Raw genomic sequence first — 139,597 nt, 5'->3', positions numbered from 1 at the left:
CTTCAAAGGTGGTGAAAAACTGGTGCTTTGTGGATCAAACATGGAAGAAGACACGCTTGACCTTTTCCTCTGCTCCCCTCATGCCGAGCTCCCCCTCCCTCTCGGATTTGAATCCCACGGGAACCACTTCTCTGCTGCCTCTTCCATGGGCTGTTGTTCCCATGCACACGTTGTGTGCCAAAAGAAAATTCAAACCCAGCCTTTTCTTTTCCAATCCTCTTGTTTTTTCCCCCAACATCATCGGAGGACTGTTTTCCCGTTTGCTAAGCAGAGGGACCCTTCTTATCATCTCCGGTGGTCAGCTTCGTGTTCGGATCCTCCTCAACATTCTTCTTTTCGGTCACATTCCCTGCATGCTCCACTTCGGGTTCATCACCAACCTCATGGTTCTCTTCGTCATCCTCCTCATTCTCCTCATGTGCCTCATCTTCTTCCTGCCTATAATTCCCTTCCTCCCGTCGTACCCCACGCCGTTTCTCAGTTTCGCCACGAATCTAGTAGCCATAGCGGAGTGGTGAGCCATCATCGGGTAGGACACAGTCAGCCAACACATGATCTATCATTCCACATCGGAAACAGAAGTTCACTATTTTTTCTTACTTGAAGGAGACCCTTACCGGAGCTCCGCCTTGCCCCGCCACCATCTGCCCCCTTCTCAATGGAGCAGTGATATCCAGCCAAACTCTGATTCGAAGGCTAACACCATACCGATGTGCCTCGTATTTGTCCCATTCCAGAAAACCTCCAAAATGGAGTTTAGTTGACACAACTTCTGTTACATGGTGAGCTTAGAGCCCAAACTAGCTAACAAAGCCTCTACGGAACACGGTTCCACACGAATCATAAAATAGATGACTAATGCATCCTTGTGGAGGGTGGTGCAAAGTGTGACATACATCTTAAATCTTTAAAAATAGCATGTTCTTTAGTGCACTCGACCAAAAAAAAAGAGGGTGGTGCAGCAGCTTGGCTTCATGATCGCTAGTCCTTCTTCATCAACGTTAGAATCGAATTCACAATAGCAGCACGAGGATGTTGAGGGTGACACGGCTGAATGATCCTGGATTCTAGCTGTTGATGTATAATCTAATTTTAAACTTTTAAGCATTTTCTTTTAAAAGTTTAAACATTATATGCACATTATCATTGACTTAAACTAACTGATATTAGTATAAAACGAAACTTAAGTATTTAACGTTCTATTATGTAAAGATAAGAGCAAGACACTGCAGAACCGACATAGGGTACTTCAGCTGGATCACTTCTCATATAGTACTATTTACTTAATGAAAATAATTTAAATATAATTTATATATTATCATTAATTTAATAAAGTAACTCATATTCTTCATCGGTAAATTAACAGTAACAACACCCCTACACTGTCAGGCTTGTAGTCCACTCTCGCCGTAACAACTCTTTTGCTGCAATCACGTAGCATGCTCTTGGCAGTCTATCTCGCAAGCTACAGTCTTGTAACCTTTCTCTCAAGCCAGCTCCAAGCCTTGCTTCAGAGCCAACGCCTAAGCAAGAAGAGGAGTGCCACCAACCTGGTGCAAATGGAAACCAATCACCCATCAGCTTTGAGCATCACGAATCAATCCCCTTGAGCCCATATATTGTAGACCTTCAAGGAAGCTCCCGTCGGTATTGAGGGGCATGCCTGAGATGGGTTTGTCCCCTGATGATGTTAGTTATACCACTGTTATATCCGGGTTTTGCCGAAACCGGGAGCTGTGGAAGGCGTATGACTTGAAGGTGGAGATGGATGAAAAGAAAGATATCTGTGGGATGGATCAAGTCGAGTATGAATCACTTATGCAAAGCCTGTCCGATGATGATGCTTATGCTATTTTGATGAAGGGTTATTTTGCTGAAGGTAACTTGGAAAAGGCTTCTAAATTGGAAGATGAAATTAGAATCTTTAGAAAAGAGATGCGTTGGAGAAGTAACCATGGATTGTGTTCATATGCTTCAGCAAGTACCTAATATCTTTGGTTTTTCTTGTTGAATTCAGTTACCATAAACCTTGAGCTGACTCTTCCAGTTTGCATCTAGCATGCTTTGACTTGGAGACTTGCAATATGGAAAGTTCTCCCTTGCTAGGAAATAAATTTATCATCTTTTACCTGGAACTCTACAGCTATCAAAGACCTCCTTCTAGACCGGGTCAATCATTTCCCTTATCTATCTCCTCTGCTTTAGAAATTCCTAACATCAAATTTACTAAGAGGTATTGATGATTCTATTTCATTCAAATGTCATTATGATGAACCAAGTGTGTGATGGGTTTTAAGATAAGTCAGGTTCCTTCTTTTTGTCGGGCTATCGTGTTCCTAACTTGCACTGTCATTTTATTTTTCTAAACTATCTGGCATGTTATATACTAATACAACGGGTTGAAACAAGAACTCTTAGTGTAGTTCAAACATGAAATCACATTAAACCAGATGAAACACTTCATCTCCTGTCAAGTCATTTTCATCCTGCCAATGATTCAATAATGTTATCTTCACACCTCTCTTTGAGGTGGAGAGAGGTGGAATGAAGAGAGAGATAGGAAGAAAAGAAAAAGTAAGAGAGAGAAAGTATCAGATGTGATAGATGATAAGAGGAGAGAAATAGAAATAAAAAGAGGTGGAAATGAAATGTTTCAAAGATGAGGTGTGTATGTATCATTACTCGCCAATGATTTACAAGACCTTCGTGTGTTATCCAGTTGAAATCCTGTTCAAAGAGATAAAATCTTCACTTTGATCTTATCACTTCCATAGGATTTAATACTTTAGACTAATTAGCATCTTTGTAAATTCATTCACAATTGATTCAAAGGTCAGAATCAATTATGAAGAAATATTTTGTGTATGTGTATAAGTCTAAAGCATGATGTTAGCTTTTGTGCTTGTCGACTGTGAGTTTGGTTTCAATATGGTTTCCATTGTGTATATGAGTAGTCTCTTTGTGTTAAAATCAATATTAAGTAAAATTAAGTTTGATCCAAACTTCCAAACTTTTGCTATAAGAAAAACAAATTGTCTTCATAATTTATTATTCATTCACATGATTGTAATCTAAATATGGTTCATTTTTTTAGTTAGTTATTTTAACTCAAATCTTAATTTGACAAGAAAAGTGGGGTTAACTTTTGCTTCAATAATTAAACAAACAGAGCCTGAGACTAATCATCCATAACCTTTTTATGGGTTGCAGTCTTAAATGGAACTTCAGAAGGACTCATGGGGTGGTAGTTGGTGTTCGTTTAATGCTTGGGAAGAATTTAAGCTCGCCACCATTCATCCCATGTAACTACTAGTTATGATGAGACAAGTCCTCTTTTCTAGAAACATTACAATAAGAAAACTGCAAGTATATGTTATAATTGAGACCTGAGATACCCAAAAACATATAACTCCTTATGGCACATTCACTTATTGCGGTGGAACTTGTTTTACTTTTATCTTCGTGTACCCTCAATCCTCATACATCACAACCTACCTTATCTTTGTGCATGTTTGATATATTTATTTGGATTAGCTTCTGTATTTTCAGAATCAGTGACGTTATGATGACACTTTAAAGATAGTCATGGACATGATTTTAAATTACGGCCCAGTTGTGGATGATGCATCACGAAATTACAAATAAATGTGGGATGATGCGGACCCAATTGCAGTTTTGCAGTTGTGTTGTTGATGCGGGGACTCCAACCTCCGTTATGTTGTGGTTGCAATTGCAATTGTGGATCTCAATTTGATATCCCGCTCAGAGTGGCTTATACTCAGAATTGATTTTAACTTTATATTCAATTGTAGAATGATTTTCAAACGTTCATCTATTCTAAAACAGTAAAACCAAAATCAATTTCTTGGAAGAAACCTATGAGTAAAGAAAACTTAATGAAACATCCTATTTGTGCATGATATATGTTCAATATTTTTTTGGCTAATTCTACGAGCATGCATACATTTCCTTCTTATCTTTGGACTTTTAAAGTGGGTCAGGTTAGCAGTGAGCAAAATCTACTGGATCAAAACTTGAAACAGACGCAATGTTAACTTTAACCATTCTCACTCACTAGTTATCTCTACATCATTTTTTTTTTTGCTACAAACTTGGTTCGTATTATTGACACAACAATAATCCTCATCAAGATTTCAATGGCTGTTTCTAGAATTTTGATGTATTAGGGAGATTTTCTTTCTCAAACTTGATTGGTTTCCATTAAGACAGAGAAGTTAAGGTTGTTAATGTGACTTGTACTGCGTTATCCCACTATGCATATTTAACAAGTTCAAGAAAATGATGGGAAGCAGTGACTGCTAACAAAAAAGAGATTATTTTAATTACTTGCATATGGAGCCAACAATTATGTCTTACTTTATGAACAAATAAATTAATAAACCTATTGAGGCAAGAAAAAAAAGATAGAGCATTCTAAAATCTCTTGGACAAGTTCTTCATGGCAGAATAAGGACTACATGTAAAACAACTGTCTATGGATCCCTCTTATAGTCCCACGGCCGTCTCATATGAGAGGTACCATTCTGCAAATTTAATTCATGCCAGTTTGTTTGGACCTTGATTGGGAACTTGTTATTGGCATCATTCTCCACCACCATAACAAATAATTCAATATGGTGTCCCATATTAGAGCATACCAATAAGTGTTTTATTTAAAAATATTTTGACTTTAAAGACTGAATCAACTATAGAAAATAAATTATGTGAGTAACTTATGGATTTCAGAATTATTTCAACATAAAATAGAATAATCCAAATATGCTATAAGTGTCGGAGCATCTTTGATTCCTTATTTACAAGGATTAGAGTTGATTTTTTTCACCATAAAAAATTGTTTTTTTAGGTGTTTCAGTGTTTCCTTTCACAAATGATAGTAGATCTAAAATTGATTCTTGTATGAAGCTACAAATCAGTCAACACTGGCCAGTTGTGCGATTTTAAAACTGTATTTCACAATATTATCCCATAAAATAATATTTTCTTATAGATGTATTCAAATATAGACTTTTTTTGTTTTTCAACTAATTTTTATTATAGTGCAAGTTTGGATACTGAGTGAAAAATTACGGTATAGCGAAAATCACAATGGTTATAAACAAGTTTTCTTAACTTTTACAACTGTGTTGTCCACCGTAATTTTAACCTACTTTGATTTCTACCCTCTTATCATACAAGTGCATAATCAATTTTTTCAAAATCAATTATATCAATATCATTTGAGACAACCCATAACCTCTAAGCTGCTGCAGTCTTGATGAGGTTTAAATTTCTTGCCAAGCATCTTCACATGAAGTGACTAATGGGGTCCCTTGTTTCTTTCACATTGGCTTAATTATACTGGTCTTTATGATAGGCTAGAGGCTCAAATCAGGTAGTTATACATCATCAATTAATTTGCTTGTCCTTGTGTGGTACTAATAAGAAATTGCCACGTCATTGGAGTGGTCTTATTCAAATGGAGGTGGGGATGGCCATGTAGGGTGCCCTCCATTGAATCAAACCAAGTGCATGGTTTTTGCTTAGGCAACACCCTTAACCACCAAGACACCGCAGTGGCATCTTTATCCAATTGTGGGCTAAAGCTTTATGGTGAATAGAACATAGCATGGAAGGGTGAAATGATGTGAGGAAAAAAAAAAGTATAATAATGACAATAACAAGTGTGCCAAACAAGCAAGGCTAAGACAATGACCATGAATGGTAAGGGAAACAATGTGGTTTTGATCCGCCGGACTAACTTGCTTAAATTGTAAAACGAATTGAGGTGAGTCAGATAATTCAGCTCGTAAACTCACATAACATGCCCACCAACTCGACAAGCTAACTTATTTTTTTTAAAATATATTTTTAAATGTTTTGAGCAGGTTATGGTGGGTTAACTCATCAACTGACGAGTGAACCTGTCAAAAAAATTCTATATTTTTACATCATATTATTATATTTTTTTAATTATATATTTTAGTCGCAAGTCAACCCGTCAAACCACTACTAAATGGGATGAGTTACAAAATTCGCATTTCTAACTTAAATTTTCTAGCGGACCAACTCGACTCAATCTGCTTTATTGAGTTGAAAGCGGGGTGAGGCGAGTTGGCCTATAATGTCATCCATAATGTGTGATTGACTCAATTGCTATATATTTCTTTCCTCTTAAATAAATTTTAAATTTAAGTTTTGTAAATAAAATATTACTGACTGAAAGAGTTAGTTAAATGAAATATAAATGTTTCTTACTCGAACAAGACTACTCGTATCAAAATACAATACAAGTGCAACACCAGAGACTCAGAGAGGTTCACTCTGTATCAAAGTGGCTGACTTGTGTGGGGCCAAGTCTCCACTTCAAGGACACCAACCCCTCAAAGAAAGGCCACCTCAGTATTCTATTGATTTACGCAACAAACAAATTTTCAAAGAAAGAGCAAAAAATAAAATTGAATGAGGGGTGTGTCATGTGTGTATGGAGCCGGCCCAGACAGGAAGGGCCCACATGATTGGACCTCACATGGGGCCCAATATACGTTTGAGGGGAGCCACAAAGGGATAGGCCACAGTCAGTGGTGGCGTTATATTCCTTTCCTATGAGAAAAAGCAAAAAAGGAGATGGGAACCCTCCACCCATTTGGAAGAAGAATGAGAAAATCAATTAAATCATAAACAAAACAGAAAAGATAGAACAATCAGAGAGAAGAGGAGGGGGACAAAGTGGAAGGATGTTAATCTCATCATTGTAAAGTTTAGAAAAGAAAAAATATTCCCATTTGACTTTGTTATATCTCATCATACGCCATTGATTGTACCATATTTACATTTAAGGGAAAATTTACATGCTCACTCTTTTGTCATCCCCTACTACTTGTGCTTGATGTTCTTCTTTGAGTTGACAAAATCAACTTGTTTTCAACCATACTAATCTTTTGTATTTCAGTACATCTATTTTGTGAACACATTATACTTTGAGTTTCTTTTATTCATATTATGTTTCTAAAAAGGGAAATATTAAAAAAATCTATTTAATTACTTATTTATCAACAAAAGTTGCTTTTAAATTCTTGTAATTATGAAACTTCATTTAAGTTAAAGTGTTTCATGTCCATGACTATTTTTCGCACAACCCATGTTGGATTTGTTCAAATACCATGTTGAGCTCGAATAAGTTTTTATTAACATGACGAAAGTAAGTTTTTCTTAACGACTAATTATAAGTGAATGTCGAAAGATTTGACATCCAACCAACCCTCAATTTTGTGATAGTATTTTATCATCACAAAATGAATTTTAAAAAAAATACATAAAACACAATTATGATGGTTTTAAAGCGCCATAAATTTCATGTATATTTTTGTATGAAAATTTATGGTCATTTCAAACCGCAAGATTTGTGTTTTTTTTTAACTTACCACAAAATGAATTTTAAAAAAAATACATAAAACACAATTATGATGGTTTTAAAGCGCCATAAATTTCATGTATATTTTTGTATGAAAATTTATGGTCATTTCAAACCGCAAGATTTGTGTTTTTTTTTAACTTACCACTTTGTTGTCATAAAGATCGTCACAAAAACTGTGTCACCCATGTATTTACATTGTACACCGTTCATATATAAATATTTTTTCCAAACACTCTTTAAAAAAAACCATAATTTTTATTTAATTGAAGACATGAAATCAAATCATCACTCAAACTTTTTGTATTCTACATATATTCTAGTAATATGGTGTAGTCATGAGTCTAATGTTTGAATTATTGAGTCTAATAATGTCATAAAATTATGAACATGAATAAAAGTCATAGTTTTGCATCACAAGCATGTTTCTTTTTTTTTGGTAGTTTTTTTTTTGGTAGTTATCACAAGCATGTTTCAAAACTATTGAAAAAGACATTCTCTGTCGATATGCTTGTGAATAAATCCGTATCATGGATAGAGAGAGAGAAGAAAAGGAGAAGAATTTGAGGACTAATTAAATTAAGGGCAGTTCAGTGGTGCCTGCTAGATCCCAAGAAATGCACATGATGAGAGCACAAAGTGTGTTGTCCATATATTAACACTTTTCTTTTGATCACTTTGACAGAGGGAAAGAAAAGAAGAGAGAATGGGAGTGAGGTATTGTTGTCTGATATAAACTGATTGCACCCGAATAATGCTGACAGCACCATTGAAGCATGAAAGACATTTTCCCATGTTGGAAGTCAATTCTCTCTTTTTTTTTTTTAAATGTTATCGACATTCTAACACTCTTTTTCCAATGATTTGTCATTTATCAGTTAAAATTTATGTGAGATTTAATAAAAATATGTATATTTTAATTCTAATTTTATTGAACCTACACGAATCTCAATCAATATAGTTAATAAATATTTGCCATTAGTACCTATTAAAATAAATGTTGATACTTGATAGTGCTCTTCTTTCTTTTTATTTTTCTTCCAATTGTCCACATGGTATTTGCCATTGGCATGCTTGGAATGGAATTAACGCAAAGTCGTGTGGAGCAGATCATTGGAAAATCTTTTCTTTTCTGAAACTTCAATCTTGACTCTTTGTTCTCCTCCCTTATCATATCCAAACAAAGATCTTGACTATTTCATTTTTATATTGTTGTGTTTTCAACTATGTAGAGATGTCAATTTCCCCTGTTTCTGTCATTTTGTGCATTTTCAATGTCCTTTTGGCATTCATATTTGTTGTTTTGTGATCAAATTTAAATTTTTTTTGTATATTGTCAATTCATTCACCAGCACCAACTTGTCATGTGCGTGTATATGTGCAAATGGTTGTAGAATGATTTTCTCTTTATCACCCATGTTAGGACAGTTTTTTATTAAATATTAAAGGTTTTGGCTTTTCCTTGAAATTTGGACTTGAAGGCATGGAATGTTTCATTTATGCTGCTATAACATAATATCATTAATTTGTTTATCAGTAGTATAACACGATGAATTCTATACATGAATTTTAACAAAATTAAATATTCAACAATCAATCAAATAACACTAAACAAATCCACTCAACATGGAGGTTGAAAAACAAGAATGTAGTAATTCGTAGATATTTGCATAATGCATATAGCCAACTTACGCTTAAAGTAAGAAAGAAATAGAAGAAAGAGAGAAATAATGGATGTAGTAAAAAAGGGAGATAAAAAAAAAGAAAAGTAATGTGTTTGTTACGTGTTTTCACTGTTTATAGCACAAATATCGTTACTGAAATAAAAAATTATGCCACGTAGAGATGGAAGGGGTGTCAAAAGTACCGAGCAAGACCCTCGACCCACTCTATCCAAGTCCATTTCAACTCTTTGGGTCGAGTTGGGTCAACCTTCGGGTAAAAAATAAACGAAAAATAGTGTATTGGCACAAGAGGAAGAATAAAACTGGACTCTTAACACTCGCACTGTCATTTCTGTGCCGCACAACACAAAGTCCCAAAACCTAGTCCCCAGCTTCCTCTTCTTCCCATCTGCATCAGACCCACCGAGCCCCAAATTTATCATGCTTAAAAGTATTAAAATTGAAGAAAACAATTATATAAAAATTTATACACTAAATTTAAAATTACAAATGACTTGTTGACCAAATTAGGAAAAATACAATAACTAAGTTTAAATATTATTAAATAAATTTCAATATCTAGCAATATATGAATTTTTCAAAATAAAAAGTGTAATATGTAAGTGTGAGTTAGAATATAGGATTTTCTACCAGTTAATTTTGAATTACCAATTTCCGAAATTTCTTGTGTATTAAAATAGTATTTAATTTACTATTTAGGCCATTTGCTATTTTCTATAATAAAGGGTAAATTTTTCAAATAAATATTAAGGCGAGGACCCAATAAGGAAGGGAGTATAAATGTATGTTGACATAACCCCATAAGTAAAGGTATAACCTTTCGCTTAATACTATACACCTAAAGTTGAAGCATATGAGGTTGCATTAATCGGGGATACCCGATAGAAGACCCCATGAAAGAAAGATTAAGGATTCATATAAATCACTAAATGATCCATTCCCAAAATCATGTCTGAGTGGTTTTTAATAACCCTCGTTCCCATCTCATGCATGGGGAATACTTCTCCAATATTGGGTCTCAAATGGGGTAGTCCTTACAGGGACTCCATCGTTTGGTGAAAATTGTCATTCTTATTATTGCATGCAATTTATTTTTAGTTATGTTACGTCTCTATCCTTTGGAGAAGATAACTTGATCCAATGTACTACATATAGAATTTGGATAGTTTAAAAATGAAATGTTTTAATCATTTAAAACACAATTTATTTTCATGTCATGAACCAAATTTCTATGAGTCCATATCAATTTTTCATAATAAGAACTAGTAGATGTGGAAGTGTACCCGATGAATCCATTGATTATTGATGATTGCAAGATGAAACATATTGAATTCAGGATGGATGGTTGATCTTCTAGATTGTCAATGTAAGAAGTTCTTAAGTATTCTCTAGAATGGAGGAAGAGAAACATTTTCATGACATTGAAATCCAGGGATCATGACCCTTATTTATAGAATAGTTGTACTTTCAATTTGACCCTCAACGAATTAAAATGTCATTTATGCATCTACATAGTTAATTCTTTGACAACTGAACAAAGATTGATGTTCACCCGAAGGGTGTAGAGTGTAGGCCACTAGAGAGAGATAAGAAGAGATGAGAGATAAATGATAAGTGTGATATATTATGTGATGTGATCGAAAGAAAGAGATAGAGAGAAAAAAAAAACTATGTCTTAAGATGTCTGCACATGATGATTTATGAATCATTGCTGATGAATACTCTTTAATCCTAAATACCTTACTTCCAAATTATATTACTTTATATATACTTCTATAATAATTTTTAGCTCCACATTTAAATAACTACATGTGTGATTTTATTCCAACACTACATACCTCAAATGGTTAAACCATACGTTTGTGCTAGGTTGGTCCACTTTCAAGTTTGTCCGCGACACCAACTTAAGAAATACAGGCGAATCCTCAAATCACTTCCTAGATATTTCAAACATTACAAATAGAGGAGAAAACAACCAAACATTACTTAAAAATAAAAGGTTGTTGATCACAATTGAGGTTTGTATACTTTGTTTGTTTTTTGTAAATATATTTTTTGTGAATACATATACTTTTGGTCTTAATCAAGGTATCCCCACAACCGACAGTTGTGAGACTAATCCCTCGCGCCACGGTCAGCGCACTAAGCGGTAGAGAGCTGATCAATGAGTTTTTTCTATTCGCAAGAGTATACATACAATATTCTTATTTTACTCAATCATAAAGTGACATGATTGTCAAAGTTCATTTGGTGCATTATGCATTTTTTTTTTCTTTATTTCTTATGAGTAATAGGAAACTGACTCGTTAAGAAAATCTTAATAACTTTTGTAGTGGATCATTTCACATTTATACAAGTTATGATTATTCAAATTTCATTGATTTTTCCATAAGCAACTTCTTATTAAAATCATTCTCTTCTTTATAAAAAAATCAAACAATCAAAAGCTTAAAAAAATAATAATAAAAAGAGTCTGGTCAGATGTGTCTGAACAACCAAATATACTTTGATTATTCACTCAAATGAAAGCAGATCTTTGATTTAGATCAGGATCCTCTGTACTGGATCATATTCACAGCACCAAATGAGGCTGCCCTATATATAAAATCAACTTTATCAAAAAGATTATTTTCGACTTCAAGTGCTAAACAGCAAAATTTTAATGTTATCTCTGTCGTTGCTTGTGATGCAATAATACAAAAAGTTAGACAAATTATTGAGTATAATGAGGAAAATACTTATATAAGTAATTTAAAAATTTATACATCTACTATGCTGTATGTCTGTCTGTGTGGGATTTATGAGACCACGTGACACTACTTTTCCCGCATGCCATAAAAGCAGCTAAATATGGAAATGACACGTCATAGTTTATTATTTTTTTTATTAGAGTGTTCACAACTGATAACTATAATTAATTTATCGTCAAACAGATACTAACACTAAATAGTAAATAGTTGATCATGAAATATACTTTATATCCTTCAACTTCATGATTAAATGACAAAGTGAGCTAACAACTACGTCACAATAATTATCATAAATAAATTATTTTGCATAGGAGGAGGACTAATTTTGAGCAGTACAAATGGTTGAATTCAAATTTATTTAAAGAAAAAATGTGTGATCATCTAAAAAATTCACATCATTTGCATTTTATTATATACTTTACTTTATTGGTGGTAATCCCTTTTTATTTGAAAAAAAAAAAAAAATCTCACCGACCACAGCTAATATGCGCCGACTGATTCGTCTGCGCCGGAAGTTATTTATGACCAACTTCATTTTTTTTATGTGAAAAATAGGCCAAAGTTAAAATATTAAATGGAGAATAAGCAATCTATATATTCAGAATTGAAGTTGACTAAAGTCTTCAATGCTCTGCATAATGTTGTTTTATTTAAGGTTTAATTTTCAATCAGATTTTTACTTTTCTTACCCAAATTCTTTCTTATAAAAAATTTGACTGCTTTATTGGATGTATTATTTTATTATCTATTACTGTTATTGGAAGTGGAAGTATGGTCCCTCATATTTTGTATTTTGGATTTGTCCTTACCTTACCAGAAGAATCTCGACACTGCCATTTCCATTATTATCACTGTAACTTTCTATTTATTCCTCTTTCTTTTCAATTAACAGCTACAAATAGCATTGATTTATCACTTTGTTGATTGGATTGGATTGCATAACATTCCAAATTTGAAAATGATTTGTTATAGATAATATAGATTAGCTACAATAACTAGTCCTTTATCCTTCTAAAGTAATAATTAAGAAGTATAAGATCACATTTGACAGCAAATATTGATTGGTCAAGTACACCAATATACTTTAATCTTCTCTGCTGGTCCAATATTATAATCAATCTAGGTATTTGAAGATTAACATATCCAAATATAAATAACTTCAGAAGTGTTTCAGCCTCTCCCTAGCTTTTAATGTGGATGAATAATGTTTAAATAAAGGTGTTTGCTATGGTACCTTAACGTAAATTAAGGTATGGTACCCAAAATGAGATAATTTAATAATAAAGAAGCATGCACAAGTTATAATTTTGATGTAATTTTATTGTAGTGATGCAACGTTTCATTCTTAGAGACATGAGATTTGTAAATTGTGTTTTTTAGGCCTTGTTCATCCGTCAATCATGGTCATTTTGCGCGCATCTCAACCATCATCGTTCATCTCTACAACTAAACCATTTTTCATTAAAAAACAAATTTCATGAGATAAAATTAATTGAATAGTAAAATGAAATGCGAAAAATGTAAAATTTACCTAAAAAAATATAATAATTATCTATTAAATTACTCAATACGGGTACCATACCTAAAATATTTTATGGGTACCACATAATTTACCTTAAATAAATGGGTTGATAATTGTATCCAAAATTAAAATATAACATTGTTGGTCCGCTAGCTTATGGGGTTATTTAGTTTCATCAAATAAATTAGAGAAGCCATAATTATACACACAAGTATCATAGGATAAAACTTCTTTGGCAATTAGCATTCTCATACATCAAAAGAGTTGAATGATGATAGAGAATAAAGTGAAATGATCAGTGATGTGATATATATGCAAAAATGCAAATGAAATGAGATGAAGTATGATATGAATGATCATAACTAATGTAGTTATGTTCTTCTATAAAGCACTATACCTCAATGTGATGGTGCACAATGGTGATTGCAATTGGAAGTGTGGTGGAACAAGATAATTTTACAGCGAAGAGACACCTGCAACGGGCACACCACTCAAGTCGATAAAAGAATCAGAGAGAAATCTTTAAATCTCTACAAGAGCAAAGTGAGAGCAATTATGACAATGCATAACTATTAGTGTTGATCATGTTAAAAATTCAAGTGTGAGTTAGAGTCTCACATTGGTTAAGTGTCGGTGCTGTGAGAATTTTATAAGAAATGTGACTTGTAAATTCAATGTCTTAATGTTCATAAATATGTGGTAAAAACATCTCATGGCGGTCTTCAGTTTTGGCTCATGGGTGCATGATTTCATGCTTTGGGCTCACATGTCTTCCCAACAAGTAGTATTAGAGTCGATGAATGATGTAGTCATTATAAAATGAATCGAAGAATGGTGCAAGCAGAATGGAGCATGGTAATGTGGTGGTAACTTTCATTTGAGGGATATAATGTTGAGAATTTAAGTGTGAGTTAGAGACCACATTGGTTAAGAATGAGTGAGGTGAAGACTTTGTAACACATGTGACTCATAAACTCAATATCGTAAGGTTTTGGATAAAGATGTAGTGTCAAATCTCTTGGTGGTCTTCCGTGTTGGCCCATAAGTGCGTGGTCTCATACTTTGGACTCCCCTATCTCCCCAGCGAAAAAACCTCTATTTATAGAGATTAGTGTGATTAAACAACAAAATTACAGTGAACAACAGTAAGAGTGTTAAATATTTGTCATGTTATTATATAGCTGGCTTTTGATGTGTTAGCTTTGCTTGAATGATCTTAATTATAACTTTAACAACTCAACCTTTTTTCAACTAGTTGGTTACATTAGTAAAAGTTTTCCATTGGTCATCTTAGCCAATCAACTTGGCGTTCACTTAGTTGTAAGTCTTCTGGTCTAACAAGGTTCTTTATCCATAAATTGTAAGAAAGGTGTTTCATTTTCTCAATTTTAGATTACATCTTCTTTTAAAAGAAAAGAATTGGGTAGATAAAATGCTCAAGGAATAAGTATACATTTTAACTCGGGCTTGAGGAGAAAGTGAAGAAACAAGTAGAAGTAACGTTGAGAGATGACTTAACTGATGAGTATTCTTTGATCGTCCTTGATTTTTCTTTTTTTTAGCTCCTAGTTTATAGTTTTTTCAGTGTTTCAGATGTGGGAACAATACAAATTTATTTTACTTAAACATATTTATAGTCCTTCTAAATATAACATGTTAGCTTTTTTCTTTTGTATATCAGAAAAATAAATTATACCCTTTAAGGATTGATTCCTGGACCTTCCTTCCTCCTCAATCTGTATCTCTTTAGCTCTCCCCACTTGAATTATCATTTAAGACTAACATATGATGGTTTATTCCATAATACAAGTATTTCTTAATTTTTAATACATTGAAATGTTTATTGTTATCTGTTTCAGTTATGATCGTTAAGTTTTGCTCATATGGCTCATAAATGATGACTCGCCATTTATGCTTGGAGTTATTTTTTTTCTATCTAATTTGGCACTGCCAGACCCACCCATATAAACAAGGTAAATTTGGATGTTGTTGATATTTTGAGATGAGTAATATGAAACAATGACGACGAGGACTATAGCGAAGTGGAAGCCATGGGGTATGGACGGGTGGATCTCGCTGTGCCAAATTAGAAGAAAAAACTCCAAATAAGCAAGGTGAGCCATCATTATGTGAGTCACATTAATAAAGCTTAATGAGAAAGACTAAAACATTTAGTAATGTATATTTTCATAGAATAAAAACTAACATTTTTCTTTTCAGGAACTACAACTAAAGAATTGCTATATTTTTAGGAGATTAATGGATATGTGTTGATGGTGTAAAAAAGTTGCACACTAACATCTACTCACATAATGTCTCATATGACAAAGTGGTTGCTTTTTATTTAATTTTAATTAAAATAAAAAGTAAAATTTGATTGATATAAATTAATTAAATGTATGTATATAATAATAAGTGAGAATTGAGATTGTGGGAGAGGGAAGGGTTGGTGAATGAAGGCGTGAAAAGTGGGTCCCAAGAAGTCAATTCGAAGGAACAAAGGGACAATGACGTAAATGCGCCGAAAATTATAAACAAAGAAAAAAACAACCTCATTGCCATGTTCCTCGTTCTGCGTGCATCAGCTTCAGCTTCAGCTTCTGTTTCCTCTCTTCATTCATTCTCAGTTCTCACTTTATTCCTCTCTGCTCCATCTTCATCTTCATCTTCATCTTCATCTTCTTCCTCCTTCATCCACCATGCTTTGTATGTAGTGTTTCTCCTTCCTCACTCTCATGCTTCAACTTCAAACCAACAACAACAACATCACCATTCACCATTAACAAGGATAAGGACAACAAAGGACAATAACAATTTCACTTTCCCCCCACAAAGCTAAAACCCCTCCTACTACCTATTCCTTCCTTCTTCCTCAAGCTCCCTTCTCTCTTTCCTTTCCATTTCCACTAGAATCTGGTTCAAAGCTAGTTCATATTTTTCATTTTTCACTCTCTTTTTTTCCATGGATTATTATTCCACTTACCTTTCTGTAGAACTAGAACCCCCTAATATTTTGAGACTCTCTGCTTAATATGCATGTTGGTTTTCATTTTTATTGAAGTGAAAACAAAAAACAAAAGGAACAGTGAAGGGTGGAGGTGGGGTTTGTTTGTTTCCTTTGTGAAGAAGGAGATTTTCTTAACTTTTTTCACAATTTGGAACCATTGGGTGCAAGAAAGACAGTTTCTTTTTCATCTCTGAGCTGGTTTCCTTCCTTCAATTTGAGTACCCAATAGCGGTGGTTGCACAAAACTACACTCTTTTTTTCTGTCTCTATTCAATCAAATTATTCTCTTTTCACACCCCATTTTCCCCTTAAACACTGCCTCCATCCAATAAGGCCAAAGCTTTTTCTACAATTTCACATGCCAAGGCACTACCTTAACTAGTTTAGGTGCAAGAATCTTCTTGTTGTTCTTGTAGCTTTCTTTGTTTGTCCTTCAATTGTGATTTATTGTTGTGGGAGTGAAGAAACATGGCTATGGCTGTGGCTCAACATAGAGGTGAAAGCAGCAGCAGTGGTAGCATTGATAAGCACCTTGATGGTGGGAAATATGTGAGGTACACTGCTGAACAAGTTGAGGCTCTTGAAAGGGTTTATGCTGAGTGCCCCAAGCCTAGTTCCCTCAGGAGACAGCAACTTATCAGAGAGTGTCCTATTCTTTCCAACATTGAGCCTAAGCAAATCAAGGTTTGGTTTCAGAATCGCAGGTAAAGCTTCACATCTTGTAGATTTTCAGAAGTTTTTTTTTGTGATTATGGGGGTTCGTGAAATCAGGACTTAGATGTTTTGGTCTTGCAGGTGTAGAGAGAAGCAGAGAAAAGAGGCTTCAAGGCTTCAGACGGTGAACCGAAAACTCTCAGCAATGAACAAGTTGTTGATGGAGGAAAATGATCGGTTGCAGAAACAGGTATCACAGCTTGTATGCGAGAATGGGTTCATGCGGCAACAATTGCACACTGTAAGTTGATATTAATGGCTTTTGTATATTTTATGTCATGATGTGATGAAATTAAGTGCAGTTGATTTGGTTGTTTGATCTCTGCAGACACCAGGAGCAAACACTGATGCTAGTTGTGATTCGGTGGTTACTACTCCTCAACATACCATGAGAGATGCTAATAACCCTGCTGGGTAATTTTGAGGCTCATGAAGTGAACTTTATGCTTTTTTTATCATGAAGTTTTCCATAATTAGTTTTTTCTATCATGATCTTTGCAGACTCCTATCAATTGCAGAGGAGACTTTGACAGAGTTCCTTTCAAAGGCTACAGGAACTGCTGTAGATTGGGTCCAGTTGCCTGGGATGAAGGTTTTTTTCTTTTTTAATTCCTAATTGTAATGATCGTGGCTTCAAGGAGATAATTATTATCTATTTCATGATGATACTTTGCTGATTTGAATACAAATTAAAAAGTTTCTTCTACTGAAGTCACTAATTATCTATATTCAATTTTTTTTGTCAGCCTGGTCCGGATTCGGTTGGGATCTTTGCGATTTCACAAAGTTGCAGTGGAGTGGCAGCCCGAGCCTGTGGTCTTGTTAGTTTAGAACCTACAAAGGTGAACTTACCCTTTTAAATAAGTGAAATTATGGTTTTACAAAATTTTTTGTCCTTTCTTGGTATGCAAGTTGAGCTCTGTAAGATGTTTGAATTTCTGAATCCCTTAATTTTCAATAGATTGCAGAGATCCTTAAAGATCGTCCATCTTGGTTTCGGGAGTGTCGAAGCCTAGAAGTTTTCACAATGTTTCCTGCAGGAAATGGAGGAACCATAGAGCTTGTCTACACTCAGGTGAGCTTCAAATGTTAAATTTGACAATTCTGTTGTTTTATTCACCCCTGTGAGTAAACTTTAAAATTGCTACAGACGTATGCTCCCACAACACTGGCTCCTGCCCGGGATTTTTGGACTCTTAGATACACTTCAAGTTTGGACAATGGCAGTCTTGTGGTGAGTATTATTATGCATAGATTTTTTGAAGTCTACCTTTGAAGGGAGATAGGTTAGTCTGCTTTGCTCATGTGTGAAATCTAATTCCACTTTTAAAGGTTTGTGAGAGGTCTCTGTCTGGTTCTGGCTCGCGCCCAAATCCTGCTGCTGCGGCTCAGTTTGTAAGGGCTGAAATGCTCCCTAGTGGCTACTTGATTCGACCGTGTGATGGTGGAGGGTCAATTATCCACATTGTTGACCACCTAAATCTTGAGGTTCGACTTCTTAACTATGAACTAATGTATATTTGTATTCCTTTCTATGTGCATTAATTTCTTTATTGTTTTCTTCTAGGCATGGAGTGTGCCAGAAGTGTTGCGACCACTTTATGAATCATCGAAGGTCGTAGCTCAGAAAATGACAATTGCGGTACGTTCACTGTTGTTCATTCATAAAATAGGGCTGCAAAAATTGGTTGACCAATCTTATTATTCTGAACATTGTGCAAGGTGAACCAGTCTCTTAGAAGTTGAATCTAAGTTTCTGGCATTAAAATCTTTGGATTACATGTTTGCATATCTTTTTTCTTTCTTCTTTTTAAGTTTTGTCATTCTTTATTTCAAATTTAATGAGCACTTCACTTGTTTTCTGGACATATCTTCACTCAATGTGATTCCCACCTTCTATGCCTTCCTCTAAGAAGATAGGTATTAATCTGATAGATTTTGTGACAGGCGCTCCGATATATCAGGCAAATAGCTCAAGAAACAAGCGGTGAAGTGGTATATGGATTGGGTAGGCAGCCTGCTGTTCTGCGAACCTTCAGCCAAAGATTAAGCAGGTAGCTACATGAAACAGTTTGTTTCCTTGTATTCTATTTTTGCCTGCTTCTAGAGTAATAATTTTTACGCTCTCATCTCTGATTCACTTTGAACTTTTTTGGTTGTAAATTGATGCATTACACTTACAGAGGGTTCAATGATGCTGTAAATGGATTCAATGACGATGGTTGGACTGTACTGAACTGTGAGGGTGCTGAGGATGTAATCATTGCCGTTAATTCGACAAAAAATTTGAGCAGCACTTCTAATCCAGCAAATTCCCTCACATTCCTCGGAGGAATTCTCTGTGCCAAAGCTTCTATGTTGATCCAAGTGAGTCTTGAGAACTCAATGTCATGATACTTTTCTATATTATTGTTTTTGGAATGCTAGTTTTTAATGATTCTAAGATAAGGACATGTTATGTAGAACACCTTTGTAGCGGCTACTTCCCCTTTTTGTAAATGGATCTCATATAGTGTCCTTTGCAATTGCATCATATGGTGTTTGTTAACAAGTAAAACTATTCCATGGTAGGTTGTTTGCCAATAAAATTCTTCGGCAAAAGATATTTCACTCATATGCTCATGGACACAGAAGTTGATCCTGCCTTGTATATAGCTAGCATTCACCTCTTTGAAATGTTGTGTAACAAGTCATAATACTGCTTTACTTGCAGAATGTCCCACCTGCCGTTTTGGTTCGCTTTTTGAGGGAGCACCGGTCGGAATGGGCTGATTTCAATGTTGATGCTTATTCAGCTGCATCACTGAAAGCTGGCACCTATGCCTATCCTGGGATGAGGCCTACAAGGTTCACTGGAAGTCAAATAATCATGCCTCTCGGCCATACAATTGAACATGAAGAGGTATATTTGCATTCCCTTGCCCATACAAATGCCAGATTGAAATGTCTTCACTTTTTCAAGGAATCCATTAGAGATTTTGGGTAGCATGGCGAGTTATTTGTCAATCCTAAGATAGTGACTGCATATTTACTTTGTGCCGGGATGTTTTTAACATGTATGTGAACTGCATGTTATGCTATCCAGTCATTTAAAACACCTGTACTTTCAAACAACATTCTTGATGAAGTTGTGTCTGCATTCCAGATGCTAGAAGTCATTAGACTTGAAGGCCACTCTATAGCTCAAGAAGACGCATTTGTTTCAAGAGACATTCATCTCTTACAGGTGATGCCTTGGATTCTTTTTAAAATGTTGTACATCATCTGTATTCACCTCTTTTTTACTTAAGCTGAGTCGTGTGAAGTGTGAATATATGATTTCTAGTACAAATTGCTATTTGTTACAAAGGATGTAACGATATTTAGCATATCTTGGAAAAGTTTAGGTTTACAAATTACAAGAATGTGGTCAATATAGAGTTATGTACTAACTACCAAGGTACTTTCTTTTTGGGTGCAGATATGTAGTGGAATTGATGAGAATGCAGTGGGGGCTTACTCCGAGCTCATATTTGCTCCAATCGATGAAATGTTCCCAGATGATGCTCCATTAGTTCCCTCTGGTTTCCGCATCATCCCATTGGATTCAAAACCAGTTGAGTTTTGCTCTTCTGTATTTTCTGTAACGAGCTATTTTTTCATCTTATTCCCTGTAGTACGCTAAAATGGATTTCAGAGTTCAGATTACTTAATTTCATGTTCTTACCTAGAAAGTCAGGAATCTCTCTGGTGTTAGAGTGTGGAATTTGTATTCAAACAATGACTATAATTTGAATGTTTGCTAGTTAGAATTGATGAACTGTTACTTATGTCCATGTATGGTTCCCTGTTGTGATGTTATTATGTTCATGTTTTAGGGTGATAAAAAGGACGCAATGAATTCAAATCGGACGCTGGATTTGACATCTGGTTTTGAAGTGGCTCCAGCAACAACTCATGGTGCAGATGCATCATCTAGTCACAACAGATCAGTTTTGACGATTGCCTTCCAGTTCCCGTTTGACAGCAGTTTGCAAGATAATGTTGCAGTCATGGCACGCCAATATGTTCGCAGCGTGATTTCCTCCGTGCAGAGGGTTGCCATGGCTATATCTCCATCTGGTATAAACCCAACTGCTGGATCAAAACTTTCTCCTGGTTCTCCAGAAGCAGTTACACTAGCTCAATGGATCTGTCAGAGCTATAGGCAAGTCTACTTATCTCTTTCTATCTAGAAATTGATACAAGCATGCTACAATAAGTTGATTAAATGGGTGTTTGAAATTCCTTTAATTATTGATTATGAAGTCAGAATCAATTCTGGGAATAAGCTTGTGTCATGTGTGAGTAGCTTTTCTATTTCAAAATTGATTTTGATGAGAGAAACTGATCCGAACATGCGAGAAGAGGGTTGAGCATTATGTAGTGTAACAATTTGATTTTCTTCTGTCATGGTGTTCGCCTTGTATCAAATGATTCACATTGGTATGTCTAATATTTCTGCCTTTCTCTGTTCTCCAATTTCAGTTACTATTTGGGGACAGACTTGCTGAGATCAGATTCTCTTGTTGGAGATATGATGCTGAAACATCTGTGGCATCATCAGGATGCTGTTCTATGCTGTTCACTGAAGGTACGTTTGTGATTTCATTTCATCTCTCACAATGGAGGTAATGTGATCTTTTTGTTCATTAAGGTAGTTAAGAATTGTATGTGTGCTTGATATCCCTCTAATGCTTGTCACGCGAGATTAATGTGATTTTCCATTTGGTATTGTTCAGTCACTGCCTGTGTTCATCTTTGCAAACCAAGCTGGCCTTGACATGTTGGAAACAACGCTAGTGGCCTTACAAGACATCACATTGGATAAAATATTTGATGAGTCTGGACGCAAGGCATTGTTTGCAGACTTTGCTAAGTTAATGCAGCAGGTGATTTCAAGAACAAAAACGCATTTAAATACTAACATATTTATGCTAAAAAAAGAGACTATAAACCTAGGCTTTCATTTAGAAAATGGCTGAAAATTTTCATTTTTCATCATTGTTCCATCAGGGGTTTGCTTATCTGCCAGCTGGGATCTGCATGTCCACGATGGGGCGGCATGTTTCATATGAGCAAGCCATTGCATGGAAAGTGCTTACTGCAGAAGATAACAACACTGTTCACTGCTTAGCTTTCACTTTCATAAATTGGTCATTTGTATGAAACCACATTTCAAGTGCCCTTCCTTTTCCCCACTTGAATATGAAAAAAAATTAAGGGGTGAAGAGGAAACGATCAATTTGGAAGAGAAAAGAAGTCCGAAAATTTTGTTCATATACTATTGTTAACTCAGGATCAATCAGGTTTGAATTTAATTAGATTTAATTTATTTCTTACTAGTTGCACTGACCAAGTTCAATTAATCTTGTAAATTACTGCTAGTGAGTGCTTGAGTGGGGACTCAAATTGTCAGGTATGGAGTTACTTGTCTTTGTTTGTAGTAGTGTCTTCAAACTCAAACTAGAATACAGCATGCGTGTCTGAATTTCACAGTACCCCTTTGATTTTTGTGGGTAGAGCTACCTACCCTTTTCTTGTATTGATGATTAGACAAAGTTCAGCTTCAGTAATAGTTATGGCAGCAGACTAAAATATAAATGCTTCAGTAATGGCAGAATAAGGATTTGTAGGGCAGAATAAATGCTTCAGTGCACTTTAAGAATGTGCAGGGCAAATCGTAGTGAAGTGCAATCACATTAATTACTAGTGAGAGTGATGATAGTAACATATGAATATCTCATGTATGTGGTTGAGACAGACATGCAAGACTGCAAGAGTTAAATTGGCAAAGTTGTAAAATCTTTTCATTGTTAGCTGGTCTATAAATTTATCCTAGACCTAAAGTAGACCACGGTTACAATAAAGATATGATATGATATTAGGAGGGGTGAAAAGTGAATCACTTGTTAGGCACGGTTCGAGCATTACAAGGAGAGGGTTGTAACTTGTAATGAGCATGTCTCCCTGTGGCCTGTGTTCAGTTGTTTATTTGTGGCTTTGTTTAGACTTTTGATTCCTTGGTTGGGGGAATTTGAAGAATTTTTTTGTTTAACATTTAAATTGAAGTTAAAAAAAAAGTGTTCTAGCCTCAATTTCCAAACACAACGGTACTTTTCTATACAATTTCTTATTATAAGTCCCATTATGTGATTTTTTCCCTATATATAAGTCACTTTCTAATATTTATGAAGCATGATTTCAATAATAATAATATTTAGGAAATATTAAATATTTTTTCCAAATTTACCCTGAAAGCTAGTTTAATTCAACCTTGTAATACAATCCAAACCAACCTTTGAAAAATCGTTAGTAAGAAAAAACCTTTGAAAAATCTCATTTTCTTACTTTGTTTTCACTTTTCATTGATTGATTATTATTGAATTTACCATAGCTGCGCTTTTTCATAGGTACGGTATTTCAACTAGACTATCGGTTACTTGTTGGTATTAAATTAGAAGTAACCTCCATGTGAATGAATGAAGTTCACTTGCAATGGCCGACAAAAGATTAAATTAATGAAGGATCATTACCCAAATTAAGCACAACCTTTCAATCCACGCAATCCGTTGCAAAAGATAATAATACTACTTTTCAAAGTTAATGGGACCGACCACTTCAATCAATGGAGCTAGTATCAATCAATCTACAGTTTGGTTTTCTAATAAACCTGCCAGATCAATGAGGTTCACGAGTTTTATGCATCTGATGCATCCAATGTGCTAATTATATATTTCATCATGTTCTCTTCAAAATTCAGGGTTAGACTCAATTACAAACACACAATCTAGCTCCTAGCCTCCTAGTATTGGGAATGTTTGGTAGAAGAAATCTTTTAACATTTTTTAGGAAGTGAAGTTGAGAAGGTTACATTCCTAAGTTTTGTGCAATCTTTGAAAAATGTATTATCGTTGAATATCTAGAAAATTTGAACACGCATATTTTGTCATGTTTTTATTCCTAACATTGTTTGGTTGGAGGGAGAGAAAAGGAAAATGAAGAAAAACGCGCAAATTGAGGTGTGAATTTGATTTTTACCTTAGTCTAAATTCATTCCACATTTTCGTCTTAGAAAAACATATGTTTGGTAGGAAGGAGGGGAAAGGAAAAGGAAAGAAAACACACAAATCTTTTATTCCCATGATAATGGAAGTTATTTTTTAAGACAATTTCTCATTTCTACCATATTTTATCACATGTTTTTCTATTTTTTATTAATTTTATTTTTTAATTAGATAAATTTGAAAATATTTATGAGAGTGTAACACATCTACCAAACAAAATTATACAATTTACTCAGGAATAAATTATGCATGAAAATATAACATTCCCGAAAATCTATTTTCAAACTCTACCAAATGTCATCTTAGTGTTAGAGTGAAGATATCTTAACCATGTTTACATTGATCCTCTTATAGGATTAAGGATATCTATTGGGATTTTGTCCATTGGGTGTAATCTTTGGGTGATTTATGTCTTTAAAATGGCATAATGATTGGTTAATGATTGTGTGGTTATAAACTAGGGATGGCAGAGAAGCCCGAACCCATGGGCACCCGACCCGACCCGATTTCTTGGGTGAAAACCCGAGTTAAATGGGTTCGGGTTCGGGTTTTACCCGATCACTTTTGGGTTCGGGTTTGGGTTTGGCCAAACCCGCACCCGAACCCTACCCGAACCCGGATCTGTATAAGTGAAACCTAAGTATTCTGCTTGTGCAGTACAATATATGCAGCATCTTGCATATTAATTTAACAGTAACATGGCAATTACAATGTTACATTACATAATATAGCTCTCTTCACAGTCTTTTTCAGGTCGGGTTTCCGAGTTCAACTGTTTGTTTGAGGTTGTGTGCGGGTGTGGGTACGGGTCGGGTGAACCCGAAACCCAATGGGTTCGGGTGTGGGTTTAAGTTCACCACCCATTTCGGGTTCGGGTGCGGGTGCGGGTGTGGGTTTTTGATTTCGGGTTTGGGTTTGGGTTTGGCAAAACCCGCATCCTACCCGACCCATTGCCATCCCTATTATAAACTGACTATTAATTTAAGAATTACATAATTATTAGATTCACGTATGTCACACGTGTTTATTGGGCCTCAGATGTCTCCTGGTGCTTAGGCCAGACTACCTAGGCGTTAGCTCAATAGGCACACAAACGCTAACTTGGTGTTTAGGCCAAACTATTGTAGGTGGTAGCTCGGTAGGCATGCACGATAGCTCAGCTCACATCTCATGACACACTTCATCACAAGTTTAATCACGACGAGGAATCTTTATATCACAGTTCTTGATCTTTTCTCTATTTTATTTTCACTTAAAAAGATGTAAAAATGAATAATAAGTTGTTCTATTCCATTCTATTCTTATGGCAAAATTTCCTTATACATATATCCACATTCATGTCCACCATAATAGTAAGTTATTAACAATACATATATACATCTTTTATTTCTCGCTATCTCTTTCTTTATGTCACATCACATCAAATATATTATTTTTCTATCTTCTCTTCATATATTTAGGTGTGTACACTAAAGAAGTGGTAAGCAAATCTTTATTGATATATCCATGTTAAACCTAACAGCCAAATGAAAAGAAATTGTCCCTTTTTCGTTTCTTATTTTCTCTCTTTTTAACTTTTGAAGTGAACCATTGTATCTATCTTTCTCTTTATAAATACTCGAAAAAGTAAGAATTAAAAATCCGTTCTGTTGTTAAAGAGAAGTAAACTGTCAACATCCCTCAACATAGCCCCAAGAGATCAATCAACATACTACCAACATTACGCAATTTCCTTACCAAAAATATTGCCATTCAATCAACTAGTTAGTTGATATTGAATCTTTTGTTTCACACCATGCATTTGAGTTGTGAGTTGTGACTACATTTCGTGCACGGATCAAGTCCTATTCACTCACTACACTACCAAAAATGACTTGCGTGTAAGCAGCATCACACTCCAAAATCCCAAATCACATTCTTTGGTTTGATGAAGGAGAAGTACATGCAAATGCAACCATTTGGTTAATTCAAACACATGATGTTCAAAAAACTTTCAAAGGTGAAAAACCAAAACAGTCAAAACACCATAAACAAACACTAAAAACTTTACAAGCTGTCTAATTTCGTGTGTCACAGTTTTTAATTAGCGGGATGCCAAAGACCAAAAGTTCAGGAGAAACGATGGCAATGTGGTGAACCAACAAATGAAAGCCATGCCTGTAGCCGTTTCAAACTGCACGCAGTGGTTCTTCGCGCAGCTTCCGAGATCGTTATCAATAAGGACTGTGATGCCTGCTGATGCACAGGCTGCTGCAAATACAAGGGTCGAAGTTACCTGCATGGTAGATGCAGGTCTTCTGAAATTAACACCTCAGCATTTTCAGATGTGAAAAAAATAACTACATGTCTACATTGTGAAGTTTAAGAGTTATAAAGTAGTTGATAATGAAAAGAAAATAGTGGAGTGAGATTTCTCTCCGGTTATTGTACATGTAGTTGTTTAATGATAGCATGTTTGAATCAAAATTATCACAGTTGATTTTGGGTAAAATTGATTTCGGTAAAATTGATTATAGTAAAAGAGAATTCAAAGTGAAGTGACCTATGTTTGGATACATTTGTGAGAAAAGTGTTTTTTGTATGGTAATGTAGTGAAATCTAGTTGTAAAATCACACAATTGATTATGTTCAATGTAGAAGCTACTCTCTCTAGCTTGCATAATCAATTTTCGGAATGAAATCAATTCTAAAAAATCACTCACGAACATCTATATTGTCATCCAAAATTGGTTTTACTCTATCAAAGTTGATTATACGGTTCTCCAACAGAAAACCAAACACACACGGAGTTTCAAAAAACATGTTCAAGTGATTGTTCAGTGAAATTGTATGCATAATGTGTATCAGGTTATTTATGTTCAAAGTTAACAAAAATCAAGTGGCATGAGTCCATGGCAATTTTAGAAACTTTGTTACACATGAAGCCAGTTAAAGTGAATGGAATCCAAAAAATTACCAAAGAGATAGTGACAGTTATTGTATGATTGCAAAATAGTAACAAAGTTACTGGAGATCGTACCCCATCACCGATTGTGAACAAACCGAGAACTCGATAGTTCTGCAGAGATCTTCTTACTAAAATGGCATATACATCAACAATGGCCAGTATAAAGCTCCACAATGCCTGCAAACCGGCAGCCGCAACAAGGTAACTGAAAAAAGATGAGACAAGGATTTATGTAATGTTGTAGTATCTCATAAACAAAAGGGGGAATTGGAAAAAGAATAGAGGCAAAATATATTACAGTAATGACGTGTTACTCGACAGTGTAGGTCTTAGGACTAAGCCATGATATACAGAGCCACCAGCCATGGTAGGATAAAAACCAGGTCTAATATCAGAACTACCCAACAACAAAACAAATGCTCATCTAAATATACATCCAAATAAAGTAATAGCATCCTGGCCATACAACCACACCCATATACCTTTGAGCATGGCATTGATCATTATCAAAATCTTTTCATTCCATTCTAAGACTTCACAATTACTCTTCCAAACATACCCAAACAATCCCAAACATATGGATGTTTCTATCCAGCTACGATAGCTATATTGTGTGTCCTCTCAGTAACTTAGGTAGATGTTAATAAAAATAAGACTTCTTAGGATATTGAGCATGATGCATTAGATAAACTAAACAAATCTGACAATCTTTACATGCTACAAAAGTTATATTTTGGCACCAAATAGTAATATGAATGGCATCATTTTGTTCTGAAATAATCCTCCAAATCATCCATTATTATAGTAACAAAACTGATGCACCAGAAGAATATAAACATGCAGCTCTATCAAACTCACATTAGATATGAAGAATGACTCAACAATTTAGTAAGTTCCAAGCATCAACACAATCAGACCGCTCAAGGCCAAATTTAAATTAAGAATCTTATACCAGCAGCACATGCAAATCTCAGGGATGCTGCCTATTATTCATCCAAATCCACATGCTAAACCCATGTGGCAGATGCTTTGATGTAAAATCATAGAAGTACCCTATAAACATAAAATCATTAAATAGGAGTCTCTTGATCCAAAATTACATAATCTGACAAAATCCTTCCTTACCCTTTGCACAGTTTTCTTAAAAACACAATCAAATTCACAGCTCACAAGGAAAACAATACTCAGATTAAAAAAATAGGGAAATTTACATTCATAATAGTAAGACTGAGACGCGAAAAAAAGATTGAATACCAGAAGGCAGTGACAGAAGGGAAATCATTAGTGGAGGCCATGATAGAAAGTGCAGCAGCAGCAAAAACAAACTGTGAGACACGCAAAGCTAGGCCACCAACTGTGCCTGGCATGCCTTGAATATCCTTCATCCTCACCCTCGGAACATTGGCGTTTTGGTCAGCACCACCAGCTTCCGTCGTTGGAACTGCATCAACAGGGTGAACCGAAGCATGGCTCACATTCATTGCTCCTCCCACACACACACTTCAATTCATAATCACCCCACAATCATTCAACTTTCTTCCTCACCAAATCTGATCACATCCACCATCAAACCTCATCAATCAACAGCCCGATTCATTGCATAAAACTTCACAGTGGAATAAATTGAAAGAAAACTCATGAAAATGCTATTTTTAGTGGGAGATAAGTGATAAGAATTGAATTTGTTGAACTCAAACAGGGACTACCCATTAATTTATTTCCTTAAAAGATAATAACTTTGACATCAAAACAAGAAAAATCGAACAGAATCAATTTCCTTGGTTCCTTGACGAATATAAAGTTGAATAAAGAAAGTGGTCATACCCAGAAGAAGAATTGCTGTGCCGTGAATGGAGAAGGAGTAGGATCTGTGGAAGGAAGGAGGAAGGAGAATGGAATAAGATCGAATGAAGAAAGGGAACGATTGACAAACGCTGTTGGGAAACTGCAGTTGTTGGATGCTGGAGTGGTCTTTGTTCAAGTTTGGTGAACCTGCTAGCCACTAAAATATCATTTTGGAAAAAGAATTTGGGTTTCGATTTTGTTTTTACATCCGAAATATAAATTGCACCGCCTTGAGTTATCCTAAGGAGACAATTGGGTTTTGATTTATTCATATGTCTTCTTTTCTTTTATCTCTTTCTTTTACATTTTATTTTCACTTATTTTTATATAGATACTAAAATAAAAAATATTAATTTTTCATCATCCCTATGGTATTCATTTGTCGTCATCTTCTTCAGCCTCCACCATCTTCTTCCATATGCAACCCTTATACTTAAAACCTGATAATTTTGTTTTCTTCTTCATCATGAGCGACCCTTAATCCATGGTTGTCTTTTTCCTCCTTCATCCTCAAATTATCAATCTAGTCTAATAAAAGACCTTAACACCAAATTTAGAAACCTTAAATTTGCCACCAAATTGTTAACCTAAGTTCTATTATCACCATTATCGTCCAATTCAAAACAATCATTAGATATACCCTTCCACCTCCTTTCTCCTTTTTCCTTTCATCGCAAAGATCACTCCCTCTTTCCCAACCTTCATCTCACACCATCACGAACTAGTTATTGTCGGTTTTGAGCTTATGAAGGAGAATAGAGAATGGGAACTCAAGCTTGGGGGACGTTACTTCTTTACCCGCATCATGCCTTGCTTGTTGGCTTTTGCGGCCATCAAAGAAAAGTACGTCGTGTTGGGGAATGGATTTCATGCGATATCGGTGTACACCGACAACCCCTACCTAAACTTGAAGCCTAAAATGACGTCGTCCAGGTCTTCTTATTTTATGCTCAACGTTCAAACCTATGGTGCTAACTTGTGGCATGCGTGATTTGATGGGGATAAGTTTGAATGTGCAGGCCTTAGTTGACTTCATGGTGAAATTGATGTCTCCATTGAACTTGAAAACCGAAAACAAATGGATCTTACTAGTGGACGAATCGTCAAACTTAAGGAAGCGACGCGAGCATTATTTCGAAGATGTCAAATGACATGATGATCGAGCGAGTTGGGCAGGACATCAAGCTATGAGACCCTCCCTATGGATGATGTCGACAACTGAATTCCAAAGTCGAAATTATGAATTCTCAAACAAATTAAGACACATTTTTCTCTCATGCTGCAAGCGCGTCTCTTGTGAGTTGGGCAGGGCCTTCGAACAATAGGCCTTTCACAACTCTATAAAGGGAGATCCAACCCCCCCCCCCCCCCCTTAAGGGGCCTACATAACTCCTACAAGGCAAGCTTAGTCGTGATAGGGCGAGTCAGGTCTCAATCAGGGGTCTTAGCCACAACAGTAGAGACTAAACTTAGTTTATCCATATATAAGGGCTTTTAGGCAGATGATTTATAAGGCCCAAGAGTCCAATTAGGCTTAGTATTACAGTCTTGAGCCTCCCCACTATAAAAGAAGGTCCCACACTTGTAAAAGCAGTTCAAAATGAATACATTATGGCAAGGTTATTTCGAGATCTCTACCTCCGCTAGAGTTTCTAACCTAATGAGGTATATTGTTCTCTCAATCAAGAATATCGATCAATCTCTAAAATTTAAAATGAAATCCATAAACAAACAAGGGGAACACGAGACCCTCATAGCAAGCTTAGTGTTGGTTTGATCTCTCATTCTCTTTCATTTAATTTAAGACACCTATTTGCATAAAAAAATTAAGACACCTTTTAAAAAAAAAGGTAATTGCAAGTTTAAGACACTTGATACGTATGATGAGTTGTTTTATTTTTTAAGACGCTTGATATATAGAATTAGCTGTTTTTGTTCATTTCATATTTTTTAAAAAGAGAGCAACCGTAAACTTATTCAAACTTTAATGAATAATAAAGTGTTAAAAAAAATTACCTCGTGTTTCTTAGCTGTTATCCCTGCATTATTCCTCTTGTTCCCGTTGAAAATATTTTTTTACATAGCTTATATATATCGAATAGTTCTAATTATATCTTTTTTAATATAAAATCCATTTCTATTTAATATTCAGAAAAATGATTCGTGAACACTATTATTATTTGAACCATTAAAGTATAGAAAAGAGAAGAGTGTGCTATTTTTACTATTTTCAAAACTAAAAAATAATAACTCTGATGGGTGTTACCTCCTCATGTTTTATCTTTTTTTTGTTGACTTTTTTCTCTATATTATTCTTAGAGCATGAACAACGATAGAATATAAATTTTTGGATTGTTCTGTGATAAGCAACTTTGGTGGCAACTCACACACCATTGAAGAGCAACTTTTAATTATCAGATATAAATATAAGTATATAACAAGAGTTTGCTTATTGCAGCAACTTCCAAAGAGTTGCGGGACTCAATTTTGTTTTATGTGATGAATAAAATGTTTAAATGAAGATCAATAATAAAATATAAAACATAGGTAGATTGTGGGATCTATTTGATAGATGTTTTAGATCTATTGGGTTGAAGTTAAAAGTTTGTAGAGTTGTTTAAAGTGGTTTAAACGATATGTTATTACTTGTAATCGTAAAAAATAATATAAAATTTAAATTAGCAACTCTCTTGAGTTATATTGATGCTCGTGCTTTAAGTAGGTGATGTCATATTTTATTTTTTTTGAATTTTTAGTAATTTTGAAATTCAATTTCTACCTCATAATTAATTATGACACTCATACTAATAATGAAATTTGAAATTATTTTCCTTAATCATGATACAAATTGTTAAAACCAATAATAATTGATTTAAATCTTTACTATTATAGAGAATTATCACAATTTCACCCAAAATTTGCGCATTTTAAATTTAAATCATTAACTTTAATATCAATTAAATGAAAAAAAAAATTAAAAGTCAAAGTTATATCATAATCAATTTCACACATATGAAGTCTAATTTTAATTTTAATGGATTTCTTTTTATCAAAAGCCAACAAAACAATAATGCTTTATTAGCTTTGAATTACTTTCAACAAAAAAAACTTTGAATTAAATGTCAAAAATATTAAAAAAGGTTATTTAGGAGGTCCTGCTTCATGACAAATTTTTTTTACATTAGATCATCGACAAATATTTTAATCAATGTCACACGTATGAAGTCTAATTTGAATTTTAATGGTAAGGAATTAAAACAATAATGCCTTAATGACTTTGATATTAAATATAAAAAAAATATATTTAAGAGATGTTGCTTCACTGACAATTTTTCTTATAGTAGACTACCGACAAACATTTTAGCCAATGTTACACATAAGGAGTCTAATTTGAATTTCAATGGTTATTTTTTAGATCAAAACACATCAAAACAATAATGCCTTAATGGCTTTGAAGTTAAATATAAAAAATTAAAATAAGTCAAATGTTAACTTTCTATCAACGTTTAACGTGCGAAGTGTGATTTGGTTCAGTTTATTATTTTAAAAAATGTATTGGAGAAGATATATTAAGTTGGTAATTTTCCATTAAAATTTAAGTCTTTATTTAGACACACATAAGAAGTCAAACTTTGAAATTACAAATATCCATTTAACTAGGGTAATCATCCAACAAGTTTTCTTTTACGTGTTTATTTTCTCTATGGTTCTTTGAAACTTGATTCTCCACAAAAAACACTAATGACTTCTTTGTGTGAAATTATTAAAAGCATCACTCATGGGAAGGATGTGAAACCAATAGTTAGAATCATTCGACTTTGGTCTATTCCAGGTTTTAAGGATCATTTAAAATTTCAAAGAAAAACAATTCTCATTATTATCATGGTTTTCAATGACGAGAAATAAGAGTTCAGGGCAATCTCTTTCTCATGTTAGCATATACCTTCAAAGACCAATAATTACTCAAGACTAATTTGTATGTGGCGCTTTCAAAAGTTACAAGCAAACAATGGTCGAAAATTCTGCAATTGATGCTGAAAGAAATACATGTTTAACAACAACGAATGTAGTCTACAAATATACTTTTACTATGATTTGATTTAATTAGATTTTGATGTTTTTATAGTGTACATGTGTTCAATTCATCTTTATATTATAAATTTGTGTCTTTCATATTACAGTCATGCATAGCATGAGTTCAATACTAGTAAATATAATTTATGATAAAAGAAAAAAATAAAGAGAAAACACTACACCACAAAAAGGAATAAGTAGTGGGCTAAAGGTAGCAGTTTTGAAGTAACTGCTACGTTAACACATTTTTTTTTAAATTAGCAAAAAAGGGGCTAAGGTAGTGGTTAAAAGACAACCGCAACCTTTAAGCAGGCAATAGGTAGCGGGCTAAGTAATAAATTAAGGAAAGTGGGCTTTGGCATCGGGTAAAAAAAACCTGCTACCATAAAAGATGCAACCTTAAAGTAATTTTGAAAAAAAAAATACTGGTTTATCCACATCGTGCGCGCCCCTAGTTTTCCACACATAGATCGTGCGCAGTTTTCACTCTCGTTCTTCTTCTGCGTTGCTGCGTCTTCTTCCCACACTTCATCTCCGCCCTACGCCATCTCACTGCTGTCAATCGTCACCTTGTTGCTGCCGTTGTTGCAAGCGTATTTTTGTCTCTGCCGTGCTCCGCTTTGTGTCGTCGTTTGTATATTGCTGTTGCCGGCGTCGCTGTACGGTCTGTTACTGCTGCTATCTTCTACGCACTCTACCTCTCTCTCTCTCTCTCTCTCTCTCTCTCTCTCTCTCTCTCCTAGGAAGAAAACACCACCGGTGAAGGTGGTTGCACTCGTTAACGGCGGCAAAGACAGTTGCTATGCCATGATGAAATCAATCCACTATGGCCACCAGGTTTGTTTGTTCTTTCCCTTTTCTCATTTCTCTGTATCAAATTTGATTATCGTTTTCAACTTCAAATTTTTGCTAATTGGTGTTGTGATTGATAGATTGTTGCATTGGCCAATTTGATGCCGCTTGATGATTTTGTGGATGAGCTCGATAGCTACATGTACCAAACTCTATACCCCCATTTTCCTTTTCCTCTTTCTTCATCTGCCCTAGTTCTTTCCAATTTCCATTTTGTTCTTGCTGGGTCAAATTTGAAAAAAAATGCATTTTTAACATGAATCAGGTAAAAAAGTATTTTTTAGATAAATGATAACATTAGAATGGTGGCAGGCCTAGTAATACAACAGGGTTTATGAATAAGGTCAGAAAGTTTAATCATTTGATGGTAACATCATCTTGACATTATTTATGTCTATAAGAGCTAGTGCAATTATACTCATTGACGGTTTTAGGCTTTTATTAGCTTTTTCAGAGAATGGTAGAGACACTGTTATCTCTACTTAAAATTTGTGTGGCTTCCACTTTTTTGTTGCTGAAGTTTGATTATAAGATATTTTTTGTGGTAATTCTCCTAATTCTTACTTTTTCCACTGTTTGATTTAATACATAGTTGCTTCTACCTTCTCAGTGCCGTTATGTAATTTGTGGGCATGTTAGATAATCAAATAGATAGAAAATTGAAGGGTGCAATTTGTTTTCTCTGGTTTAGTTTATGAATATGTGATGGGGTCTGTTTTGTGCAAGCTGGGATACAAATTGGCTTATCTAATTGAAATGTTGTTGTTACTAGATAGATCCCTGAAGAAAATGTAAAATAAAAATTCAATACTCTGAATAGATTGTAATTCAGATCAGATGTAATTTCCAACTGTGATAAGGCATAGAAGATCACCACTGGTAACTATTGTTGTGTAAGAATGAGCAGTGATAGATTTAAGGTATGTGAATATTCACATGTTAGATGCATGTAGTAACGCTTGAAAGGTTTATTAACTCACTAAAAACATAAATCCATGCTAGGGATTTCTAAATTTGTGAATAAACATAAATGAGTGCCACTTTGAATCAAGTAGAAGCAAAACTTGATCATTTCATCAGCTTCACTGAAATACACAGGCTATGCACAATAAAATATCAAGGAAAACTTACTAGTACTTTATGGCAATGTGGTGGCTATCTTTTTCTGCTGCTGATTACGTTATCTAGGCCCTGTTAGTGTAGTTTTGATTGAATGAATTCCCTAGTGGGCTAAGGCCAGTGTATAGCTTGGTAGTTTAGTGTTGGTTTTGATGTTTGATAGTATTTCCTGAGATGGGTAAGTTAGTACCATCCTTGCTTTCTTTCTTTTTTTTCTACTCTTAGTTATTTGGTTTGAAGTACACCTAGTACTTCCTTATTATATATATTTTTGCTTATCAAAACAACTTTTTGCTTGGGAAATGAACAATTGCATATAACAGATGCATATCCAATTCAAGTTCAAGAAACAAGTCCTTCACATCATCTTCTAGTGCATAAGTGGAGTACCAAAAAGCTTGAGCTTTATCGGTTAACCACTTCCATGATCTAACTTTCACCAGCTCAATCACCTCTTCTAGATCAAAAATAGCTTTCTCAACTTCAAATTTTCTGTTTTCAAAAGAAAAAAGATTCAAAAGGCTCTTAACTTTTGGTTTCATGCTTGTTTGTGCTGGATAGTATTTTACTTGGTCATTATATAGAGAAATGAGAGGGGAACACAGAGAAACAGTATAACAGAGAATTGAGAGAGAAAGGAATCTAATTGGTTAATCTGATTCTGAATATTAGACTAATTACCCTCAGTTATATTTCAGTTTATAAAGATGTTGGTTTAGCTTTTGTAATTTTGTTCGAAGGAGTTAATGTTGTTAGTTAGTATGGCAGTTGTTAGCACAGACAGTTAGCTCTAGTTCCTGTATTTATAAGAAGTGTTCCGTTCACTTTTTTCTCAATGTGAGTGCTAAAGTGCGTTAACACTTGCGTACGAGTATCCAAACATACATAAGACTACACTTGAGTTATGAATTTTCTCAAGTGGGTTTTTGTTGCTTCCCACCTTATGTCATATAGTCTTGGTTAATAATCTTAGTTTCTTTGAATCAGTTATTCAGTGTTTTAGCTCATATGAAAGAAGTGATCATGATCATCAGTTCATTCCAAGGTTGTTTCTTAACTGTAGTGGGGTCTTATTTCCAATTAATAGCTTTATTTAAAAACATACCTCATAAAGTAAAAACTTATTATTTAGGTTTCATGGTATAAGATTTTAAAACTGCAGATACAATGCATAACCCATAAAAGAAAACTTGGTTAAACAAAAGATCCATAGTTTTCAAATTTCCCCTTTGTAACCTGCAGATCCAAAATAATCCTTTCTATTGCTGAATGTTGGGCCTTAATTGTTTTCAAGTATGTAAACACTACATTCTCTCAGGAAAATTTTCTGCTGCTACTGTGTGTGTGGGGGGTGCTGTGTAGGATGTTTTTTTTTTTCCTTTTCTGTTGGTTGTGTTACTGCCTCTGCTAGTGTTTTTTCCTGCTGCTGTTTTGGCTACTGTAATGTCTTTCCCTTTGTTGGTGTTTCTCTCCCTCTAGGATGTTGGAATTGTTGTTGTCCTGTCCTATTTGTTGTTGGTTTTGTTTGCCTTTCCTGCTGCCCAACTTTGTTTTTGTTTCCTCTGTTGTTATTTCATTGTGAGGACCTGAATTTAATTGTATCGGTTGATTTTAGAGGTTCATGGCTTAGCGGTGTTTATGTCATAACTCTCTTTGCTCATGCTTTGATAATGTTGGAATTGTACTATCAAATGTTGACTTGTTTGGATTCTTGTTTTATTGATGCAGGTTTATGGAGATATTGAAGTCTTTTGGATTTTGATGAGTAAGCTATTGGAGAATTTAGTTGTCATCTTTTTGTATCGTACTTACTCTTTCATTATTATTTGTGTAGGAGTACGCTTAATATGTATGTTTATTTTAGCCTATTTTGTTTGACAACCTTAAAAGATGAACTTTGTCATGTTTTAATTGTTTTTCCTTCTATCAAATAGTATTATGTGATAATCAAGATACTTGTGAACTATGTAATTTTTCGTTTGACAAATATTTAGCATGTTTATTTAGCAAGCAATGTCAGAAGCCTACATTTCCTATTGGTCATTTAAAAAAAAAATTAAAGCAGCGGTTTGGAACTGCTGCCTTTGTTGTTAAATATTTAAGCAAAGGCAGCGGTTACAACCGCTACTATTTCTATCCAAAGGCAGCGGTTACAACTGCTACGGAGTCATTTGTGCAGTATTGGTAGCGGTTCCTCAAAAATCAACCGCTGCATTTAGTGTTTAAAGGTAGCGGTTAAGAACCACTACTGTTGCACTTGCTCAAAGGCTACCCCTTGCTTTTCTGCGGTTAGAACCACTACCTTTGCTATATTTTAACCGCTACCTTATCTATTTTTTGTACTAGTGAAAGTATTATGAGGGTATTAATATGTATCCGATATTAGGTTGGTTCGAATGGGCATTCGTGAACTTGATACTCAAACTAGACTTAGGGCCGGCTCAATTTCTACCTCCATAAAAAATAAATTTTACTAAGTAAAAAAAGGACTCATATTTTTGTAAATAAGGCCTCAAAGAAAAAGAAAAAGTCCCCATATTTTTGTAAGTAAGACATGTTAAATAAAAAAAATAGATTAAAAGTCATCATTATAAAATTCGCTTTAGGCCTCATCTAGTGTTGGGCCGGCCTTGACTGGACTTGGTAGGATTACGTACTAATCCATTTGATTAGACCCATTTAGCAACCAATGCACACTTTTACTACGTTGGTGAAATACATATTTTAGATAAAAATGACGTGAAAATTTTAACAAACCTTGAGGGCTCGTTTGGTATGTTGTATTAGGCATGATTGTATAAGCTTATACAATACATTATGTGTTTATTCATTGTTTGGTGCTAACATCAACCCACCCTTGTACATCAAAATGACGTATAATTTAATCCACCATGTAGGTGATAGATAAGGCCTGATAAGATTTGACGTATAAGCCGCCATCACCACCACCCTCCACTGCTTCCACCATTCACCCTCCACCACCACTACCGGGACCGCCACCATCCTCTATGTCGCTGCCACCACCCTACGACCACCACATCCACTGCTTTCCACCACCACCATAACCACCCTCCACCACCACTACCATCGCTGAAGCCACCATCGACACCGGCACCACCACAACCACCGTCCTCCTCCACCGCCGACACCACCATCGCCATCACCGCCGATACCACCACTATCCATCCTCAACCACCACCGCCACCACCACCACCACCAACACCTTATTGCCACCACAACCACCGTCCTCCTCCACTACCATCACCACAACCACCTTACCGCTGCCGTCACCACCACCACCGACACCCTATAGCCACCACAACCACCATTTTCCTCCACCACCACCACCACCCTACTGACACCAACACCTTACTGCCACCACAACCACTGTCCTCCTCCATTACCATCACCACCGCCATCCTACCGTTGTCGCCACCACCACACCGTCAACACCACCACCACTACCCCCACATTCAGTATTATCTATATCACCACCATATAACCACATTTATTATATATCATTATTGAATACTTCACCAAATATAAGATTGCATTAATTTAAACGATATGATAGTTATACAGTATATGACCAAACACTGTATAGTATAAGATACTTATCAAGTCTTATACTATCAGACCTCATACTATCAGGTCTTATACTATCAGGTCTTATACTATCAAGCCTAATACTATCAGACCTTATACTATTAGGTCTTATACTATACGTCACATCAAACGGACCCCTAAGAAATTCATGAAATTTATCAAAACATAATCATAATATAATATAATATACTATAATATAATATAATATAGTATTTGAGTGAATATTATACTATTTTATCTCTTTTTTATTATTTTTTAAAAGGTTTTCTTAAATGACATCAAGGTGGAATCTTAGAAACTTTCTGGAAGTCAAGATCTTAAATAGTTTGAAATGTATTGAATCACATATGTTTTTTAAGATTATTTATTTATTTATATAATTTTTATCTATAACTTTTTTTTTGAACTTAATTTTTATCTATAACTTTAAGTACTTCATATTTAATTCTCATAAAAAAAACTTTCAAATATTTTAGTTATATGGATGAAAAAAATATCCGCGCAAAGAACTAACCCCATCCGATCGAGTGCTTTTGATTCGTACAGAATTGCCTCCCGCAGATAGTGAAAAAAAGAGAAAAAAAACCTAGCACTGTGAATAATAATCTGTTTGTTGTGCGGCAATTCTGAAGATACATTTTGGACTAATAGAGACAGAGTAGAGCGTCCCTCTCCCATTCGTACATAGCTACCACCACCATCACCTACGCAAACGAAACCATTATTTCCCTTCTCTCTCTAACTCTCTCTCTCTCTTTCTCTCTATACCGATCTTCACTCCCTCGCTTCTTTGCCGATCTCCAAATTAGGGTTTTCACCCTCTCCTCTCCGCTTCACAGATCCGGCCACCGCTTCTCCTCCTCCGCCATGTTCTGGAAGCTTCCCTCCATCTCCGCCTCATCTCCGGTGAGTTTACTCGATTACTCTAATTCAATTCCCTCTTCTGTTCAATTCTGCTTAGTTTTCGTGCTTCAATTCGCTACTGAATTCCAATGAAAATCGCTTCAGCTTTTTACTTGAATCAGTTCAATTGATGCATGAAAACGTAATTCAATTCAATTGTTGAAGAAACTTCGTGATTAACTTGCTTGATTATCATGTTTCTGTGATGATTGAATTATAGAGTGAAATTTTGCTACTGAAGAGCTTGCTTAGGTTATTTACTTGCTCAATTTCTCTTTTTCTGTTGTTGCTGATGCTCTGCAGGTGGATGCGATATTGGACAAGGATAATTTCACATTGGAAGAGCTTCTGGATGATGAGGAAATCATTCAAGAGTGCAAGGCCTTAAACAGTCGCCTCATCAACTTGTATGTTTCTGATCAGTTAGACATAATGGAATAACTGTTTTATCACATTCTTGTGCTTATTTCGTTTGTGATGAAGTCAAATTGAGTTGATTGGTCCATTTAGCTGTCCCTGCCTAGTGGGAACTAAGGCTTCGTTGTTGTAGTGTTTCGTATTTTCTGTGTGTGCCCATTTTTACCTTAAGTGTTTAGTAGAAGTCACTTTTACTATAGCACAGTGATTATCCAGCGTTAGTAATTAATGATTGTTCACTATTGTATTGTTTTTTTTCTTTCAGTCTAAGAGATAGAGCTCAAGTTGAGCAATTGCTGCGCTACATTATTGAAGAACCACCGGAAGATGCTGAAAACAAACGAGTTTTCAAGTAAGCAGCTCTAACAAATTTTTTGTAAAAAATTTATATATTTTGATATTACAATTCAACTTGTTTTTTTACCCCATTTTAGCATCTGACCATCAATCTATGATTTAGGTTTCCATTCATTTCCTGTGAGGTCTTCACATGTGAAATTGATGTCATTTTGAAGACCTTGGTGGATGAAGAAGAGGTTTATACTTTGTTTTTGTGCTAAATCTGATTTTTATTTGGAAGTCTTATGGTAACACTTTGTTTGTATTTATTTCCAATTACCATTCTTGTTACTGCAGCTCATGAACTTATTATTCTCCTTCTTGGAACCTGATCGCTCTCATAGCACCTTGCTGGCTGGGTACTTTGGCAAGGTATATGCTTGATAATGTTGGAACTTTTATTTTGTGCGACATTAGCTATATGTATATATTGAAACCGCATGCTTTATGCTAATGTCTATTCCTTTTTGTAGGTTGTTGTTTGCCTAATGATTCGAAAGACAGTACCACTGATCAATTATGTTAAAGTAAGTAAAGCAATGTTCATTTGCATTTTGTTGAAACCGCATGCTTTATGCTAATATATATATATATATATATATATATATATATATATATATAATGTGATATTTTACAATTTTAAGGGGACAACTTACTACTTAGTAGACAACTTCTTCCTTTTGTTGTTGGGATCATGAAATGAAGCATTTTGTAGTCTATTTTACATTTTATGATTAAGCTGTATAGTTTGTGGTATCCTTGTGAAATCATCTTTCATTCATGTCTCAGTATATTTCTGCAGGCCCATCCACATGTTTTTCGCCAACTGGTTGATTTGATTGGCATTACATCTATTATGGAGGTAAACTTCTATCTTGTAGTTATAATATTATTGATATCTTGCTAATGTATTAGAACGGGTTCTGAGATAAGTTCTTTGCACAGGTTTTGGTTCGATTAGTAGGTGCTGATGACCATGCCTATCCCAATTTTATAGATGTGGTGCAATGGTTGGCTGAGAGCAACCTGCTAGAGATGATTGTTGATAAATTAAGTCCATCTGTGAGTAAAACAACTTTACTGTGCTTATTTATATTCCTCTAAATGGCTGATTAGATGTTTGTTGCATGTGCACCTAGCTACATAATAAACATCATGATGTTCACCAAGTTTTGTAGGAGGTTACTTTATTTGTTCATTGGTAGATGATCTGTGGGATATTCTTTAACCCGACCTCACCTAGACATTGTTATTTGGCACTTGCTCTGTATTAAAGGATTTTACTATTCTAGTCTTGATCGTTGAGCTTACATGCAGCCAAACTTTTGAATTTAGTCTAGACTTGTTCTACAAGCATGAGTGCATAATGTTGGCCAGATGAAGTAATTTGTATAGTTGAGTGCACCATTTTTTTAGGGTTTCTGTTACAACTAATGCTGGCTTGTGGTGTTCTGGGCTTGTCTTGTCGTTATAAATTTGCATAAAATAAATCTTGAAGCTATAAATGGAATATAAACCCAATTTGGTTATACTTGAGTGCCTTAATTAATTAGGCTCTTTGTTGCCTTGTTGTCTTTTGTGAGAGATAATCTGACAACCGTTTCTTTTCTGTTTGAACCAGAGTCCTCCTGAAGTTCATGCTAACGTAGCTGAAACATTATGTACAATAACTAGAATTCCTTCATCTACTCTTGCAATTAAGCTTTCAAGTCCAAGGTTAGTATTGCAAGGCTCTATTTTCTGTTTCTTTTAATGTATACAAGTAAATTATTAAATTTGTTTTACTTTGCAGTTTTGTTGCAAAAATTTTGGAGTATGCATTGGAAGATTCAGAATCAAATTCAAGCCTTGTCAACTCACTTTCGGTGTGTATTTCTTTGCTGGATCCCAAAAAATCAGCTGTTTCATCTCAACTTTTTCATTCGTTCCGAAGTCAAAACATGTATGAGCCACCAATTCCTGTAAACCCAGATACTATTGGTGCAATGCTCCCTAAACTTGGTAAGTAGAGTTTGTGTTATCCCATGTGCGGAAGTTTTATATGCTCAATATTAGAATTTTGCATTTATTATATTCAAATGTTTAGAATTATATTGAGATCACAATATAACCTGACCTGAGGAAATTATAGTTATCTATACAAGGTTTTAGGTTTTTTCGATTATGTTATGAGAGATCCTCATCTAGTGGGAAAAGGCTTGGTTGTTAGTAGATATTTTCCATGATTTGTATCTTATGTATATTCCAAAATTAGAGGCTCGAAGAGGCACCTTTTCCCCTCGGCTTGGTACAAAATCTGACACATTTTTGTTCAAGCAGCCTTATGCATCATCACTAAGATTGCATATCTTGTCTGCAGGTGAATTGCTTGTGCTTTTGAATGTGTCATCTGATAGCAAGATATTGCCTACAACGTATGGTGAATTGAGACCTCCACTTGGCAAACGTCGATTGAAGGTTAGTTTTTATTATATTTTTAAATCACAAATTTGATGTATGTGTGCCCCCCCCCCCTGCAGAACTAGGTCATGGTCTGTTGAGATAGAAATATTTTCCAAAGATAACATTCATTGTGGAACTCTAACACTCATATTCCTAATTCAGGATGGATCTAACGCCATCTCTGAATATTGTTTTTCTCTGACCAATTTGCAATTTATTTTAGGTCGTGGAGTTTATTGCAGTACTTCTAAAAACTGGAAATGAAGTGGCAGAAAAAGAATTGGTCAACTCAGGAACCATCAGACGAGTTGTCGACCTTTTCTTTGAGTAAGCAACTTTTTATTTTTTATTTTGCAGATTTGTAATAGATTTCTGAAAAATTCTTGATATATTCTGCGTATATACTTCTCATCTCTTATCTCTTAATACAGATATCCTTACCATAACGCATTACACCATCACGTGGAAAGTATCGTATTATCATGTTTGGAGAGCAAAACTGATGCAATTATTGATCATCTTCTTCGAGATTGTGATTTAATTGGAAGGTTTCTCCAAGCAGATAAACATTGTATTCTTTCTGCTGAAAACAATCAGGTAAATAGAGGCTTCAAACTTATAGTTGAGAGATTCTGACTTTTTCACATGTGTATATTGTTTAGTAACTACTAACTAATATGCATCACTTAAACTATGATGCAAAGAAACAAATGCTCTTGAAAAACTTTATAGAGTATGTGAGAATTCAGTTATGTTGGTTTTCTTAATGTTTTATTAAATTACAAGCAAAAAGAAAAGATACATCATACATGAGCTCAAGTGATATCTCCTATTATGAACTGTTATTCTTTAACAACACCTTTTAACTGATCTTGTTGATCTTGCAGGCAACAGTACCTGCTGCTGGGAAACGGGCAACGCGGGTAGGAAACATTGGACATATTACTCGAATTGTTAATAAACTTTTTCAGTTGGCTCATAACCAAAGTCACATCCTGACATATCTTCAGGTTAGTTCTATATAACTTCCAGGGACAAGGTTCATGGTTTCATAGTAATTGGTATATTAAACTTTCGCAACTTCTATAAATATCTGAAAAAATCTGTCACGTGTGTCTTGAATTAAATCCTTGACAAAGAGTCGTTGCAGAAGCTTAGGTTTGTCTTAATTTACAGTCTTTCAGAAAAGCTCATTTTGCTTGTGTGGAAATTATGTGTTCTTTATGTGCCTAGTTAATTTTCAACAAGTATTTCAACAACAATGGCATCAACAGTGTTTAGGCTTTATATCCCAGAGCAAGGTCTTTTGGGTTAAAGCACTGCCACTATTTTGTACATGTCCCTCTTGGAATTCCTTGTCCTCTCTGATGAATAGTTTTCCTGTTCCTTAGTAAACCATGATTTCTTAAACATTTTCAGGAGAACAGCGAATGGAATGAGTGGCAAGCTACCGTTCTTCAGGAACGTAATGCAGTTGAGAATGTCAACCGTTGGGCTTGTGGGTAAGCTCTTATCTCTATTAGCTAGCTTAAATTATTAAAAGTGGCACTTGGAGGATCAAGGTGCTATATTCAGCATCATGCCCTTTGGTGGTGTAAATTTTGGTAATATAAACAAAAGGGGGGCAAGGCCATGCCTTATATGGGTGGTTTGATGACAGCGATGGATGTTACCTTGAGCAAAAAGGTTTTGGCGGACTTATTTTTTGTGTGACATTAAAAGTATAGGGAGATGTTCTGAATCCTTTAACTTTTTTATTGATCTCTTATTCTTCCTTGTTATGTGCAGGCGTCCTACTGCATTACAAGATAGAATGAGGGATAGCGATGACGATGATCTTCATGACAGAGACTATGATGTAGATTTAGGAAATAATTTGAACCAGGCTTTTAGATACAAAATTTATGGAACTGAGGATAATGAAGAGGTTTGTAGTTGTTGGTTGCATGTTACCCTCTCTATGCATGATGTCTATTTGTATGAGTGTTGTTTTTGAATCATCATCCCCTCCCTTTTTCCTTTTGGATTGGACACTACAACATAAATGGACTAATGCAATGATGATCTTCATTACAGGAACGTGGCAGTCTTGATCGAGATGACGAGGTAATAGTTTTTTTCATTCATGGTAACTAAAGTATTTTATTTCATTGATTTCAGGGATTTTGAGAACCACTTTGGCTCTGTAAATTGTCTGTCTCACTTGGATATTGGGTGACTATCTCATTCCCATTATGGTCCTGTCATTCATACAGATATGAAGCACAATTTGATTGTTCTGTGGCCTGAATTTATAGTTTTACAATTTTGAGCATAGTTGCTCTACTTTTGTAGCTTGTCTCCAGTTTAGTTGTAATCAACCAAAACATAAATTGATAGGAAACTAGTTTTTTTTTTTTTTTTTTTTTTTTTTTACAGAAAATAGGGATAAATCCTATTTGTTAAGACCATAGTCACAGGTTCTTCACTCTGACATTGGCTAAAACAGATAACAAATGACAAACCACTGCAGAACTTTGAGGTTCTGCTAATCTCCCTACCCAAAGGCCACAAATGCTCACTCCATAACTGTCTTCTCCATTATCTTTCCTATCCTGTTATCTTTCTTTAACACTTTCCCCTTGCCTTCTCGTCCTCCTTGCCATGTAGGAAAAGTTGTTGTTATCCAAATCTCTCTTCTGCCTCTTACTCCTGATTTTCATGTGGTCTAGCATAGCGGTGCTTATCATATAGTAATACTAATTACTCTCTGTTAAACCAATTTGATTCTGTTTTATCAAACGCAGGATGTCTACTTTGACGATGGTTCTGCTGAAGTAGTCATATCATCCCTAAGACTTGGTGATGACCAAGGGAGGTGAGTACTTTTGTCGCGTAGCTAGGAAGTATTTTAGGAAGAATATGATCTTGTGGGTTTATCAAGCAATATGATCTTGTCTCTTGTGGGTTTACAGCTCAATTGTTATATATCTAAATGTATGTGTATTGTCCTACTACTGTTCTGCATCCAATTTCCAAGCATATATCTTCATACACTTTATCTTTCATCCATGTGGTATCCATTTTCCTTATACGCGTAGGATATTGTGCAGTCACGGACTAGAGAGTGAAATATCCATTGATTGCTACTAAGCAATAATTAATTGGCGATTTCACCGATCAGTCGGTGTAATGATCTTAGGTGTGGTTGAGAATGGACAGGGGTGATAAACTTGGAGGATCGTGCGATCTTACTAGAGATATCATGATTTTGACAACACTACTGCCTGTCTATTCCATTTTCTAGTCATATACAGGAATGAGTACCATGGTGGAGGCTAAGTGGTAGAAGTGGATAGAGTAAGAAAGCTAAGTAGCATATAGGAATTTACACCTCTATCAGGAAAACCACTTAGCATAGCTGATTTGAATTTTATGCTTATATATACTTTTTGAATTTGATAGATGTACACGATTTATTATTGTTGATTGTTAATAAAGATAGGCTAAAAGAAACACAAATGATGCTTGAGCAGAAATTATCATTATTTGGATGTTACAGTTTTACATATTAATCTCTACCAGGTCATGTTTCTATTTTGTTTTTCTGTCATGTTGTACATATAGTTATTTGAAAGTTTTCGTTCATAAACCCATTTATGTTGGCTGCCTGCTTCTGGATTTACATGGTTGTGTCGAACTCTTTTTAGGTTTTTATTATTTAGACATTGTCTTTTTAGTTTTGTTAGTTTATTCCCCCTCGTTTTGGTGGATGGTGACTTAAATTGGCTGCCAGGTTTTGGATGTCCATAGTGTTTTTCTATTTTATTCATCATTAAATGTTGATTTACATTAGCATCATTTGTTTTATGCAGCAATCTGTTCACAAACTCCAACTGGTTTGCGTTCCAAGATGACAGAATTGGTGATGCACCAGGTGATTCATCATCCCCTGAGATGATGGATGAAGTAAACTTGAATGGAGCTGTAAATGGTGGTGGCAGCAGTAGTGATGATGAGGTAGTAGTTGGAGAGGATGAAGACTTGACCGACAGCAAAAATACTGTGAATGGTACATCCAGCTCAAACACAAACTTCTTTAGTGGATTAAGCGGTAATGATTCCATGGATGAAGGTGCTGTAGATTTAGAAAATGAGAGGGCAAGCGCTTCGCATGATATGGGATTCTTCAGGTTTGAAGTACCCGACAATGAGGACTTGTTTGGGGATAGGCCTTTACCAGATTGGGTGGGATGGGGTGAACAATCAGAGATGCAAGTTGCTGGTTCAAGTATGAATCCCTTTTTGGATAATGACGAGTCTGGTAGCAATTCGCGTACTAAGCCTCACCTAGGCAGCACTGATCTGAGTTCTTCAAATGGGGAATCTGTATCTTCAAATGGTTTGCCAGCCACTGAGGATTCATTGGACGGTGGTGGTGATTCAAGCCAAAGATCCGTAGTAGTACCCTCCCTATTTGAAGAGGATGTGGAATTTGTAGGTGTAGAATTAGATGGTGCCGAGAAGGCAATGGACCAGGCTCTCAAAGAAGGAATAGTTGGGGAAGCAGGACCATTAAAAAGAAACCTAGTCCCAGAATTGCCAGAAAAGGAAAATTCCGATGAGGGCAGTCCGGGTGTGAAGGAGTTCAATGACGCAAATTACTGGAGGATTGACCAAGAGGTTGCTGTTCTAGAATGATGGGCATGGTGGTAAATCTGAATTTTTATTGTTTGTATGAAAAGTTCGACCAACACTAGTGGACCTTATTCACAGTTTGCAAGGTTATGCAAATTAGTGTACAGCATATATTCTGTTTCATATGGTCTGTTTCGGTTTCAGCTTATAGATCTTACTTGTTAATCAATTTGAAGTTTTGCCTCTTCCTAGGAGTGATTTAAGGGAGTTCCCGTGTTTATTGAATATTTATCCTGATTTTCCTTCTTATTCTTTTCTGTGTTAGTTTTAATTTGCATTTCTTAAGAATGCTGCTGTCAATATAGCTTAGCTAGAGGGTTAGTTTTCTACATCCATGAGGATTCTTAAATTTGTTTCATGTTGCTGAATCTGTGTAGGATCAACATCTATTATTTATGACTTGTAATTTGTCTTCCAATAATCCACAAGAGAAGTTGTCATTTACATTTGTATCATTGAGATGTTAATAGGCTGAAGTTGACGAGAGCTGATTAAATTCGAAAAGGCTTTATTTGTGTTCTTGGTCACTGGTCAGTAGTACTAATTGGCACTTGCCAATTTGAACCGAAACAAGATCTCCTGTATGCTGCGAACGTTTGCAGACTGGGGAATGTTAAAAACCTCCTTGGAACTTGTTTTCATTTTTATTCTTTCCTTTTCTTCTTTTTGTCTTTGCAATTTGTGAATTGGCACGCCCATTAATCTTCTCCATGACACAAACTTCCAATGCTTCCCTGACCATTTGACCTGTATATATGATGCGTAGCAGCCTATAAACAAAACAAAAAATCAGACAATTAATATTCTTATTTTATTCTTTCAAAAAAAAATTTATTTTATTGAAATTATTTTTAAGCTTTGGAATTTGATACTTTGACCTCATTTTCAATTTTTTATATTTTTTTAAAGTAGTGGAGTAGTTCACTGTACCCATTCTTTTGTTTTCTTTTCTAAAAGGCACTATACCCGTTCTATTCCTGAACTAATGATATTTTAAATGTCGAAAATCTTCTCAATTTTTTTTATATCTACTAATTTAAATAATATAGAAATTATTCTGGAATTCTCTCAGAATATTATATGATATTTTATTTCCTCATTCATTATCCAAGATTTTCTGCAATGGCAGTTCTGTTAGGTTTTCAATTGGAAGAGCTTAACATGATCTATTAACTATAGACTATATAGAGTTCAAAAAAAAAAACTATAGACCATGTATTTTTTTCAGCTTGTAAAATAGGCATGGATGGCACTGTCATTTCTGGTAAAAGAATCACCTGAAGTCTGTGAGTGAGGGTGTAATGGGGAGGCAAATCCCGAAGAGGCCCTGCCATCAAAACGGCGACAAAGGTGGGGAGGTGCACACGTGAAATTAAATTACATTAATTAAATCAAAACAGTCAAATGTAGATATTAGAATCGATGGATAATCCTTTGAAATATTGGTCTGGTCCCACTCACACGTGTGGTTGGTTATCAACAAAAACACTGATATTTAGGTAGTTTTGGTTAAGGATAGGACGAAACCTGTTAATGTCCTTAGTTCTACGACGTCACATTTATGCAATTCAAGAGAGAACCAACCCCTTGGAAATGCAATATATACATTTGTGGAGACAAAACCCTGTTTGTCCGTCAAAGTGTCGGTTGGAATAATCACTTCTCTTGAGAATCATAAACCAGCTCATACTCCTACGTATACTACCTACCATGTTTTCTGGATTTTCAGATCCCAATCTTTTACCTGGAATCAAGCACCCTCAGACTCAGGTGCATGCGTACGCACGGATACCTTCTTGTCACTCCTTTAATTTATTACTCCTATAACAATTCTTTCTCGTTACATCTCGTACATAGTATCACATGGAGTAGTTGCTTAGTGTATAGAGTTTAAAGTTTACTATTTTATGAGAGAATGAATATTGAATAATTAATTTCTTTAATTCTTTTTATTTTTAATGGCATAAATTCTATTTTACGATGTTTGTGAGGCGGTGGTGATCTTTAGGAATGTAGTCTCACAGTAATTAACTAGGTGCTCATATGGATGAGTGGTGGTTCAAAGGCGGTGGACGGTGACATATGTACTTATAAAACACTAAAAGACACTCTAACTCTTAAGTCATGTCAGAGAATTTGAGCTTAGAAGGAGCAATATGAGTAGTCTATTCATGCTTATATTGAGAACAAACCTTATGTGTATGGTGGTCCATGTCACTTTAGGTGCCAAGCGTTAACCGCTTGACTACGTACATGACATAATTGAATGGTCACCTGACAGTTTAACCATGTTTCTATGAACTTGATAATGGTTCTAATAGTTTTACTATTGTGATTACTGACTGTTTAACCATGTTTCTATGAGATTGACAATGTTCTAATAGTTTTACTTGTGATTAAGACAATTGGTTAAAAGAACGGAAGTTCGGCCTATTCACAGATTGCAGCTTAATCACGAAGTTGAGTCTTGGTCGTCTTGGGCTAGCATGATGGCTTTGGACCAAATGGTCGGTTCGGCCTAGAAAAAGTAAAATATAAAACAAGAGGTTGGTCGAGTGGAATACACCACTATCTTGTATGTGACACGTTGCATGTTCAAACATCCATTTATCTCATTGAGATGAAATAAATGAAAGTCTCCTATTATTATTCTTTGAGCCCTATAAATTTTCGGGAATTGTTATTCAGACCCCCCCCACAGCTATTTAGACCCCTCAAAAAGTGCAAAAATACTAAACTACCCTTAATGAAAAAAATAAAAATATCCTCACCCCACTCTTCACATTCTCTCTCATCTCTCCTTACCTCTTTCCTATTTCTTCCACCCACCACCACCACCACCCACCATCTCCGCCCCCACCACCACCACCACCGCCACCACAATCTCCATCTTATGTCATTTTTTAAAATTTCAAACATTATGGAGTTGATTCTGACGTTTTAAATTTTTTCTGCAATTAAATGCACTTTAAAAGTGCGTAGTTAACGCATTTTAGAAGTGCGTGACAAACCCCCCCCCCTAAAAAGTGTAAAGAGCACACACTCTGAAAGTGCGTTTGTCACGCGACACTTCTAAAGTGTGTGAGTTATGGACTTCTAGAGTATGTTTAATTGCAGAAAAAATTTAAAACGACAGAATCAATCAACTCCCTAAAGTTTGAAATTTTAAAAAATGACATAAGATGGAGGTTGTGGCGGAGGCGGTGACGGCGGCGGCGGAGATGGAGGTGGTGGTGGTGGGGGCGGAGGTGGTGGGTGGTGGTGGTGGTGGGTGGAAGAAATAGGAAAGAGGTACGGAGAGAGGAGAGAGAATGTGAAGAGTGGGGTGAAGATTTTTTATTTTTTTCACTAAGGGTAGTTTAGTATTTTTACACTTTTTGAGGGATCTAAATAGTTGTGGGAGGGGGGTTATGAATAACAATTCCCTAAATTTTCTTGTTTTGGACTACAATACTTTCTCCTACCTTAAATTTTTCAAACCAAAAAAAATGACATAACCATTCTTTTTATTTATTTACTTAAATCACATGTAATTTTTCTGAGATGGTCATCTTTAAGCCGGGTATGACCATTATTAGCAGCAAAGCCCTTGCATTCATTCAACAAGACTCAAAACATTCTTATTTAAGTAGTATTCCATCTGTTCCTGATCTTTTGTTATTTTTAACTTTTGGTCTAAATTCTAAAACTTTTGTTGTTTTACAAACTGAATGCATTTTTTTCTCAATTTATTTCATTTATACTCTCATTTAATACTATATCTCTCACCTACCACCTATTATTTTCACAAATCAAAATCATAACAAGTTTTTTAACTAATAACTAACATTCTCTTTCTTCACTTTTACTCAACATTAAATATGAGAGTTTATGTCAACAAATATATCAATGATTGCACTCTTAAACAATGTGCATAACCTTAAACAACAAAAGATCAGGAACGGAGGGAAGGGAGTAGTTGCGATGGAAACAAATGGAGGAAAAAGGTTGCAAAACCTGTCATGACAAACAGTTTAGTTGAAGTGTTGAACAGTAATTAAAGTAACATTCCCAAGCCCTAAATATGGCAGACATTAATTATCACAAATTATATCGTTGACACACATACATTATGTTTTTTGTCACTTTTTAGAAAACTAGTGACGTGGAGACACGCAGACAGCTAGTAAGAGCACAATGGACAAAAGCCAATCAACAACAAATGGGGTCCATATCTTGGTTAATGTTACAATTGTAGTTGACCATGACACAAGCATCATTATTTGGACAATTGAATAACACAACAACGCCAACATTGATAAATATTTGGGTACACAATAAACTTTAAAAAGATTCAGTTCATCTTCAGTTTTTCAAGATGTAAATGGAGATGAAACTTGCCAACTTCTGAAATCTCAACAATATCTCTCGGATGATACACCATGCTAAGCAAATATGCTTAGAGGACCTGTTTGATTTGATGCATCCAATCCATGTTCACCATTCCGAGTTCCTGTAATCCAGGCCCTGAAAAACGGATTCTGAAGAAAGGTTACACAAAATAGTTTTGGGAGAGAATTCCAAGACACAAAATGTGGTATCCTATGCACAAGTGGGACTGGTTTTACTTTGATAGATATTTCATTGTATTTCCATGAACTTCTCAATTAAGGATTTCACTAAAAAAATCCTTACTTCCCTGTACAACTTGGTCATTAGTTCTAAAGTATGATCCTTATCCCATAAGTCTTGTTTGAAAATCCTTCCAGAATTGATTCTCAGGCCTAAATCAATTCTAGGAAGAAGTCTCTGGGAGTAGCTTCTGGTATCAAAATTGGTTATGAGGAAATTGAAGTTGATCCTAACATGCTATTAAATATCTAGTCATTTAGATAGATAAAGGTAAATGAGTTACAAGAATTGAGCTCAATTTCTGTCTCACCTAATACTTTTGCTGCCTGAGTCAGTCAAAATTGTCAATCTTTTTGCTGTCTTCATGAAATCACTGCAATAACATCACAGAGAAATAAATGCAGAACTATACAGAAATATGCATATGAAAGGTGTTAGTGTGTTACCTAGAAATCAAGCCAATGCTGCCAAATTTAGGGCCTAATGTGAAAATATAATGATTCAAGGTAAAAACTAAAAACAAAAGCAATAGATACCTGAAAGGTTCTTCTCCAGTTTGCTTAACAGCACCAGTTGCATCGCGGTAGAGGACATGGTTCAACATCTCAGATCTTTCTAAGCCAAACAAATTGGCAAGTCGCATGTACAGCTCTTCATAAGAACCAAGACATGATAAGTCTAGGCTTCTTCCTACATCTTCTGAATCCAAGAAAACCTTGCAATGACCAGTATCCAAGCCAAGTTGCCAAGAAAACTCAGCACTAGAAGCTTTTCCTGGTGAATCAAAAAAGCACTTCTCTTTGTCCTCATTCACAGCTAGTGAATTTTTTCCTGAATTATTATGAGACAACACTTCTCTAGAGCAGCTATTAGAGATTTGTTGCTCAGTGAGTATCGGTTGACCGAAAAGCAAAAATTGGTGTTTCTTAACATCAACAGATTTCTCCAAACTTTTAATAGATTTTCCCATGGTCAGCAAGCATGATAAGCTTTCCTTGCTCTCATCATGGTTGGTCATGTTGCCATTTGAAATCCCACTATGAAGCTGGATGTTAGTTGGAAACAACCCCAACTGTAGTTTATTGCTAAGGTGGATATCTGATAGAGATATTCCAATTTGAGCATGCCTGGCTCCCTGTATGCTTGCAGGAGCATTATCAGATAAACAGATCAAGGGCACGTTTGGCCCGAGCTGGTTGCCTGAAAACGTTGGTGTCGGAAAACGAACATCAAGGGGGAAGTCGGGGTGCTGCGGAAACCGCAGCTTCTTTCTCGGTGGAGAGAAGGGTGTGAAATGGATGGCTGGCATGTTCGATACCAATTCAACCAACCACGGGCTAACACGCTTCACATTTTGTAGTAAATCTGGCTCATCCCAATTAACCTGTAGCGATATCAGCCAGATCAATCAAGATTACATGACAAACTATCTACCAAACTGATCTGTTTTGAACTAGGATGTGAATGCAATCAAGTATTCAAAACCAAATAAACATCTCCACGATCAACACTAGTATTAATTTCAGCCTCATAAGCATAAGATTCAGGGGTACCAACTACGTGGGAATAATGGAAATAAAAGAAACACAGATTTGTTATTACACTAACTCAGTTTAAGAAATTTATATATATTCCCAGAACCAATTCTTCAGAAATCACCATGAAACAGAATGTCAAATTGTGGCAAACCGAGTGTCAAATTGGAGCACATTAATATAACAACCCCAAACATCCCATAAGAAAAAATGTTATGAGGCTGCTGGGAGGAAAACTAACATTTTTTCTTATGGAGTGTTTGAGGTTGTCATAATGTATTTCGGTATTTCCAGAACCAATTCTACCTTATATAAGGAATTATTTATCCTTATCTATAGTCATAGTCAATGTGGTAGTTCTCAACAATATCCTAAGAAGCATGAATTTTAGTCCCTTATCAACGACAAGCATATTTGAAGCAAGATGTCTAAAGGCGACAGAAAGTACCTGAAGAAGCCGCCATGGGGAATTAGGCCAGCGAACAGGATCAACAACCTGAACAGAAGCAATGGTTCCCATGAACCAGCTAATCCTGGAAGAGTCCTCAGTTTCAAAGGGCATCTTGAACCTCATCCCAGAGCACCATTGAACCCTCATCGCCGCCTTCACAGCCGAAGCCTTAATACAAAACTCAGGAGTGCTAGCTCTTGGATAATAAACAACCTCAAATGGTTGGTTGCTAGCAGCTAGAGTCACAGCTTCAATAACAGCTTCAGGTCTCACTCTTGCCCTCCCACTCAAATCACCACCACCACCAACACAACCATTCCTCAATGTCTTGTTCTCTTCTCTCAAGAAAAAAGAGAATGCCCCATAAGGTCCAATCCCACAATTCCCTGATCCTGAAGCTGAGCTCCACCCAGATGAAACCTCAGAACCACCACCACCACCACCACCAATTCCCTTCTTTGCTCTACGAATCCCAACATACAATTCCCCATTCTCAGCCCTCAAAAACACCACAGAATCCCCTGCAACCAGTTTCTTCTGGTTCACAAAAGTACTCCACCCTGTGGTCAGCAAGTGCCTACGCGGCGTGCCTCTATATATATGCCTAAACTTCCAAAGCTCGCCGTGAACATCCTTCGCCACCACCGTCTGAACCGGCGGTTCCGCCGCATAATCCAGCCTGGGAAAAATTGTCTCCGCACAGTACCTCGGAACAGAAAACCCCCCACCATTGTTAGCATCCGATTGGGTCAAAGTCTTAGCAAACGACGCAGGCTTCTCTGAATTTTCCAACACTTCACCTCCTTCTTCTCCCAAACCAAGCTCTGAATTCCTCAGAGGAACGAGCCTCATCTTGGCGAAAACCTCATCGGTTTCTGGGTCAGCCATGAATTTCACTGCTGCAACGTTGCAGAGGATGAACGGTGGCAATGAACCTCTCAGATCAACGTTGGTGTGAGCATGTTCCGCATGCCCTTGTGGAAAGTAGAAAACTCTGGAGTTCACCTGAGGCATTTGAACCATTCCACCTGCACACGCGTGCCATAGTTGCGGATCCAAGCTCTTCTCACCTTCCTTCATAGCAACAACACACAGAAAAATGTGCTAACACAAACTTTGACACACCCTGTTTCCAGAAACTAGGAAGATTCACGTTCCTACCTTGCACATGCACCGTTGACAAGATGAGAAGAAGAAGAAGAAGAAATTAGGACAGTGATGAAGTGAACAGTGTTTGTTGGTGAATCATCACATCATGGTAACAAGCTTGATCACGTAAACAAACACTTTGATTCACCTTTGTGAGCTGGTTTTTGTTTTGTTATATGTTTTGGTTTCTCTCTGAGATCTCAAAGGAAAGATAAAGGAAGGAACAATCATGTATGTATCTATCTCTGTTTCTTTCTCTTTCTGTGTCCAACACAAGACAGACACTCTCCGGAACCTATGAGGAAAACAAATGACCAAATCAAGTCTTCATCAGCCAGCAAAGATTTTATATAATTTTAAAATGAAAGTGTGAGTTTAGTTTTGGGTTATAATTGTGATCATGTGATGTGATAAAGATAGTAGTAATTAACGTTCTGTCATGCAATTATGTCAGGAAGTATGTGAGTTTTGACTTGGTTTAACTGTGAAAAAGGTGAAGGATGCTGAGGAAAAGTGAGGTAGAGTTTGAATAATAATGTGTACTAGTTGAGAGGAATATGATGAGATGAGTGATTATTTGAGAAGTTTTGTTAGGGAAATCATTATTAAGAATAAAACGCGTTGAAAAGACTCGTATGACTACACTGAGGATGTTCATCAAATCAAGATGTTACAAGATGACAGTTTTTAGTATGGATGGTTCGAGACGAATCAAACTATGAGTGGTTGGCATGTGCCATGGGCAGACGAAATGTTATGATTAGCCTCTAAAAAGCTTATGACTAATGCATAACTATTTTCTTTCCTTGGTTGACCAAAAAAATTATGTGTTTCTCTTTAAATTAGTCCAATATGTTTCGCCTTAATCTTTCATAATGTTTTCACTTTATTTAGAGTTTTATTACATGCACACTCCATTTTTTATTATATTATAATTTCACTTACTTTCTCTTTTTATCTTTTATATTAATTTTCTATTACATCACTCTTTTTTAAAGATATTACATCATTTATTATACTAATTATTTCTTTTTTTTTCTTCCTAAATTGAATTTCAAATGTGAAGATAATTATTTTTCATTTTTTTAGTACGGGCCTCATGTTCTAACTTTTCCCATACAAAAATAGGCACCACAAAAATACACTACTAAAAAGTAAAAACATGAACATGTGAGATTTTCACTTAATACTCTGCCACTTTCAGAAAAAAAAAACGCCAATAATGGTCGTAGACTCGTAGGGGTCCCTCAGCATAGTGGGGGTCCGATATTTTTGGATCGGTTGTGTATGATCCTGTCCTTCGAAGGAAGCTAGTAAAACAAATATATAAACATATACTTTCATCAAAAAATTAAGGATTGTTTTGTATTGAGTTTAACTAAGTATTATTTTCTAAATTTTAAAATTTGTTTATCTTATCTCTTTTAAATGGATATCTTTTTTTGAACGTAAATGGATATCTTAATAGAACTAGTTTGTCTTATAGTATTGATTGTATGCTTGGTTTTTTTTTTACAAGAGGAGAATATTATATATGCTTGTTCAATTGTATTCATACTATATGGAACATCTCAATATTTCAAATGCAAACTCAATGTGGATCAAAAGAAATAAGATGTTACTACTTTAAATTTAATGTAAATCAACGTTGAGTATAATAGAAATAAAGCATACAAGTATATATAATTTGTAAACAATATATATAGGGTTATATATGTGAAACAACACATGTACATATACTTATGGAATAATATGTGAGAAATTATTAGACATACAATTCTAAGTAGGTTAGGCTAGAAGATGTGAAAGGAAATAACTTGTTTTTCTCTGCTTATTTCATAAAATAATTATTTATTTTTTAAAAAATAATCACTTATGTATTGTTTGTGGATGCTTTTGATAAAAAAAAAACAGAAACAGAACTAAAAAAACAGAAATATTCCTTTAAACTATTTTTAGTAGCTTTTGAAATAATGGATTATATATTTCTAGTGAATTTTTAAAGTGAAAGGTAATTTTTATATTTAATTTGTAAACAAGCATAAGTCAATTTCTGGTTTTAAAACAAATTAATTAAAATAACATTAATATTGTATTCAACTTTAAAATCACATATTATTTTTTGTAACAAAAAAAAATCACATTTTTAACGACTAAAACATCAACTATGAAGTAAAAATATGTTGAGAACTTTCATATATAATACACAACCAAAGTTTTTTTTTTTGAAAATGAAAGAAAAATACAAAATGTGTGCCGCCTGCTTCTGGCTTCTCACTTACCTTTTTATGACGAAAGTAAAACGAACTATAACACTATGAGACATCAAAATGAGCTCTAAACTTTCTATACTAAAAGACAGAGTTATGTCATAATCATAAATTTATATTGTGTATATAAAATTAATCCAACACTCACAAAATTGACAACAAAACAAGATATACAGTTAACCGTAGCTTATAGAATTATATAACTAGAGGAAGCAAAGTTTCAAAGAGTTTTAGGTTTTGTTTCACTTGCCTCAACTGGAAAAATATTGAGATAACATATTACTTGATGTTACTGAGATGTGGTTTTGTTGTGACTTTCTTTGTTTTTTTTTTTTTAATTTGTATGACCAATTGGTGAACAACACGACACTTATATATTACAAAGGACATAGATATATAGCAAACAAGCCAAGATGCCTGAAATTAATTAGCTTTCTCTAGTTGGTGAGTGTGCTAATACAAATATACTTCAATTAATTATAGTTATTAATTGATAACAAATGAGTGAGATTATTACTACCATATATGAAAGGTGAATTTTGTGGTACCCGTAATTTTTTTTGGGTGTGATACCCACATTAGGTGATTTAGTAGACTAATGACATGTTGTAATTAAATTTATAATTCTCAATGTTATAATTCTAGTCTCAATAGTACTCTCAATATTCATTGGGCAACTCAACTGTCATTTGACGACCTTTGTTGACGTCCACCACGACCTTGCAGAGGTTGTAGTGAATCTCGACCTTAACGTTGATTCTGAGCGACATGATATCAACAAGAGAGAAACTTAACATCTATCTAATCGACGTCATTAATCTTAAGGTACATTATTGAGAAAATAAAATTGATAACTCATGTGATACATGAGCCTTTATTACTATGCTAACTCATTTAGGGTACCATACATTCACCTAAAGTAAGGTACCACAGCAAGCACCTATATGAAATGATTAATTAATAATCAACATAAAGACAATTAAGAGACGTAGATGAAATATTAATGATGAAGAGATGGTGGAAAGAAATAATATAGAAAAGTTTTTAGCTAGAAAACACAACAAAAGAATGTTGGGATATATAACAAAAGAGTTGGATTGTCTTAGCTTGAACCAATCTTAATCTTGCACTTATATTTAACTCAAAGGCCATGTAATTTAGCACTTGTCATGTTTTGCCGTCCCAAATTGTAGTTTACTGTACTGAAAAATCATAATCGAGCATATTAAAATAATGTCTTACTTTTCTCTATCTGTTTGGTAATTGCTGGCGGCAGGCTTGTCTTTAATCTTCCTCTTTTCTCCTCAAGCTGATGCAGAATTAGTCCCTTCCTCTTAAAATAATTTAGAGATAAGTCAAACACAAAAAAATAGAAACACCATCCTTTATTTAGGGATGTATACACAAATCAGCTAATTAGCTACTGATTAATTATGCAAATGTTTCTATCTATAATTTACTAGCTAATCCACAGTTAATTCCTGGCTAATCAATGATGTACCATATTTTATGGTGTGTATTAGAATGGACATAACCCTTGTAAGATCAAGTTTTGATCTAGTAGTACAACTCTATGTTTTGATGATTACAAGTTAATTATTGAATATGAACAATTATGGTACTCTAACGTTGTTTTCTGAGTGTTCAAATGACAGGCCAAGACTCTGGACCTATCTCACATGATTCAGAAGCACAATGCTCAGAGAGTAACCTCTGCAACGCTTTCGCACGTACTATGTTCAATCTGAACAGTAGATCAAGCTTCAGAAGATCTGAAGATTACAAAGCTCTGATATGGATTCAGCTCACTAGAAGCTCTGAAGGATCAGACGCTCTGAAGGATCAGACGCTCTGAAGGATCAGAAGCTGAGCAGTGAAGACTCTGAAGTCCAAGAGTAAGTTGGCTCTGAAAATCAAGTACTTCTCCTCTGAGTCCAGAAGCAGAAGGTACAAAGGTCAGAGGATCCAAGCTTCCCTCTGACTCTGATCATCAAGCTTCACAAGTTCCAAGATGAAGCATCACTCTGATAAGAAGTCAACAGGGTTGAAGGTCATGTCGCTACCCAAAGTACAAAAGCAATTGTACTATTCCTAACGACCTTACCTAACTGATTCAGCCACAGCAGAACCTGGAAATTCTAGATCTGCCCTCCAACAGTAGCATCTCCATGCAACATTCAAACCCTAATCCTTGGAGTATATAAAGAGGCTGAAGATTGAAAGATGCCGCCTAAGAAACTTACTCACGCGCAAGAAATATTTCAAAATCTTCTTAGCAATCTTTCTTCAAATAGAACTAAGTGTGTTTACTATTAGCTTTTGAAGAAGCACTTATTTGTAAACCCAAAACATTCAAAAAGTTGTTTGATTTACCTTTAGGAGATCAAGGTTGATCGGATCCTAGAGAAGACTAAGAGAATGAATCTTAGTGATAGCTAAGTCAGTGTATTTTTAGTCACTTTGCAGGTAGCAAGTGCAGTTGTAACAAAACTCTGATTAGTGGATTGCCTTCATTCTAAGAAGGAAGAAATCAGCTTAACGGGTGGACTGGATTAGCTTGAGGGATTTATCAAGTGAACCAGGATAAAATCATCTGTGAGCTTTCCTTATCTCTTATCTCTGCACTTTTATCATTGGTGATTGAAGAGATTTATTTAAATCTCAAGTGAGTCAAGTTTTTAGATACAAAACGCTATTGAAATCTCCCTTTCTATCGTTTTTCATACCTTCAACCCTTAGTAAAATTAGGGTAAAATATGTTCTAGGTCCCCATGTATAAGGTCACATCCAAATTAAACAGGTCTGAAGAAATTTTTTATGGCTTTTGATCACTGACAAATAATTTTTAATTCAAATGTGGATAAATAATGTCATGATGCTTATATGATCCATTCACATGGATTTTTCACATCACTTTTATCCTTCTAAATTATTTTGATCACTTTCGGTCATTCTCCTCCTATTTCCCCTTCTTCCTCCTTCTCTTTCCTACCCAACTCCCACAACCACCACCTAACTCCCACTCAATCACCACTCAGCCCCCACCTTCCTTTCCCCTAGCTACCTCTGCAACCCCTTCGCCCACTTTAGACTGAAAATATGTTGACGATTGTCTGTCGGACTCCTAAGCCCTAGACCCTTAGAATGATTCAGAGCCCGAATCTCCCTATAAAAGTAATTAATTTAGTTTGATAAAGATGAATATATTTTTTATAGATGTTATGTAGATATTTGTGTTTATTTTTAAACATTAAAAATAGTGTAGTTTTACAATATTTTATAAATAAATTATTTTTTATCTAACATAAATAAAAAATATCCACAATAAGCTATATTATATTATATAAAAAGTTTACACGAAAAAACATTTGTCAAATCTCAATTAAGCAGCTAGCATAGGGTGTACATATAGTCATATATGACAGCTAGAGACAACCCCACCCTACATGAAGGCCAAGGGGATATGTAGGTGACGAGAGAGATGATGGGTGTTCTTCGTGGGCATTAATGAAGTTATTGAAGGGACCCTCATTCACATTGCATGTTGATGGATTGGACAATATTGATGGGGTCATGAATCAACATGCATATACATTCACATTCACTCACTCCCTCTCTCTGTTTTTTGCTCTGGTTTTGGAGTAAGGAATCTCTGTCTCTCTGTTCTTTTCTCTCTGTCACGGGTGATCGTGAGACTGAGACATCCCTCCCATATTGTTTTTGTTCACAGCCTAGCCTAGTCTTCCTATACCTTAGCAGAAAAGGTTAAAATCAACATCAGTTTTGAAAAGTCATCTCATTTATTTAGTTTTTTAAAAATAATATGAAAAATTATTTACCAAAATAAAATAATTTTAAAAAATCCATTGCTCAATTATGCTCTTTAAAGGTTTACGTTAATTCTATTTATAGACTCTAGTAGTCTTCTCCATTTTTGACGAAGAATTGTTTCCCACTTGCAACCAATTGACTCCACTAGATTATTTGCTCCACTAGTTATTAAACAACCATTAGCATTGAAATCTTAAGTAAAAAGCCACTAAACCTTAATTACTCAAATTCGTCCAAATGCATTTTCAATGGTTCTTCACCCTATTGGGTTCATATCACATATACTTATCAAATAAATTTACTAACTAGATTAATAAATATAACATTATCGAGTGTGCATCTAGCACAATGAAGCTCCTGAAAGATCTGTCCATAATTTACAATCAAGAAATGAAACAGGAAAAAGGTGGAGAAGAAGCGCAATGCCTCTGCCAGATAAGCGAGATTTCAGTTTTTGAAATAAAAATAAAAAACTAAATTACAACTCCTATTAAAATTCTAGCAGGTGTAAGTTAATACCCTTAATTTAATAGTGGATAATTCTATTTTTTTACTTTAATATATAAGTTACAAACCGAATCCCAGGAAATATATCTACTAGGAGAGACATGCAACCGTTTCTCAAAGGGGCGGTGACATTGGTAAAAAAAGTTGTAAATCACAAGAAATAGTAAGGACCAACACTAGTTTCATGTTTATGTTGAAAGTATATTAGATATGTATAGAGAATGTGAAGTAATCAATCTTAAGCTCTAACACAATTTTTTGTGATCCTATTGCTTCAATTGGCACACCACTAAAAGGAGGTTTCTACTTCCTTTAGCTAAACTTCGCTTAATGAACAACACCAAAAAAAGAAACAGACTTACCGCATTTGGTAGTTGCACGATCAACCCCATAACCAGCTCAGTCGCCCAATGAAAGGAAGAAATTTCAACAAAACGGAAAATAAAATGAAAACACCCAAACAGAAACAGAACTACAATAACTATGATACCCATCAGCAAACAAAACTTAGAACAGTCCACTTGGAGCTATAAGACTGGGGCTGAGAAAATTGGTTAACTCAATCCAAGGCTAATAATTGGAATTCTGTCTAAATATATTTGTTCTCTAAAATCTTTTAGCTTTAGAGCCTGAAATTCCGCAGATTAAGATTTAATTACTTTCATTTCTTAACCTTGGACGTTCTTCTTCTCACATTTGCAATTACTAAGAAAAATAAAAGGATGAAGACAAAGGATATTGCTATTGTAAGGTCCTTCCAGAGGATGATATCATATGCACTGCTTGATATGTTGTCCCTTCTGTCCTGTAATTTATCACAACAAAAACAATCAAAATTCAAGACAAAAGATTCTGCCATCTGGCACCCTTCAACATGCAGAGATATAAAAATGACCAATTGAGGCTGTGAAGTCAAATTTCATATCCATTTTATGCATATTACTAATGCGTATAAACTTTATGAGTACTTTACACAAACCTCATAACAAAAGAGATCAGGTTTCAATTTGCATTTTATACATGGTCATCAAAATCTAATACAAATGGACAATGAAACTGTCTCAATTTTGAATCCCCTACGAGTATTTTGAGTTTCGATTCTAAATTATTTACCTCAATTTGTTATATAACTGTATTAAGATAAAATTTACATAAATTATATGCATTAAATAGATAGCTAACTCTAGATATCAAGTCCTGAAATTACTGCTGTGACCATTTTTGTGTGTGTTAAGTATTCCAAAATAAACACTCGACTTCTGCAACCAAGAATCGCCATTGAATAAAATTATCGAACCATTTAGAGGAGAGAAGTGAGAGAATACATCTGACTAACAGTCATACCTCAGTAATCAGTAATGAGGTTTTGTGTTGCTTATAGAAAATGACTCTGGCATATTCATAGAGCTCCAAGTCAAGGTCGTTAAGAGACCGTATCTCCTGGAGAACCTCTTCAGGAACCTGAAGACGTGCCTGTAAAATTACCAAGAAATAAAGAAATAAGAAAGAGGTAACACAACAGTACAAGTTAACAGCAGACCGTAGGACTTTCAACACTTAAGTCAAATAGTAGCGTTAACCTAACATCACAGACTCAGTTTTATTGGTAACTGGTAAGCCTTCATAAAAGTAACAGCAGTTGAAACAATTTGTCAATAGCTAAAATGCTCCAAGTTCATGTCAGATATTCTTGTACGTAAGCATGCATTTTGGTTTGCAAACATGATATTCTGCATTACAGATAGATACCAACAAAATGAACTTTTCCCATCATAAATTTTATAAGCTTGCCATGAGCATCTGAAATATAACCGAAGTATGAACGTCAAGATGTTTATCTTCCTCAGCAGGGATATGGTTTACTCTAGTCTAGAAACTATTTTCAAAGAATCATGAATTTCAGCTAAAATGTAAGCAAATGCCAACGTTAGTGTTCATGCTGTTTTGAAATCCCATAAAGTTACTTTAGTAAAATGGCTTGCAATTGTGCACAACACAAGCATCTCAGACTGTACACCAAAATTTTGAAATCGAAGTCTAAATAGTTTGAATTTTGAAATACAGGCACCACATGCCGTGAAAAGTGAGTGGGAAATGTGTATCCTGGACAGTGGTAGAAGTACACGTCTAAACAGTGTCAGTAAGTCAAGGAGGCACATATATTCATACACAATACTTATGGTAAAAGAGTCATAGAGTGATATTATGTTAGCAGAGATCTGTTGAGCTACCTCCTTTGAAAAGTTCACTGGTGAAATCCTCTTCAAAGAAGTAATGCGTCGGCCTGACTGGGCCTTCCGTAACTTAGAAATACAAGTTTCGTAAGCACCCATGAGTTTTCCAGCAGTCATCTAAGATCAATGAAGGATCAACAAGAGGTTAAAGAGGGGAAGCAGATAATATCTTCTAAGTCCATAAAAGTGCCATATTTGATAAGTAAACAAGCTTACATTTAATACTGTTGCTTCTCCACTTCCGCTTGAAGTAATCTCATTTGCTCCCGTGTCCAAGGTGCTATTCTGTCTTGCAGTGATAAATGTTGTAAGAATGTTACTTATATTAAAACTTCAATAACTAGTTCCTCCATCTAAGAGATGCTTCTTACCTGATGTTCACCGCTATCAGGATCAGAATCTGAACTCGAACTCTGTTCTGTAGTACAAGACTTATCAATATCAATGAAAATACAACAAAATCAAGGTCCAAGACCTTTTATCAACAACACCAAAATACTGCCCAGAAGTCATTTCAAAAGATGATATTTGACACACCCACTCATATGATCTGAAAATATTACATGTCTAGGTGTGTGCAAGAAAATAAGTGCTTGCATCATGCTCCAAATTCAGTACCATTTCAAATGAATGACTGCTCTGCCTAGTAACTTGAAAAAAGCTTGACAGAAACAAAGTAGTGTTTAAAGTTTAAACAACACTAACCTGTTTTAACAGTACTACCCAAGCTGGTGTTTGGTGCATTAAGTTGTGATATCACCTGAGAACCAACCACATTTGCAAACATTGTTGCAGATTCTCTATGCTCCTCAGTAAGACCAACATATAACATATCATCCAGTCTTTTCTGCAAGATGTACAAGCACATGCAATAAATGCAATGAGGAAAGGAACAGTAGGGGGAAGCAAACAACTATATGATGTAAACAACACAACTTCAAATACCTTAGCAACTTGGAGCACATATTTACCAAGATTCTTATATTTCTGTACACAATGGCGCACTTCATGTGCTTCTTCCGTATATGAATTGTTCGTCAAGCCTGCAACCTGGTACAGTCCACCAAACTTTGTAACAAGCTCAACCTCTTAATAAACTTTAACTTGAGAGGGAAACATCTTATAATATCTTTGATTCTATCTTAAAGTATCTTAAATTTTCTATTAAAATTGTTTTCCATATTTCTTTGTATTATCATGGTTAGCTTTTGTATTTGCTTAGAACTGGGAGTCCAGTATTACTATAAATAAGGATTAGTGCTTTGTATTTTGTATCACATCATAAAAAACAAATTTAATATCCAAAGTCTTCCTCTTTCCTCCTCCCCTATCGAAACCCCCTAAATCTACAAAAGACCTCAACACTGTTAAGGAAATATGCCCTGATATACCTGGAATGTGGCTCCATTATGTAGAATGTCACGAGCCACCGGATGACTGATGTATTCTTGTAATGGCATTGCAAAATCTTCCATGTCATAAGGATCACTGCCCTCAATGATATCCAGCTCCCTACTATACCTGGCATCTCTCTGTTCATTAAGTTATACATCAATCATACACATCACATGAAAATACAGACAAACATATTTAAAAAGTAAAGGTAAATTAGTATAATCCAGTACTTGGTAACATATTAGCCAACAGAAAGGCATGTGAAGTAAAGAATTCACTTTCTTTTCGGCAAAATTATTTAACTACAAATCAATGGCTATACTTGCATACTTAAATGCATCTACATCCATAACCATATCTTAGAAAGAAAAGTTATGTCCAAGATTACTTTTCACACAATAATCAGGCTTCACGCTCTTCGATACAGGTTATAGTGTATCAGCAAAATGATACTTTCACAACCTTAAATGAACTTAGAAGCAAAGACCTAAAATTTACAAATAGGCAAATATAAAAAGAATATACAAAACTAAACTATACCCTTGCAAATAGGTCTTCCCTCATCCATGGAACCAGGTACTTCCATGGCCAGATATCCAGTGTGCTTACTCCTTTAGTCTTAGAGCGCAAGCGGAAAGTCATCTGTGTTGCAGATGTCAAGTTTGGATGCACCAAAAATCTAGCTGCAACCTCTATTGAAAATTCATAAGTACTAAAGACTCGGTCAATTGGATCCCTAAGTATGGTAACCACAGAAGTTCTCTCCCTTGGAAGTTTGGATGTCATGCTATAGTCATCATGTGTAACCAATAGCCTGCATTTTGGTTTGCTGCAAATTCACGAGAAAAGTAGAAAACAATTAACAAACGATGTATAATGAATTTTACAGTGGGCATTTTCATCTAGAGTGTAGCTTTTCAACAATGGACTAAGGCTATATAGGATACTATATTGTGACCTGTGTGACCTTATGAAGTTGTTGTGCTTCAGATGCAAACAGATAACAACTATGATGTGGTAATCTGTCATAATTTTGTTGAGTGAAAATGTTAAAAAGGAAGCTAAGAATACTAAATAGTACAGAATTTTCAGTTTTTGTTTCCTGTTTTCAGTTTTAATCACAAAATGAAAATGTCACTTTGTTTTAGAATAGGAAACAATGAAAAAGAAACTTGTTATTATCTTCCTGTTTCTATACGAAACTTTGAAAACACCAAATAAAGAGAAAAAAGGGGGGCATTTTATAATTAAAGTTGAAAACAAAACATGACACTGGAAAGCAACCATGCCCTGGTGTGTGGAAAGACCAATAGCAAAGCTGTAGAAAGCATCCAGAATCCAGATTAATAACGATAAGCTACAACCAGCGAGGTTCTAAACATCAGAAAACTTAAATAAATGTTAAAAGCCTTTTCAGGCATTATAGATTTCTTAGCAGTCAGGTTAAAAAATGTATTTTCTTAGGCATTTCTCACAAGTATTTGTTACTTTTTACTGTGAGAAAGCATTAGCAACAAAAGCCACAAGCTCAACAGGTGTGCAAGATCAGGCTACTCACTCGAACCGCTACCAACTTAGCATCTTCTTTTCTTAAACAAATCTAGTAAAAAAACCGCTTGTAGGTACAATAATTGAAGAACAGCTATGATTAAAACAAGGAAGCATGATGTGGAGCAGGAATTTGATGCAAAGAATTCAGTCAGCACCTTGGATCAAACCGCAACTTATCATAAGAGCGAGGACATTCCAGATAACTAGGATACAATTTTTTCAAGAAGCTGCAGAAACAACAAAACCAATATCAATAAATTTCATCAAGAGTAATAAGATGCTGCCTTAAACTAAATCAATGTATACATGTGAGTGATTGATTACCAGTGAAAATAAGTGCGCCCTCCCGTTCGAGGGACATGGAGGAAAAACAGCAAATCCCTCAGTGTGTGTTTATCTTCATGAATGACTTCTCTATCAAGCGAAGAATGAGTCCATGTCTTCACAACTCTCTCGCAGTTTCCAAAATCATTCTCCGCAAAACAGACATTCACTACCACAAAGAAATCAAAATACACCGGTTAATCCACAAACTGAGAAACGTGAAAATCACGACGCGTAATCGATGATGAAAATACCTAATCCAACGAGAATCAGCAACGCGCGGAGCTTGAGAGTAGGATGATCCATGCACGAGATCCCTACTTCTGCAAGCAACGAAAACCCTAAGATTGCGGAAATAGGGGAAAGCATGAAATGGAAAAAGCAATGGTGGTGGTGGTACCTGTATTGAAATCCGGGATCTCGTGCTCATAAATTCGGACAATATGCTGGGAATTGGCCGGCAGAACTCGAGATCGAGCTGGAAGACACTGAGAAAGAGAAAGAGGAAAAACGATGGAGCTGAGATTTTCTCGGGAAACAAACGGAAAATTTACCCGGGAAAATGAATGGGAGAGAAAGTGGATGAACGAACACTCGCGGCTTTCAAAATTGACGAAAACGGAGAAAAAATGGAATGAACTCTTTATTTGTTTGAAACGGCGAAGACTGAATTTTAATAAATTGCATTTATTTTCTGATTATCTTTATTGATACATGAAAAATAATTTATAAGGAGATGTTTGCTCATTTAAAATGATATCACAGCCTTAATGATTTAATCTCATGGATGCTGGTGGTATTGGGGGAAAAAAATCATTCATTCTAAGATAAAGGTTAGTGACTTAGTGTGACCTTGCACATAATCGAAATAGTTGAAAGTTGGGAGAGTATTTTATATGGAAGTTTATAATAGTGGGATGCAACATGTAGTGTATATCATAATATATCACATGGATGTTGAACATTTTTGTTGGTTCAACTTTTCAGTATGGTAGTGGGGCTTCACCACAATTTTTGTGAGTTATCTAATTGGAAAAATTATAATAGTTGTCTTTGTATGTCAGCTTATAATGGTGTGTTTGGTTGTAAAATGAAGAATGTGTGATGAGAAAATTAATGCAGAAAGAGAAAAGATAATGGAAAAAATGAGTGAATTTTTATGTTATTTGGTATGAGAGAAATATATGTGAGAAAGAGAGATAATGATGTGGATAATATATAATGAAAAAATGATAAAAACATATTTTTTTATTAAATGGTATTTTTAGCCAATAAAACAATTGTCGACGATGTATAAATGTCATCTTTGGTGGTTAGTGTCTTAGTGATAAGGATAGAGAATGAAAAAAAAATTAAACTTTCTTCTCGATTTAAAGAGATCTATAAAAGTGACTAGGTCTTGAAAAACTCTAAAATATTTTGAATTTAATGGATTTTTATAAGCAACTAACGAATTGTATTCATATTGTTCATGTATTTAGGGAGTTGAATTACTTTGTCGACGCTCTTTTTAAGTAAGATTATAACAAACGTGACATTTTATAGTTGTACTTTAGCTTTGCGCGTAATAGCTCAATGATCGAGCACCATCTTGTGCCGTAATAACTCAACTTAAGAGATTTTGTTTAACATGTTAAATAAAGTTGGTTTTTCTAAGAAGTGACAAGGCCACACACCTACATCTTCAATCTTCTCTCTAGGTGGGCAACCAGAAGGAGGTTGGATCGATCTCTCTTCCTAAATTGTGTTTTAAATACACGTTTGAGTAATGTAATAATCAAGGCTTAATTACAATTTTGGTCCCCCAACTATCGCCTTCCTGCAAAATTGGTCCTTAAACTTCAAAATTAGCAAAAATGGTCCTCCAACTATACATGCCGTTGCAATTTTGGTCTTCCGTTAGCATTCCGTCAGGAAACTAACGTGAGAAGCTGATGTGGCTCACTCACATGCTTCTCACGTGACCATTCAGGAGAGAGAGTGATGACTGGACAAACATGTGCGTGTCACGTGACACTAAAGGGTGTAATCAGATCAAATTAACTAATTAACTAATTATTAAAAAATCCTTAATTTGTAATTTCAGAAATATTAATCTCAAAATAAACACACAAATATTCATGAGTATTATCAATGTTCTTCCTTCATGATCTCAACCCAGAAATTTTTTTTTGCCTCCACCAAACTTGAACCCAGAAAAATAAATCATCTTCCTCACATTCTTCAATAAATAACTAAACCAGAAACATGAAAATCAAGATCAACCCTCCCCCAAACCCAGAAAATTTACCCATAAATTAATTTTTTCCAAAACAACAACCAAACCACAAAATTAAACCCCCAAAATCCAAAAACAATCAGAAAAATATGAACTACCCAGAAAAAGGCACGAGAAGAACAACAATGCACATGGGTAAAATCTAAAATGGCTCCACGAAGCAAGCACAGTACCCAATTTATCAACAGTCACATGAAAAAAATCAAAATTGATGAATACCTTTAAGAAACTAAATGAATTCAATCACGGAATAAGCATAAAAGTAAAGAAATTTTTTTACACTTGAATACTCATCTCTCTAACACTTGAATCGAATTAGGAAAACAATTATGGCAGGCCCAAAGGGGAGAAGTTACAGCTTTGCGATCCTTAACACAGGATGAGGAAGAAGGAGCCACAGGATTCAACAATTCCCAGAACATCAAAATCAAATAACCCTAATCCCCAATTTACAAACAATCCAAACCTCAAGAACATATCGATGCCACCGTTTCCACCGTCCTATCTCAGGAATAGATCGAAGTCCTCCCCTCAAGCTTTCTCGTCACTGTCAACAAAGTCTATCACCACCACCACCGAACTTCCATCAGTTAAGAAGAAGAAGAAAGAAGGGAATAAAAACAGAAGAACCCAGTCGTACCCGAACCCAGATCGAGCAAGATTGAGACCAAGTGAACACGGATCGAACCATGGCTTTGTTTCGAGCTTTTAAGGTTGCCATGGGGTGGTTCCGCCCTTGATGGTTTGGCCGACGGTGGTGATGGCTTTTGTTTGGTTTTAGAGAGAGAGATGATGGGTTCAGGAAGAAGGAAGAAGAAAAGGTTTTTGAAGGTGAGGGGAGAGGAAGGGTGGCAGCTAAAGGATTAAGGGGAGAAGATGGTTGGTGGCTATGAGAGGAAAGATGGAGAATTAGGGTTCATGAAAGATGAAAGCAGAAGATGAAAGCAGAAGATGCCAGCAAAGCAGTGGGCAAGATCACGTGACACGCACATGTTTGTCCAGTCATCACTCTCTCTCCTGAATGGTCACGTGAGAAGCATGTGAGTGAGCCACATCAGCTTCTCACGTTAGATTCCTGACGGAATGCTAACGGAAGACCAAAATTGCAACGGCATGTATAGTTGGAGGACCATTTTTGCTAATTTTGAAGTTTAAGGACCAATTTTGCAGGAAGGCGATAGTTGGGGGACCAAAAGTGCAATTAAGCCAATAATCAAAGTCATCTAATTCTATCAGCTGATTTTTGTACACCTTTTATTTTAAAGTAAATGCTAACATCATGTTGATAAAGTCAGGGCAATCGAAGTGATGTTCATCTCATCCAATAACAAGACTATCACCCTCCACCACCAAGATAACTTCAACCGCACTTCAAAGTTCAAATTCCCTTCCATCATGCGTCAACGCCAAACCCATTCCATTACTTTAATAGTTAGCATGCATCTCTAGACTATAGAACTACAAGCAAGTGCAACTTCCACTAATGACTAATGATGATACATAAATATTAACAACCTCAAAAAAATGATCTCGCCGGTGATGGCGGCGTTCATCCTCCTCGCCGTGTTGTTGTTACTCCACGGCGACGCCGCCGCGGCAAAATCATCAGACCCGTGCGGGCCCAAATCCAAGCGGGACCCACTGACCCTCCGACCCGACAAGATCACAGTTCTCATCAACGGCTTCTCCGAGTCCCGCATTCCCCTCCTCCAATCAATCGCCGCCACATACTCCCTCTCCCCGCTCGTCTCCTCCGTGATCATCCTCTGGGGCAACCCCTCCACGCCGCCGCACATCCTCGACCAACTATCCCTCAACCTCTCATCCGCAGGCCCGATCTCGATTCTCCGGCAAACCTCCGGCAGCCTCAACGCCCGGTTCCTCCCTCGCCCGGACCACATCCACACCCTCGCCGTCTTAATCTGCGACGACGACGTGGAGGTCGACACTGTGTCGTTCGAGTTCGCGTTCCGCGTCTGGTCCGCAAACAACCACCGCCTCATCGGACTCTTCGCGAGATCGCACGATCTTGACCTGAACCGGAAAGAGTGGCTCTACACGGTTCACCCAGACCGGTTCTCGATCGTGCTCACCAAATTCATGATCCTCAACAGTGATTACCTCTACAAGTACAGCTGCGAGGGTGGGGCCCGCATGGCGGAGCTGCGGCGGGTTGTGGATTCTGCTCGGAATTGCGAGGATATTCTGATGAACTTCGTGGTGGCGGATTGGAATGGTGTGGGGCCCGTTTTGGTTGGGGCGGAGAAGGTTCGGGATTACGGTGATGCGAGGAATGATGGTGATGATGAGGGGAGGTTTAGCGTGGGGTTGAGTGGTGGTCGGAGAGGGAGAGGGGAACATAGGAAGAGGAGAGGGTGGTGTATAACGGAGTTTCATAGGGTGTTAGGGAGAATGCCTTTGAGGTATAGTTATGGGAAGGTTGTTGATTCCGTTGGTGAACAAGGGTTGTGTCAGAAAAGTGGCAAATTGGTGTTTTGTGATCAATGAGAAATTTTGGGCTTTTGGCCACTAAGGGAATGAATAAATTTTCACATCTCTCATTACAAATAACAATGAGTTTGATTTCTAGAACTATATATTGTGTTGGCTAAGCTACGAAGTGGTTGATTTGAAGATAACGCTTATCAGCCAAGCCTTGCCTATTCGGCTTGGTGGCATGTGTTCCGGTATTGGGTTGGCCGAACACAATAGACCCATCTAGCTTCTTGGAGACGTATTGAGCTTGCAGGGGTATGGTGCCACGAAGGTCTAATCTGGTGAACATACATTTTAAATATCGAGTATGAGGTAGGTCGTTTTGATAGCCATGAAGACTGAGATCTGTTAGGAGTGAATTCATCATCAATTGGTGGTTGAGATAAGAACGTCTCTAAAAAATGAGCAATTATAAGTGTGATGTAATATGTAGCTAGGTTGGACCGATTATTTTAAGAGTCTCCCCGCCATTTAGCGTGCTCATTCTTTGTTCTCTTAAGACCGAGGTAGGATTTTCTTTCTAGCTTCTACCTTAGGCTCATTGCGTGAACACAACACAATGCCTTATTTCTTGAATGAATAATTGAATTGTCCGTACAATTTTTTGCCATCTGTGGAAAATTGTCCGTACAATTTTTGGCCATCTAGTTCACTGTTTTGGTGAATGTTGTTAATAGGAGCTGGTTTCAATTTTGATTTTCAGTTAATATTTGGAAGCATTTCATAAATTGCTTCCTCATTCTTTAGTAAGTACTAAGTAAGCACATTGGTTGCCTTTAGGGTGATAGTGATTTCAATTCCCAGTTTCTGAGTCTGAAATTACAAGTCAAAACGGCTACTTGAATCCTCATCTAAATCCAGCTCCAAACTTTCTTTTGATATCCCACATTCAAGTTTAGTTCAAACCTTCATAAAGTTAACCGTAATATAATGATTTTAATAACACATTGAATGATCAAACTCATCAAATAATGTGACAATTTAATATTGAATGACAACCTTATTAAACTTTTTTTTTACACTGACAATGACAATGCATCATACTTCATCTCAAAACAAAATTTGATTTACTCTAAAGATTGAAACAACTCTGGAATATCAGAGATCTTAACAAAGACAGGTCTTGTTTATTTAAACAAGAGAGTCCTTGCTTGATTTCTTAGGCTCGTGACTCTCCTTTTGTCCATTATCCATGTTTTTCCCACCCAAAAGTGGGTCTTTAACCTGTAAGTAATCAAAAATAAATTAAATAACCAATTTCTCATAAAAATCTCAATACATAATACATTCAGGAGCTGAAACAGCAAAGAAAATTTGAGAGGCAAAAGGAGAAAAATGATGACGAAGTACCTGGGATGCCAATGGGGGATCCACTGATTGTTTCTTTTTGTTCTCCTGGGTGCAGAAATAAGAATACAACCCCATTCCGAAAACGGCAACCGCTATTCCAATAATGTTCCTCACGTTAAAGGGGTCATGGAGCAATGTGTATCCAAATGCTAGAACAAGGCAAGTCTTGAGGTGGCCTAACACTTGATATGTTACAGGAGATGTTTTGCCTATAACTAGGAAGGTGCTGAAGTTCACAGAAACAGCTATCACACATGACAGGATGATGAATGTCTGAAAAGGAAAGAAAAGAACAGTTGATAACATCAATCAAATTCTATATTGTAATTTTAGCACTAATGTATGTATCTAATATATAACTTAATGAGGTTTGGTATTTGATATTACTAACCAAGACTAAAGGAGTATACTTGTATGCAAAGACATTTTGCTTGGTGAGCATCTTATCCACAAAAGGGCCTGAAACAAAAAGAATTGCTGCTTGGAATGGAGCAGACTGGTAGAGGAGCTGTGTGGAAGAGACATTGAGCTTCTTCTGTATTGTGTTGGTAAGCTGAATTGTACATAAAGTTAAGAATCAACAACCTCCTCAGCTTTAAGTTAAGTGAGCCTAAGTGTGTGTTTGGTTGGTTTTCCCATTGGAACCTTAGAACCAATTCTCATTAGATGTTTGAAAACTGTCTTGAAGAATTTATTTCAGTTCCAAAATCAATTTGGATGAGAAGCTAGAGATAGTAGCTTTTCTGGTGGACATAATCAATTGAGATTTCACAACATTACCCTACAAAAAATCACTGTTGACTTTTCTCATAAATTTATTCAAACATAAACCACTTCACTTTCAACTCACTTCAATTCACTTTTGCCATAATCAAATTTACCAAAATCAACTCTGACAATGCTGATCCAAACAAACACAGAATAAGTCATCATTCATAATAATTACATGTTAGCAACAGAAGACTAAGGAGTAAAGGATACAATTTGACCAACACATGTGGTGATGATAGCTAGAAGGGAAAGAATGGTTCCAAGAAAATTTAGCTGAAGGTCTGTGATGGAGGCAATGCCAACTCCAATAAGTAATAGGAAGAGAGAGAACTTGATTTTCTGGCTGCACATTGTAGAAAAAGAGTTCACAATCAGTTAATATACCACTGTTCTGTTTGATTTCAATATCACTAGTATTGAGTCCTTTCATTAACTTATTACCTGAACTGCTTCTTGAGGAAAATAGTTTCTAGAATTACTGTAAATGGTATGATTGCAAGTTTTGTCATCTGCAAAATGAGGAATAAAACTGAGGCAATTTGAAGAATAGCTTAACAGACAACACATTATAAATGTATCTTGTAATTGAAAATTGCTTTTGGTTTACATTATCTTAAACGTCAATGTCTTGTAGCATGTTGAATAATTTTATTTTTTCTCAGAATCAATTCTGAAACCCAGAAGCTACTCACAAAAGTTTCTCCTCAGAATTGATTCTGCCTTAAGAATAAATTATAGAAGGATTTCCACATTACACAAAGTAAAATATTGAAGTAAACCTGGTAGAATCCAATGGAATTGAAGCCAAGGCTCAAGTTGAGAAATCCAATGGAGACACCATTTAGAATGCCAAAAAGCATGACTGTCTTCATATCAACAGGCTTGGCCTCAAACAGATTTAAGCGTTGAGCCGCATGAAGGGTGCAAAATGTAACCATCAAATGCCAACTTGTAAGGGTTGTGGCTGGTCCAAATGGAACAAAACACAAGTTCATGATTTGACTTTTTATCATGAAGAGTATATAACTTTTGAAGAGGTGAGAAAAAATGATAATCACCAAATGGGAAGCCAAGATTGCTCATCAAGGCTTTGTTGCAGATCACAATGGAGACAGAGGAAGCCACAGAGAGAAATAGTGCACCAATCACACCCAATTGGAATTTTGACATCTCTCCCATCTTTGCTGCCAATAGATTTTTCAAGATTCTTCTTAACCAAGGACTAGAAGTATATCTATATAGTAATAAACTAATAATATACTCATGCATGATGCATACACACACATTGAGTGTGCAAAATTTACTAACACCTTTTCATGAACACTAAAAAGAAATGAAATCTATTCTCTAGTGCCATTTTGGAGGAACTACAAAATGTAAAGGAACAAAGTTGAAACTAAAATATCAAGTAAATCATGATAAAATTAGAGTTCAATGACAGTGTAAGAAAATGTTTTATACAGAAATTTCAATTATAGTTAACTATTTTGCCAGATCATAAATAAATTAAAAAAATATTAAAAAAAACATGGGATTATGACAAGATATAATTGGATGTCTGTGTCTTTAATTACACTACATGTGCGTACATATCAAATTCATTAAATTATAGTTGATCATAGCATGTAAACTATTAACTCATTGTTTGTAGGAAATGCATTTATATGATAATCTGATTAGAGTACAAGGTTAGGTAAGGTAAGGTAAGGTAAGGTTGGTAGTTAGTAGTAGTACCAAATAGAAGTTAATTAAATCACACTTCATATAATCTTAATTATAAGTAATAAATGCTTAATTTCAGATAAAGAAACAAGATGGACCTTCCAGTATGAGTGAATAGGTGATCAATACAAAAACAGTACACATGGAAACCAAGTTGAAGACAGAGCCATGGTTCTCATCACATAACATTACATACCTTAATTTGAAGACTAGAGAAATGGTTATCCAAGTGTAAAAGCTCCTAAAAGTCCAAAAGATCACACCCCAAGTTCTCAGCAAGAGTTAACAGGTAAAACACAAGGCTAGCACACTACCAAATTCTAGGCAAGAAACAAGAAAATTTCTAGGCAAGAAACAAGAGAAAGAGGAAGAGAGAAAGAAAGAGAGAGAGAGAGAGAGAGAGAGAGAGGAGAGTGGTGGCTAGGCTAGCTTATTTGGGAATGGTTCTTTTGCTGCAGCCTTTTTATTTTTGATGAGAAGTAGTTCAATGAGTTTGGGTTTGGTTTGGTTGATTTTTTAGTCTTGGCTGGTGGCTCAACTTAACCCAAGTTAACGGCCATTTGAAGCAAAAAAGAACAGCAAGCATGACATTCAGATGCCCTGTTAACATAACACATGGTCTTGTGTTTGAATGACCAAAGTAAGCAGCCAAAGTGGTACAATAAACAGATGAGATGTTAATATCAGGAGGGTATTTTAGTCCAAATACATGCACCATGTGTTATTCTATTGAGAATTTCATTACCAAACACTTCTTTCACATGTAACTTTCACAAAATTGTGTAGTGAGAAGGAGTCTTTGGTCACAAGTCTGGAAGGTGAGTGAAACCAACATCTTGTTATAGGAGAGGTGTCTGCCATTTCAAGCAAGAACTCTCCAACCCAATTCAGCTTAAACTTCAACCCCACTCCTAGTTTCTGAATGAGACTTTTCAATTTTTTTAAATACTTTTCCCTTGATCTCCTCCTTCTAGTTCTAACACTGTTGAATGTGATGGGAAATTGCCTTACTCAATGTTTGAAGTTTTAGTTTTGTTAATCTTTAAGAACTATATATGCCACCGTCATTTAGAAATAAAGGTTAAATATGTTTTATGTTGCTGTACTAAAGCGAATTATTTTTAAATAAAATTACCATTTTCATAAATCAATAATAAAAAATGCAATGAAGAAAATTTGCCATGCAGTGCACGGGTTCATAATCCAGTATCCATGTAGTCCAATATATTACTTATAACATCACAAAAAAAAATTGTATCTAACAACCATAACAGGTCAATCAAGATGGTGTTTGATTAAAATTCAATCTTGTGGAGCTGCAGAGGAATGGTGGTCACTGATGAATCTGAGTCCACAGTGATAGCAAATAGCACACGAAGTTCATCTGTTCTTGCATACTGTTTTCCAATTGATGTATCTGTAATGTCAATCTTATGTAAAATTCCATCTAAAGTCAATGAATTGGAAATGAGTTTAGCAACCTCTTCTAACTTGTGATTCTGAACCAGAGGGAGCACTGTGCACTTAATAGGAGCTACAAGTGCAGGGAAGCGAAATACTCGTAACTGTTTATCCCCATCTTTGCTTGGCCTCATGTAGAAAGTGTGCTCAAAGAACAAACAATTGTCACACTCAAAAAGAAATAAAGATTGTAATAATTGATAAATCACAACTAAAATTTGATAAATAATTATAGGGATGAAAAATGTAATTAAGCCTATAATTTAATTAAAGGATATTGATGGATATTATATTCAACTTTAGAAAAATTGATAAATAACAAAAAAAAATTCTACTTAAATCACACTCAAAAAAGGAATGAAGATTGTAATAATTGATTATGATCAATAATTAATTACAATTGCCTTTCTGAGCAAAGTCATCATGGCATGTCTATTTGGGAAATATGAGTTACCTCATTCTCATTCCCCAATCAAAATCTCTTTTTTTAAAACAAAACACAAATAATTCTTTAACATAAGGAGGAAGAAGAAAACCACATAGAATGGATAAATTCAATCAACCAAATCCCAGCAATGAAGATTTTTCAGAACTTGAAGCAGTGGTGTGGTAGCCCTGTATCTTGATCAACAACAACTAGCTCAGTGGCATTGTCACATCTCAGCACATCCTGACCCAACTTAGCTCCAGCAGCTTTAAGTCCCTTCAGAGAAACTGCCTGGTTGAAGAGGTTCAGAGATGGAAGCCTTGAAGCTGAAGGCAACTTCTTTCCTGGCAAAAAGTTTCTAAAATCCTCCATCAATAATGGCACCTCAAAGTCCTGTTTGTTATGATTCAACTTATTATCTTTTGCACTGATATGTGCCCCTGGTTCCATGTGGTTGGTTGAAAAGCTTGCTTGGTGTGGGAAATTTGGGTAGAGACTCACATACCCTCTGAGGTACATCATGTCTATGAGGAACTTCTTCCATGAAGCTTGCCACCCATTTGTTCTGGACTTTGGAATCTGAACTGGGTTTTCCTTAGGATTCTCAGTGAACCTCATATTCATGTACACATAGAACTCTCTCCAGTGCTTTGGGAAGAAAACTGCCCCCCAACTGCATGGTAATTGGTGTAAGTAAGGTGTGTTGGGATGGATCCTTTTGAAGTAATCTGTGGCATTCCACTTGGGTCTCTCTTTGACAACTTCAACAAGCCTTGGAGTGTAGAGGGCAATGGAAGAGAGTTCAGGGAGGGAAATTTGGGGGTCATAGTGGTATGACATGAGTGCATATTTGATCCAGAGGTAGTAGTAAGGGGAAACTTCAATGTCATCTTCAAGGAGGAGACCAAAGTCATCATCTGAAGATGGATACCAGCTCTCACTCACTGCTCTGATGAGACCACCTTGGATGATTCTTCTTCTCAGAGTTTTGGGACCATGAGGCCAATTGAATGAACCTACTAGTCTAATGGTTGCCTCGTCTACCTTGGTGTCCATGTTGAAGGTTATGGGAATTTCATCTCCAAGGTAGTAGGCATTGCTTAGAGATTTTAGAAGCCTTGCTAGTGAATTGGGTCTGTTTTGGGTGATGATGTTGATAGAAAGCCTCATCCTGTTCCAATCTGCCATAGAGAATTACATTTGATTACATGTTAGAAATATAGTGTACAATGATGTCACCTAACAGCTTTGGGATACTTAATTTATTACATGGTATCAGAATTTGTATGACAAAGTGGTCTAGAGTTAAATTATAATTACCATCATTATTCTATTAAAAAGTTGAATTTTAGCACAAGATATCTGGATTTGAGCTAGACTGGTCCATTGTTCAAGCTTCAAGTTCACTAGCTCTTGCCTGAGCTGATGCACACCTAACAACTTAGTGCGTGTTTTGATATAGTTAAGTGCAGTGTGAATGAACTTTCATCCCAATCTAGAAAAAGAGTGCCGTTCATTTTTTTTATCTCGAAGTGAGTGCTAACGTTCATTTACACTTGTGCCAACCGGGGATAGTTCACTGTTTAGATATATTCTTACTATTAAGCAAAGAACTATAAATGATCTTTTCCCCCAATAAGGAAACTTAATGATATGATTGTGTTCTAGTTTAAACTTTATTATTGATAAAATAGAATTAAGACTATAGAATACTAGAGATGAACTTACTTGGCAATGCTGTTGAACGCAGATCAGCCATCCAGAGAACTTTAGAAACTGAAGCCCTTGGTAAAAGAACAAAAGTAGTGCCATTTGAATTAGTTTCTGATGCCATCTTCAGAGCCTTTCTCACACTGTGATCAATGTCAGCTACAGTGATCACAACACTGGGGTTGTGAATTTTGATCAAACCCTTCATGCTTGAGTACACTGCTTGTATCACTGGAGCCTCAGAGTTTGATACTCCAGAGAGTGCTCCAATTTCCAAGTCAAAAATCTTGAAGCGACGCTCTTTGCAGACCAACTTAGGCCATTTGAGAGCTGCTGCAGCATCTTCACAGGGACAGAAATTGCCTCCAGAGACAACAATGTAGGCCTTTTTGCCCACTGTTGACCTGAACTTTTCAAGAAGTGGTGCAAGTGCTTTCACTTCATCAAGTGAGTGAGCATAGAAGAGTGCATCAATTTTCTGAGGGTGCATTGCTGCCCATTGGGTTACATAACCTGAAGATAGAGCTTTCCACCACTGATCATCCCTGACTTGGACTATGTCCTTGAAGATCACAGTGGTTTCAGACACATAAGCAAGCCTGTGTTCACTGTCACCCCATGTTTCCTTGTCATTAGGGTCTACAGGAAGAACAAATGAGCCTGCATTTCTGTACTTCTGAAGCTGATAGCTGCAATAAAAAAAGAAAATAATTCAGTAGAATTTCCAACAAGTATAGTTTAGTAATATACCTAAAGTGGTCCAAGTGAAAGACTAGGCTTGTTGAATAAAAAAACCAAAAATATAGTCAAACAATAAAAAGAAAGGTTAATTAGACTATCATAAGATTCCTTCATATGAAAATTGATGACATACTTGAAAACAAGTTTTGTACCGTGCAATATCTTTGCATGCTTCCAATCTCTTTAGAAAAAATATTTATATATATACCCACGCTAATGATTCTTATATTCACATAACACAGACACTCAAAAGACATCGAGAAAGGAAGAGAAGAGAGAAGTAATAAATATGATATATGATGCAATATGACAAGAAAAATAGAGTCTCTCTTAAATGTCTATATTGTTTGAGGGTATAAATATCTATTAATATACACAGAGACTGAGAGTTATCTCAAAATCAAAATACTTTTAAAGAAAATAAACAATATGAAAGAAAGAGACATTTATATAGGTGAAAGAACAATCCAGTTAAAAAAGTAAAACAAAGATTCAATATGGTCAAACTGTAGTGAAAAAACAAGACAGACATTTACTTTGTTTGAAGCTAGACAAAAAGTCTTTTCGTTTTTTTTTTCCAAATCTAAGTCAAAAGAATAACAGATATATTGTTTACTGATAGTGTTTCTGAACCTAATAAACCCAACAAGTTGAGCAATGAGCACTACCCGATGGAAGATGCTCTTTGGCAAAGTCAAATTGAAATTTGTTTTGACTTGTATGGTCAGCATTGAACCAACATCACAGCTAAGTAGTTAAATTCCCACAAATCAAAATTACAATTTTATAAGGAAAAATAATCTTGTTAATATGGTTAAAAAATTAATGTCAAACATGATGTAAAAATGTAGAATTTGACAACATGGTCTTACCTTAAGTGCAGATCTTCACCAGTTGAGAAGGTAAAAGGAGTCTCAATGAAGAGAGACTTGACAAGCTCAGCAGATAAAAACCAAGAGCTAGATAGAAAATCCACCTGCACAATTTTATCAACTGTAATATCATAAGCAGGATCAGGTAAATACAACCCTGCTTCTTTAGACCTAAATTTTCTGTAACTTGGGAATGTGAAGTCTTTTTGCCTAAAAGGCAAAATCCTCCCAATGCTTCCCAGTACAGAGTTCTTGTACTTGTCTGTCCCAGCAACATGTGCCAGAATCTGCAGCATCTTTTTTCCAGGAATCATGTCATCATCAACAATGTAGACAAGATCAGCTTCTGTCTGCAGAGCCATCTGAAACCTTCCATAGTACTTGAAATCATAGCTAGAGCTAATGAAGCTGATTCTTGTGTCATTGTAGCTTTCCACAATTCTTCTGAGAGAAACCTCATTGGGGCTTCCAAATGAAAGCACCCAAACATGATGAAAAGGGAGGGTTTGTTGGAGCAAAGAATCAATTTGAGCACAAAGGGTCTTTCTCTTGAAATGGTTCAATAAAACTGTGATTTTTGGTTTGTTAGGATTAGGACCCTTCAAGTCCCATTTGGATTTCATTGACATTAGCTCTCGAAGAGTCTCTATGCCAGTGTTGTTGCTCTGGAAGGCCAAAACCTCATTGTAAAGCTCTCTTTTGAACTCGATCATTTGAACATCATTAGACTTCTTTTGCATGAAATCTATCTTCTCATTCTCACACACTAGAGTTGGTGTTATCATCTCCTCTTGGATGAGAGAAGAAGCAGAGTCTTGGTAGTGACCAACAACATGGGGTGTGATCATGAGTTGCTTCCATTGCTGAGCAATTCTTGTAGCCCATATGAAATCTGGTTTTGTTCTTAAATCTATTGAAGGCCCCATGTAGTACAACAGGAATGTTGCATAGATTGCAAAGAAAAATTGAAGGCATGTAAGAGCTGCCACAAACTTTGTGGAACCACTCTTTTGAGGCTTCACTTTGGTCCTTCCTCCAACATAGTCATTGAGCATTCCTTCCAAGTAATCTGAACTTGATCTTTGACCATAACTCATTTTACCAATTGGAGTGGATTCAATGTCCTCTAACCTGCAAAAGAAAACATAGACTAAAAGTTAGTCCCTAAACATAGGCCATATATATTGCAGCTACCAATTTGCAAAATTAGCTTCAGCTGAGACTAACCAAGTCTTATCACTGTGAAAATGTTCCTAGCTTGGGAGATGGGAGAGGAAAGAAAACCAAAGGTGAGGTTCTGATTTTTGAAAGTTGGTGATATGTGTGCCTTTTATTATATATCAGAAGAAAAGGTAGTTCAAAATGAAGTGCCCATGAAAATTGCAATTTGCATCACAAGTCACATGGCCTAAACGCGTTGCTTTCATTCACTAAACACTATTTCATAAATACTTTTATCCTTATGATACCATTAAAAGCCAAATTTGATGCCTTAGGAAAGGGTCACACGTGCTTTTCTAGCTATATTGCAAGGTCTCCTAATTCATTTTTTGTACTGGTATTGTACTTTGTCTCGACGCAACCGTAAGGTTGCTGCCATGTGACTTTGCATTACTGATTCGAGCCGTAGAATCAGTCTGACTATTCCGCATGCATAGCAAGAGGTTTATAACATGATGTTTGCCCTTTTAATGTACTTTTGTTTTCCATATTCCTATGAATTTTGATATTCTGCTTGATTTGAGAGATTAGTATATAAAATAAATAGAAAGCATGATTTAAGGGCCTTAATCAAAACTGAAAATCAACTTCGAAGTATCTGATTTAGTACGCGCCAAACGTTACACAGAAGAAAACATATATTATAATGTTTGACAATTAAGGCACAAACAAACACGAGAAAGAACATGGGGTGCATGTAAGTCGTACTTACATTGCTCAATGGCTTTGCTTCTTTAGCAAAACAAGCTATGGGATTTGAAGCTAGACACCTATGTATGACTCCCTCCACAATCAATGGTTGATTTGCTGTCAATGAGATGAATTGATCTGAACACATTGATGATGGTATATATGTGGACTGTGGTGTGCTTTGACATTTTGAAAGAAGATACGTTAATGAAATTGGCAGCAAACTCTTCTTAATGGCTGATTGCCGAACTTAGGCGGGTTAGACGCAAGACTCATGGCATGGTTAGCTTGAAGAAGCAAGAATTCAAATGAATCTTGGTGGCTTAGGCTATGATAAAAGTATTGAGGTGTGGAATTTATCCTTATTGCTCAGTGCTCCATTATTCTCATAAAAAAATTAATTTCAACTCATTGCAATTGAGTTTGTGCATTGTCATTGCTTCAAATCTAACAGACTCTTACGTTAGGCAATACTAACAATACAAGAAAAATGTTGATTACTGACAACTTAATCTCTAAAAAATTTCGACGACGGATATAGATATGTCAGCAATGGGTACGTCTCCAATGGTCAAGGTTTTCAACAATTTCAATAGGTTGAATGAAAAAACTCCTTTTGATGGGGATGAAAGCATTACATTGGTGGAAAGAGCTTCAACTCATAAATTTACTTTAGTCGTGACTCGTGACAATATTGCAATCATCATTCATCTAAGTTTTAAATTTATATATCTATGTTCTCAATGCACCACAAATGTCCCCGTAGGATAGCTCAAGTGGTAGAAGTTGGGGACATATGGGTTGGGTAGGGGGAGGTCCAGGGATCGATTCCTGACGGGTGCAATTTATCTTTTCGATGTACCAAAAAAAATGCACCACAAATCAATTATCGTTCAGCAAGACTATATTGATTAAATGATAAAAATACTTAATTAGTTACAAATTGAATTTTGGAAGAGCTTCAAACAACATTTATATCACCTTAAAGTCATTTATTCATTGTTTCAAGGTCTTTAGATTGGTTGTTATCGTGCGAGAGTGCAGTACCTCCCTTACAGTGTTGCTATACAATTTATATTGGAAAAAAGATATTCAATATTATTAGTTTGAATATCTTGGTTCATGTCAAACTGCATAATTTGAATATCTTGGTTCATAGTATTAAATAAATTATGTTGTTGATAACTACTTTTAACTGTTACAAATTACATATGTCAAAAAATTTCACACTGTATATATTTATAAATCAGGATTGCTTTTAAAATCCGTGACGTGTTAACCAGTAATATAGTGGCAATCTTTTGTATCATTTTCCTGATGATGATCATGAGAAAAAGAACTTTGTTAGCCTGCATTGCTAGATGTTTGATAATTTTACAATGATTTTCATATCATTCAAAGTTGATAAGTGCATCTCCGCCTATGCACGTGAGGGCTATAAAAGGAAAGTCAATGCTAGAATATATATGGTCTTCTTCAACTGTCGAGGTCGAATTAGGTATCATCACCATTAACTTGATCGCGTCTAGGCCTCTCTGACTTAGAAAACTTTTATTAACTATTTTTAATTAATGAGCCATTTTGTCTCACGTTTAGGATTAGTATAAACTTTGAATATATATTTGATTATATATAACTTTTCATAATTTCAAAAAAAAAAAAACTTTTCATGACGGACTAAATCCTATCAAGAGTAAAGTCTTACAAGCTCTATTAAGTTAAAATTTTGTGGGTATTTTTCTTTTTCAAGTATAGTCTCATTATATTCATATATGGTAAATCATATCATCGCTTTGTGTAAAATCATTATATTTGTATATTGTGTAAAAATTCATAATTAATTAAGTAATAATGTTTGGTTGAAACTCCAAACACACGTTCACCTTGTGATATACAAGGAGAGATAAAAATAAGATATATGTGTTATATACTTAAAATGATTCTAAGAAATTATACAAGCATGTAGAGATAGATTATAGCATGTTGGTTGTCATTGCGAAGAGATTGTGTACCTGACATGGTAGAGAAATTCATGAGTTTGTCGGTTGTTTTGTCAGAGAATGAAAGCGGGTAAAGCACCAGAGGTTAGAATTGTTCTCAAGGTCTGATGATACGTTTTTCAGAATAAACTCCTAATAGAATAATAGTTTATAAATTTTCATATGAGCCTAGAGTCTCTTCATTTGGCAAAAGTAACAAAGCGAACATATCAGAAGTTAATAACAAAAGTCTAATATATCATTGGCTAAAAAGCACTTTTGACCCCTGATGTTTCAAGTTTGTGCAAATTCTGCCCCTACTCTATTTTTGTCGATGTTTCTACCCCTCATGTTTTCAAACAGTGCATCGTCTACCTCTCATGTTTTCAAACAGTGCACCATCTACCCCTCCGTGAGGGGTAGATGGTGCACTGTTTGAAAACATGAGAGGTAGAAACATCGACAAAATAGATAGGGGCAGAATTTGCACAAACTTAAAACATCAGGGGCCAAAAATGCTTTTTAGCCTATATCATTCATCATAATACATGTATAAGAATTAAATTATATAAATTGATATTAATGACCAAATAAACTATATTTTAATTAGTTAATATTAATTCACTTAAATAAAAAATTAAAATAAAAACCAATAATAATGTGATAGGAACATAAGAGACTAATAAAAAAAGTGTGGAAATGAGATGAAAAAAAAAATAATAAAGTGCGAAAAAGTGTGTATTTTCATCAAAGTTTCCGCAAGTGACCAATAAACTGCATTTATCTAAATTAAATAATAACAGCATAGTGGTTTGCACGAATTTCATTGTTAAACCAAAACAATGCAGATGTGTAAATTGTACAAATACATAGGCAACTTGGTATTGATCTCTGACGTTAAATACTTTACTGTGCAACTTGGTTACTATATATATGCAACTTGGTTACGGTCTTGCTTTCAGAGAGTGATCAACCATATATATATGCAGTGTGACAAATGCTCTACATGTCTTCAATCTTTTTTCGTTACATTAAGGTTTGGAACCTACAAATCACCGTCCTCTCTATTGGACTTGCCGAAAAGACAAATTGAAAGAAGCTTGAGAATAAAATCAATGAATGGAGAATTTTATTGATTGCACGAGCACAACTTCAACTATTCTCTCTGTTCCTATATACTCTATCCGGTCCTATTTATAAGCAACAACAAAAAAATTCACATAGTTTAAGAAATGTAATTAAACTAGATAAAATGCATTAAATTTGTCTTAAATCAAAATAAACTTCCAAAATTACCCTTTGTTATTAGTGTTGGAAAGTGAAAAAGAGAGAGAATAATTAATGAGACACATTTTACAAGTTAGAATTAATAAGGGCATCATTGGAAAAAAAATAATTAATATAGCTCAAACTTTCATTTAGTTCTTATAAAAAGGACCAAGATTTTTCTTCTCTTTCATGCTTATAAATAAGACCGGAGGGAGTATGTCACAAATACCTAATTTTATTGATTGCACAAGCACAACTTCAACTATTCTCTCTGTTTCTATATATGTCACACATACCTAATTCTATTAAATTAAGAAAAGTAGTTACTAGCAAGTAGCAATAAATTTGTAAAAATAATTATTATTTTTTCTAGATTATCATTATTTAATTTCATATGAATTTTTCTCTCTAAGTTAATATTTCAAAATCTCTATCATCTCTTCCATATTAAGTATAAGAATAAATTTTTCCATAAAAAAAAGTATAAGGATAAATTTGAAAACAAATTATTTAATACTTCATAGATATTAGAAAGTGGCTTATATTTGAGAGCAATTTTTTTTTCAGCCACGGATAACACTAAGATGGACTATTTTTTTTCCAGTCAATTTATAAGTTGACATCATCGTAGATTAACGAGTTATAACTTTTAATGTTGCACTATGTTATTATGATATAGCTAGTCTTGATAAAATAAAAATATAGCAAGATGGCTTTAGGTGAGAAGTTTAAGAGATTTTTTTATTGGCAAATGTTAGTAGTTAGTAGTGTTAGTAAATTAGTTTTTTCACTAGAGTTTATGAGAATGATTTAGTGTTCTTTACAGTGATATCCAATGATAATTTAGCACGTCAAAAATTATGTTTTAAATTTATTCAAAATAAAAATTACTGTAACCATCTTCTGACCCATATTAATATTGTTAGCATTTTATAAAAGTCATTCTATTTTTTTATAAAGTTGAGCTGGGCTAGCTCAAAAAAAAACAAAGAAACATACTACAGCTTTGGACATAAGCATAGTATATATAGTTTATGGACTAATTGGAGGATTAACACAAATTATTGGTAATGGTTTTTTTTTTGGTCAAAAAATATTGGTAATGGTGAAGTGAGTTAAAATCCGACACCATTATTTTTCGATGTATAAAAAAAAATCCTACACCATTAGAGAAACTAGAGGAAGAAGAGGGTTTATAAAACTTGGATGGGCCAATGATCTGTAAATGTTTTGGGCCGATATCTGAAAGCTGACTTTGGATAAATGTTACTTGATCCAAGTAAAACAACTTTCAAATCCAGCCTAACTTGTACTACTTTCGATAAATGTTACTTGTCCAAAAAAAAGTTCATATGCTTTTTGACAAACAAATTCAGTCTTGAGAAAACCATAATTCACATTGAACAAAGTAATTTGGCTTCACTACTAGATTGTACTCAGTTTAGTTTACACTAACAAGAAAAATGCAAGAGCATAAAAGAAATTCCAGTTTCTGGAAATTAAACTTAAGTCTCAATAACAGTAATCTCTTCAACCATTAAACTAACAACTGTCTCTACTACCCTGATTCTTTCACAGTCATCTAATCATCACCTTGAGATATCATAATTTGAGGAGTAATCTAGCTGCTCATTTTCCCAGCTTAGTTTGGAGGCAACTCTTTCATGTTGTGGGATATATTCCTATAATGGTAAAAGTGAAACCAAATAAGTGAACGAATAGAAGAATCTCAAAAGGGAATAAATCAAGTGGTTATGGCAAGGTAAGACAAAAGAGATTAGTGGTCTGAAATTCAATCACATATACATAAGATCAAGCGGTTACATTTCTTTTTATTTTTAATTAAAATAAAAATAAATTTAAAATGTTGTGAAAATCAAAGTGCATTTGTAAAGAAATTTACGGTGACAAACAATGTATGAATCATGCATTTTCTCAAGAGAAAATAATTATACCTCCATCTTTTTTACAAGCTCTTTTGTTGAAGGGGCAGATACAATTATGTGGCGAGCTTGGGGGCTAATGAAACCTTCCTCCACAGCTTTGTCAATGAAAGACAACAAGGAATTGTAGTATCCATCTACATTCAGCAACCCCACCTTACAAAACCAATAATTGATTTTCAAATTGTTTTCTTCATTAACAAGACAATAGACAGCTAGCAATTTTAATTGAAGTTTAGCTTATTTTTGTAAGTTTGGAGTTTAATTAAGGTGGGATCTTACTGGTTTATCATGGATGCCAAGCTGAGCCCAAGTTATCACCTCAAGAAGCTCCTCAAGTGTCCCATAGCCACCTTCACACACATGAAAGATTGAAAGGCATTCAGCATCCGTCTGCCAACGATAACTTTAATGGGTCCCTTTTTCAGTTTTTGGATGATATTTAGGCTCCAAAGTTTATGGATGATTTATGTCATAAAAAGATACTTTTTCCTCTTCTTTTTTATTGGTCAAATATTTTTCTTTTGGTCATTCATATAAAGTTTGGGATTTGATAAAAAGAAAAAAGAAGCGTTAGTAGGCCCTTTGCTTATAAAAAAATAAAAATAAAAAATAGGCCATTTGCTTTTCTTGGGTCAGCGAGTAATCTCCACAATCGTTAGGTGAGAGATTAATCTTCTAAATATTATTAGGTAAAAAGTAGAGACATCTCCCAATCGCATTTTTCATGCACATGGATCCAGAGATCAAACCTAAGACTATATGTTTAAGAAATTCAAGATCCGAACTCATTCCACTCACACCAATACATTGTTGGTTCTAAGGTTTCAACTGCTAAGTTTGTTTAAGACTTTAAACCCCTCCTCCCCTCCCCAAAAAAAAAACACAGCTAATGTTTGGATTTTGGGTGAGTAATATAAACAGATATGAAAAATCAATAGCTCTCTAGATAAAAAGATTTTATTTAAACAGAGAAAAATTATGGTGGAATATTTTGCACTAAGTAAATGGACATGGACAATTGATTTTTTTACCCATAGAACCAATCTTCCAATTTTATTAGTGTAATGCACAAAGAAAGTAGTGCATCTGCATCTTGTAAGTTGAAAAATATCTTATGGTCATGTGGATTTGTCCCTGACATATCTATATTCCACTTATGGAACAATTTTAATGTTCTGACATCTCAACACATGATGCTTTATCAAAGACACATCATGTGTGCAATATATTAACATGTAATATTATCAAGGAAGTAAGGCTATGGAAACATAAACACTGTCTGCTTTTTTTAGTACCGTTCCCTCACTTTCTTTTTTCTATGCAATAGTAATTAACTATAGATAAATATGTTATGCAGGTAGCACCTATGCACTCTTGTCTATGAGGCATTAAGAATTCATAGCTGTTGCTTTTATAGTGTATAATCTTGAACTATGTTTAATCATTTATCTATTTAAGAAGGAAAATTAGTGAACCAGGTTGTACCAACCGGGTAAGGCAATGAAGGCATCAGATTGTCTAGCCATTTCTGCTTTTCTTTGATGCATGTCTGCTACTGCTTTTACTTCTCCCACTGTCTCTCCAGTAATCTGCAAAAAGCCATCACCAAAATGAATATAAATTAACTCTGAGATGTGAGAGTTTTTTTTAAGACATCATACATGTATTTTAGTGAGAGAGAATTTTATTCTAAGTTGGAAACATTCACATCTTAATAGAGTTGACTCTTCTAGCGGGGTCTTTGACTTTTTACCATACATAAACTTTAATTTAAGACATTACTTAAAGAAAATTAAACATATATCACTTTAATCAACCACTCAAAAATAAAAAAAGGGCTTTATTGTGTGAGTGAGAGTGAGCCTTGCAAGAATGGATGGATAGGAATGGGAGGTGTGTAATGATGAGTGCTGCACAAGCGGGCACAAGTGGAAATCGTATAAATTGGCATTTTTCCTTGGGAGAAAAGCCAAATAAGAGAACAAGGAAAGAGAGATAGAAAAAGCTACTTCCAAAATGATAAGAAATAAGGGATCAAACAAGGCTTGTCACAAGAATCTAAAGAGGGTATATGGAACTTGGATAGAAAGGGACAAATTTGTTCAGAAGAAATGACCCCAGGCTGCCAGGTGTATTGGTAGAAGCTTTTCAAGAAGACAGAATGTGTGGAAAATCTTTTGGATCAAATTTTTTTTCTGAAATTTGATCTCATGTTTCACCAATTAAATTTTGACAAACCAATCAAAAGAAAATCTCATTGGTGAGACTAGAAAATGAGACAAACGTTCAAATGTTTTTATGTTTGCTACCTTATGTCACAATTGATTAATAAGTGATTGTTTCGTGTAACCAGTTTTATATCTTCATAAATAATAATGAGTTTTGAAATTAGAATTTTAATGAAAGAGCCGACAATAAAGCCCTCTAAATTAGGGAGCAAAGGTTGAAATCTTCACTCCATGTTTGTCTTCTTTCCTATCACCAATAAGTTGATGGCCTATAATTAAAAATGACATGTATATGACAATTATAACCTTATTTGAATCATTTTTAAATGATATAGAATAAATTTATTGGTGAGACATAAAATGGAACACCAAATGTGGATATAAGATTTCAATCTGGGAATAAAATTGTGCCCTAATTTGGTGTTTTAGTGTCTTGATTCCCGATCAATTGTCTCATGTCATTTAAAAATAAACCGGGTAAAGTTTTAGTAATCATACTCATACCTATATAACACATTTTATTAATTAGACAAAAAAATGAAGAAAAATGAAGAGAGATGATATTTATCTATAAATTAGACTACATGACAGAGCTACCAAATCTGAGATAAAAATAATGTGAAAAGCAAACACAAGTCCCACTTGAAACCTAAATGAATCACAAAAAAAGACAAAGTGCAAAATGCATGTATCAGGATAACAAAAGTAAGGTGGAAATTCATTAAAAGAGAACACACAGCATTGGAACAAAAAAAACAAAGGGGAAGTATGTTAATTCCCTCTGTCTCTCTTGTTCTCTGTGTCCCTTGGGTGACCGTTTGGTCATTTTCTCTTTGTTTGCAATGATGATAGATGGAAATGGAATCCCTCCAGAAACATCTTAACATTACCTCTCTTGGCATGAGTGTTCTGGGAATAACTCTGCAACAATATAATGGCATGAAATAGTTAGGATTAACAACATATATTCAACAATATAAATCACAATCAATTAATAAAAATGCTTACCCAATTACATGGCGACCTCCATCATAAACAGCCTGAGAAACCAAGCCCATCAAACCAATGCTGCCTCCTCCATAAACCAGATCAATATTTCTTGACACCTTTCAAGATATCAAACAATACCACAAAAAGGGTTAACTAAAGCTATCAAAATGATATCATAAATTCTATTGATATGAAGTTGTTAAAGATAGAGGGTTTCATTATTTCATATAGACTATACTGCAAAATATCCATGAAAAGTAGAGAAACTGAAATAAATTATTTTTTCTTAGTTTGAATGATTGGTCTCAAATTGTACTCTCCAACTGCAACTGCGGCCGCAATGTAGCGGGTTTGGAAGTCCCCGCATCAGCATCGTGACCGCCATTGCAGCTGCATCACCCCATATTTGTCCACAATTACGCGACGCAGCAGCAACCGCAACTTAATGAACTAATAGAAGGTGTAATTTATACACTCTCCCAGATAAATTTTTTTTTCACACTTTCCTTGAGGAGCTTATGTTGTTCAAATGTGTGTGAAGGAAATGATGGAGGTTTCATGTAACACCAACAAAGTTTTAATTACACTAAAACACGTAAACAGAAAAATAAATGAAAAAAAGGCTAAAACAATTAGATAAAACAAGAAAAACAAAAAACACCTAAGTACTATATGTAAAATTTCAATTTCCAAGAATAAAGGATTTGTAATAGGAATTATGTTACACTGTTTTGAAAGAAGCACAAACTCATTTGAATGAGTTTTTCACCAAAGTGGAACAGAACAGAACATGAGAGAAAGAGAGTCAGAGAGGCATTACCAACTCCATTCCAAGCTCAATAGCAGCTTCCTTATAGCTGCTCTTGTTCCCAGGACTGCTTCCACAGAACACACAAATCCTCTTGAACCTTGATTGTTTCATCTCAGTTTCTCCCTTCATCTCTTTTCTCTCACACTCTTCCTTCTCCACCATCATCCCCTGTTTCCTCTGTTTTTGACTCTTCTTGAACCTTGACAATTCATGCAAGTACATACGCACGTTTATATATACAACGTTAGCAGAACCACACACGAGGGTGAATTCAAAAGTGGAACCATTATCACATCATGAACGATGACGGTGATGATGATGATTCCTCCCAAGTGTACGAAGGGGAAGACTGGATACAGAGACGTGTGTGTTTGTTTCTACTTTACCATGGTCCCCTGTTTCACTAAAAAATAATGAAAAAAAAGGAAAGAAAAGATTGAATGAAATGCAATCCGTGGTCCTATGTCAATATCATTGATCGTTCATTCGTTCTTGTTTCACCAATTTGGGTATTGGAATGGGAACCCGAAATTAGAAGGTGAAGATGAACTCTCTGTTTTGATGCTCTGTATTACTATTTGAAAGGGTTTGTTGTTATTGAGTGTTGATGTTGGACTTGGTCCAATTTTTATAACATCTCGTATGAGTGATTAAGAAAGAAATAATTATGGTAATGTATGACGACTTTTGAGTATAAAAATATGTGTGATTAGTGTACATTGGATGCTCCTATTTTCTATATATTCCTAGTACCTAGTGAGAGATTTTCTTTTTTATTTTACGAATTACGTTACCCTATTCGAAAAACAATAAGTGTTCCTTTTATAACACTTTTTATGGTTACACTTTCGGAATTTTATTATATTCAACCAATTAATAGAAAAAACACTCACTTCTTACTCTGTATTTACTATTTATTACCAAATATATTTTGCATAAGAGATAATTATGTTCAAGTTCAGAATATCTTCATTTGAGTTGACTTTTAATTAATCTTTTACATGATCACATACTCTTTTTTTTAGCATTCATTTATTACAAAGAGTTAATTCAGTTTGAGTTAAGAACATTTACATTGTGTTGAAATTAACTTTTCCAATAGAAATTTTGTCATATCAAACATGTATTACAAATAAAGTCAATTTAGTCACAAGTTAAAGCATGAGAATCTTCACCTGAGTTGACTTTTTAAAATTTATGAATCTCCTACTTGATCACATTCTCTTCATTTAGGTATCTAACTAAACGTGTCCACTTATCAACTCCCATTGTCTATCTAATTCCCGGACTTGGTGTAAAAGCCCTGGAGACATGACATCTAACTCTAACACAGCACACAAAACCACAAAGTGTGTGGTGGCATTGTGTTTGTCAATACATGTGTGCATCATGTGATGCCATAGATTATAATGTGATAGATATAAACCAAATGTAGTCCTATAATGTTACACGAAGACATGATTTTTATTCAAGCTCCCAATCACATGTGGCCAACTTCCACATTGTGATGTATGTATCCTCAACCACCTCCCTTGACTTGACAAACATGTTCATGCCTAGGAAACATTATTCTTTTTTATCATTTAGATTTGGATTGGATACAAAATAAGTTTGTTGCCCCCCTTCCTATTGTCCGTAGACAAATTAAAACCTTCATGTCCCTATTTCTTAGACTCACTAATGTTGTCTTCTTATTAGTGCTTTGCTGCGAGCAATTAATTGAATATGTTTACTACTGTTTGTGCTATTACTTATTTTTTAATATTTTAATTTTTTTAATTTGATAACTACCTTGACTTCTCATCTTCCACCACATGACCATCAGACCATGTGTAGAACTGTAACTAAATTTGGTTTTTAAATTGCAATATTTTACTTAGCGATAACAAATAAGTCTATTTGAGAAAAGGGATAAAAATGAATTTTGCAACTATTCGGTGTATATTTAGTTTTCAATTTGCATTAACTAAATGGAAAAATACGTATCCCGATACATAAATGGAAAAGTATGATTTTACCAATTAGGTAAATAAGTATGTCATAAACTGTTGACATGAGTCTATGAGAATATGACCTCGTCTACATCAGGTCCGACCAAACTAATAAATAAACAATATCATTGCTTTCTTAAAAGTATTTTTAGTTTTTTTATAGGTAAATGTTAGTTGTTAGTAATTGTTAGTATATTAATCATCCTCAGGGTTCGAACCCTAGACGGCTAGATCTTTCACCCTCTCAAACCCTTATATTTCATAACTCTTTCCACTTGAGCTAACCTTCGGAGACAAAAAATATTTTTAGTTTAAAAGGTCAGGCTTAGACCACTAAGAAAGTTTTGTAAACCTACCAAGCCGGCCTATTTAAATAAAGAGGAGGACTCCGTTTACACCAGTGTGAGTCTAAAACGCTTACACTAATTATTTACCATTGATCTCAATTAAATCTGATGGCTATCAATAAATACAATTTTACAAGTCACGTGTCTTATTTTCTTCACTCCTCACTTCTCAATTGCCCTCGTTGTGAATTTCCACTGCCATTAACAATACTCACCATTGTTGCTCTCTCGTGTTGCGTTGAATAGAAAGAGGGATAAACTTTCTAAAACATAGGCACACTGCAAAAAACGAAAAGCAAGAGGAAGAGCAAAACCAATTTTTATATGATATATGGTTTGGTTAATTACAACTGGAGTTTTATTCTTTTCTGGTTCAATTTAGTGTTTTGCTCCATCCTTTTCCATCGATTTTAGAAAACAACAAGAAAATCAAAAGAAGGAAATATGATATATAAACCTAGACGTGACAGTAACCAAACACAAAAGATGTTCGAGGGACAACGTTGAGTATGGTCGATGGCGGCTACAGAATTCACAGTGAGAATTGTAACACGCAATTGAGAAGTGAGGAGTGAAGAAGATAAGACACGTGACTTGTTAATTGTATTTATTGATAGCCATCATATTTAATCGAGATCAATGGTAAATAATTAGTGTAAGCGTTTTAGACTCACACTGGTGTAAACGGAGTCCTCCTCATAAAGATTTGAAGGGATTTCTAACTTACTAACAACTAACCACTAACATTTGCCTATAAAAATAAGAATAAATAAATAAAAATTTATTTGATTATTTTTTAATTGAATTTTCATTATAATATCTAAAAATTATATACTTCTTGACTTATTTATATGTTTAAACATGTTAGACTATTCCTATTTACTTTGAGTTAGATATAAATATATTACTATATTTTTCTCATTAGCTATAAATTTGATGACATGTTTACAAATAGATTTGTTGGTACACTTGAATGTAATATGACAAAACATGCATTTAAATAGGTTGTCGTGTTAGGTCATACTTTCAACAAATTAAGGTTTAGGATGAAAAAAAAAATCTATAATAAATAATGGACCAGACTCTAAGTCTTGAATTTTTTTATATATGACAAGTCTATTTAAGCAAAGTCTAGCATATTTCCACCCTTAGTGAACCAATATATATTAATATGAATGAAAATAAATTCAAACATGTGTATTTAATTTTACATTTACATGAGTAACAAAAAAAGAATTACATTTACATGAACGAAAATAAAACTCACACATCTCAATGAACAGAGAAACAAGATTTTTTAGGAGCTGTGTTGAATTCAAAAATCTAAACATACTCAAAAAACACTTTCTACTTGAAAATTACAGTGGTCGAACTTTTTTCCCCCTTCCAAACACCCTTCTTTTCTTGGGAATGAATCATTTCATGTGACATGACCACAAAGATCTCATCTATTTAAAATATATTTAAAACATTAAAAAAATGTTTTTGATGGTTTAAATCTCTCTTATGTGGTTTTCCGAAGGAGAAAAATATCTATCTTATGTGGTCATCACAAAATATGATCTATTCTCTCTTTTCTCTCCTCACATGTTACAAGTTCTTAAGAGCTCTTGTGATCTATGAAAGATGGATTCATTAAATTATGGAAGTTTAGATGGTTTCAGACTTTTTCAGGCTCAGCTTCTTCAGTTCATCCACCAGTCCTTTTGGTGCAAATTGCAAGAGTTTAATTCCATTTGAGTAAGATTTCATATTCTGAGTTTAATATATAGAAAAAAAATGTGGTTCCCTTTAACAAATCCATTCATCTCTATTCAAATTAATTAGAATACAATATATATAGAACTGTAGCTAAATTTTGGTTTTAAATCATAATGCCTGAGTTAGTGACAAAGATATTCAAATATAGTAAGTCTATTTCATGTTTTTAACCTAGAAAAATGTGTTTGAAAAGGGATAAAAATGATTTTGCAAATATTCAGTGTGTATTATACCATGTTAAACTCATCACTAAATTCTTAGAACTAGGTTTTTTATTTCACATTTGTTCAAATTCTAACATACTCGTATAATTTATGAATTCTCATATTTAAAAGCTTCATCAATTCATTATTCATCCGTGCAATAATAGATATAGGCCAGTTGAGAGGTTTGAATGAAAAACAAACAATAATAGTGAATCAGTACTTCACTGACACCAACGTTGTTTGCTCTGTTTAGAGGATATAGATAGGAACAAGCATGTGGTATCCGTTCCCAGCCATTCTTAATTTGTTGAGAAAATTATGGGCTGTGGTCACTGGTCCTATTGGATAGCTAGCTTGGACTATCAACCTTCAATGCTAGCTAGTTGCAAAAATTAGATAACCATGACCAAATTGTTTCACAAAAAATAGAAATATTTGATCTTTTATTATCTAGTTATTTGAGGACATTAAGTTGATCTTTTATTCCTATTGTCCTTTGAGGAATGTGTGCGTGTGTTAAGTAATTTTCTTGGGGGCACTTTCTTCTATTATCAAATATCAACATCAAAATAAAGGTACCATCATAAAACATGAATGAGGATGAGAAGAGATGCAAAGTTGAATACGCAATCCTTTTGCTTTATTCATTGTCTCTGCATATTCTCTCCAATTCAACCAGATATTCCTCTTCGATTCCGGCCATTGTTTTGTTTCTCCAGGGAACACCAATCAAATAGATTTTTCTCCCCACTTAAATTAATAATTGTATTAGCTAAAGTTATTTGTCAACCAAGGTTATTTTGACAAATGGCAGCATGTAGTAAAAAGCTACTCTCTCCTTTCCTGATCTTTTGTTGTTTTAGCTTTTGGTCTAAATTTTAAAACTTTTGTTGTTTTACAAACCCAATGCATTTTTTCTCAATTTATTCCATGTATACCCTCATTTAATACTATATCTCTCACCTACCACCTCTTATTTTCACCAATCAAAATCATATCAAGTTTCTTAACCAATAACTATAATGGCAACTTTGGTCCCCGACGTTTACCAATGCCACGATTTTGGTCCCCCACCTAATTTAATTACATGGATGGTCCCCGACGTTGTAGGCCGTGTGCAACGTTAGTCCTACTGTTTATTTCTTAATGGAGGAGGCTTACGTGGACGTCCAGTTGGAGAGAGAAATGAGGTATGAGGAGAGAGGGAAGCACGTGAGTATCACGTGACCCTTATATGAACCCATTATACCCAAACCCCTGACCTCCCTGGAACGAAGAAGGTAACGCGATTTAGATCCCTAGGGTTTCAGATTTAGGTATAATGGGTTCATATAAGGTTCACGTGATACTCACGTGCTCCCCTCTCTCCTCAGATCTCCTTTTTCTCTCCAACTAGACGTCCACGTAAGCCTCCTCCATTAAGAAATAAACGGTAGGACTAACGTTGCACGCAACCTACAATGTCGGGGACCATCCATGTAATTAAATTAGGTGAGGGACCAAAATCGTGGCATTGGTAAACGTCGGGGACCAAAGTTGTAATTAAGCCAACTATAATTCTCTTTCTTCACTTTAACTCAATATTAAATAGGGGTGTTTATGTCAACAAATATATCAATAATTGCACTCTTAAACAATGTGCATAACCTTAAACAATAAAAGATCAGAAACGGAGGAAGTAGCTTTATAGCGTTAACCTTTGGGGATTCATCATGTACCGTTTCATTCAAATCCCCTAGAGTAATCATAACCTTGCATGGTGATTGAATGTACTTTCTTGGACTCGTAAATTAATCCAAAACATTCCCTAATAATTGCCAGCTAATTTCCCCTCTCTAGTCCATGATGAAATGTGACAAATCACCAGCCAATTGGACTTTAATGTACTCTTCACATGGCTTGATCATTATCGGAGCTGCCATTATTATTAATAGATTGGTACTAATTGATACTTGCATGTATATACTATATATACCTTCTAATTATGTATTTTTAATTTTTTATAATAATCTTTAGTATAGTATGGTCTAAAATTAACACATAATTCATGTGCAGATATGATATGCTAAGCACACACATACGTTGATGTATATAAATGGGAAAATAAGTGTTAACTGTTAGTATGTGGTACCAGAGAAATTGACAGAGTCATGAGATTGAAAGTAACAATATGTACGGGATCTATTTTTAAGTTCAATCATGGTGTTCCATTCCATTGCATGCAGTTGCAGGAACATTCCGCCCATAACTTATAATGATGACCTTTCTATTTCCTTTTTGTCAAATTCGTTCCTCATGAGTCATGGCATTGCATGTCAAATTGAAAATGATGTGAAGAAATTCTCCAATTCGTATGCAAGACAACAAACAATTTTAAGCTTGAAAATTGAGACGGGATGATGGCATTTATGTTTTTGTTGAAATAAAAGGCAAGGAGTGTATGTTGTGTATCATCTTAAAAATAAATCACAATCCTTTAACTTATGTTTATAATACTCAATTATACAAGAATTTATCATGCAAACATTGATCCAAACATAGAGTAAGGTTATGCCTAGTAAAATAGCACTTGGTTCTTTGAAATGAAGTAATAATCCTCAAAGGTTGTGGCGTGCGAAAACAATAAAGAGTGCACAAGGCCGTGCGAAAACTATTTATTTTTTTAGTTTCACAAATAAATTGCCGACAATAATATTATTGGCGCTAAACAATCATCACTAAAGACAACTTCTGTTTTAGTGCTGGTTGGATTGGATTAAATTTTGGGTTAAAATATATAACCGTCCCTGAACTTTGAGCGAAATCTGAAAACCGTCCCTCGCCGGAAAATTATCTGAAAACTGTCCCTGAACTATTGAAAACAAATTTGACACATCCCTCCAGCCGCCTTAGCTCCGGCAAAAGCCCTTTTTTTTATTTTTACCCATCCCTTAACTTTGAGCGAAATTTGAAAACCGTCACTTTTTTTTTAATTAAAATTCCCTAATTTCTAAGAATTAAATTAAATCTAATACCCTTTAATCTAAGCCTGAATTCCCAATTTAACCACAATTCTCAAGTTCTCTCTCCTTCAGATATCTCTTTTCTTCTTCTTTCTTCATCTCATTTCCTCCACCAACAACAACATCTTCTTCTTCTTCTTGTTGTTAGAAAAAATTTGGAATTTTAATTCTTAGAAACTAGGGAATTTTCAGATTTTGCTCAAAGTTCAGATTTCAAATTAGGGAATTTTAATTCTTAGAAATTAGGGAATTTTCAAATTAGGTAGATTTAATTCTTAGAAAATAGGGAATTTTAATTTTAAAAAATAAAAATAAAAAAAGACGGTTTTCAAATTTCGCTCAAAGTTCGGGGATGGGTAAAATAAAAAAAGGCTCTTGCCGGAGCTATGGCGGCCGGAGGGATGAGTCAAATTCGTTTCAATAGTTCAGGGACGGTTTTAAGATAATTTTCCGGCGAGAGACGGTTTTCAGACCTTGGTCAGAGTTTAAGGACGATTAAAGTTTTTAACCCTTAAATTTTTGCATAAACAAAACCCGAACATACACCTGATAAAATACAAGATTATTATAATTGAGTATCGGGTTGGTTGGATGGATGTATTTGTTATTGCAAAAGTGAATAGTGCAGAAAGTTAACAGATAGGAAAATAACAGATAGGGGAAAATTGATCTCTTTTTTTTTATTCATAACAGTACCTATCTATTTATAGTGTATAGGCTAACACTTCACATCAATTAACTTGAGTCTCACAACTAACTCAAGCCACAGGTTAGGTGACCATACTACAACTAACCACACACAACTCTAGTTTGAATTAACCACAACACTTCCCCTTAATTCAAACTATCAAAACTTACAACACCTAACTCTCCCCTCAGTTTTACAAACTGATCTGGTTTCACAGCTTTAGTTAGAATATCTGCAATCTGCTCTTCAGTGCTGCAGTGTGCCAAATGTAGTTTCCCCTTTCTCACTTGTTCTCTGATATAGTGAAACCGTGTCTTGATAAGTGCCAATTTTACGTGTTTTTAAATATCATTTTAAGCACTTATTTGACCTATATGCTTTCATTGTTGATTATTTTATCCCCATAAGTAGTTGATTTAGTAAATACTTAATTTTAGTATAGAAATATAGTAATTATTATATTTTTCACATTTAATCTTTTGTTTTCAATGATAGGAGAAAAACTATGAAGATCTGTGCCACAAGATGTCAAAAGGCCAAGAAATGAAGAATTTCGCTTAAGCCAAATGTTTACTCGCTTAAGCGAAATTATATGGCAGAGGGTATCAATTCTGGAAGACAATCTCGCTTAAGCCGAATTCTTTCTCGCTTAAGCGAGCCATTCAGTGGCATAGAAGGAAAGTGAACCCTCGCTTAAGCGAGACTTATGCTCGCTTAAGCGAGCAGAGTACTTCAGTGTTAAGAAAAGGCTCTCGCTTAAGCGAATCTCAAGCTCGCTTAAGCGAGCCAAACCGCCTTGGACCCTTATAAAAGGCCAGAACACGATTTTTCACGAGATCTCTGGCATTCTTCACCATTTTTCCTCCCTAAAACATTCAGAGGAGGCTGGGCTTCATGGAGGAAGGGTCCCTGGGCTAGGAATTGATGGAGTGGTGCTTTGGAGCATGGTGACAACCTCTTGGTGGCTATGGAAAGCTTGAGAAAGTTTCCATCGCCGTGGATTCGTCTCCGTTCTTCGGGTTTCATCTCTTCCTTTCTTATCTCTTGTATATGTTCTTTTCTATTTTTGTATCTAGAATGTTATAGCTTAGTTCTTTGGTTGTTGTAAATTCAATTATTGATGTAAATGGAAATCTTTCATGTATGGTGTTTCTCTTTGTACTTCATGCTTCTAACCAATCAATTGATAATCAAAAGAGCTTCACTAATTTATAAATAGATCGAGAGGTTGATATGAGTTGGTGTATGCTTAGATCAATGAAAGTAGAATGCCTATGTCTTAGGTCACGCCGTGTGTTAAAGTTTTGCTTTCTACACTTCAAGTATCATTGATTTGTGTTAGATTTTTATGGACTAGCATGAGATTGGGAGATAATTGCGGGTCCGGTTCAAGAGAGAAACCACTCAGTGAACTAGTTGTCCTAGAATAAGAATATCTTGGGTATGAGCAATAGTGGATTTCCATGTGACAGGTGGAGTTCTGAGTTCTAACAGGAGTTTCCGGAGTGACAACGGAGACTTGCAAGCCTATGGTACCTTGTCTCAGGATGAATTGGTCATTGAGAATGTCTTTGAGAGAGAACTTGAGCTATATTATTCCTTTTGGGTTTTCTAGATGGTAAGGGATTACGTCTAGGAATTCCAATTGATAGATTCACCTAGGCTAGGGATAGTTAGGTGGATAACTCTCGGCATCGTAAATGAAATGAACCATTGCAAAAGTGTTTGAGTTGAAAGCAATTAGGGGATTAGGGGAATGCATTCTAAATACGTTTTCTTCTTTGTTATCTCTGTAAACCTTCTTTTACCGCTTTCCTTATATTGAAAATCACAAAAACAATTTATCAAACATCTTTTTATCCGCTCAGGTCAATGTTTAACTGGTGGAACTGATGTTCACACAATCCCTGAGGACGATAAACCCGTATCTGCTTTGCTATGATTGAATCATAAAGGTTTAGCCAAAAGCAGTACAAAAAAATGAGGAAAAAACCTTTATCAAATTAGTTTGGTATGCTAGTGTTTAGGTTTGTTGTGTTTCAAGTTCATGTCATTAAAGTTTTAGTACTTAGGAAGTGATATTTTGATATTGTAGATTGAGCGCTTGAATTTGTGATTTTAAGTTCTCCACATGTTTCCCTTGATGTATATAGAAGGTTTGCTCACCTATAAGGCCTAGAAAGTGAAAGGATTAAAATTTGGGTATGGCACTTGTGAAAATTGCATGCAAATTAACTTGAATTGAATCTTATGTTCTTAATGACAGCATGTTTAATTTGAAGCTTCTCTCAAGTTTAGATTGATGTTTCACATGCAATTGAATGAATTTGAAGGTTGAATTATGATGGAAATGGAAATTGGGGGATGAGGTTGTAAAAAGATGGCAATTTCCCCTGTTATGAACTGTCAAAATTATGCAGAAGTTTAGTGAGTCTCGCTTAAGCGAAGACTTATCTGGCTTAAGCGAGACCTGTGTAAGAAAGATCAGTGATTCTGTCAAAGAATTTCGCTTAAGCGAGATTCTGTTGGCTTAAGCGAAATTGACTATGTTTGGCTCTGTGAAGATTTTGGCTTAAGCAAAAATGACCATGGCTTAAGCGAGAACTACCCCAGAAATTTTTTCACCTCTTTGTGACTAATTTGATTTTAAGTGACTGTTAGCAGGAATCTTTTGTTGCTGGTATTGTTTGACCTGAGGACAGTCCAATTTTCTTGGAGGGTGTGAGAAGTTTGATGAGCAATCCTGAACTGAAAGCAAAGTATCACGAGGGAGTACTTTTTGTCCTTCTTTCATTTGTTTTTAATTTCTTTTTAGTACATTAGTATGTGAATAATTAACACTTTGTGATAGATTTCATTGATATCTGACTGATTTCATATGGCATGGTTGATGAAATATCAATTGAATTGCATGAATGTGTTAAAATGCGATTTGAACTGTTGATTCCAGGGTTTATCAGATGTTTTCACTCAAAGATAGCATAATTTGATATGATTGTATAATTCACATGTAATTCATAGGCATAACATGAAATTTTTGAAAATCAGGGATTGCTTTGAACCTAAGCCATGTGAGGGAGTGAAGCCTATACACTTGTGAGCTGAGAGAATCCTCACTGTGTTACATGATTGGTTTTGTTTGAGTCTCCAAATTATCATTGTTGTATGGAATTTCTTGGAAATGATCAAGGCATTTTTTTTGTTCTGCATATATATATCTACTTAGCCAAATAGCCTACATTTTTCATTTAAATTCCATTGTTACCCCTTTGAGCCTAAAAATGTGATTTCTTCTTGTTTATAACCTTGAGCTTAAAAAGAAAGACAATGATCCCACCTAAGCTGAATAGGTTAAGAGAGCATTTGTTCATGATATGGTTGTATTCAAGTTGGGGGGAGAAGGATAATAGTGCTATTTTTGTGTGGTTTGTGTATCAATCTATTTGTACATACTTGAAAGTGAAAAGAAAAAAAAGATGAAAAAGAAGCAAAGAAAAAAAAGAGAAAGAAAAAAAGAAAGAAAAGAAAATAAGAGAGATTGACAAAGAAAGAAAAGAAAGGGTGAGCATAATTGAAAAAGGTGAATGAGAGAGTTGGTAAGAGCATGAGAGTGATTTATTATTTGTGAATGGTTTGAACTGTGATTGCTCTCTTAGCTTGTTGAGTATCTTGCATATCCAGAAAAACCAAATTTCTTTGAAGCCTAACCACATTACAACCCTCAAAGACCTTAGAGATCCTTGATTGAACATGCAACCTTGATAACTGCGGAGACGGGTAACAAAATTCATTTATGTGATTCAGTTAGTGAAATGAGTGAAACACTCGCCTTACTTTGAACATAACGAAATGCTGAGTGAATGAGTATCCCTGGTTGGAAAGGAATGGATTGTATGCCTATTGATTTTCAGAGTGGATGTGCATTTGTATCACTGTTATGTTTTCTTTTGTGGGCATCACATCTCTGACTTGGATCACTTATTTGAAAAATAGAGAAATCATGCAGTTTGAGCTTTATTGATTCAGATACCATGTCTGCTTGAATGAAAGTCATTACCTTTTGTTTGAGGACAAACAAAGTGTTAAGTTGGGGGAAGTTGATAAGTGCCAATTTTACGTGTTTTTAAATATCATTTTAAGCACTTATTTGACCTATATGCTTGCATTGTTGATTATTTTATCCCCATAAGTAGTTGATTTAGTAAATACTTAATTTTAGTATAGAAATATAGTAATTATTATATTTTTCACATTTAATCTTTTGTTTTCAATGATAGGAGAAAAACTATGAAGATCTGTGCCACAAGATGTCAAAAGGCCAAGAAATGAAGAATTTCGCTTAAGCCAAATGTTTACTCGCTTAAGCGAAATTATATGGCAGAGGGTATCAATTCTGGAAGACAATCTCGCTTAAGCCGAATTCTTTCTCGCTTAAGCGAGCCATTCAGTGGCATAGAAGGAAAGTGAACCCTCGCTTAAGCGAGACTTATGCTCGCTTAAGCGAGCAGAGTACTTCAGTGTTAAGAAAAGGCTCTCGCTTAAGCGAATCTCAAGCTCGCTTAAGCGAGCCAAACCGCCTTGGACCCTTATAAAAGGCCAGAACACGATTTTTCACGAGATCTCAGGCATTCTTCACCATTTTTCCTCCCTAAAACATTCAGAGGAGGCTGGGCTTCATGGAGGAAGGGTCCCTGGGCTAGGAATTGATGGAGTGGTGCTTTGGAGCATGGTGACAACCTCTTGGTGGCTATGGAAAGCTTGAGAAAGTTTCCATCGCCGTGGATTCGTCTCCGTTCTTCGGGTTTCATCTCTTCCTTTCTTATCTCTTGTATATGTTCTTTTCTATTTTTGTATCTAGAATGTTATAGCTTAGTTCTTTGGTTGTTGTAAATTCAATTATTGATGTAAATGGAAATCTTTCATGTATGGTGTTTCTCTTTGTACTTCATGCTTCTAACCAATCAATTGATAATCAAAAGAGCTTCACTAATTTATAAATAGATCGAGAGGTTGATATGAGTTGGTGTATGCTTAGATCAATGAAAGTAGAATGCCTATGTCTTAGGTCACGCCGTGTGTTAAAGTTTTGCTTTCTACACTTCAAGTATCATTGATTTGTGTTAGATTTTTATGGACTAGCATGAGATTGGGAGATAATTGCGGGTCCGGTTCAAGAGAGAAACCACTCAGTGAACTAGTTGTCCTAGAATAAGAATATCTTGGGTAGGAGCAATAGTGGATTTCCATGTGACAGGTGGAGTTCTGAGTTCTAACAGGAGTTTCCGGAGTGACAACGGAGACTTGCAAGCCTATGGTACCTTGTCTCAGGATGAATTGGTCATTGAGAATGTCTTTGAGAGAGAACTTGAGCTATATTATTCCTTTTGGGTTTTCTAGATGGTAAGGGATTACGTCTAGGAATTCCAATTGATAGATTCACCTAGGCTAGGGATAGTTAGGTGGATAACTCTCGGCATCGTAAATGAAATGAACCATTGCAAAAGTGTTTGAGTTGAAAGCAATTAGGGGATTAGGGGAATGCATTCTAAATACGTTTTCTTCTTTGTTATCTCTGTAAACCTTCTTTTACCGCTTTCCTTATATTGAAAATCACAAAAACAATTTATCAAACATCTTTTTATCCGCTCAGGTCAATGTTTAACTGGTGGAACTGATGTTCACACAATCCCTGAGGACGATAAACCCGTATCTGCTTTGCTATGATTGAATCATAAAGGTTTAGCCAAAAGTAGTACAAAAAAATGAGGAAAAAACCTTTATCATGTCTCAATATGCTTACTTCTGCCATGAGACACTGGATTTTTTGCAAGATTGATGGCTGACTTGTTGTCTATCATCAGCTTGATTGGTCTTTGAATGTTCACACCCAGTTCATTCAATAAGGAATCGATCCAAACAGCTTGACAGGCAGCATAGCAACCAGCTATATACTCTGCTTCACAGGATGAAAGAGCTACTACTGGTTGTTTCTTAGAAATCCAAGAGATTGGAGCTCCTTGAAACTGAAACACATAACCAGTTGTGCTCCTTCTATCCAACTTATCTCCACACCAATCAGAGTCAGAGAAACCTTTTAGCTCATCCTTATTTCTTCCTGTATCAGCTGGAAACCAAATACCAAAGTTCACAGTTCCCTTAACATACCTCAACACTCTCTTTGCAGCCAGCAAGTGAGACCTCTTCGGTTCATTCATGAATTTACTAAGCATACCAACAGCAAAACTCAGATAAGGCCTACTATTACACAAGTACCTTAATGAGCCAATCAATTGCTTGTACTCAGTAGGATCAACATCCTTTTCACTGACTAAACCTTCAAGCTTCAGATTAGTTTCTGCTGGTGTTCTTGCCTCATTGCACTGCATCATATTAAACCTGAGTAGAACCTCTTTTGCATACTTAGTTTGATGCAAAACTATGCCCTGTGTAGTGTACAAAAACTCCATTCCCAAGAAATAAGCTAGTTTTCCCAGATCTGTCATTTCAAACTCTGATTCTAAGAGATGCTTCAGCTTATCAATTTCTGACTTAGAGCTTCCAGTAATCAATAAGTCATCAACATACAGGCAGATCAACAAATCAACATTATCACCTGTCTTCCTCACATACACACCATGTTCTACAGAACATTTCTTGAAGCCATGCACCTGAAAGAAAGAATCAATCCTCCTATTCCAAGCCCTTCGAGCTTGCTTAAGGCCATACAATGCCTTATGCAACCTATACACCTTTCCTTCCTTGTGCTTTACTTCAAACCCTGGTGGATGTGTGACATACACCTCCTCCTCAAGAGGACCGTTTAGAAATGCTGACTTAACATCAAGATGGGACAAAAACCAGTTCCTTCCACAGGCTAGAGCCACCACAAGTCTAATAGTTTCATGTCTGGCCACAGGAGCAAATACTTCAGAATAGTCCAAGCCAGGTTTTTGAAGAAAACCCCTGGCCACAAGTCTTGCTTTATGCTTGACAATTGACCCTTTTGGTCTCAACTTGACCTTGAAGATCCACTTTACATCAATTGGCTTCTTATTGAGAGGCAAGTCAGTTAGCTCCCAAGTATTATTCCTTTCGATTGCTCTTAGCTCTTCAAGCATTGCATCCTTCCAAACTTTCTGTTTTAGTGCATCTTGGAAGTTTAATGGTTCTGCATCTGCAAGCATAGCAAAATGGACAAGATCACCTTCTTCATTGACACCACTATCCGAGACCAGTTCAAAATCTTGTAGTCTTCTTGGTATCTGCCTTTGCCTCTGTGGTCAAGAAGCTTGCTGAGATTGCATTGGATTGTCTATGTATGTTTCTGTCACAACCTCACCACCAGAAACCACTGAGTCATTATCATTGATCCCTCCATTCAGCTCTTGTCCCTCATTCTGGTTTGGCTCCACCTCAAATTGTTCATCAATGACTGGGAAAACAGTACCGCTCACTGCCCCTTTTTCCTAGTTCCACTCCTCATATTCTTTTATAAGGACATCTCTGCTGATGACCACTTTATCAAGGACAGGATCATAGAGCCTATAGGCCCCTGTTGGATGGTAACCAATCAAAATCATGGGCTTGCTTTTGTCCTGCAACTTTGTCCTTGTTGCATCTGGTATGTGTTTGAAACATAGGGACCCAAACACCTTTAAATGACTTACACTAGGCTTGGATCCTGACCACACTTCCTCAGGAACTTTTCCTTTAAGGCTTTTGGTTGGACACCTATTTAGGACATAAGTGGCAGTAGCAATAGCTTCCCCCCAGAACTTGTGTGGAAGATGCTTTTGCTTTAGCATGCTTCTTGTCATCTCCACCAAGCTTCTATTTCTACGTTCTGCCATGCCATTGTGTTGGGGGGTGTATGGTGGAGTGATCTCATGGATTATACCATGAGTCTCACAGAAATCCCGAAACTGATGAGAAGTATACTCACCCCCCCCCCATCTGTCCTCAAAATCTTAAGTGCTTGTCCACTTTGTGTTTCAGCCATAGCTTTGAATTTTCTGAACTCAATCAATGCTTAACCTTTTGTTTTGATTAAAGAAGTCCACAATTTCCTACTAAACTCATCCACGAAAGATATGAAATATCTACTCCCTCCTATGGAATTTACTTCAAATGGACCACATATATCATAAGAAACAACATGAAGAATGTGCTTTGCCCTCATAGGTAAATTGCTGACAAAAGGGACCCGAGTTTGTTTCCCTACTAAGCATACTGAACATGTGCTATCTGGAGCTACTATTTTAGGAACACCTAGCACTAGATCTTTAGACTTTAAATCAGACAAGCTTCGAAAATTTAGGTGACAATACCTTTGATGCCAAAGCCATGCTTCCTGGTCTGGTGTAGTGGCAGCAAAGCATTGTGCTGCAGACTCACTGATACTAGCCTTGAATGTTCTATTCTTAGCCAGAGTGGAAGTCAAGACCAAATTATCATGTTTGTCATACAACTTCAGCAAACGATCTTTCACAGTTACTGAGAAACCCTTTTCTACCAGTTGCCCAACACTTAAGAGGTTACAATCCATTCCTGGCACAAAGAATACTTCCTCAATCACTGCTACCTTCTTCTCATTTCTGTGTATAACAACCTTGCCCATACCTTCTGCCATGAGGTTTCTACTATCAGCCAACCTGATTTTGTTCTTATTTGAGGAATCAAACTCAGTTAGCCAGGTTTTATGTCCAATCATATGATTTGAACAAACTGTGTCCAAATACCAAACATCTGAGACTAGACTTCCTTCATATGTAGTGACCATTAGCATAACTGGGTCTGAATCAGAATCGTCTTGTGCCACCATATTGGCCTCTTCCTCAGCCTTCTTGTGAACTTTCTGATGCCCAGAACCTCCTTTGCCTCGACCACATTCATAGGAAAAATGTCCATACTTTTCACAATTAAAACACTGGATTTTGCTCTTGTCAAAGCCTTTATTTTTACCTTGATTCTTACCAAACCCTCCTTCTTTCTTGTTTGAGGATTCAGGTTTATCATCAGGCTTGAATCTCTCCTTTTGTGAAGCTTCTTTCTGGGATTTCCACTTCCCTTTCTTCCACTTCTTTTTCTTTTCTTCAAAATCATTCTTCTTGGACTGAGCCATTAGTGCTTGATGTGATTCATTCTCAGCATCCCTATCTTTTACCCTCAATTCTTTGGCCTCAAGAGTCCCTTGGAGATCTTCAAGCTTCAATTTGCTCAGATCCTTGGTTTCCTCTATAGCCACAACAATCATATCGAATTTTGGGGTCAGAGTACGCAGTACCTTCTCAACTATAGCTTGCTCTGAAAGTGTTTCTCCACTATTCTTCATCTGATTTGTAAGAGTCACCAATCTGGAGAAGTATTCTGCAATTGACTCATTGTTCTTCATCTGGAGCAATTCATACTGTCTCCTCAAAGATTGAAGACGTACTTTCTTGACCTTCTCATCACCACCATACAGCTTCACCAACACATCCCATGCTTGCTTGGAGGTGGTTGCATCTGAGATTTTCTCAAACACCACGACATTCACACACTGATGTATGAAGAACAACGCTTTCTGATCCCTCTTCTTTGTTTCCTTATGAGTTTCACGCTGAGCATCGGTTGGATTTTCACCCAGTGGTTCATAGCCACCATCCACCACCTCGTTGCACTCTTGAAAATTGAAGATGACCCTCATCTTCGCACACCAGCGATCCCAATTCTTGCCATCAAAAATCGGTAAATTTGGTGGAATATTTCCATTGTTCCCCATCTCTTCTAATCTCTTGTGTCCCTTGGTAAAATTCCCTATTTCACACACAAGAAACCTAGAATTTCACCCACTAGACACCCAATCTGTACCCAGGTAGAGAAACCCCTTTCTCTCGCAGAGAAAGGCTCAAGCTTGTTCCTCTCTCACCAAGAACTCGATCACACAAAGAAGAAAGAAGGAGAAGAAAATCTCAATGACGAAGGAAAGGAAAGAAGAACTCAACTCACAGTGTCGATTCTCTCACACACTATGTTGATTTTCTTGGCTGTTTTCTCACCCTTCTCTGGAACGCAACAATAGCTCTAGATACCAATTTGTTATTGCAAAAGTGAATAGTGCAGAAAGTTAACAGATAGGAAAATAGCAGATAGGGGAAAATTGATCTCTTTTTTTTATTCATAACAGTACCTATCTATTTATAGTGTATAGGCTAACACTTCACATCAATTAACTTGAGTCTCACAACTAACTCAAGCCACAGGTTAGGTGACCATACTACAACTAACCACACACAACTCTAGTTTGAATTAACCACAACAGTATTCACGAACCTGATACTCAAATCAGACTTGATTGAATTACCTACAAATCTATCACATTGGACTCGTATGTCCAATTTAATGTACATTTTTTGCTATTGGGTTGGGTCGGGTTGATGAATCTACTAAACAATAGGTTGGAGTGGAATGAAGTTTGAGTGTGATTTGTTCATAAGTTGTGGACTAATCTACTGTGAGTCCAAGAGAGCAGGCATTGGGCTTGGGCCAGATGCTGATGGAGGGCCAGCGTGGCAATCCGAGGGGTGAGTTTCTTTCCCTCCTGTGGTAGCCGTTGGATTAAGTGGCATGAACGGCCCTGATGAAAAACACGACCCTTATAAGTGCTCTATTATCTCCTTTCTTTCTTTGTTCTGTCTTCTATTTCTCGATCCTTCTTTCTGCATTTGCCTGGAATCCCTTCTTTATGAAGCTATTTGACTGGTTAAAATAATGGTTCTCGCATTTTGTGAAAAGTTCTTCATCTAATGTTGTGCTCTAATTTAAATACACATATTTGCTTAGTGTGGTTTGTGATCTAGGGTTCAATTTGGCACTGTAATCACTCAATTTCACACTCCATTATAAATTTTAATGTAGTAATTTTTTAAATTGTCTTTTTCTTTTTTCTTTTTTTTGGTTTTAAAAACTCAAAATTATTTTTAACATATCGAGATTTAAAACTCTGAAGTATATGTGTGTTTTAAAGCTTGAAATGTTAAAAATACATATGTTTTCGGGTTTTATGTCCTCTCGTATGTTAAAAATATTTTTGAATTTTTTTTAATCAAAAAAGAAAAAAAGAAAAGGATAATTTAGAAAATTACTATAATAAAGTGGGATGTGAAATTAAGTGATTGAAGTGTCAAATTAAAATTTTCCTTAGCCTTTTATGCATGCTTAATATAATCCATGCATTTGTTTATATTTTGAAAATAAAATTAGGAGTATATATATATATATATATATGACATAAAGATGGGAGTATATATATATATATATATATATTAAAAAATAAAAATAAATTTATCAAAAAGCAAAATAAGATAATATGTTCATAAAATTTAGAGAACATGTGACAAGTTCAGGTTTACATATAACATTCCCAAAGTTAAAGCACAAGTTAATCTCTTTACAATGAAAAACTTAAGGTGCTTACAAGGGTGGGCAAGTTTCAAACTGGTCCACCGGTGAACCATCATCATATGCCGTTGGATCTGAGAATTTAAGAATATTCTTGTATTGGATGCTTAGGATTTAATGGATGATAAAAGGGCAATAGGGGAAATAGACCCCCTCCTCTTCTTCTCCCTTTCTCACTGATTCTGCTCTCCGCCACAACCACCACCTTCCGCCGCAGCCTCAGCCCATACTCCGCCTCCTCCCCGCGAGCCCCGACCCCGATGTGGCCGGCTCCGCCTCCGGCTTATCCATGCCGGTCACCTATTCGCAGATCTGCGTTCCCACAACGCCGTCAGCACCAGACCCGCGTGCTACAAGCCACCAGTCAGCGGCCGGCCGCGCTCGCCCCGCGACTTCCAGCCACCGGCCGCCTCCTCTTCCCTTAACGTGCTGCTTCAACCTTCCTACCGCAGCCACCCGCGACCAAGAGAAAAACAAACTCCAAAAAAAAAATCTGATAATGCAAATAGTGTTGAAGCCTTGATCTTGAGGATGTGCTGTCCCTACCGCTCATCTCAGCTATAAGGCTTTAATGCTTTGTTTTCAATCTTGTGGAAGAAGAGAATATGAACCCACAACACTGAAAATGACATTTGAAAAGAGAAAGCTTTCATTTTTACAGGTTTGAAGCCCCACAGTGGTGGGGGAGGAAGCCCCACAGCTCATAGCATTATTAGCAGAAATTAACCATCTGTGATTCTGGGTTTTCTTTTTGCTTGCTACTTTGGGTCTCTCTGCATAATCTCATTCCAGGTTGGAGTTTAGCCACTAAAGTTAGAACCTTTGAGTTTTTTCTCTCTCAAATTTTAAAGAAATCAATTTTTAAATTGAATTTTATGTTGTTTTGAGAGTTTGGTTTTGAATTTGTACTTTTTTTTTTCATGTAGCGGTTTTGGGTTTTGATTTTTGGGTTCCTATTTGGAATATGTGAAAATGGGTTTGGTTTCCAGGATGTTTATGGGGATATTATTCGGCATAGCATTGATGGCAGCAAATCTGGATTGCAAAGGTTTGGATGTTGGTTTTGTTTCATCTCATTTATTCATATCAAAGATTTCTAGTGCTTTTTTACAGATGAGAAGAAAGTTGATCATGATAGAGTCAAGGATTTGGAGCAAATGGGGAGGGGTGGGTGAGGTGGGGAGGAGTTTGAGGTGGTGGGCTCTGGTTAGGGAAGCTGAAACGTGACTGAGGATTGAGGAGAGATGGTTTTTTTTAGAATTTAATTTTTTTACATATTTTTATTTGGAAATTACTATTGTAACTCTTGGTCCACTGGTGGACCAGTTTGAAACTTGTCCACCCTAGTGGGCACTAAAACCGTAAAACTTCAATCTTATGTCAATGAGCTTTACCAAAAAAGTAAGAAGCCCCCTTTAACAAATTAAGTAGTTTGTCTCCATAAAAAAATAGTTAATCTTTCAATGGCTTTCTCCTCCTTCTTTACCATCATCATCATTGAAAAACATTGTCTCTGCTAAATTTTAGGTGCCCACTAGGGTGGACCATTAATATTTTGGTCCACCGGTGCACCATGATTCATAACCATTGGATCTTAGCATTTTGGAATATTTTTTAATTGGATGGTCAAGATTTAATTGATGAAAAAAGGGTAAAAATGTCAAACCCTTCTTCCCCACCCCTTCCCCTTCTTGCTGGAACTGAACCACTGTCCATTGCAGACGCGGTTCGAACTTCTACCTCCATTTCTCAACTTCATTTCCCAACACCTCAAGTTGCAGTGCAGAAGTTCTTCAAGTTCTCTTCATAATTTTCCATTTTTCCTGAGCATAAATCAAGCAGATCTTACAACACAAGTTCTTCAACTTCTCTTCATAATTTTCCACTTTTATGGGCATAAATCAAGCAGGTCCTACAACACATTCACATAAACATAGAAATATTCAAAAATCGTGCAATAAGATGGAATTAGATTGAAAAATACCAATTTACATCCAAGTACTCCAGACAGGCGTATTTACTCACAAGAATGCCAATGCCCGTCACTGTGACCTTCAAAATCTTCAAACTCAAACCAGGCTCCCCACTGCCTATATTCTGAAAAGCAGCATCGTCCACCATGCCTCAAGATTCACAGATCTGGTTCGTTTCACTATGTTCACACCGATCTGGGTTCGATTCACCCTTTCAGATCTGGGTTCGATTCACTCTGTTCACACCGATCTAGAGTCACACTCGCTGCGCCACCGATCTAGCACCGTGCCGCGTCGCGTTACCCCGCCGGCCGCCACCGTGACGTCGCACAATCCACAGTGGCTCTTGGGGCTCTCGGCATGTGCAAAAAGAGAGGGGTTTCAGGGAGATAAAGAAGGAAAGCCATGGTGCTGGTGATTTGTTAGAAGAATATGAAGAACGAATGCCATGGTGGTGGGGATTTTCCAGAAGAAGCATGAAGAGGATTGAGAGACGGAGAGAGATGCGTGAGTGAGGAGAGAGAGTTTCATTTTAGGAATTAATTTTTTTAAATATTTTTTTTTGCAAATTACTAATATAACCCTGGTGCATGGGTGGACCAAAATATAAAAGGTCCACCCTAGTGGGCACCCTAAATTTAAAGTATGATTTAACTTTTTTTTGTCAAAAAAATATTCAAATAAAAAAGTTGAAAATTGAGAGCGCAACAAGTGTCCCTTACATGTGTCCAACCACAAATGTGTGTCGGCTAAATGTCCAAGCCATGTTCGAGCCTTGTCCAAGCTGGAAAATTTTATTTTTTTATCCAGATACTTCTCACACGTGTCGGACACACATTGCACGCGTGTTGGTGTCGTGTCCTTGTGTTTGTGTGCGGGACACGCGGACACACACACACCTGTCAAGGTGGGTGTGTACGTGCTTCATAGATGATGGTTGAAATATGTTGAGCGAGAATAAAAAACATAAATATTTATATATTGTATACTTTTATTTGTGCACATATTTTAAGGTAAAAACTCATGCAGAAGTGAATATTTATATGGAAATATTTTCATATTGAAACTATTTTTTTTTAATGCTCATATATAAACTAAAAGAAAAAATATATATTTTAATATAATCCTAGAACTTATTTATATTTTTTATTATTTTCAATATTTTATGTAGGAATTAGATAACATTAATATTAATATATAGTCTACTTTAGTTTTTATATAAGTTACCGTGTAAAAATCTCTCACGTGAGTATACTTTTTTTTTTTGACAGATGTGAGTATACTTTTATGTATAAACTAATAAAAATATATTTTTATATAATTTACGTACTTATTATTAAAAGAAAAAAATTAGAAGCGAAAATGGGTGACTGCTGCCAAAATAAATCTAGTTTTTTTTTTTTGATAGGCACAAAATAAATAAATCTAGTTGTTCTAGATTTTTGTTTTCTGAAAGTTTGTTTTGTTGTTGTGAGGAATTGTTTATAAGCACTCAATAACATTCATGACCTTGCCTTGGGTTTTTTGTGTTTATATTGAGGAATAATGATTTTTTAATGATTTTAATTTTTAATTATAGCAGTGGAAAGTAAATATTACACGTGATATGTCATGTCAATTTTGACCTGCCACTAGGCAAGATCACCAAAGCTTCACCATTGAGTGTGGAGTAAAAAGTCAACATTCCCCTAAATATTAAGACAAAAAGCAAAGTTTTTTTCCGGGAAGAAAATGGAAGCAAGTGACAATAGAGGGATCAATTTGATAGTTAAGTCAAGAAGTGGAACATGATGGGAATATGTATAATAGGTTTCCATTAGGATCTATCCTCTTTTAAACAATACTATGATATTTTCCTCTAATCCAAACAAAGTCTTGGGGTTGCAACAAAATTAATTCCTAGTTATTACTCATCAACAAAGAAGTCAGGTTCTGTTGGCTTCTGGAAAGAGTTAACAACTCCAGAAGAATGCACATTGACAACCTGCTTTGTGCTCCTCATTGCATACACAAACGTTGGTGTTTCTGCCTCAGCAACTGAGGCATTCTCCCTGCAGGCCCTCATCACTTGAGCAGCTTCTTTTCTTTTCTTATACCGTCTCCACGCAGCTTGCACAAAACATGCGGCCCACGTTCTCCATTGGTGCGAGTAAAACCTGAACTTGTGCCTGAGTTTCTTGCTGTGCAGTCTTCTGAACTGTGATGCAACAAACTTGAGGTCCTCTGCTATGAGGGCAAAGGCCTCTACTTCTGATATGGCCTTCACCGTTCGAGTGGAAGAAGGAAGGGCGATGACACTTGGTCGTGGATCCAAGGCCCATGTCAGAAGCTCCTCGCCACAAAAATCACCTGGGTCAATGCGGCACGAGTTGAAGAAACCAGTGCGGCCTCCGTTGGTGGTGTATGAGTCAAGGTGCCCTCTGATTATGAAGAGCATCTCATTCACTGGATCACCCTCACGAACTAGACATGTGCTTTCTGTGCACAATGCAGGCTTTAGTCTTTCACATATTGCATCTAGCATCCTCTCATCCATTTGGTCAAACAATGGCACCTGTTCATTGTTAGAAACATAATTTAGAATCATTGTGTGTGTTTACCCAAGTTTTTGGTATAGTTAGTTCATAAAATGGTCCTCTATGACCAAAGTGGTCTAAAGCTCGATTCCTATTACCATCAATATTCGAAGGAAAAAATAAATTGACCAACAGATAGAGGTTAGCCTGTGTAGTGTATTGTCCGCTCTTGAAGCCCAATAGGCTTTTGTGTGAAAAGACGTGTTAGAAATATAATATAAGATCCTTCAGCTTAAATCTTAAATTTTCTGAGGGTTGATTCATGGCATTCTGATAGAAACTAGACCTTATAAGGAGAGGTTGTTATTGTAACTAACTGGTCAATAGTAACCATTGTAGTTTCATTGCTTTGAGTAATCAGTTTTCCTTTTTGATTCACCTGGTAGTGAGTTTGTGGTGCAAACAAAAGAAAGCAATGTTTCAGATATAAAACTACGTATCTTCTTAGTTGTGGTCTTAATTTGAATGGATTGAAAGCTATTTCTGGAACAAATGAAATTTGTTGTATGTAGCTGACTTACTCTTCGAACTAGCTCAAGACAAAGGTGGCGCTTGATGTCTCTCCGAAGATCCACTGGAAGTTCTTTGAGAAGAGTTTCTTCATCTACTCCTCGTGTTGCCAGCCATTTATATTGATCATATTTGCGCACAGATTGTCTTAGTTCTGAAGGTAGCTGCCGGTGATGCATCCATTGCTCTGTATCAGTTCTTTTCACCCTCCACTCTTCTAACCTGACAGTTGTTGATTGGAGGTATCCCTGTCAAAATGTGAATTATATTAGGACACCTATTGAACAAAGTCAATTACTTATAATGGTGAACTATTTTCTGACATTTATATGTGGAAAATTAAAATTACAAGAACTTGAGGTTGATTTTTTGGCTCAAATTCTCATATGTAATTTCTGAAGAAGGATATGATTTAAGCATACATCATGCAAAGTGTCTTCTGTCGTACTACTAGTAGTTATAAGCTGTGCTGAAACTAACTCATGCAACGCACGGGACTAAAATAAACCCTCCAAACAATTAAGGGCACTATTCCAAACGGATTTTAGCATTCATTTCAAGATAAAAAGTTAACATAACTCTTCTCTTGGATTGAGATGAAAGTCAGTTCACATTATACTCAACTGGTATCCAAACAGACATTGACAATATGAGTCTGGGTAATATAAAAGCTGGTTATGACCTTACCTTCATGCATTTTCTTATCATTTTCAATCCATTAAAAGAGAAATGGATGGTATATATTTAAAGGATATCAAATTTGAGAGATTTGAGTTACTTACTTGCATGTTACCAATAAGCAATGCAAAAAGAACCAATCCAAGGGTTGCAACGACAATGGCAAACATTATTTCTCCAACAAAAGTGCTAGTAAGAAGACCTTGTCCCAAAGAACTGCATCCACCAATCAGAAACTCAGTAATTCTCAACGAATGAAACAGAGCTATTAGTAAGTCATGTGTCTAATGAGAAATTTTGCTCTTTTTTCTAAGTGGAAAAAAGATGATAATATTAATGCTCAACTTAGGTGGAATTGTGGAAATATGGTAGCAAATGGCACTTAGGAGAACCCCAACAATACTAACCTCAGATTCCTCAGTCCCCACCAGCGACAAAAGAAGTACCTATTGGAAAATGGTGAAGTTGTAACTTTGGATGTCACTGCATCACCATATATACCAAACGGATAAAATTTAGCATTTGGTGAGCATAAATTTGTGACATTACTTGTGACAAACCAGGAGACCCTGAGGGAATCTATAACTCTATTGCAGTTAAAGAATTCAAATTGACAAGAAGACTCCAACTCGCAAATTCTCCTCCAGCATGCTTCTTGTCTTTCAACTGATAAAAGGTACCAGCAAGCTCCTAAAATCTTCAATCAATAAAAAGAAGTATGAGTGCAGTTCAGTACATCCTGTATACTAACTTTCTTTGCATCATTAATGTAGTACATTTGTACATATATACTTTGTTCCCCATAAAAAAGAGAAGAATTGGGTAACAACCAATCCTCAAATCAATTTTGCAAGACTAAGCTATATGCCTAAACAAAGCTATGGAATCTATAGCATGTTTCGGTGTTACATTTCACTTCTAGAAACAGCATCTAGCCAGAAAATCGCGGTAAATCACAAGAAACAATGTGTAGCTTTTTAAATAACGTGTTTTGGAGTGTGTGCCAGATGCGTATCCAAACACGCTGGTAGAAAGATTTTCAAACAAGCACTTAGTGGTAGATAATAGTTGTAGATATGTCACTAAAACAGATAATTTCAAGTGGTACAAATATCAACTTAGGAAAAACAGTTGAAACAGAACAAATTTTAGTTTAGCTTGGCATAAACTACTTGAATCAAGAAAATTGAAGCCCTTGAACCTCAGCTTAACCAATTAATTTGCCACATGTCTTCACTGCACCTCTTATAACATGGAATTTGGTCAAGACATCAAAATTTTCCTCTTAATATAAAACTGAATTTAAGTATACATGAAAAAGGAAAAAGAGTAGCAACTCAAGAAAATTTCTTTTCATCTACTTACATGGCTAGCCAGCATGTAAAGCATCAAGTTGTAAGCAGCACCTGCCCATGCTGTTTCTGTCACAACCCCAGTAGCTTTTACAATTTGGGAGGAAAGTGGAAAAATCAGATATAGCCTCGGTAAATATTGGAAGATGATGATAAAGCGAAGGACATTTTTTGTGTTTGTCATGGTTGAACCTCCAAGACTGGGAATGACAATCCAAATCAACACCTGCAATAAACATAACAGAATAGCATACTTATCAAGGTATAACACCATGGTTTTGTTTAAGATAAAGGAAGATTTATATAGAAGAATGAGGATAAGAGAAACTATATCACTACTCATACTCATATTAGGAAATATATGTGATACTGTAATGATATTAATTACAAAACTCATAGGAAACTCTGTATAGCGCATTACATTATCAAATCAGGAATATAGGGTAACGTAGATTAGTTTCCTAATTACGTGTCAATACCACAGATATTTCCTAATCTGCGTAAAGATATAGTTTCTCTTATATTCAGATTCCCGTGTAATTTCAGTTACTTACCTGAGGAAGAGGCAGTGCGGCAACAAAGTCTAACCAGAAACCTTTTCTTAGGTACCTAGTAGCTATCTTAGAAGAGTTTATAACAAGTTCTCCTCTTCCGAAAACGCGCGAAGAAGGTGCGACATAAGCCGTACGAAACTTCATGAGAATCTGAATTATGTAAAGGGAATCTGCCATTGATCTGATAACTATGAGGGTAACTTCAAGTTCTATTCCAATATCGATGCACACTTCATCTCTAACTAGTGGCAAATATAAGAACAGAGGGTCCACAAACAAAGAAACTAAACATGCTACCAAGAAAATCTTGTTCCATTTGTGAATGGTTTGTCCCTGGGGATCTAATATTCTTCTTTTTACTCTCTCATAGTCCTCTGAGAATACTCTTGACAACACTCTAGCTTTCAAGAACTTTCTTGTTTTCTTTAGTTCCTTCTTCTGACCCTTTCTGGCACTAGGCTCAACTACTTGGTTTCCATTAAGCTTGATTCCATTGTCATCGTTAGTTGCTGGGAGTTTTTGAAGTTCATGGTCATCTTGAAAACTAAAATGTGAAACATTATATTAAAGGATTAGCATAGAAGTTCAATATTTTAAAGTAGTACAAAAGAAATTGGAACTTGAAAAACACTAAGAAAGAGACTCACCTTAGAAATCTTGAAATACCAGAAGCCATGCCAGATTTTCAGAAGTGTCAACTTCTCTCAATCAATAAAATGAAGCTGAGAGCAAGAAAAATGGAATTAAATAATAGATTGTTGTTGGATCAACCATTAAATGTTGAGCCTTTTTCCTAGTGAAATTGACCAAGGATGGCATTTAGACCATGACAGAAGTAAAAATCTATCCATGTTTCCTAGATTAGGATACTTGTGAACAATGAATAGAACATACAAGAAAGATTAATGCTTGTATTTTCAATTTTTATTAAAGATCAACACCAGGGTGTTCCCCGCTCGAACAAGATTTGAAGATATTTGTATTAGTATTAGTAAAAGATAAAGGACCATGGGGTTTGATATTCCCACAAGCTTAAAAAATGAGTCGTGAACCCACCTCTGCTAGGGCTCCAAACTCTGATGGCGGCGGATCTCCCTCCAAGGAGGATACCCAAGCAGAAGGCGACGGAGATGGCGGCGAGACGACGAGCGACGGAGACGGTTCTGACCGGAGGAAGAAAAACGGCTTTCTCCTGGGTGGAGAAAAAGCTAAAGACGCTTCCATCCAGGTTCGAAGGGAGGAGAAAGTAGCTGCGTGCAGCGGCTTCTCGAGGAGCGACGACGTCGGTTTGGAGAAGGAGAATAACCTCCACTGTAATTCGATCTTCACCCTTTTCGTTGATGGCATTTCTGACGGCGTCAATTATCTCCAGGTTCGTGGTCTTTTTGCTCAGATTGGGAGGGTTTTGAATGTCTTTATCCAGAGACAGAGGAAGATTGGGAGAAGCCATAGGTTCGGGTTTGCTAGATTCTCTTCTTTGGAGGTTGCTTCTCAGGCGATTAACCTCCTCGATGGGTTTCGTTTGGGAGGAACGCCATTGTCGGTTGCTTGGGCGAGATTTCCGCGGCGTGGAGTTGCTGGTTCGAGGGTGTTTGCGGCTAGAGATCAGAGATCGTCGGAGCATGCTGGGGTTCTTGCTGGAATCGGGGAATCGACGTCTGTTGTCTTCTTCCGAGAGTGAAGAATTGATGATTTCTGGCCTCTTTAGAGGCGGCTCGCCATCCCCAAGCTTCTCAACTTCGGTGCTTTTCCCAGAAACCTCTTCTGCGGATGTTAGGGGTATTGAGACGGTGGAGCTTTCTGCGGATGCTAGGGGCTTTGGTGATGGTGGAGGCAGAAAGAAGCAAGGTGCTGCTGGGAGCTCTGGTGGTGCTATGACAATGGAAGCAGGCTATACTGATGCAGAGCAGACAGGGAAAGAGCTGATGGTGTTGCCGACGGAGATGTCGGAGCCTTATGGCGTATTGACTAGAGCGAGGAGTGCCGTCTTGATGGGGAAGCGCTTAGGCTTGAGGTATGATTGCCCTCATGATATCCCTCTCTTTCAAATTGCCAATGAGATCAAGGCGCGGAAAGCTTCTCTGCGCCGTTGAGGGTGAGATTTGGGGTGGTGGCGAGTTATGGGCTGTATAGGTTTTTTCCTAGTCCTTTGAGAGTTTTTTGGGTATTGCAAACGACTTTTGGTTTTTGTAGTTGTTGCAATTGCGGCTTCTAGTTTTTGAGGCTATTGTTCTTATTTGCCGCTGTTTTGGGTTGGTTTTTTTTTTTGTTCTTTTTGGTGGGCAGCCTTGGTCGTGTGGGTTTTTGATACCGTGTTGAGGTTGTTTTGGTGTATATCTTATCAGTTTCCTCATTATTATTATATATATTTTCTCCTTTCGAAAAAAAAAAAAGATAAAGGACCAATAGTTGAACATCCCAAAGCAGTTTAGTACACTAGTCGTAGTAAGAAAGTGTCATGAACCAACTATTCTAAAAGCTTAAGCTATTGAATTGAAATTCTAACTACTTTGTGCCTAATTACCTGTGCTGAAATTTAGCTTTTTATTAGTATAGTGGGGGCACCAAGGATCAAAATCTTTACCAATTAGACTTAGTCATAGTCTCACAGAGACTCTGATACCACATAATGAGCCAACTATCCCAAAAGCTTAAACTATTGGGTGAAGACACATGAATTACTTGATATTATATTTCTAACTACAAAATATTAGTGGCCAAAACATGGAACATTAGAAGGGATTTAGCATATCAGTTATAGATAAGATCACATGCGCTCATGGATTTTGGGAATAAAAGATCCCATTAATGGGAAAGTTTATTACTTACAGCTATTCAAACAATCAGGGAAGGAGTCCCAGTTGAAATAAGAAACATTCACAGATATTTCACTCTGTTGCAGCTGTAAGCAAAGCCAAGTCCCACAACACCAACTTCTTCCATTTTCATCTCTAGTAATCTCTTCCAAGCTCCACTCTCTTCCTTGTTACACCGCCGATAAGAATTAGCATCCAGCATGCACAACCGGTTCAGTTACAAGTAAAAGAAATCCATGCAAACCAGAAAGTCATCTTGAACTTTGAGAAACAGAAGATGGGTTGGTTGCAGAATGTGAGAAGAAGAGTATATAAATATTCCTTGTTTATTGTCATTGTCCCCTAAGAGTTATGTGATCATGGAAAACCAAAGCCAAAAACAAAACCGCTTTCATAATCCAAAATGAGTTGATTTAAAAGAGGCCAAAGACGGAAAAGCCTATGCAAATGAACTGAACGCAACAAATATACAAACACACATACACATGTATATTATCTAAAATAAGACAAGTTAGTCTGACTTTGGTGTTAGAGAAGCGTGTGAAAGTCAAAGCATGAGTATGGATGAGGGATAGCCAGAGAAGCAGGGGAAGTAGGGCCATGTATGTGTGTCCATGTCCAACCAAATAAGCTGGCTGGACACATAGCAAGGAGTGATGGTCCTAGATGATACTTTATTTTTAGACCAGAATACTCACCGCCGACAGCCGTGACTAATCCCTTCATCAACTGGAGAGACTAACTCTTTTATGTGATATTTTTTTCATCCACACGATTCGAACATGAGATCTTGCTTAACGGGAAATCTAGTATGTACTACTTGAACCAAATATTTGTTGATATAGTCATTTAGTTATTATTAAAGTGTGAGTGATGCCAAGAGAGGAGTTGACGATGTTTGTTACATACGCTGTTAAGTCATAGAACCTTAACATGTGTCATTTTCTTGCCATTTAGTATCTTGAAAAAAATATGAGATAATGTGACAACAACATTCAAAAAAGTAATATCTTGTCCTCAATTTTGTGTCAGTTGAGGTAAGGTGATTCAACATAAACATTACCAAGAAAAGAAACATGAATCATGTTGTGGGGGCACTTGACAGCATGCTTTCTTACTACTTTGTTAGGTGTAATTGTTGGAACAGAGGCTGTCGGTGCAGTAGTTCCATATGTGTGAACATTTGGGATCAAACTTCAAGTTTTCAACCTTAACACAAGTGGTTTTCAACTAGTATAACAGTGTGTACCCTCCAAATCATGATTTAAGGCAACCTCAAGGCACATACTGTTTTCCTGTCCTGTTTTCTCTGTGGGACGGTGCAACATTTTGCCAAATATAACCTTCAGTACTTTCTTATACACGTAACATATATTAGTATAATATAAAATAGCCTACAATTATCTTTTAATAATGTGGTTTGGCTGCAGAAATTTCAGATCCTAATGGGACAAGCCAGTGAGATCTCGTAGTTGCTTCATGCCAATTCGAGAAAGATCAACTACTCAGCACTACTCTTACAAAGATGTTAACTACTAGCTACTATACAAGGTATCCATTCTGCTCTAATTATTTCGATTTCAATTAAAATAGCATTTTGGTTTTTCTCTTATTTTAATGTAGCTTGTCACCTAATTAAGTTCACATGACATTGACTGCTGGAATAACAATTTTCAATAGTATCAATTGGTATGCTTCTGTTACCATGAATATGGTATTGATTTTGTATGATTCTCACAATCGATTATGACAGCCAAAACTAATCACATAAATATCTCCCATAATTAATTTTACACTTAGAATCAATTATTTAAGAGTTCACAAATATGCACTTAGAGCCCATCATACTTGAAGGTAACTCTTTTATTTTCTTAAAGAATGTCCTCCATTAATATCAATTATATTATTTAAGAGTTTTCAAACATGCACTTAAATACTTGTCCATCATACTTGAAGGTAACTCTTTTATTTTCTTATAGAATGTCCTTCCATTAGTTTGTTACCAAAACTGTCAGAATTCATCTCAAAATTTCACAATCGGATTCCATCAATTATTGGAAGAACTGTGATAGAATAGCAGACTATGTATGTTTTTCTGAACTTGGGATTCTCTGTCGCTATGTGAAATGATGGAAAATGAAGAGACATTATATATGCATGAATAAATACTAGAACTCAAAGCTTTGACAGCCCTTGTGTTAGCTTTAAATGAAGAACTATAATTAGTTGTACCTTCCAGATGATATCGTATCAACTTGTACAGACTGTATCCACTAGTCATGCTTTGAGTGGCATACATTTGCAAACTTTGTTGCTGTAAGAATAACTTTCACATTATCTTCTTTTTTTAAGGTAATTTTCATATAATCTTTAACAAGCTCATAAGCACAAAATTTACAAGACATGCAAGCCATCTTTCCCTACCTTCCTCCAACACAAAATCCTCTCAATTTTGAGGTAGAAGGGGAGAGAACAAAAACAAACTAACAGCACATCTTGTGATCTGTGTGTTCACTTAGAACTCTCACTCTAATCTTGTGAATCAGAAGCTTCTTTCAAACATGACCTCATAACCTTGGCAAGCTTTGCACAAGCATCCAAGCACAGCTGCATTCCCTGTATGAAGCAAATTAAACTGTCAATGAGTTCTTTCAATCTCTATTAGATATGATAAGAAATTATATCTTTACATCGCTTGACTCAATTTATATTTATTAACTGTGGTCTGTGGCCAATTAAACTACGCCTATGTTGTGTCATAGACTCATAGCCCGTCCTAAGCCGGGATAAAGAATGAAGGTTGTGTTAGGCTTGTGACAACAACGTAAAATTGGCTATGTCTTTAATATGGATCAAGTGAGGATCAAGTGATCCATAAAGCCGACCTCACTTATTGGGATACGACTTTTATTGCGTGCAGTGGCGGAGGGAGGAGGGGAAGTGCTACTGCCAATCCCCCCCCCCCCCCCAAGCTTTTCAATTTTGTTTTTTTACTGTGATAAAATGTATGTGAGCTGCAGAAATTATTGTATGTATGCTATATTCTTTGATTTTGCCCCCTCCAGTTTCTCCGCCACTGATTACGTGTAACAGTGATCAATTAAGATACACCAACAGGCATTACAAATATCTAGATACTATCGTGTCAGGGTGAAGAGGTGAGACAAAAATTATGACTGAGCAAAATAGTAAAGCAAATATGCAATCCTCAGAGCAGAAAACCGCAGGTCAATGTACTAAATGCTATTTTTCTTAAATCAGTGAAGAAAAAAATTATCTTGACATATATTCACACCTTCAAATAGGAATTTCTATAAAAATTAAACAGAAACTTCAAAACAAGCAGACCTCATTAATCTTTGGGGTGGACCATTCCCCAGTAACTGTGAGTTGGGTGATTTCGTAGCGAGAAGGCATGCAAGTAATCATTATGCTTCCATCTTGGCAGTTTTCCTCCTCCGAAATAGGATCAATGACAAGGTTCTTACTGAGACATGACTGCGATCATTATTAAAAAAAACAATGATAAAAAGGAATTCAGTTAGACTGTCACCAGCAAAATAAGCATGTCACAAAGGAACAATTCATGGGAGAATCATAACAGGTAAAACTCATCACCCTTCTTCTGATGTGTTAAAACTGGATCAGAAATAAAAAGAATTGAAAATAAAAAACTGTCATTATGTAGTTCCTGAACAGCTAAATGCGGCCACAGAATACAACTTCTGGGGAAAATTTGAGAGACCCCAGTTTCTCTACCAATTCCTTTCTAGTTTCTAGTCCAATGAACCGATACTTACCCCCCTTGTCCTCTCCTTATTTATTAGCCTAGTAATTGCACTTACACCAACTGCCAGTACAAAAGAGTAACAAACTAACACTACAGAGGAGTAACTCACAGACTACTTGCTCAAACATCTACAAAACAATAGAACTCCTATTACATTTCTGTTCCTCACCTCCTTCTATTGTAGACTTTAGTAATTGAGGGTTGTTTGGCACTATCATGATGGTCTCATTGGTCATAATGACTTTGTGAAGGTAAACCTAGAATTAACATATCCAGAAACATCACCCAAGAAAAATGGCTCGCGCACACACATGCAACTATGCCACAAAATTTAGTATCCATAGACTGTAGTTGGATTGGAATAACTAAAAAATTGTCTAAAAACAGTACTTTTAGGCCCCAGAAGACAAATGTATATATGAATAAGTAATTTAAAGATGCATGAAATGTGTGATGCTGGTGCTAAGTCAGAAATCAGAAGAGAAAAGGAAAGTAGAAGATGATATTACAGTATATTTAAATTACAAGAGAAGTATAAAAATGGAAGACACAGTTTTAGCACCCTAAAAAGCATGTAGAAATTACAGAAAAGTGCAAAGGCGAGTAAGGTCCATACCACAGAAACTGAGGCTACAAGATCATACATCATTATTCCAGCATCTGCCAAGGCAAGGCTAGCACATGATATGACAACTGGGAGATCACCTGCCACAAGCTCAATAATATTATTACTGCTAGAAACATGGCGGAAAAATCAGGTAGAACATTTTTTGCTTAGATATTCAACTAAATTGTAACTCTAACGGATCCAAATATTAAGCAGAATAATTCATTATTACTCTCTTCCAATTATAAAATCCAAAGGATGTAGCTGCATCTCTATCAAGTTCTCTAAGAACCAGACTACCAAAAAGACTATCTCTTTCATAATATTTACGTTTAAAGTGTCCATAAAAACAGCTCACTTATGGGGGGGGGGTACGGGGGGGGGGGGGAGGGAAAGAAGCAGGGGCACCATATGTACACAACAGCATATTTTGTAACCCCTTATGTACATAGCTGCCTCTGTCGAATAATATATGGATTAAACTAATTGCACCAAAGAAACTACAGTTTTTGTTTCCCATGAGCTATCCCAACACCTAAAAGTGTGGGAATGGTCCCCACTCAGGTGCCCCATGTCGTCACTTTGACCACAAGGTGTGTCTATTGAGATTCAAACACCTGCATAGCGGGTGAACTTCACTGCTGTGTAGCTTAGGCTACCAAGTACCAACTGAATCACACCTCGTAGTTAACCAAAGTACCAAACAAATATATGCTAATGCAAAATGCCTCTTCCAACACCAATTGAAGCAAAGCAATCATTGAATGACAAGGTAACACAAAAATAACTATAAACTTAGACTTCCTTTTCTATTGTATTTCTTCTAATATACATTCAGGCAGCACATTTTTTCCCTTACAATTCAAACCCTAGAAAACAATATCATGATGAATTACATATGAAACCAAATATGAAAATTTAAGCTTACTTCCGCCAGATTCCAGCACCAGTGCAAAAACATCCACAGTCGTCTTGGGGAAAGATTCCAATATTATTGCACCCCCCAAAGCTTTATCAAGCATCGCAGAGTAATCTTTGTGGTCTGAACCCTAACTTTGTGAGATATAAGATATTAAAAGCTACTTGATATATCCAAGAAGTAGAATAATGCAAAAATTACAAGAATAAACATTTTATATACCTGTCCACGAACTGGAGTTGCAAACGTTGTATAGCTGACATTGCAATTCAGACGCCCTACATCACTGTACAGCATGGCCTTCTTGCTTTCTCTCGGCCCAAAACTAAATTAACAAATACAAATAAATAAATAAAACTCACATTAGGAAGAAAAACATAACAAACAAAAACAGGATTCTACAACAAGGTGATTGAAGTGCAAACTTAAAAGAAAGCACTCACACAGATACAATGACTTTTGTGTTTCCAAACTCAGCATAAGCAGATCCTGATGCAGCATTCACAGCACCAGTCCTGAAAACTGCAAGTCACCAAATATTAGTGTGCTTTAACCATAAAATAGTGCAACTAAAACACAATCAAAGTTATCTAATCTTCTTCCATGACTTCACATAATCACATGCACCTCAAAATTCATGCAATTAGACCCTTACATACATAATCAATCATGCAATCAGCATAATAGAAACTGTCCACTTCCTGTATCAGAAACAACTATAGAGTATAAACTATATACATTACATTTACATATAAAAACCTTACACTATGCTGAATGAAACAAAGATTAATAAACAAATAAACTATTGTGATGAACCAAATGTCATTAGGGTTGCAAGTAATTGCATTACAGGCAGGTCTGCACTGGTGGAAGCCGCGGCCATCGGGTCGGACCCAATCTTCCTTGATGAGAGAAGTTTTCTTCTTATCGGTGGTCGGAGACGGCGAGTATGTCGCCGGAGTGGCTCCAGCTTTGCCGGCCATTACCCAACGGCGGTGAGTGGCTTCTTCACTACTACTAGTAGTACCAGGTTTCTTTGCTTCACTTCCTAATGTTTGTTGTTTTGTTTTTCACATGATGTAAATGTCCGAACAAGAAACGGTGCGTTTTGGGAAACACAGTTACTCATTGGGCCGTTTTTCATGGGCCTGGGCTCTATTTTTCTTACAAACTATTTTAATTCACCAGAAAACAAATTATTTTATTTTTTATCAATCATTTAAAAGTTCTTTTAACCGGTTTGATTTTCACGTGTATAGTAGTGCTTTGCTCTGTTTGCTTGACTTGCACCTTTTGCTCTCGCATGCTTGGGAAGTTTGTATCCAGCATGTGCCTTGTGAAGCCTATGCACCTGTGGATTGCTTGGGAGGAGTTGGCGCGGAGACAGTCTCAGTGTGCTATGATAGATTTAGTGACTCCTCCTGATTTAGTTTTGCCCTTATTGGCTAGGGAGATGTTAGCGTTTAGCTCTTTTGCTTATTTTTCATATTCACAACAAAAAACAAGTAGACCCTAGAAGTCATGTGAGTTTGCTTAGTGGTTCAGACTTCGTCCCTTAAGTAAGTGATTAAGGATTCAAATCTCAAAGGAAAAAACGCATTAATTAGTACCCTACTGTTTAATGCGCTGACCGTGAGGCGATGAATTAGCTAACTGATTGTGAGAATAGCTTGATTAAGACAAAAAAAAAGTAACGCTAGAAAAGAGTTCTCTTAAAATTTTAAGAATAAAAATGAGACTAGGGGTGTAGATAATAAAAATGGATGTATGAGGTTTGCTCTTCACTTGATTTGTTCTTTAATTTTGTTAAGGTCTTAGTTGATCTCTTGGTTATGAATTATTTCTTACAACTATAATCCTCCCACTCAAATCCTTCCATTGCCATCCCTACTCCAAATAATGCAGATAGAATATAAGGTTCAATTTAATGCACCCGAATTGATTTGCGGGAACTGAGCAAAATAAAGTATAAGTTACCTTTTTGTATAGATATTAAACACATACAAATATAATTACATATACAATAGTGATACAAGGTTTGGACCTATAATTTCTTGTGAGCTATACAAACCCATTACTATTACACATAGTTTAGTAGCAAAGTTTAACAACTATGCAGTGGGGTAAGAAGCCTGCATTGCAATGCCGCACAAGCCTTCTTCAGCAGCAACATCTCTCTGCATCCTAATGTATCCTTGTTCACCCCACTGTTCTCCCCATGAATTCTTGACCAACCAATATTTGGTTCCACCATCACTTCCATACCCAACAGCAGTGACACCATGATCCAATTCAGTGCCACATGATCCAGTGAAGACACCACTTGAATAAAATTGAAACTCAGATCCGCTAGCATCAATAGCCACAGAAATAGGTTGATTAGCAACAGCTTTGAGCAGTGCACTCTCACTGTTGGCAGGGACATCCTCAAACCCCTTAATGCTGGCTGCATCTTTGGCTTCTGCATTTGCATTGCATGTTGCATCAACACCCTGGTATGGGTACTTGGCTTCTGTGTTGAGTCCTTTGTTTTGCATTATAAATTTGAAGGCATCATCCATTAGACCCCCTTCACAACCTTGGTCCACACCCTTTGTGTCACAATCAACTAGCTCTTGCTCGGATAAAGAGATCAATTTGCCAGTACTCAGCTTGGTGATACCTTCTGTTGCTGCCACAGCAGAAAATGCCCAGCAACATCCTAAATAATGAATTACAAAGGCAAAGTTAATCAGGAAACATACAATTAACTATTGATTTATGTGAGTTTTATTTCAAAGAATCATAAAAAACATACCACATTGGCCTTGGTCCTTAATGGGTGTGACAGCTCCTTTCTGCCTCCAATCTAATGAAGCTGGCACTGATGTCACATGTTCATACTTAAATGTTGGTGTCCTTGTAGAATTGGAGCACATGTGACCCTTGAATCTATTTCTGGCTTTGAATTCCTCATTTGTGAGATCAGCAAATTGGTTGATGCTTAGCTTGTAAGACTTGTTTCCAGCATTGTTAAAGGCTTCTATGCGTTGAACGTTTTCTTTGAATATCTTGGACCGCAACTCTTTCTCATAAGAGTCCTTGTAGACTTTTCCATACTGAGCCATCCATTGCTCATGCCTCTCATGCATTGAAGCATCTTCAAGAGTGCGAGCATTGGCCTCAAAAGACAAGAATCCAAACACAAGAAGCAAAGCCAATGAAGTGATGTTAAGTACAGTTTTGGAAGCCATGGCAGTGATGGAAAACAAGTACTAAGTGAAATGTGAAGAAGTAGATGTGTTGGTCCCAAAGATCAACTAGGGTATATATATCAGAAAATTTGTTCTGGTTTTAACATTACATGCTCATCAACGTACCTTAGAAAACTGTCTGAATATGACCCAAGATTAAGGCTTTTACTATGATGACAAATTAACTATCAAAGCTACACCTGCGTAGTGGAATCAACTAGTGTTTATGTAATGGAAAGATATTGGAGATGAACAACACAACAAGGTGAGACATATTATGGCAACATTAGTTGGAATTAGAATAGAGGTCTTCTGTATTATAAAATAGCCTTAAGAGTTTAGACACTTAGTATTTAACGTTTTTAAATCTTATGTTAATGACTTTTCAAGTTTAAGATGTTTGTACTTTTTATTTTAAGATTAGTTAATTTTAAAGTTTTGTACATTACGATTTTCTTCCCTCCTTAAATAAGTTATCTTTTAATTTTTGTGCATTATCATTTATTTTTTTCCCCTTAAATCTAAACAGATTGTGGGGAGGGGATTAGTTTCATGACTATCTGTTGTGGGGATACCTTAACACCGAAAAAATAAAGTATCTTGAGAGACGATTGAAAGATTCATTTTTTGTCCCTTAAAACATAAAGGACCAAAATTGTATTCTTCCAAAATTATGTCTGGTTATGGCATTTGACACATAATGGGACAGATTAGCAGCTGATTAGTTAAAAACGACTATTACAATATTACATTGCTGCTAAATGACAAACTTAACTTCAAGGGGGTAGAAGAAACCTGGGACAATAAATTGAGAAAATAAGGATGTATTTACCTCTAAAATTTTACAAGTTAAGAAGTGCACTTAAAATTATAGTAATAGTGAATACACTCCCATTTTACAGACAAACTCAGTTTAGAGCAACCTATCCAGCATTTCTAGAGAACGTAATTCTCTTTTTTATTTTACTGTTGAAATGTTACATATAATGGGGAATATAGATCACCACCAAAATTGTGGATTATTTGGTAAGGTATTTCCTAAGTTCCTGTATATATAATGATTTCCTAGATCCATGTATATATAAAATCAATCCCCAAAATCTATGATTGGTTAACACTCATCATATAAACAACACAAAACCTGTAGCCTATCAATAAACACAGGTAAACATACTCAAGAAAAGGAGAAGGGCCTATTCCTGTCATTTGATTAATTGATGGCTGAAACTTGCTACAATACAAACTTCTTTCAAAGTGAATAAATACTGGTTTCTTAACCTTTTATGCAATGTCAGCAGACAAAGTTTACTTAACCTGTGTTGGGAAATTTCAGTTCAACTATTTCATAGGTTAATAGTCCCAATACCAAATAAAGATTTTAGCACCTAGGCTCTAAAGTAAGGGAGTTACTTTAAGATTAAAGTAAACCATCACAATTGTTCATTGAGAAGGCCAGGTTGAATTTGTGATCACTTCTCGATCATTAATTTGTCAATCAACAGTTATGATTGTTTATTTTATCTTCTAAAGTGACTCCCTCGCTTTAAAGAGTTAAGTCCGGAAATAAAATTGTAAAACATTCATTTATATGACCAAATAAAGAAGAACCAGAATCTCCTACCATCATATGCTTCTCTATACAAGAATATATCTAATAACACCTGTGTGCTATTCCTTTCAAAACAAAAGTGATTTTTTTACATAATTTCAAAACCAGATTGCAGCATCCCCTACGATAGATATCCCATGGAGTTATGCACAATAGCTGGTAGTACAAGCAACAGAGCTGCACTGTACCAGCAATCACAAAATAAGTTCTTTGGACTTCTACATCTCTACCCATGTCAATTGAATATTTTCAAGGGATATTGGCATTTGTCTAGCAAAATGATCCATACCGAGGCTCAGTTAGGTCTACCATTTCCTCTTCTGATGCATACGAGCCATCACATTTTGAAGTCAAGGGGATCAAACTCTCCATTTCAAAATAATGAATAAACTAGATATGCTGCAGTTGAGAACTGAAAATATAATAGTAAATGTGTTCACCTGAAAAAGGCTCGTTGGAATTTTCTTCTCCTCCTAGATTTGTCTAGGGAAATACTTGGAAGAATCTGAACCACCTCAATTATGGTTGGTTGAGTGTCAGGATCTAGCAGCAAACACTCTTTTGCTAATTATCAGAACTGGCAAAGGTACGGAAACAGAAGTTGCTATCCACGCGATTGTATGCATAATTTACAGAAATACAGTTTTAGAAATGGATACTATAATTCTCTACTCAGATCCTACTATTGCATCCTTGCTCCAAATAAAGGAAGTAGAATATAAGATTCAATTTTATGTACTGAAATTGATTTGCAGGAAGTGAGCAATGTACAGTATAGTTTACCTTTTTGTATATATATTAAACACGTATAATTATAATTACATAGTTTTCTTACACAAGGTTTGAACCTATAATTTCTTGTAAGCCACTCAAACCTATTACATGTAGTTTAGTAGAAAATTTTAACATTATGCAGTGGGGTAAGAAGCTTGCATTGCAATGCCGCACAAGCCTTCTTCAGCAGCAACATCTCTCTGCATCCTAATGTATCCTTGTTCGCCCCACTGTTCTCCCCATGAATTCTTGACCAACCAATATTTGGTTCCACCATCACTTCCATACCCTACAGCAGTGACACCATGATCCAACTCAGTGCCACATGATCCAGTGAAGACACCACTAGAATAAAATTGAAACTCGGATCCACTAGCATCAATAGCCACAGAAATAGGTTGATTAGCAACAGCTTTGAGCAGTGCACTCTCACTGTTGGCAGGGACATCCTCAAACCCCTTAATGCTTGCTGCATCTTTGGCTTCTGCATTTGCATTGCATGTTGCATCAACACCCTTGTATGGGTACTTGGATTCCGTGTTGAGTCCTTTGTTTTGCATGATAAATTTGAAGGCATCATCCATTAGACCCCCTTCACAACCTTGGTCCACACCCTTTGTGTCACAATCAACTAGCTCTTGCTCTGATAAAGAGATCAATTTTCCGGTACTCAACTTGGTGATTCCTTCTGTGGCTGCCACAGCAGAAAATGCCCAGCAACATCCTAAACAACAAGTTACAAAAGCAGAGTTAATTATGAAACACACACTTCACTCTTGATTTTTTGTGAGTTCCAAAGAACTATTAAACAAACATGTACTATTAGAAATATAATATAAAAGTTATCTATGTGTTTTAACCCAGTCAGTTTAAACTTTTGGGATAATTGATTCATGACATGGTATCGGAGCATCAAGCATGTATGATCAAGCGGTCCAAAGTTCGATTTTTGTATCCCTCATTATTCTAATAAAAAAAGTTGAGTTTGAGCTTAAGGTAGGTGAATTTGTGTATTCGTTCACGCTTCAAGCCCAATGGGCTCTTGCGTGAGGAGACGTGTTAAAAGTATAATATAAAATGATTTATATGTTTTCCCCAACAGTTTAAACTTTTGTTAGTTGGTTCAGGACACATACCACATTGGCCTTGGTCCTTAATAGGTGTGACAGCTCCTTTCTGTCTCCAATCTAATGAAGCGGGTGTAAGATCAAGTTTTGATCTAGTAGTACAACTCTATGTTTTGATGATTACAAGTTAACCTTTTGATATGAACAATTGTGGTACTCTAACGTGTTTTTCTGAGTGTGCTATTTACAGGCTCTGACCCTGACTCAATTTCACACAAATCAGAAGCACTGTGTATAAAGGGTAACCCAAGCAACGCTTTCGCATTCACCATGTTCAGTATGAACAGTGGAAAAGCTTCAGAAGATCTGAAGTTATACAAACTCTGATGAGGACTCAGTCGCTAGAAGCTCTGATGATCCAGAAGTTCTGACAACCAAGAAACACTGAAGGTTCAGATGTTCCGATGGTGTAGAAGACTCTGAAGATCCAGAAGCTGAATAGTGGAAACTCTGAAGTCCAGAAGCAAGAAACTCTGAAGGCCATGTTCTTCCCTCTGAGTTCAGAATCAGAAGATACAATGGTCAGAGGATCTGTGCTTTCCCTCTGACTCTGATCAACCGGCTTCACAAGTTCCAATACGAAGCATTCCTCTGATCAGAAGTCTCCTAGGTTAAAAGGTCAAGTCGCTATCCAAGTACAAAAGCAAGTGTACCTTCCTGACGACCTACCTAACGTTCTCAGCCACAGCAGAAGCTGGATTTTCCAGAACTGCCCTCCAACGGTAGCATTTCCCATGCAACGCTCAACCCTAATCCTTGGAGTATATATAGAGGCTGAAGATTGAAAGAAGCGGCTAAGAAACTAAGAAGCAACACACGCGCAAGACATTCAAAATATTCTAAGCTTTCTTTCATCTTGTGATTTATTTTAGTTTACACTCAGCTTATTCAGAAGCAAACCCTTGTAAACACCAACCTCAAACAGTTGTTTGATTTTTCCTTTAGGAGATCAAGGTTGATCGGATCCTAGAGAAGACTAAGAGAGTGAATCTTAGTGTGAGCTAAGTCAGTGTAATTGTTAGTCACTTGTAGGTTTCAAGTGCAGTTGTAACTCTTACCTGATTAGTGGATTGCCTTCATTCTAAGAAGGAAGAAATCACCTTAACGGGTGGACTGGAGTAGCTTGAGTGATTTATCAAGTGAACCAGGATAAAATCCTTGTGTGCTTTTCTATCTCTATCTTTTGCACTTAGTTCTCGAAAAGATTTGTTAAAATCTTTAAGGTGGTAGTTTTGTACTGAAAACGTTATTCAAACCCCCCCTTTCTACCGTTTTTCATACCTTCAATTGGTATCAGAGCGCAAGTTCTGATTACCACACCTAACAGTGTTCAGTGATCCGGGCCGGTGTGAAAAACAATGGCTGCCACCACCAGTGAAACTCAAAGAGATGGTTACAACGCAAAGCCTCCTATGTTCGATGGTCAAAGGTTCGAATATTGGAAAGATAGACTGGAAAGTTTCTTTCTGGGTTTCGATGCAGATCTCTGGGATATTATTGTGGATGGCTATGAGCGTCCAGTTGATGCAGATGGCAAAAAGATCCCAAGGTCAGAGATGTCTGCAGATCAAAAGAAGCTGTACTCACAACATCATAAAGCAAGAGCAATTCTTCTAAGTGCTATCTCCTATGAGGAGTACCAGAAGATTACAGATCGTGAGTTTGCTAAAGGCATCTTTGATTCTCTGAAGATGTCTCATGAAGGAAACAAGAAAGTCAAAGAATCAAAGGCATTGTCTTTGATCCAAAAGTATGAATCCTTCATCATGGAGCCAAATGAGTCCATTGAAGAAATGTTCTCCAGATTTCAACTGCTTGTAGCTGGCATACGTCCTCTCAACAAGAGCTACACAACAAAAGATCACGTCATAAGGGTCATCAGGTGTCTTCCTGAAAGTTGGATGCCTTTGGTGACTTCAATAGAGCTCACGAGAGATGTTGAGAATATGAGTTTAGAAGAACTCATCAGCATTTTGAAATGCCATGAGCTGAAGCGCTCAGAGATGCAAGATCTGAGGAAAAAGTCCATAGCCTTGAAATCCAAATCTGAAAAGGCTAAGGTTGAGAAGTCAAAGGCTCTTCAAGCTGAAGAAGAAGAATCTGAAGAAGCATCAGAAGATTCTGATGAAGATGAGCTGACTTTGATCTCCAAGAGACTCAACCGCATCTGGAAGCACAGGCAGAGCAAGTTCAAAGGCTCTGGAAAGGCAAGAGGAAAGTCTGAATCCTCAGGTCAGAAGAAGTCATCAATCAAGGAAGTCACTTGCTTTGAGTGCAAAGAATCAGAGCACTACAAAAGTGACTGTCCAAAATTGAAGAAGGACAAGAAGCCAAAGAAGCACTTCAAGACCAAGAAGAGTCTGATGGTGACATTCGATGAATCAGAGTCAGAGGATGTTGACTCTGATGGTGAAGTCCAAGGACTCATGGCTATTGTCAAAGACAAAGGAACAGAGTCAAAGGAAGCTGTTGACTCTGACTCAGAATCAGAAGGAGATCCAGACTCTGACGATGAAAATGAGGTATTTGCTTCCTTCTCTACCTCTGAACTGAAACATGCTTTGTCTGATATCATGGATAAGTATAACTCCTTGTTGTCTAAGCATAAGAAGCTGAAAAAGAACTTATCTGCTGTTTCTAAAACTCCTTCTGAACATGAGAAAATCATATCTGATTTGAAAAATGATAACCATGCTTTAGTTAATTCTAACTCTGTGCTTAAGAATCAAATTGCAAAGTTAGAAGAAGTTATTGCCTGCGATGCCTCTGATAGTAAGCATGAATCTAAGTATGAAAAATCTTTTCAAAGATTCCTGGCTAAAAGCATAGATAGAAGCTTAATGGCTTCAATGATCTATGGTGTAAGCAGAAATGGAATGCATGGCATTGGCTATTCTAAACCAATTAGAAATGAGCCTTCTGTGTCTAAAGCTAAATCCTTGTATGAATGCTTTGTTCCCTCTGGTACCATATTGCCTGATCCTGTACCTGCTGAAGTTGCTAAAAACCCTCTTAAAAAGGGATCTTTCTCTATGACTAAATATCATGCAAATATTCCTTTAAAATATCATGTTGAGACACCCAAGGTGATCAGAACCTTTGGGGTAACTAACAAAAGAGGACCCAGAAAGTGGGTACCTAAGGACAAGATTATCTATGTTGCAGATATCCTTGATAGCTCCACTGAAACACCAATCATGGTATCTGGACAGTGGATGCTCGCGTCACATGACGGGAGAAAAGCGTATGTTCCGAGAGCTGAAACTTAAGCCTGGAGGCGAAGTTGGCTTCGGAGGAAATGAAAAGGGTAAAATTATTGGTACTGGTACTATTTGTGTAGATAGTAGTCCATGCATTGATAATGTTTTATTGGTAGACGGCTTAACACATAACTTATTGTCTATAAGTCAATTAGCTGACAAGGGTTATGATGTTATATTCAATCAAAAGTCCTGCCGGGCTGTAAGTCAGATCGATGGCTCTGTTCTGTTTAACAGCAAGAGGAAGAACAACATTTATAAGATCAGATTATCTGAGTTGGAGGCTCAGAATGTGAAGTGCCTTCTGTCTGTTAATGAAGAGCAGTGGGTATGGCATAGACGGTTAGGGCATGCCAGTATGAGAAAGATTTCTCAGCTGAGCAAGCTAAACCTTGTCAGGGGCTTACCCAATCTGAAGTTCGCTTCAGACGCTCTTTGTGAAGCATGTCAGAAAGGCAAATTCACGAAAGTCCCTTTCAAGGCAAAGAATGTTGTCTCAACCTCAAGGCCGTTAGAACTTCTGCATATCGACCTGTTTGGACCAGTGAAAACTGAGTCTATAGGTGGCAAGAGATATGGGATGGTTATCGTTGATGACTATAGCCGCTGGACATGGGTAAAGTTTCTAACCCGCAAGGATGAGTCTCATGCTGTGTTCTCTACCTTCATTGCTCAAGTGCAAAACGAGAAGGCTTGTAGAATTGTGCGTGTCAGAAGTGACCATGGTGGAGAGTTTGAGAATGACAAGTTTGAGAGTCTGTTTGATTCCTATGGAATTGCACATGATTTCTCTTGTCCCAGAACTCCTCAACAAAATGGTGTTGTTGAGAGGAAGAACAGAACTCTTCAGGAGATGGCTAGAACCATGCTCCAAGAAACTGGCATGGCTAAGCACTTTTGGGCAGAGGCAGTAAATACAGCATGTTACATTCAGAACAGAATCTCTGTGAGACCAATTCTGAATAAGACTCCTTATGAATTGTGGAAGAACATAAAACCCAACATTTCTTATTTTCATCCTTTTGGCTGTGTTTGTTATGTTCTCAATACTAAGGATAGATTGCATAAATTTGATGCTAAATCTTCTAAGTGTCTATTACTTGGTTATTCTGATAGATCTAAAGGTTTTAGATTTTATAATACTGATGCTAAGACTATTGAAGAATCTATTCATGTTAGATTTGATGATAAGCTTGACTCTGACCAGTCAAAGCTAGTTGAAAAGTTTGCAGATTTAAGCATTAATGTTTCTGACAAAGGCAAAGCTCCAGAGGAAGTTGAGCCAGAGGAAGATGAACCAGAGGAAGAAGCTGGTCCCTCCAACTCACAAACTCTGAAGAAGAGCAGAATCACTGCAGCTCATCCTAAGGAATTGATTCTGGGCAACAAAGATGAACCAGTCAGAACCAGATCTGCCTTCAGACCCTCTGAAGAGACCTTGCTGAGTCTGAAAGGATTGGTGTCCTTAATTGAACCCAAGTCCATAGATGAAGCTCTTCAGGACAAGGATTGGATTCTGGCCATGGAAGAAGAATTGAATCAATTCTCCAAGAACGATGTTTGGAGCTTAGTGAAGAAGCCTGAGAATGTCCATGTTATTGGAACGAAATGGGTATTCAGAAACAAGCTAAATGAGAAAGGAGATGTAGTCAGAAACAAGGCAAGGCTAGTTGCTCAAGGCTACAGCCAGCAGGAAGAAATAGACTACACTGAAACTTTTGCTCCGGTAGCAAGACTGGAGGCAATCAGATTATTGATTTCTTTCTCAGTAAATCACAACATAGTTCTACATCAGATGGACGTAAAGAGTGCCTTCCTAAATGGTTATATCTCAGAGGAAGTCTATGTTCATCAACCCCCAGGTTTTGAAGATGAAAAGAAACCAGACCATGTGTTCAAATTGAAGAAATCACTCTACGGTCTGAAGCAAGCTCCCAGAGCATGGTATGAGAGACTTAGCTCATTCCTTCTGGAGAATGAGTTTGTAAGGGGTAAAGTAGATACAACTCTCTTTTGCAAGACTTATAAAGATGATATCTTAATTGTGCAAATTTATGTTGATGATATTATATTTGGTTCTGCTAATCAATCTCTATGCAAAGAATTTTCTGAGATGATGCAGGCTGAATTTGAGATGAGTATGATGGGAGAATTAAAGCACTTTCTGGGA

The 139,597-nt window shown here is 35.9% G+C and overlaps 14 protein-coding genes across 18 annotated transcripts; 5 read left to right on the top strand and 9 right to left on the bottom strand.

The window, feature by feature from the left end:
- The first annotated feature begins 15,934 nt into the window (after positions 1-15,934).
- Positions 15,935-22,553, top strand: LOC130740401 (homeobox-leucine zipper protein REVOLUTA-like). Its single transcript, XM_057593000.1, has 18 exons — positions 15,935-17,079; positions 17,171-17,330; positions 17,418-17,503; positions 17,591-17,681; positions 17,836-17,931; positions 18,051-18,164; positions 18,240-18,323; positions 18,422-18,577; positions 18,657-18,731; positions 19,037-19,143; positions 19,273-19,456; positions 19,803-19,991; positions 20,235-20,315; positions 20,550-20,684; positions 20,947-21,275; positions 21,596-21,701; positions 21,850-21,999; positions 22,124-22,553. The coding sequence occupies exons 1-18, from the start codon at positions 16,844-16,846 to the stop codon at positions 22,274-22,276; spliced, it is 2,532 nt and encodes an 843-aa protein (XP_057448983.1). The 5' UTR covers positions 15,935-16,843; the 3' UTR covers positions 22,277-22,553.
- Positions 22,554-26,066: 3,513 nt separating this feature from the next.
- LOC130740399 (CASP-like protein 5A2) lies at positions 26,067-28,602 on the bottom strand. Its single transcript, XM_057592997.1, has 3 exons — positions 28,376-28,602; positions 27,194-27,326; positions 26,067-26,449 (listed from the first exon to the last, which is right to left on the bottom strand). The coding sequence occupies exons 1-3, from the start codon at positions 28,600-28,602 to the stop codon at positions 26,258-26,260; spliced, it is 552 nt and encodes a 183-aa protein (XP_057448980.1). The 3' UTR covers positions 26,067-26,257.
- Positions 28,588-29,032, top strand: LOC130740400 (uncharacterized). The gene is made up of 2 exons (XM_057592998.1): positions 28,588-28,669; positions 28,944-29,032. The coding sequence occupies exons 1-2, from the start codon at positions 28,588-28,590 to the stop codon at positions 29,030-29,032; spliced, it is 171 nt and encodes a 56-aa protein (XP_057448981.1).
- A 10,142-nt stretch (positions 29,033-39,174) lies between these two features.
- On the top strand, positions 39,175-47,644 carry LOC130740398 (uncharacterized). Of its 2 annotated transcripts, none has more exons than XR_009020119.1 (19): positions 39,175-39,523; positions 39,824-39,927; positions 40,203-40,289; positions 40,398-40,473; positions 40,574-40,648; positions 40,750-40,803; positions 41,079-41,138; positions 41,222-41,338; positions 41,898-41,992; positions 42,069-42,277; positions 42,636-42,733; positions 42,942-43,045; positions 43,150-43,315; positions 43,606-43,728; positions 44,138-44,220; positions 44,507-44,645; positions 44,795-44,932; positions 45,505-45,575; positions 46,573-46,642. XR_009020119.1 is itself a non-coding variant. In XM_057592996.1 (19 exons), exons 1-19 carry the CDS (start codon positions 39,485-39,487, stop codon positions 47,396-47,398), a joined length of 2,556 nt encoding a protein of 851 aa, XP_057448979.1. In that variant the 5' UTR covers positions 39,188-39,484; the 3' UTR covers positions 47,399-47,644. The 2 variants fall into 2 exon arrangements, 1 of the variants encoding a protein (XP_057448979.1); XM_057592996.1 differs by having other exon boundaries at positions 39,188-39,523; positions 44,795-44,824; positions 46,573-47,644.
- Positions 47,645-51,437: 3,793 nt separating this feature from the next.
- On the bottom strand, positions 51,438-55,487 carry LOC130740397 (auxin response factor 18-like). Of its 2 annotated transcripts, none has more exons than XM_057592995.1 (4): positions 53,990-55,487; positions 52,543-53,390; positions 52,317-52,379; positions 51,438-51,915 (listed from the first exon to the last, which is right to left on the bottom strand). In XM_057592995.1, the coding sequence occupies exons 1-4, from the start codon at positions 55,070-55,072 to the stop codon at positions 51,834-51,836; spliced, it is 2,076 nt and encodes a 691-aa protein (XP_057448978.1). In that variant the 5' UTR covers positions 55,073-55,487; the 3' UTR covers positions 51,438-51,833. The 2 variants fall into 2 exon arrangements, with proteins under 2 accessions (XP_057448978.1, XP_057448977.1); XM_057592994.1 differs by having other exon boundaries at positions 51,438-51,901; positions 53,990-55,483.
- Positions 55,488-62,212: 6,725 nt separating this feature from the next.
- On the bottom strand, positions 62,213-67,921 carry LOC130740396 (protein-tyrosine sulfotransferase). The gene is made up of 13 exons (XM_057592993.1): positions 67,654-67,921; positions 67,508-67,576; positions 67,254-67,422; positions 67,085-67,156; positions 65,919-66,207; positions 65,375-65,515; positions 64,929-65,033; positions 64,689-64,830; positions 64,355-64,401; positions 64,200-64,268; positions 63,981-64,100; positions 63,094-63,222; positions 62,213-62,554 (listed from the first exon to the last, which is right to left on the bottom strand). Exons 2-13 carry the CDS (start codon positions 67,557-67,559, stop codon positions 62,411-62,413), a joined length of 1,479 nt encoding a protein of 492 aa, XP_057448976.1. The 5' UTR covers positions 67,560-67,576; positions 67,654-67,921; the 3' UTR covers positions 62,213-62,410.
- Positions 67,922-70,842: 2,921 nt separating this feature from the next.
- Positions 70,843-72,637, top strand: LOC130740395 (glycosyltransferase family protein 64 C3). The gene has a single exon (XM_057592991.1). The coding sequence runs from the start codon at positions 71,056-71,058 to the stop codon at positions 72,037-72,039; it is 984 nt and encodes a 327-aa protein (XP_057448974.1). The 5' UTR covers positions 70,843-71,055; the 3' UTR covers positions 72,040-72,637.
- Positions 72,638-72,979: 342 nt separating this feature from the next.
- On the bottom strand, positions 72,980-76,390 carry LOC130740394 (UDP-xylose transporter 1-like). Of its 2 annotated transcripts, none has more exons than XM_057592989.1 (8): positions 76,067-76,390; positions 75,207-75,332; positions 74,928-75,112; positions 74,590-74,657; positions 74,359-74,491; positions 73,769-73,930; positions 73,378-73,650; positions 72,980-73,251 (listed from the first exon to the last, which is right to left on the bottom strand). In XM_057592989.1, the coding sequence occupies exons 2-8, from the start codon at positions 75,325-75,327 to the stop codon at positions 73,159-73,161; spliced, it is 1,035 nt and encodes a 344-aa protein (XP_057448972.1). In that variant the 5' UTR covers positions 75,328-75,332; positions 76,067-76,390; the 3' UTR covers positions 72,980-73,158. The 2 variants fall into 2 exon arrangements, with proteins under 2 accessions (XP_057448972.1, XP_057448973.1); XM_057592990.1 differs by having other exon boundaries at positions 75,207-75,327.
- A 1,295-nt stretch (positions 76,391-77,685) lies between these two features.
- LOC130740393 (uncharacterized) lies at positions 77,686-82,432 on the bottom strand. Its single transcript, XM_057592988.1, has 4 exons — positions 82,309-82,432; positions 81,082-82,212; positions 79,487-80,157; positions 77,686-78,939 (listed from the first exon to the last, which is right to left on the bottom strand). The coding sequence occupies exons 2-4, from the start codon at positions 82,176-82,178 to the stop codon at positions 77,918-77,920; spliced, it is 2,790 nt and encodes a 929-aa protein (XP_057448971.1). The 5' UTR covers positions 82,179-82,212; positions 82,309-82,432; the 3' UTR covers positions 77,686-77,917.
- A 5,186-nt stretch (positions 82,433-87,618) lies between these two features.
- LOC130740392 (cytokinin riboside 5'-monophosphate phosphoribohydrolase LOG1-like) lies at positions 87,619-92,794 on the bottom strand. The gene is made up of 7 exons (XM_057592987.1): positions 92,225-92,794; positions 91,423-91,520; positions 91,305-91,335; positions 89,676-89,775; positions 88,466-88,536; positions 88,196-88,339; positions 87,619-87,922 (listed from the first exon to the last, which is right to left on the bottom strand). The coding sequence occupies exons 1-7, from the start codon at positions 92,435-92,437 to the stop codon at positions 87,830-87,832; spliced, it is 750 nt and encodes a 249-aa protein (XP_057448970.1). The 5' UTR covers positions 92,438-92,794; the 3' UTR covers positions 87,619-87,829.
- A 22,570-nt stretch (positions 92,795-115,364) lies between these two features.
- LOC130740391 (protein CNGC15b-like) lies at positions 115,365-122,398 on the bottom strand. Of its 2 annotated transcripts, none has more exons than XM_057592986.1 (8): positions 122,122-122,398; positions 119,940-120,014; positions 119,293-119,836; positions 118,752-118,964; positions 117,794-118,083; positions 117,491-117,602; positions 116,720-116,956; positions 115,365-116,176 (listed from the first exon to the last, which is right to left on the bottom strand). In XM_057592986.1, exons 2-8 carry the CDS (start codon positions 119,966-119,968, stop codon positions 115,529-115,531), a joined length of 2,073 nt encoding a protein of 690 aa, XP_057448969.1. In that variant the 5' UTR covers positions 119,969-120,014; positions 122,122-122,398; the 3' UTR covers positions 115,365-115,528. The 2 variants fall into 2 exon arrangements, with proteins under 2 accessions (XP_057448969.1, XP_057448968.1); XM_057592985.1 differs by lacking the exon at positions 122,122-122,398 and adding an exon at positions 120,349-121,450.
- On the top strand, positions 120,332-120,973 carry LOC130737160 (polyadenylate-binding protein RBP45B-like). Its single transcript, XM_057588924.1, has one exon. It carries the CDS (start codon positions 120,332-120,334, stop codon positions 120,971-120,973), a length of 642 nt encoding a protein of 213 aa, XP_057444907.1.
- A 1,903-nt stretch (positions 122,399-124,301) lies between the features above and the next one.
- LOC130740390 (exosome complex component RRP41-like) lies at positions 124,302-128,485 on the bottom strand. The gene is made up of 7 exons (XM_057592984.1): positions 128,275-128,485; positions 127,868-127,946; positions 127,647-127,749; positions 127,434-127,554; positions 126,515-126,603; positions 125,457-125,606; positions 124,302-124,724 (listed from the first exon to the last, which is right to left on the bottom strand). Exons 1-7 carry the CDS (start codon positions 128,405-128,407, stop codon positions 124,638-124,640), a joined length of 762 nt encoding a protein of 253 aa, XP_057448967.1. The 5' UTR covers positions 128,408-128,485; the 3' UTR covers positions 124,302-124,637.
- Positions 128,486-129,386: 901 nt separating this feature from the next.
- On the bottom strand, positions 129,387-130,700 carry LOC130740389 (senescence-specific cysteine protease SAG39-like). The gene is made up of 2 exons (XM_057592982.1): positions 130,222-130,700; positions 129,387-130,125 (listed from the first exon to the last, which is right to left on the bottom strand). The coding sequence occupies exons 1-2, from the start codon at positions 130,655-130,657 to the stop codon at positions 129,536-129,538; spliced, it is 1,026 nt and encodes a 341-aa protein (XP_057448965.1). The 5' UTR covers positions 130,658-130,700; the 3' UTR covers positions 129,387-129,535.
- Between the last annotated feature and the right edge of the window lie 8,897 nt (positions 130,701-139,597).

This window comes from Lotus japonicus, chromosome 2 (genome assembly GCF_012489685.1).
Source record: "Lotus japonicus ecotype B-129 chromosome 2, LjGifu_v1.2".
In the NCBI taxonomy this organism is placed as follows: Eukaryota; Viridiplantae; Streptophyta; class Magnoliopsida; order Fabales; family Fabaceae; genus Lotus; species Lotus japonicus.
The sequence above is the reverse complement of the archived record's forward strand: the minus strand, read 5'-3'. Positions and strand labels throughout refer to the sequence as shown.

Coding starts and splice junctions, on each gene's coding strand:
- LOC130740398 (XM_057592996.1), top strand. CDS start 39,485: ATGTTCTGGAAGCTTCCCTCCATCTCCGCCTCATCTCCG. Junction 39,928..40,202: donor AACAGTCGCCTCATCAACTT/GTATGTTTCTGA, acceptor TTTTTCTTTCAG/TCTAAGAGATAGAGCTCAAG. Junction 40,474..40,573: donor CCTTGGTGGATGAAGAAGAG/GTTTATACTTTG, acceptor TTGTTACTGCAG/CTCATGAACTTATTATTCTC.
- LOC130740393 (XM_057592988.1), bottom strand. CDS start 82,178: ATGAGTTATGGTCAAAGATCAAGTTCAGATTACTTGGAAGGAATGCTC. Junction 80,158..81,081: donor GGTGAAGATCTGCACTTAAG/GTAAGACCATGT, acceptor TTTTTATTGCAG/CTATCAGCTTCAGAAGTACA. Junction 78,940..79,486: donor GCGTTCAACAGCATTGCCAA/GTAAGTTCATCT, acceptor TCTCTATGGCAG/ATTGGAACAGGATGAGGCTT.
- LOC130740399 (XM_057592997.1), bottom strand. CDS start 28,602: ATGAATGTGAGCCATGCTTCGGTTCACCCTGTTGATGCAGTTCCAACG. Junction 27,327..28,375: donor CCTTCTGTCACTGCCTTCTG/GTATTCAATCTT, acceptor ATCTTTTTTCAG/TTACCTTGTTGCGGCTGCCG. Junction 26,450..27,193: donor TGTTCACAATCGGTGATGGG/GTACGATCTCCA, acceptor TCTACCATGCAG/GTAACTTCGACCCTTGTATT.
- LOC130740401 (XM_057593000.1), top strand. CDS start 16,844: ATGGCTATGGCTGTGGCTCAACATAGAGGTGAAAGCAGCAGCAGTGGT. Junction 18,578..18,656: donor TTGACCACCTAAATCTTGAG/GTTCGACTTCTT, acceptor GTTTTCTTCTAG/GCATGGAGTGTGCCAGAAGT. Junction 19,992..20,234: donor ATACAATTGAACATGAAGAG/GTATATTTGCAT, acceptor TCTGCATTCCAG/ATGCTAGAAGTCATTAGACT.
- LOC130740392 (XM_057592987.1), bottom strand. CDS start 92,437: ATGTACTTGCATGAATTGTCAAGGTTCAAGAAGAGTCAAAAACAGAGG. Junction 91,521..92,224: donor TTGAGCTTGGAATGGAGTTG/GTAATGCCTCTC, acceptor ATATCTTGAAAG/GTGTCAAGAAATATTGATCT. Junction 88,537..89,675: donor TGCCTTCATTGCCTTACCCG/GTTGGTACAACC, acceptor ATGTGTGTGAAG/GTGGCTATGGGACACTTGAG.
- LOC130740394 (XM_057592989.1), bottom strand. CDS start 75,327: ATGGGAGAGATGTCAAAATTCCAATTGGGTGTGATTGGTGCACTATTT. Junction 75,113..75,206: donor CAATCTTGGCTTCCCATTTG/GTGATTATCATT, acceptor CATTTGGACCAG/CCACAACCCTTACAAGTTGG. Junction 73,651..73,768: donor AGTATACTCCTTTAGTCTTG/GTTAGTAATATC, acceptor TTTCCTTTTCAG/ACATTCATCATCCTGTCATG.
- LOC130740396 (XM_057592993.1), bottom strand. CDS start 67,559: ATGGATCATCCTACTCTCAAGCTCCGCGCGTTGCTGATTCTCGTTGGA. Junction 67,423..67,507: donor GCTGATTCTCGTTGGATTAG/GTATTTTCATCA, acceptor TCTTTGTGGTAG/TGAATGTCTGTTTTGCGGAG. Junction 65,516..65,918: donor GGGAAGACCTATTTGCAAGG/GTATAGTTTAGT, acceptor CTTAATGAACAG/AGAGATGCCAGGTATAGTAG.
- LOC130740400 (XM_057592998.1), top strand. CDS start 28,588: ATGGCTCACATTCATTGCTCCTCCCACACACACACTTCAATTCATAAT. Junction 28,670..28,943: donor TCAACTTTCTTCCTCACCAA/ATCTGATCACAT, acceptor GAAAGTGGTCAT/ACCCAGAAGAAGAATTGCTG.
- LOC130737160 (XM_057588924.1), top strand. CDS start 120,332: ATGAGTCGTGAACCCACCTCTGCTAGGGCTCCAAACTCTGATGGCGGC.
- LOC130740395 (XM_057592991.1), top strand. CDS start 71,056: ATGATCTCGCCGGTGATGGCGGCGTTCATCCTCCTCGCCGTGTTGTTG.
- LOC130740391 (XM_057592986.1), bottom strand. CDS start 119,968: ATGGCTTCTGGTATTTCAAGATTTCTAAG. Junction 119,837..119,939: donor GGTATTTCAAGATTTCTAAG/GTGAGTCTCTTT, acceptor TTCACATTTTAG/TTTTCAAGATGACCATGAAC. Junction 117,603..117,793: donor TGGGGACTGAGGAATCTGAG/GTTAGTATTGTT, acceptor TGGTGGATGCAG/TTCTTTGGGACAAGGTCTTC.
- LOC130740389 (XM_057592982.1), bottom strand. CDS start 130,657: ATGGCTTCCAAAACTGTACTTAACATCACTTCATTGGCTTTGCTTCTT. Junction 130,126..130,221: donor TAAGGACCAAGGCCAATGTG/GTATGTTTTTTA, acceptor TTCATTATTTAG/GATGTTGCTGGGCATTTTCT.
- LOC130740397 (XM_057592995.1), bottom strand. CDS start 55,072: ATGAAGGAAGGTGAGAAGAGCTTGGATCCGCAACTATGGCACGCGTGT. Junction 52,380..52,542: donor ACTGGAGAAGAACCTTTCAG/GTATCTATTGCT, acceptor ATGTTATTGCAG/TGATTTCATGAAGACAGCAA. Junction 51,916..52,316: donor TCAGGCAGCAAAAGTATTAG/GTGAGACAGAAA, acceptor ACCTTTCTTCAG/AATCCGTTTTTCAGGGCCTG.
- LOC130740390 (XM_057592984.1), bottom strand. CDS start 128,407: ATGGCCGGCAAAGCTGGAGCCACTCCGGCGACATACTCGCCGTCTCCG. Junction 127,750..127,867: donor ACAAAAGTCATTGTATCTGT/GTGAGTGCTTTC, acceptor TTGTTAATTTAG/TTTTGGGCCGAGAGAAAGCA. Junction 126,604..127,433: donor GGTGCTGGAATCTGGCGGAA/GTAAGCTTAAAT, acceptor AGCTTGTGGCAG/GTGATCTCCCAGTTGTCATA.